This window comes from Schistocerca piceifrons, chromosome 8, assembly GCF_021461385.2.
Source record: "Schistocerca piceifrons isolate TAMUIC-IGC-003096 chromosome 8, iqSchPice1.1, whole genome shotgun sequence".
In the NCBI taxonomy this organism is placed as follows: Eukaryota; Metazoa; Arthropoda; class Insecta; order Orthoptera; family Acrididae; genus Schistocerca; species Schistocerca piceifrons.
Window position 1 is genome coordinate 203,293,558 of NC_060145.1, and position 144,179 is coordinate 203,437,736.

At 41.3% G+C, this 144,179-nt stretch overlaps 1 protein-coding gene across 1 annotated transcript; it reads right to left on the minus strand.

Annotated features, from left to right (window-relative positions):
• Positions 1 to 40,249: 40,249 nt before the first annotated feature.
• On the minus strand, positions 40,250 to 84,018 carry LOC124712191 (odorant receptor 46a-like). Its single transcript, XM_047242488.1, has 5 exons — positions 83,234 to 84,018; positions 69,639 to 69,738; positions 51,218 to 51,319; positions 42,188 to 42,388; positions 40,250 to 40,306 (listed from the first exon to the last, which is right to left on the minus strand). The coding sequence occupies exons 1-5, from the start codon at positions 84,016 to 84,018 to the stop codon at positions 40,250 to 40,252; spliced, it is 1,245 nt and encodes a 414-aa protein (XP_047098444.1).
• Between the last annotated feature and the right edge of the window lie 60,161 nt (positions 84,019 to 144,179).

Here is a 144,179-nt window from a genome sequence, read left to right on the forward strand (position 1 = left end):
GTCAGAGTCCACATCTGCCCCTGGAAATGTCTTACAATTTAAAACCTGGTTCCTAAATCTCTGTCTTACCATTATATAATCTATCTGATACCTTTTAGTATCGCCAGGGTTCTTCCATGTATACAACCTTCTTTCATGATTCTTAAACCAAGTGTTAGATATGATTATGTTGTGCTCTGTGCAAAATTCTACCAGGCGGCTTCCTCTTTCATTTGTGTCCCCCAATCCATATTGACCTACTATGTTTCCTTCTCTCCCTTTTCCTACACTCGAATTCCAGTCACCCATGACTATTATATTTTCGTCTCCCTTCACAATCTGAATAATTTCTTTTATTTCATCATACATTTCTTCAATTTCTTCGTCATCTGCAGAGCTAGTTGGCATATAAACTTGTACTACTGTAGTAGGCGTGGGCTTCGTATCTATCTTGGCCACAATAATGCGTTCACTATGCTGTTTGTAGTAGCTTACCCGTATTCCTATTTTCCTATACATTATTAAACCTACTCCTGCATTACCCCTATTTGATTTTGTGTTTATAACCCTGTAGTCACCTGACCAGAAGTCTTGTTCCTCCTGCCACCGAACTTCACTAATTCCCACTATGTCTAACTTCAACCTATCCATTTCCCTTTTTAAATTTTCTAACCTACCTGCCCGATTAAGGGATCTGACATTCCACGCTCCGATCCGTAGAACGCCAGTTTTCTTTCTCCTGATAACGACATCCTCTTGAGTAGTCCCCGCCCGGAGATCCGAATGGGGGACTATTTTACCTCCGGAATATTTTACCCAAGAGGACGCCATCATCATGTAATCATACAGTAAAGCTGCATGCCCTCGGGAAAAATTACGGCTGTAGTTTCCCCTTGCTTTCAGCCGTTCGCAGTACCAGCACAGCAAGGCCGTTTTGGTTATTGTTACAAGGCCAGATCAGTCAATCATCCAGACTGTTGCCCTTGCAACTACTGAAAAGGCTGCTGCCCCTCTTCAGGAACCACACGTTTGTCTGGCCTCTCAACAGATACCCCTCCGTTGTGGTTGCACCTACGGTACGGCTATCTGTATCGCTGAGGCACGCAAGCCTCCCCACCAACGGCAAGGTCCATGGTTCATTGGGGGGGATTCGATTCATACTGCGCATAATAAAAGCTCATGGCCAGAGGTGTAATGTGACAAAGCACCAAGATGCACTTCTCAGCCGTTGTCGAGAAAATTAACAGTTAAAAGAAACCGTTGCGGTGAAATACTCTCTACGGTTAATGATTTTTCACAGCGTCGTGGCGCAGCGGTAAGCGCTCGGGTTTGTAATCCGAAGGTCGCTGGATCGAATCTCGCACCATGCAACGTTTTTTTTTTTTTTAGTATTTGTTTTTTGTAATTCAAATTTATATATATATATATATACCCACACACACACACACACACACACACACATATATATATATATATATATATATATATATATATAATTCCCAGCAATCAGTTGCAACAATTATGCATATAATAAGTTGTTGAAAGTCGTTTGTCGTGGAAAAACTGGCGACTTCGAACATCATTATGTTTTCCGCAAACAAAGTTGTATTTCACAAATGTTATTAGTTGTCTTCATAATGTTAACCACGTACAGTTAACGGAAGACGTAGAAACGTTATTACGAAACGAATACGTATAGCGTAAGTCAAACGTTCTAATTAGAATAGAGACCCCACGAACCACAAATTCGCTGTGGCAGGTATGAAATATAAACTCCGTTACTCGCTCGTTACACTTGAAGGACAGACGTTGAATGGGCCGAAACGAGCCGCCACATAACACCGTGGTTGCGTGCTAACTTCGAAAGAAGGTAGATGCGGTCCCTAGCGCAACTTATAACATCGTCGAAAATCAGTGCGGACGGGAGAGAGCTTTGGTACACCCTATTAAAAAAACGGAAAAATGGAGGCGGTACAATTGCAGAGCGATCCGCCTTCACCAACATGCATAAGCAATTCATTAATATATATATATATATATATATATATATATATATATATATATATATATATATATTTGAATTACAAAAAACTAATAATAAAAAAAATTGCATGGCGTGAGATGCGATCCGGTGACCTGCGGATTACGAACCCGTGCGCTTACCGCTGCGCCACGGCGCTGTAGATAGTTGTTAGTCGTAGAGAGTATTTCACCAGAACGGTTTATTTTAACTGTCGATTTTCTCGACAACGGCTGAGAAGAGCATCTTGGTGCTTTACCACATTACACCTCTGGCCATGAGCTCTTATTATGCGCAATATGAATCTAATCTGAATTTCACAATTGGCGGCCTCCCCTTGTCAGCTGGAGGGGGCGGGCAGTATTTTAGAATGAGCACTCTTAGTGACTTACAATCAAGTTTACAAGTAATTTAAAATATTTACGAGACTTTTCTCGCTGATACGGCAGACAAAGATGAAAGTCATGAAGTTTATTGCTTACTGCATTCTCGCTATACTTGCAGTAAAACTGCCATATCAGGCATGACCTTTTAATTTATTACTTCTTTACTAACAACTGTATTAGCAACATATTCGGCATAGAACATCCACATAAGCCACCGAATGTCTATGTAAAATTTTATCTTTGTACGTTACATAGATTCATGAGACATGATGTATACACAATAAGCTGCGTTGAAACGAAGTTGCTAAGAGATTCGCAAGAGATAGAGGTGGAACGAGTTAAAATATTTGAGAAATATATCAAATGTATATGACGTGTGGGCACATGGGTAAATACAGTATGTGATCAAAAGTATCAGGACACTTGGCTGAAAATGACATACAAGTTCGTTGCGCCCTCCATCGTTAATGCTGAAATCCACCCATAGCCTTGATCACAGATTCCACCTCGCAGGCATACGTTTAGTCTGGTGCTGGAAGGTTTCTTGGGGAATGGCAGCCCATTCTTCACGGAGTGTTGCGCTGGGGAAAGATACGGATGTCGGTCGGTGAGGCCTGGCACGAAGTCGGGGTTCTAAAACATCCCAAAGACGTCCTGTAGAATTTAGGCGAGGACTCAGCGCAGGCAAGTCCATCACAGGGATGTTATTCTCCTGTAACAACTTTGCCACAGGCCGTGCATTATGAACAGGTGCTCGATCGTGTTGAAAGCTGCAATCACGATCCCCGAATTGTTCTTCAACAATGGGAAGCAAGAGGGTAATTAATACATCATTGTAGGCCTGTACCTTGATAGTACCACGCACAACAACAAGGGGCACAAGCCACTCTATGAAAGACACGACCATACCGTAACACCATCGACTCCGAATTTTACTGTTGGCATTACACACGTTGGCAGATGACGTTCACTGGGCATTCGCCATACCCACACCCTGCCATCAGACCGCCATATTCTCTACCGTGATTCGCCACTCCACACAATGTTTTTCCACTTTTCAATCGTCCAATCTTTATCCTCCTTACACCAAGCGAGGCATCGTTTGGCATTTACCGGCTTGATGAGTGACTTACGAGCACCCGCTCGACAATGAAATCCAAGTTTTCTCGCCTCCAGCCTGTCATAGTATTTTCAGTGGATCCTGATTCAGATTGTAATTCCTGTGTGATGGTGCGGATAGACGTCTGCCTATTACACTTCACGACCCTCTTTAACTGTCCGCGTCATTGTCAATCAACAGACAAGGTCCGCCTGTACGCTTTTGTGCTGTACCTGTCCCTTCACATTTCCACTTCACTATTTCATCGGAACCAGTGGGGCTAGGAATGTTTAGGAGTGTGGAAATCTCGCTTACAGATGTATGACACAAGTGAAACCCATCAACTGACCACGTTCGAAGTCCTTGAGTTCTGCGGAGCGCCCCATTCTGCTCTCTCACGATGTGTAATGACTACTGAGGTCGCTCATATGGAGTAGCTGGCAGTAAGTGGAAGCACAATGCACCTAATATGAAAAGCGTATGTCTTTGGGGGTGTCCGGATACTTCTGATCAAATTGTGTATGTGGATAAAAAGCTCCTCGTGTTCACCCAGATCATTTTCAGCCAAACTTTCTATCGAGATAAGAAACAGAAAACTCCTTTTGGAGTGGAGGAGACAGCATAGAGAGAGAAGAGGGAGGAGGAGGAGGAGGAGAAGTACGGACAGAGAGGGGGAACGAGGAGATGGACAGAGACTGGGGGATGCGGAGTTGGAGATTGAGTGGGGGAGGTAATAGATAGAGATGGGAGAGGATCAGATGGACTGAGAAAGGAAAGAGGAGGAAATGGACTGAGAAGTATTGGGATGTTTACATTGCTCTAGGCCTTCCGGATTCCTGACACTTTAAGTTAATGCAGAAGACTATAAACTGTAGTAGAAATGCAATGCAGCTCTAATCTTTAAATACGATCAGCTACTATTGTATTATGTAGAAAATGAGTATTTTGCTGACCGTAATTATGTGTTCAGAATTATGTTCGCTATAGAGAAAATAATATTCGCTATTAATTAATAAATGGTTAGAGTCTGCTGTTACTTGAGATAGTAGACATATATCTGTATCAACAGTAAATAAACTTAAAAAAACTGCTATTATTTAATAGCGGTACGTCCAGGAGTACAGTAACCTGAAGGGTACCATTATCTTTTTTTTATGTATTATGCTTTGTGTTACTTTGACATTAACCTTTGGGGAAAGTGTTGTCCAGGAGTACAGTAACCTGAAGGATGCCATTATCTTTTTTTTAAATGTATTATGCTTTGTGTTACTTTAACATTAACCTTTGGGGAAAGTGTTGTCCTTTAAGGTAGTTTGTGGGAATGGCGCACTAGCTACAGAGACGGGAGCATGTACAATTAAAGAAATATATGCAGTTATCACAAGTCTACGGTATTGATGTTTTGGTGGTCTTCACCATGAAGGGTGGTCTGGAGCAGTTCTCATCGGTACTATGTCCTTGGCCAGGTTATTCATCGCTGAATAACTACGACAAGCTACATACATATGAACAAGATTATAATAGCCAAGCCTTGTACTACGTCTACAATTTTTTCTCCCATAAAATTCATCCATTACAGCATTGCGTATTCCTTAATTCGTAAGTAAATGTCCTATCAACGGAATCCTCTTTTTTTGTCAAGCTGTGCCATAACTTTATTTTTCACACTGTTAGTACATCCTCGTTGGTTATTTGGTCTACCCATCAATTCATCAGCATTCTTTTTCTGAACCACATTTCAAAAGCTTTTATTGTCTTCTTGTCTCAATTGTTCGTCACTCGTGCTTCACTTTCGTTTAAAACTACATTCCAGGCAAACACCTTCAGAAGAGGTTTCTTGACATTTAAGTGTACTTTCGATGTTTTCCAGAAATACTTTCCTTGGTATTGCCTTTGGTCATTTCATACCCTCCACTCCGACGAACATCATTTAGTTTGTTGCCCAAATTGCTAAACTCATCTATATTTCGTTTCCTAATGTAACTGGCTCAGGGGTGCACTTCAAAAAATAGTTCAAATGGCTCTGAGCACTATGGGACTCAACTGCTGAGGTCATTAGCCCCTAGAACTTAGAACTAGTTAAACCTAACTAACCTAAGGACATCACAAAGATCCATGCCCGAGGCAGGATTCAAAACTGCGACCGTAGCGGTCTTGCGGTTCCAGACTGCAGCGCCTTTAACCGCACTGCCACTTCGGCCGGCCGGCTGCACTTCATCACACTTATTTTACCTTTTTTGATGTTAACTTTACGAACTCTTTTCAAGTAGCAATCCATTCCGTTAAGTTGAGCTACAAAGTTTTCTGACAGTTGTGAAAGAACTGCAGTGTCCTTGGGAAACAATAATCCGGTTTGTTTGTTCTTACTGAACTTTCTCCAGGGAAAGTTGGAATAACAGATAAAATAGTTAAGAAGGGCGATACAGTTGCGAAACAAGTACACAAAATCGTGACCAGCATTTAGAAGTAACAAAGAATGCCATCTGTACTGAAAGAAGCGGTCATAGCACCAATCCACAAAAAGAGCGATAAAGAAGAATGCAGAAATTATAGAGGCATCTGATTAATTGTCACGGTCTATAAATTTTCCAAGGTTATCCATAGAAGAGCGGAATCATATTTAAAAAAGATAATAGGTGAGAATTAAACGGGATTTATAAAGAACCGAACCATCAGGGATCAGATGTTTGTAATAAAAGAAGCCATATCGAAATATTGGAAATACAACAACACAGTGGCAATAGTATTTGTTGATTTTAATACAGCCCACAACAGCATAGACAGTGAAATCTCTAGTAGTAAATATGGATGTTTGGAAAACCTAAAGAAGATTACAGAGCTGGTAGAATCTGCTCTTGATGGCCCAAAAAGGATGGACAAAATCAATAGTGATTATACCATGGCTTTTACCTAAAAACAAGAGTCAGACAAGGGGATGAAACATCACCACTCTTTTTCAGTGGAGCAATACAGGAAGCACTAGATGCAACAACTGAAGCGGAATAGGGAATTAGCACAGATATAAAAATGAATCTACTGGCCTCTGCAGATGATGAAGCATTATTCGCTGAACATCTAGATGTCCTAAATCTAATGGCAAGAGAGTTATTTCAGAAAGAGGAGAAGCAGGATTTAGGTAAGTGACGAGAAAACGTAATTCATGGAGGTGGAAAGACGTTACAAGACAGAAAGGCGCGAAGCCATACAGTTCGATAACCCTGTGTTGGAAGAAGCAGAAGCGCTTAAACATCTGGGTGTTGGAGTAAATAACAGAAATGATGAGTCGGCCGGTGTGACCGTGCGGTTCTAAGCGCGTCAGTCTGGAACCGCGTGACCGCTACGGTCGCAGGTTCAAATCCTGCCTCGGGCATGGATGTGTGTGATGTCCTTAGGTTGGTTAGGTTTAAGTAGTTCTAAGTTCTAGAGGACTGATGACCTCAGAAGTTAAGTCCCATAGTACTCAGAGCCATTTGAACCATTTTTAGAAATGATGAGGAACAACAAATGCCGGCCGCGGTGGTCTAGCGGTTCTAGGCGCTCAGTCCGGAGCCGCGCGACTGCTACGGTTGCAGGTTCGAATCCTGCCTCGGGCATGGATGTGTGTGATGTCGTTAGGTTAGTTAGGTTTAGGTAGTTCTAAGTTCTAGGGGACTGATGACCATAGATGTTAAGTCCCATAGTGCTCAGAGCCATTTTTGAACAACAAATATATCGTGAGAGAAAGCGACATCCAGGACATTATATTCAACCAACATATTTCTTTCATCCGAAAGTTTATCAAGGGAATCCAAAGTAAGCATGAATAAAACTATAATCAGACCAGTATTACTACGAGGGCAGCAACGTGGAGAATGGAGAAGTATTCAGGGAGGAAGATGAAGGTTTCCGACAATAAAATCCTGTGCAAGATATTTGGACCAATTTTTGAGGAAGGAGAATGGAGAGGAAGAAAAGACAGCGAGCTCAGAGAGATGCGAAATGAACTAGATGACGTTGAGGAAGGCAAGTCAAGGAGGCTGAAATTTGCCGGGCCCGTCTATAGAAGTGGGGAGGGGTTAAGATTGAGAGGAGTGTTGTGAAGAAACCCGAAGGGTGAAGGCAAATTTAGGCAGACTGTAAACAAGATGGAAAGACAAGGTGGACGAACTTCCTCAGATACCTGGGGCAAGGGAAGAAGATGCCAAGGACAGCACCTGTGGAGGAGGCTACATGGCGAGGCCACAAACCGACTGCTGTTTCCTGGGCCAGAAGACTAAGGAAAAGTTCGTTACAGAACTTTAATTAGTTTTCCAAATTTTTCTTTGCTTTCCTCTATTGCTTGCCCATTGCACAGACACAGGACTCCTTTCTCAGCTGCCAGCTCCTTCTCATGTTCTACTCAATATTAATTACGCTTTTGAATAGAATTTATTTACTATTTGAGGCGTGCCGCATTACTTGGACGAAAACCCATAAAGGTAAACCACGTAAACGATAACTGTTTATGCCAAAGAAAACTGGTCATGCGCTTAAGGATTTGGCTCTGCATTTCAAAATTGTGGATAATTATTCACAGTAAAAATAAACACTATTTGTGTAAATGACTAGTAGCTGCACATATATCAGACACACTGTGGGCTCGATAAGGCCAAAAATGGTTCAAATGGCTCTGAGCACTATGTGACTTAACATCTGAGGTCATCAGTCCCCTAGAACTTAGAACTACTTAAACCTAACTAACCTAAGGACATCACACACATCCATGCCCGAGGCAGGATTCGAACCTGCGACCGTAGCAGTCGCGCGGTTCCAGACTGAAGCGCCTAGAACTACTCGGCCACAGCGGTCGGTAAGGCCAAAATTCCTGTGTGATAATTCTACATACTGCAGCGGAAACGGTATACTTCAGTTTATTCTCTAGGACTGTTTAGTATGAGTATCTTGTTGACAATAGACATCAGTAATTTCTAGAAGACCGAGTTATCATTTATGGCGTCCATAATCCTCTGTGAAAACTGCACAAAGAGTGTTGAGGCTTAGGTAACAGACGTATTTTAAATAGAATACATGTTAAGCTTTAATAGAGATAAAAAGAGACCAGAGAAAGTAGAGAATGTGTAGAATCTCGGGACCTATTGAAAGCGATCATCACGATTACAACACAATATGCTGAACGTGAAATAAATCAGAAAATGTGTAAGTATACTTACTTGTAAACCGTTATTTTATGTGTCATTGTCTCAAATTTCTCTCTTTTTACAGGATGTGAAATAATTTTACACATACAATGCACTGTTGTGTCAAATGAACAACGCTCAACACTACGACCACTCTGAACCTCCCCCTTTCACCCCCAGACAAGATGCTTCCTTAAGACGAACATCTAACGAAGGTTTACTGATGATTTCAATTAGTACTAACAGTCTTTACGTTTCTGTGCTGCGAGTAATAATAAAGGTATCACGCAGTAATGCATTAACACAGGTATGAAGTTACAGAAAAATGCAGGCTCTAAACAATAAAGGGCTTTCAGTTATACCACACGCTGTACATAATAAGTGGGAAGTTGATTTAAAAGAGATGTTTAAATGTGTGTCCATGTTAAAAAATGGCTCTGGGAACTATGTGACTTAACATCTGAGGTCATCAGTCCCCTTCAACTTAGAACTACTTAAACCTAACTAACCTAAGGACATCACACACATCCATTCCCGAGGCAGGATTCGAACCTGCGACCGTAGCGGTTCCGTGGTTCCAGACTGAAGCGCCTAGAACTGCTCAGCCACAGCTGCCGGCTGTGTCCATGTTCCTGAATGCACAATACAATGCGCCTTCTAAAGGATCTGCGGACGAGATGTTACATAGCCGGTGTCACGGAGTAACATGCGTCTTCGATGCGCCGTTTTAGATCATCTGAGGATGTGGGACCAGTGACATAAACACGATCCTTTAAATATCCCCACAAAAAGATATCTAATGGTGTTAAATCGGGCTACCTTGCGGGACATAATGAGGACCATGGCGTCCCAACCACCATCGTTGTTTAGTTCTTCGACAGCAGTATGCAAAGAATGGGTTGGGTGATCATTGTGCTGCATACATATATGGACCCTCGTGTGTAGACACGCGTAGTCACAAATGTTCAAGGAGACCACCCAAACTGTCGACAATAAACGCGCGATATAACTCACCTGTCAGTGTACCTGGGAAGTAGTGTGGACCGATGATTTCATCCCCAAGGGTTCTACACCATACGTTAATAGACCAACTACGTTGACGGTCGACAGATCGTACCCACCGAGGATTGTCTGCGGCCCGTTAGTGCACGTTATGTCGATTCACTGCACCATAATTTGTGAACGTGGACTCATCAGAGAACATTACACCTTGTAAAGAGTCCAGGGCGAAATTACGCATGGGCCATTCACAGAATGTAACTCTCGCACGGAAATCTTTCCCATGCAGCTCCTGGGTCAGTGACAGGTGGTACGGGTGAAACCCGTGACCGTGTACTATACGCCACACGAATGTGAGACTGACACCAGCGAATGCAGCAACGTCTCCTAAGCTGACGTGAGGATCGTGGTGTTCTGCAGCTAAAACAAACACCTTCGTCTCCTCACTTCTTGCAGTTCTTAGTCTTCACTGCGGTGCATTACCAAGCTGGCTCTTCGCCTAGGATATCTCACCACGTACCCCATGGCTGCTTCAGTGGCATCGTGTCGGCACTCGCCGACCATCAGCAACATGTCAACGTACTCGTTGTTCGTGTATTCCATCTTCATCCGATATCAGTAACTGTGGTATATTGAGCCCCGTTTGTTTGTGTGGCTGGAACTGTCGGGTATACGGCCGTGTGCAGCGACAGTCGGCAGTCTAACAGCGTATCGAGGAAGCTTCTCGCTCCGTGAAACCGGCGACGTTACAACTCAGCCGCAACACATTTAGAAGGCGCATTGCGTTACGCGCAACGTGTGTGGTATCTGCCCCAGAAACTTTGAAGGGTTGTAGCTCCCAAACTAAAAGTGACAGGAATGTAATTTAAATTGATGTATACACCGCTGGTGTTACTGATTCCAGTGCATGATCGAAACAACCATTGTTCCATTAAAAAATTGTATCTTTTTGCTGTACCTCGTTGGATAATAAAAAACACAATAAACTATGTTCATAGCTCCGCAGACAGTGTAACGTTTCTTATGGTGACCTACCGCAATAAATATTTCCGTCGCCTATTACTTCGTAACTTACAGAGGCAAACACATTTAGTGAAACACCCTGTGTACATACATACTCCGCAAGCCACTGTACGGTGCGCGGCCTTACTAGCCATTTCCTATCCTGTTCCACTCGCAAATATGTTGTTGTTGTTGTGGTCTTCAGTCCTGAGACTGGTTTGATGCAGCTCTCCATGCTAATCTATCCTGTGCAAGCTTCTTCATCTCCCATTACCTACTGCAACCTACATCCTTCTGAATATGCTTTGTGTATGCATCTCTTGGTCTCCTACGATTTTTACCCTCCACACTGCCCTCCTATACTAAATTGGTGATCCCTTCATGCCTCGAAACATGTCCTACCAACCGATCCCTTCTTCTAGGTCTACCCATCTAATATTCAGCATTCTTCTGTAGCACCACATTTCAAAAGCTTCTATTCTCTTCTTGTCCAAACTATTTATCGTCCATGTTTCACTTTCATACATGGCTACACTCCATACAAATACATTCAGAAATGACTTCCTGACACTTAAATCTATACTCGATGTTAACAAATTTCTCTTCTTCAGAAAAGCTTTCCTTTCCATTGCCAGTCTACATTTTATATCCTCTGTACTTTGACCATCGTCAGTTATTTTGCTCCCCAAATAACAAAATTCCTTTACTACTTGAAGTGTCTCATTTCCCGATCTAATTCCCTCAGCATCACCCGACTTAATTCGACTACATTCCATTATCTTCGTTTTGCTTTTGTTGATGTTCATCTTATACCCTCCTTTCAAGACACTATCCATTCCATTCAACTGCTCTCCCAAGACCTTTGCTGTCTCTGACAGAATTACAATGTCATCGGCGAACCTCAAAGTTTTTATTTCTTCTCCATGGATTTTAATAGCTACTCCGAACTTTCCTCTTGTTTCCTTCACTGCTTGCTCAATATACAGATTGAATAACATCGGGGAGAGACTACAACACTGTCTCACTCCCTTCCCAACCACTGCTTCCCTTTCATGTCCCTCGACTCTTGTAACTGCCATCTGGTTTCTGTACATATTGTAAATAGCCTTTCGCTCCCTGTATTTTACCCCTGCCACCTTCAGAATCTGAAAGAGCGTATTTCAGTCAACAATGTCAAAAGATTTCTCTAAATCTACGAATGCTAGAAACGTAGGTTTGTCTTTCCTTAATCTATTTTCTAAGATAAGTCGTAGGGTCAGTACTGCCTCACGGGTCCCAACATTTCTAGGGAATCCAAACTGATCTTCCCCGATGTCGGCTTCTACTAGTTTTTCCATTCGTCTGTAATGAATCTGCGTTAGTATTTTGCAGCCATGACTCATTAAACTGATAATTCGGTAATTTTCACATTTGTCAAACCTGCTTTCTTTGGGATTGGAATTATTATATTCTTCTTGAAGTCTGAGGGTATTTCGCCGCCGACTGGGGTGGCCGAGCGGTTCTAGGCGCTACAGTCTGGAACCGCGCTACCGCTACGGTCGCAGGTTCGAATCCTGCCTGGGGCATGGGTGTGTGTGATGTCCTTAGGTTAGTTAGGTTTAAATAGTTCTAAGTTCTAGGGGATGATGACCTCAGAAGTTAAGTCCTATAGTGCTCTGAGCCATTTGAACCATTTTTGGTATTTCACCTGTTTCATACATCTTGCTCACCAGATGGTAGAGTCTCGTCAGGACTGGCTCTCCTAAGGCTGTCAGTAGTTCTAATGGAATGTTGTCTACTCCTGATACCCTGTTTCGACTCACGTCTTTCAGTGCTCTGTCAAACTCTTCACGCAGTATTATATCTCCCATTTCATCTTCATCTACATCCTCTTCCATTTGCATAATATTGTCCTCAAGTACATCACCCTTGTATAGACCCTCTGTATGCTCCTTCCACATTTCTGCTTTCCCTTCTTTGCCTAGAACTGGGTTTCCATCCGAGCTTTTGATATTCATACAAGTGGTTCTCTTTTCTCCAAAGGTCTCTTTAATTTTCCTGTAGGCTGTATCTATCTGACCCCTAATGAGATATTCCTCTACATCCTTACATTTGTCCTCTAGCCATGCCTGCTTAGCCATTTTGCACTTCCTGTCGATCTCATTTCTGAGACGTTTGTATTCCTTTTTGCCTGCTTCATTTACTGCATTTTTGTATTTTCTCCTTTCATCAATTACATTCGGTATTTCTTCTTTCACCCGAGGATTTCTACTAGCCCTCGTCTTTTATCTATTTGATCTTCTGCTGCCTTCGCTACTTCATCCCTCAAAGCTACCCATTCTTCTTCTACTGTATTTCTTTCCCCCATTCCCGTCAATTGTTCCCTTATGCTCTCCCTGAAACTCTGTACAACTTCTGGTTTAGTCAGTTTATCCAGGTCCCATCTCCTTAAATTCTCACCTTTCAGTTTTTATCTACAGGTCATAACCAACAAATTGTGGTCAGAATCCACATCTGCCTCTGAAAATGTCTTACAATTTAAAACCTGGTTCCTAAATATCTGTCTTCCCATTATATAATCTATCTGAAACATGTCAGTATCTCCAGGCTTCTTCTATGTATACAACCTTATTTTATGATTCTTGAACCAAGTGTTAGCTATGATTAAGTTGTGCTCTGTGCAAAATTCTACCAGGCGGCTTTTTTTTTCATTTCTTACCCCCAATCCATATTCACCTACTATGTTTCCTTCTCTCTCTTTCCCTACTGCCGAACTCCAGTCACCCATGACTATTAGTCTTGTTCCTCCTTCCACCGAACTTCACTAATTACCACTATATCTAACTTCAACCTATCTATTTCCCTTTTTAAATTTTCTAACCTACCTGCCCGATTAAGGGATCTGACATTCCACGCTCCGATCCGTAGAACGCCAGTTTTCTTTCTCCTGATAACGACATCCTCTTGAGAAGTCCCTGCCCGGATATCCGAGATCCGAATGGGGGACTATTTTACCTCCGGAATATTTTACCCAAGAGGACGCCATCATCATTTAACCATACAGTAAAGCTGCATGCCCCCGGGAAAATTACGGCCATAGTTTCCCCTTGCTTTCAGCCGTTCGTAGTACCAGCACAGCAAGCCGTTTTGGTTAGTGTTACAAGGCTAGATCAGTCAATCATCCAGACTATTGCCCTTCCAACTACTGAAAAGGCTGCTGCCCCTCTTCAGGAACCACACGTTTGTCTGGCCTCTCAACAGATACCCCTCCGTTGTGGTTGCACCTACGGCACGGCTATCTGTATCGCTGAGCCACGCAAGTCTGGACACCAACGTCAAGGTCCATGGTTCATGGGGGGGGGGGGGGGGGATCGCAAATATAGCGAGGGAAAATCCAGTCTGTATATGCCTCCGGATGAGCTCTAATTTCTCGTATATTATCTTTGTGACCCTTTCGTGCAATGTACGCTGGCGACAGTAGAATCGTTCGGGATTCAGCTTCAAATGCAGGTTCTCTAAATTTTCTCAATAGAATTTCTCGAATGTTACTTTAAATCCGTCTTGATTGCAATTTTTTTTTTTTTTTATTATTCATATGACCGGTTTCGGTTCATTCAGAACCATCTTCAGATCTGTAAAAATAATTATACTAATTTACTATTTCACGAAAGCAAATCTTTTTCATCCTATCTAATCAACATCAAATGTACCAGAACGTACCTGATATTTAAGTTACAGGCGTAACCCGTCCAATTCAGCAACTTTCACATGCTACGTCACATAAAATTGGTTGGCAGAGTGCACGTCATTTATATTAATTATAACACAATTACCGACAGGTGGCGTCTGGTACATATGTTACATTCCATTTGCACATACTGTATTCAGTAGATCTTTTTTATATCAAAAATTTTTAATTAAAATATGTAGATGTCAAAGCTAAAATCTGTACTTGTCAGGATTAAAAAACAGTAAAATTATCATTTTTATACGATCTAAAAGGCATAGGGCGATTTTTATATCAATGGTGCTGGTGTGAACTTGTTTCCTTCTACGGTCTGCTTCCGTGGTTCCCGCCACTTTGGTGTTGTGCCGCGGTCCGCTCAGTCGTCTGCTGTCCATCGCCGCGGGCAAGAGGGCCGCACAGGAGGGCCCCGTCAACGACGCCAGGCGTTGCACGCGTCTTCCGGCTTCTCCACCGCGCACCATCTCTCATCCCTCGGCCTGGATCTCCATACGCAACAGTTGTCATCTTAGTAGGTCGTCATAAATGCTAAAATAGGCGTTATGATTGAATTCGCTTTGTTCGTTGAGGATTAAATCCGGATCTTTATTTTTGTGGGTGTATATTTCGATCTCTTCTAAAATGTTAAGAAACCGTCCCTTGTGAGCTCTATGCAGGATGTCTAAGTTGTTTTCAATATTCGTGACTGAGTGCTTTGTCGCAGCCATATGCGCCCCAAAAGCTGTTTTGTTTTGAGAGTAGGTGTGCTCCCTGAATCTGGTTTCAAAGTTCCTACCAGTCTGCCCTATATATTGTTTACAGCAGTCATTACATTTGATTTTATATACACCTGAATCCTGAAATTTATTCCTACTATTACATATTCTATGCCGGAGCTTCAATTTTAACGTGTTATTTGTTCGGAACCCTATTTTAACGTAAGTAATCTATACGGTTGTTTAATATAAAAAAGATCTACTGAATACAGTATGTGCAAATGGAATGTAACAAATGTACCAGACGCCACCTGTCGGTAATAGTGTTATTATTAATATAAATGACGTGCACTCTGCCAACCAATTTTATGTGACGTAGCATGTGAAAGTTGCTGAATTGGACGGGTTACGCCTGTATCTTAAATACCAGGTACGTTCTGGTACATTTGATGTTGATTAGATAGGATGAAAAAAATTTGCTTTCGTGAAATAGTAAATTAGTATAATTATTTTTACAGATCTGAAGATGGTTCTGAATGAACCGAAACCGGTCATATGAATAATTAAAAAAAATTGCAATCAAAACGGATTTAAAGTAACAATATAAAAATCACTGATTGCTGTTATCCCATAAGACATTATGTCTGTTTTTGCAAAGTTTGTGCCACGTCAGGCTTCGGGATACATTACGAAGTTCTTACGTATTAGGACAAAGATAATGAAAGAAAACTTGAAAATAAAATTTAACAAAACATGCTTAGACGCAGGGATTACTCCTAACTACGCAAAAGTAAATATCAGGAATATGTCAAACATAGCACAAATAGTAAAACGTAAAAGTGAAGTATTATGGATTAAAACTCAAATTCGAGAAGCATATAAAATGAAAGACAAGTTAAATAGAGAAGCTTTTAATCTTCACTTGATTTTAGGTGACATTTTATCTCCATTGCAGTTCACATACGTAAGCAGAGAGATTGAAAATAGCATTGGCAGGGAGCGAGAATTAACTCTAAACAGACATCAGAAGAAGCTTTTTAACCTAGGTGTAGATTTTAATATTGATAACGAAACGGCATATAATAAGTTGCATACTTTTTGTGAGAGGGTCGTGAACTTAACTGAGATAGAATTAACAAAAGATGAGCAGATTCTTTTAAATAAAGGCCTGCAATATAACCTAAATCCCGCAATTAACTCAAATACAATAAAAAAGACTGTCGCAGAAGTGAAAATTGCATGTGATATCGCAAATATGAATAGATACGAACAGACAAACACGGCAATTAAAGTAAAGAAGTCGATTATAGATGAAATGCACTCTACTCTCAAGAACAGAAACGAACTACTAACTCTTAAGGGCTTGAATAAGAAGTTAGAATCACGTAAGGCTATCGTCACAAAGGCAAATAAGGGCGGCACTATGGTTTTAATACACGATACAGACTATATAGAGAAAACTGAAAAGTTCTTTATGGAAAACGGAATAGTAGAAGTCAAGAAAGATCCAACCAAGAAATTTCAAACAGAAATAAGGAAACAAATAGATAACAGTGTGTTTCTATTCACAGAGGAGGAAAAGTTCAAACTGAAAGCAATGAATCCGCGAATCTCCGAATTACGATCACAAATAAAGCTCCATAAAGTTGAAAAATCGATTCGCCCAATTGTTAATAACACCAGCAGCCCAAGTTATAAATTAAATAAAGAGCTAAATAACAGATTGAAGGCGGCATATACATATCGTCGGACTTTCAACATTAGCAACAGCTACGAATTTGCCGAGCAAATTAAAGACGTACTTATACCTCAGAATGCGTCACTAGCTTCATTGGATGTCACCAATCTGTACACAAACATTCCCGTAAAAGAAACGATTGAGATCATTAAGAACAATCTCCTCACTCATGGTAAACTGGCACTGGGGGAAGTGATTGAACTAGTGGAAATGTTGGAACAAGTCTTGTCGTTCAATTACTTTACTTTCAATGGTAAAATTTATCAACAGAAAGACGGGCTGGCAATGGGGAACAGTTTAGCTGGGACGCTGGCTGACATTTTTGTAAATCACTTAGAAAACAAATTCATTGATGAAAATCCTGATATCGCTGGGAAAATTGTATATTACCGGAGATATGTGGACGACTCCATTTTATTATACAAAGGAGATAAAAATGATATCGAAAACTTAGCACAAAAAATGAGTTCTCAACACCCGAAAATTAGATTCACCATGGAATTTGAAGAAAACAACAGTATAGATTACTTAGATTTAACACTAATAAAGAAAAATGGAAAGCATGAATTTAGCATATTCAGAAAACCTACGTGTACAGATCTAGTTATCAACGAGCGCTCTCTTCACCCACCGCGATACAAATGGGCATATTTTACTTCGATGGTATACAGGCTACTCAGATTGCCACTATACCAACACGAAGTAGAAAAGGAGTTAAGTATTATAAAACAAGTAGCCGTAGCGAACGGATATACGTCTTGTGACAGCCAGAGCGAGAGCACCAGCAGCAGCGAGTACTGTTTGTATAAAGCGTTTATTTTGCATTTTGTTTACGACCTTCCACTAAGGAAGGGATTCTATTTGTGTTTATCTGCTCTGCATAGTAACTAACAGTTCTTGATAAAACTTTACGTAGTTTTCGTGTTAGATTTCTTAGTGTTTTCTTGATCGTTTAGAACAGAAAGCGCCCTAAAACCGTCTTTTGTTTGTTTCGCGGCCGTTAGCCACTAGTCACTTGAATCAGCAGTTGTCTTGTGACAGCCAGAGCGAGAGCACCAGCAGCAGCGAGTACTGTTTGTATAAAGCGTTTTTGTACTTATTTGCTGCGCTTAGCTTTTAAATAGCTTTTCTGGGAAAACCTAGCGTAGTTTTCGCGTCTCGTATTTCAGTGAGTGTTTCTTGATTATCAGAGTAGCTCATCAGAAGATTATCTTGGGAATTTGTCACCGTATAGAGTAGGGTAAACATAGTCATGTGTAGGGACTGTGGTTGTTGTGAGCGGACGCAAGGAGAATTGGCCACTCTTCGGGGGCAGGTGGAGGCTTTGTCTGTTAGGCTCAACGAGCTCGAGGCGCAGGCGTCGGCTCGTAGTGGCGTTGGGGCAACTGTGGTGAGACCTATGCCTACTTCGGTGGCCTTGGAATCACATGGAACCCCTGATGTCGCTGCGTCTTCCGGCAGTGAGCATCTTACCGGTCAGCCATCACTCCAGGGTGAATGGCGGACAGTGGTGGGCTCGCGCGTGCCTGGCCGAAGGGCGAAGGTGGGATCTCGCCGCGTGGCAGCTGCCTTACCCCTTTCCAACAGGTACGGGGTGCTTCCTAGTGGTGATGACATCGTTTCCGAGCCACCACAGGATGCCTCGCCTGTTGGGCCAGTGGCCGATTCTCCGGCAAGGTCCCGACAGTCACAGAGGGCGGGCCTATTAGATATAGGGAGCTCCAACGTTAGGCGGGTTATGGAGCCCCTCAGGAAAATAGCGGGTAGGTCGGGGAAGAATGCCAGTGTGCACTCGGTGTGCTTGCCGGGGGGTCTCGTCCGTAATGTGGAGGAGGCCCTTCCGGCAGCTATTGAACGCACTGGGTGTGACCGGCTGCAGATAGTAGCACATGTCGGAACGAATGACGCCTGCCGCTTGGGTTCTGAGGCCATCCTTGGTTCCTTCCGGCGGCTGGCTGATTTGGTGAAGACAACCAGCATCGCACGCGGAGTGCAAGCTGAGCTTAATATCTGCAGCATAGTGCCCAGAGTCGATCGCGGTCCTCTGGTTTGGAGCCGTGTGGAGGGTCTAAACCAGAGGCTCAGACGACTCTGCGACTATAATGGTTGCAAATTCATCGACCTCCGTTATTGGGTGGAGAACTGTAGGGCCCCCCTAGACAGGTCAGGCGTGCACTACACACCGGAAGCAGCTACTAGGGTAGCAGAGTACGTGTGGCGTGCACACGGGGGTTTTTTAGGTTAGAGGGACCCCCCCTTGGGCGAAACGATAAAATACCTGACGGCTTACCAGAGAGGACATTATCATCGTTGATAAAGAACGTCCCTCCTCAGAGACCAAAAACAGGAAAAGTTAACGTAACATTGGTAAACTGCAGGAGTATCCAGGGCAAGGTTCCTGAATTAGTATCTCTTATTGAAGGAAATAGTGCGCATATAGTATTAGGAACGGAAAGTTGGTTAAAACCGGAAGTGAACAGTAACGAAATCCTAGACACAGAATGGAATATATACCGCAAGGATTGGATAAACGCCAATGGTGGAGGAGTATTTATAGCAGTAAAGAATTCAATAATATCCAGTGAAGTTATTAGCGAATGCGAATGTGAAATAATCTGGGTTAAGTTAAGTATCAAAGGTGGGTCAGATATGATAGTCGGATGCTTCTATAGACCACCTGCATCAGCAACCGTAGTAGTTGAGCGCCTCAGAGAGAACCTGCAGAACGTCGTGAAGAAGTTTCGTGATCATACTATTGTAATAGGGGGAGACTTCAATCTACCAGGTATAGAATGGGATAGTCACACAATCAGAACTGGAGCCAGGGACAGAGACTCTTGTGACATTATCCTGACTGCCTTGTCCAAGAATTACTTCGAGCAGATAGTTAGAGAACCAACTCGTGAAGCTAACGTTTTAGACCTCATAGCAACAAATAGACCGGAACTTTTCGACTCCGTGAATGTAGAAGAGGGTATCAGTGATCATAAGTCAGTGGTTGCATCAATGACTACAAGTGTAATAAGAAATGCCAAGAAAGGAAGGAAAATATATTTGCTTAACAAGAGTGATAGGGCACAAATCGCAGAATATCTGAGTGACCACCATCAAACGTTCATTTCTGAGGAAGAGGATGTGGAACAAAACTGGAAAAAATTCAGAAACATCGTCCAGTACGCCTTAGATAAGTTCGTACCGACTAAGGTCCAAAGCGAGGGGAAAGATCCACCGTGGCATAACAATCATGTACGAAAGGTACTACGGAAACAAAGAAAGCTTCATCATAGGTTTAAGAGTAGTCGAATCATAGCTGATAAGGAAAAGCTGAACGAAGCGAAAAAGAGCGTAAAGAGAGCAATGAGAGAAGCATTCAACGAATTCGAACATAAAACATTGGCAAACAATCTAAACAAGAACCCTAAAAAGTTTTGGTCATATGTAAAATCGGTAAGCGGATCTAAATCCCCTATTCAGTCACTCGTTGACCACGATGGCACCGAAACAGAGGACGACCGAAGAAAGGCAGAAATACTGAATTCAGTGTTCCGAAACTGTTTCACTGCGGAAAATCGTAACACGGTCCCTGACTTCAGCCGTCGCACGGACGCCAAAACGGAAAATATTGAAATAAACGATATCGGAATTGAAAAACAACTGCTATCACTTAGTAGCGGAAAAGCATCCGGACCAGACGAGATACCCTTAAGATTCTACAGTGATTATGCTAAAGAACTTGCCCCCTTTCTATCAGCAATTTATCGTAGATCGCTGGAAGAACGTAAAGTACCTAGCGACTGGAAGAAAGCGCAGGTCGTTCCCATTTTCAAGAAGGGTCATAAATCAGATGCGAATAATTATAGGCCTATTTCGCTTACGTCAATCTGTTGTAGAATAATGGAACATGTTTTGTGTTCTCGTATTATGACGTTCTTAGATAATACAAATCTCCTTCATCATAACCAACATGGATTCCGCAAACAGAGATCATGTGAAACTCAGCTCGCCCTATTTGCCCAAGAAATTCACAGTGCCGTAGACACTGGCGAGCAGATTGATGCCGTATTCCCGGACTTCAGGAAGGCATCTGATACGGTTCCGCACTTACGTTTAGTGAAAAAAATACGAGCTTACGGAATATCGGACCAGGTTTGTGATTGGATTCAGGATTTCCTAGAAGAAAGAACACAACATGTCATTCTTAACGGTTCAAAATCTGCAGATGTAGAGGTAATTTCGGGAGTACCGCAGGGAAGCATGATAGGACCTTTATTGTTTACAATATACATAAATGACTTAGTTGACAACATCGGTAGCTCCGTGAGGCTATTTGAAGATGACACGGTTGTCTACAAGAAAGTAGCAACATCAGAAGACTCGTACGTACTCCAGGAGGACCTGCAGAGGATTAATGCATGGTGCGACAGCTGGCAGCTTTCCCTAAACGTAGATAAATGTAATATAATGCGCATACATAGGGGCAGAAATCCATTCCAGTACGACTATGCCATAGGTGGTAAATCATTGGAAGCGGTAACGACCGTAAAATACTTAGGAGTTACTATCCGGAGCGATCTGAAGTGGAATGATCACATAAAACAAATAGTGGGAAAAGCAGGCGCCAGGTTGAGATTCATAGGAAGAATTCTAAGAAAATGTGACTCATCGACGAAAGAAGTAGCTTACAAAACGCTTGTTCGTCCGATTCTTGAGTATTGCTCATCAGTATGGGACCCTTACCAGGTTGGATTAATAGAAGAGATAGACATGATCCAGCGAAAAGCAGCGCGATTCGTCATGGGGACATTTAGTCAGCGCGAGAGCGTTACGGAGATGCTGAACAAGCTCCAGTGGCAGACACTTCAAGAAAGGCGTTACGCAATACGGAGAGGTTTATTATCGAAATTACGAGAGAGCACATTCCGGGAAGAGATGGGCAACATATTACTACCGCCCACATATATCTCGCGTAATGATCACAACGAAAAGATCCGAGAAATTAGAGCAAATACGGAGACTTACAAGCAGTCGTTCTTCCCACGCACAATTCGTGAATGGAACAGGGAAGGGGGGATCAGATAGTGGTACAATAAGTACCCTCCGCCACACACCGTAAGGTGGCTCGCGGAGTATAGATGTAGATGTAGATGTACGTGTAAGCAGGTGATGAATATTTATAGGAAGATAAGGAAGAGGCGAATGGAACAAACAGAAGGAAGGCAAGTAGCAGTTAAGAGGAACAACAAGAAAAAATATGTAGCTCTCACTTACAATGGAAGAATTGCAGACAAAATTGAAAGATGCTTTCGTAAATCCGACGTTAAAATAGGGTTCCGAACAAATAACACGTTAAAATTGAAGCTCCGGCATAGAATATGTAATAGTAGGAATAAATTTCAGGATTCAGGTGTATATAAAATCAAATGTAATGACTGCTGTAAACAATATATAGGGCAGACTGGCAGGAACTTTGAAACCAGATTCAGGGAGCACACCTACTCTCAAAACAAAACAGCTTTTGGGGCGCATATGGCTGCGACAAAGCACTCAGTCACGAATATTGAAAACAACTTAGACATCCTGCATAGAGCTCACAAGGGACGGTTTCTTAACATTTTAGAAGAGATCGAAATATACACCCACAAAAATAAAGATCCGGATTTAATCCTCAACGAACAAAGCGAATTCAATCATAACGCCTATTTTAGCATTTATGACGACCTACTAAGATGACAACTGTTGCGTATGGAGATCCAGGCCGAGGGATGAGAGATGGTGCGCGGTGGAGAAGCCGGAAGACGCGTGCAACGCCTGGCGTCGTTGACGGGGCCCTCCTGTGCGGCCCTCTTGCCCGCGGCGATGGACAGCAGACGACTGAGCGGACCGCGGCACAACACCAAAGTGGCGGGAACCACGGAAGCAGACCATAGAAGAAAACAAGTTCACACCAGCACCATTGATATAAAAATCACCCTATGCCTTTTAGATCGCATAAAAATGATAATTTTACTGTTTTTTAATCCTGACAAGTACAGATTTTAGCTTTGACATCTACATATTTTAATTAAAAATTTTTAATATAAAAAAGATCTACTGAATACAGTATGTGCAAATGGAATGTAACATATGTACCAGACGCCACCTGTCGGTAATAGTGTTATAATTAATATAAATGACGTGCACTCTGCCAACCAATTTTATGTGACGTAGCATGTGAAAGTTGCTGAATTGGACGGGTTACGCCTGTAACTTAAATATCAGGTACGTTCAGGTACATTTGATGTTGATTAGATAGGATGAAAAAAATTTGCTTTCGTAAAATAGTAAATTAGTATAATTATTTTTACAGATCTGAAGATGGTTCTGAATGAACCGAAACCGGTCATATGAATAATAAAAAAAAAATTGCAATCAAGACGGATTTAAAGTAACATTATAAAATCACTGTTTGCTGTTATCCCATAAGACATTATGTCTGTTTTTGCAGAATTTCTCGAACATAACGTCCCCTTGCCGCCAGGGATACCCATTCGAGTTCCCGACGTATCTCCGTAACGCTTACATGTTATACGAATGTTCCCATATCAACTCTAGCAGCCCGCCTCTGAATTGTTTCAGTGTCTTCCTTTAATCCTACCTGGTACGGATCCCGAACATTCGAGCAGTATTCAAGTATAAGTCACACCAGCATCCTATATGCGGTCTTTTCTTAAAACTTTCTTAAAACTCACCCAGTAAACCGAATACGACCATTCTCACTCCCTACAACAGTCCTCATGTTCTCGTTCCATTTTATATTGCTTTGCAATGCTACCTCCCAATATTTAAAAGACGCTAATGTGTCGAGCAATACACTACTAATGCTGCATCCGAACATACCAGTCTGTTTTTCCTAGTCATCCACATTGACGTACTTTTTTTTCACATCGAGAGGTAGCTCCCATTCATCACACCAACTATAAATTCTGCCTAAGTCATCTTGTATCTTCAGTCACTCAACTTCGACACCTTGCCGTTCACCACAGCATCAGCAGCAAACAGCGGCAGACTGCTCCTCATCCTGTTCAGGAGACCGTCAATGTGTACAGAGAGAAACAGCGGTCGTATAACACTTACCTGTGTCAACTCCTGTCGATAACCCTCGCCTCTGCTGAATACTAGACGTCAAGAACAACACAGTGGGATATATTACTTAAAGAAGTATTCGAGCCACTCACATATATGTGAAATTATCCCATATGCTCGTACGTTCGTCAACAGCCAGCAATGCAATCTACAAATATGTAGTCTGCGTGTTGCCTTTCTTCCGTAGTTCACAGTTTATAACGTGAGAAAAGGTCAATCTGGGTTTCGCATTAGCGATGCTGTCGAAAACCATGCTGATTCATGGACATCAGCTTCTCAGTGTCAAGAAAACTTATTACATTCAAAATGAGAATAGGTTCAGTGGTTCTGTAGCAAAGCCATGTTAGGTGTTATTCTGCAATTTTGCGCGGCCGTTCTTATAATACGTATGACTCCTTATGTAAAGGAGTCATCTGCGCTTTTTTCCAATCGCTTGGGACTTTGTGCTGGGTAAGAGTCTCGCGATAATTGCAAGCTACGTAAGGGGCTAATGCCTTAGAGTACGCTTTGTAAACCCGAATTGGGATTCCATCCGAACTTTGTGACTTATTTGCTTTCAAATCTTTCAGTCGTTTCTCTGCGGCAGGGATGCTTATTATTATGTCGTCCATACGGGAGTCAGTCTGATGGTCAAATGGTGGTATGTTCTTGCGGTGAACGATTTCTTTAAAGTGAAATTTAAAACTTCGACCGAGCGAATTGAGATAGGACCAGAATTTTCTCGAGTTCTCTGCTAGATATTTTGCTAAAGTATGATGGTGGTAGTTGTTGTATGCTTCGCTCATAGATCTCCTCGGAATTGCACGAATCTCTACTAAACGTTGCTTGTGGTCATTTGTGTATTGTCTTGTGAACCGAGAGTGCAGAGCCTCTGCTTCTTCAGCAACTTACCAATTTCGTTATTAAACCGCAGTGGGACTTTTCTATCGTTACTCCACTTACAGCGCACATAAATCTCCGGACCACGATTTACAGTCTGCTTGGATTTTGCCCACATTCAATTTACTGGAACCACGTGACGACATTTCACTCTAAGAGAGATGCTACCAACCGCTAAGCTGCTCTGTCTAGCAGAAAAACTCTCCTAGTCTTCTTAAGTGATTTATTACCGTTCGCAACAATAGCTGCTATAATGACATCATGGTCACTAATTCCCGTTTCTATACTGGCCTATTTGTAGCTACGAGGTCTAACATATTTCCATTGTGTGTCGGCTGCCAAGCTAGCTGCTCAAGACAGTTTTCAGAAAACTTATTCAAAAGTATTTCGCACGACTGTCTGTCTGTACCTATTGCATTGAATCAATAGACATCCCAGTCTGCACTCGGTAGGTTAGTGTCGCCTCCAATGTCATTGAAAGAAATGGGTATTTTCGTCCTAATGACCGTAGACTTCCTTTGAATGACTCTATAACTGTTACAGCAGAATCGGGTGGCCGGTAAAGTATCCAACAATTATTTTGGTTACACCTACAGAGAAGCGAACAGATAACTTCACTGTCACACACCACTTCGACCTCAATAGAGAAAATATTTTTGCCAACTGCAATGAACATTCCCCCTCCTGTGTCCTTTGACCAGTCTTACCGGCATATGTTCCACGACTCTCTAAATATCTCAGAGGTTTAGACTTTGGGTTTCAGCCAGCTCTAGGTCCCAAGAATAAATTGAGCATCAGAGCTTTCCTGCAGGGCAGTAACTTCGGGAACTTTGTAAAGAATACATCGACAGTTTACTGATAACATGTTGACAGTCGAAGCGTCTGCACTATCAATACGGTCAGACTTCCCTTGCTGCCTACCGACTGATGAATGTTCATCAGAGTACTTCAAACTACCGTCTAGCCGAAAAAACCCTCACATCCACTCCACAAGTACTCTGCTACACGAGCAGCTGCTTCCTTTTGGCAGTGCACCTCTGACCTATCAAGGGGAGTCCTACAAATCCCCACCCGATAATTTGCTGTCTTTCTTGTTACTTCTGGTACTTTAACAGTATATTTTTCGGGGGAAGGGTCTTAAGTCTTCTACAACCATACCCTGAAAGCTACTGGGAAGTGGATGCCAGACGATACGTGCCACTGTAACAGTTATTTGGGCCTACTCCTGTTCCATTCACGTGTAGAGCGTGGGAAGAATGACTGTTTAAACGGCTCTGTGAACGCTGTAAATAGCATGATTTCGTACACCCGAAGGGTAGGAGGTTGTAATATATTCCTGGATTATCTTAGCCTCCTGCTTCGCTCGCACAAACTGTATGGTCTGCATAGATTATTTGCTTTTTCTATCGAACTTTTACGCTGTTCACAAATATCTTATAAATTTCACACCCTAATTAAGACCATAGGAGCATGTCCTTTCCTAATGTACTTCTGACCACAATGCGATTCTAGTATCTAGAGTCGGCGGTCTTTGTTAATCCTGCCCTTTGACTTCTTGGGGTGGTATTTCCATAGATACTTTCATCCCCTAACTTAGAAGTCAAATACCACTTTCCTTAGATATAGTTTTAAAAGTGCTTTATTAGTATTTTAATAACCATTTATGTTCAAAAGAAACGTCACACAGCGTTTTAAGCCCTTATTGGTTGAATTTCCCAACACGCTGAGACAAGTTTTTTTTTACTCCCAACCAAGAAACCAAACACAGATTTTCGTAGTTATAGCTCCAAATTACCTTAATAACAACATATTTAAAAAAAAATCTTTCACCCCCTACTCACCCGCTTGAGAGTGGAACTTCGAACCATCCCTTACTAAACAAAACTTACAGTATAAGATTAATTCTCGTTACAAATTTCAGGTTTTATTCCCAGCGGCTTAGGCCGGGTCAAAAATGCTTTCATAATGAAATATTTCCATAAACACTTTAATCTTCTATTTTACTTCCTTAGATCTGATTTTTCCAAAAACTGTGAAACACGTATTCTTTTATTTCTAACCGAGAAGACCAATACAATTTTTCATCGATGTCGCTTGGAATGATTTAGCTGTTCTTTAACAATGATTCGTTTAAAAACAGAATAACTTAAAAACTGTCACCTACTATATCACCCCCACACACGTTAAATTTCCAAACATGCTGTAAGGTGTATACCTTTATTTCCGCAGTTCTAGTTTTAAAATTGCATAAATTGTGAGCTATTTTTAAAAATATTTCTTCCCTTATTTCATACCATCAGGGGTAGAATTTCGGACAAATGCCAATTTTTGTAGTTTTAGCTTCGAAATTGGGTAAATGGCGACCTATTTTCAAAAACCTTTCATCCCTTATTTCACACCCTTAGGGGTGTGGAGTTGGAATTTAGGAAAATCAATGGAAAAAAGACGCCTATAGCATAAGGTCAACACCTTCGTCAATCTCAAGTTTCTATCCCTCAAGTTTCTATCCATAGGGGTTTGGTCTGGGCAATGATGAGTCAGTTATGCATTCAGGTCATTGCCTTTTATATACAAAGATTCATTATTTGAAGCTTTTTCTCGAAAGTTTGTACGTAGGCTTTCTCGTGGTAGTTTGCATCTGCCAGTTCAATATCATAAGCATTTTAGTTAACTCTCCCATGGTCAAACAACCCTGTTGCCATTCGTGCAGTGTTTCCCCGTACCCGTTCAATATCCCCAATTATTCCTCTTTGGTATGGGTCACACGCGCTTGAACAGTATTCTAAAAAGAGTAGCACCAGTGTTTTGCAACCAGTCTTCTTTGTAGACGGATCGCATTTTCTTAGTATTCTCCTACTTTACCTACAACTAAGCCTATATGATCGTCACATTTCATATCACTGAGAAACTGTTGCACCCAGGGACGTGTGTCTTCTGACCGATTCTATTTGTGAATGGCTAACAAGTCATTCATAGGATACAAAGTGTTTTCGCTTTTGTGAGAGGCACACTTTAGCATTTTTGAACATTTAAAAGATGTTTCCAGTGTCTGCAGCACTTTGAAGTATTATCAACATGAGATGAATATTTGTGCAGTTTTTTCCGAACAGTACATCAATACACGAGTAGATAAATGCAGCATAGGCGAAAAGTTTGAGATTATTATTTTCGCCAATGTCATTAATGTACAACATGAACAGGAAGTGTGTAAACACACTTCGTTGGAGCACACCTGACGTTACTTCCATATCTGTTGATATGATAACACGCTGGAAATACATCTACCTAATTGCCCTGAGCCACAGTTTTCAAGATGTCACGCGACAAAAGTACGACTTAGTTTTACATGATGTTTCCCGAAACCATGCTTGTTGGTATGGAGATGGCTATTCTGTCCGAAGTGTCTCACTACGTTTGAGCTCAGAATACGTTTTTAGATCTGCAGCAAATGGGTGTTAAGGATGTGTGATGGTGTTTTTGTCGGTCACTTCACCAACGGACGTCAAGGACATGTGTCGTTGGTTTTGTAGATCACTTCTGATACCATTCTTGTAGATGGGTGTTATCTGTTTTTCCCTCCAACTACTGGGCACTGTTTTTTTCGAGGGATCTGCGTCAGTGTACCTTAAAATGAGGGGCTAACTGAGCCGAAAAATCGGTATAGAACCCGATAGGGATTCCTCTGCGCCCTAGGGGTTTGTTCAGTTATAGCTGTTTCCCAACACTTTTCTTTTTTTGAGTAATCCCATGGGTGCTTTTGATGCGGCCAGCCACGAATGCCTCTCCTGTGTCGACCTTTACATCTTAGAGAAGCAACTGACATCTCCGTCCTCAATTATTTGCTCAGTATACTACAGTTTCTGTCTTCCTCTACAGTTTTACACTCTACACCTACCTCTAGCACCGAGGAAGTTATTCTCTGATCTCTTGTCCTGTCACCCTGTCCCTTCGTCTTGTCTGTGTTTTCAATAAATTCCTTTCCTCGCCGATTCCGCGAAGAGTTTCCTTATTTCTTACCTTCATCAGTCCATCGAATTTTCAACTTTCATTTATAGCACCACATCTCAAACGCTTCGATTCTCTTCTGCTCCGTTTTTCCCATATTTCCATGTTTCACTAGCATACAATGCTGTACTCGAAACGTACATTCTAAGACATTTCTTCCTCATGTTAAAGGAATGCATCTGTACGTAACAAACGCAGATCATATACGTCTTAAATCATGTTCCCTCAATACACAAGACAAAGGCATTAAACTTTACCCAAAAACTTTGTTAGTTATAAACTAAAAGTAAACTAAACGCCATCCGAACAGATTGCGTAACGCCTAGCGTACCAACCGACCGCCGTGCCATCCCAAAAAGGTATTCGTCGTAGGTTGCGGTTATGGAGGGACACGTGGTCAGCGCACTGCTCTCCCGTCAGTTGTTTGATTTCGTTAACGGAGCTGCTACTTCTCAGTCAAGTAGCTGCTCAAATGGCCTCACACGGGCTGAGTGCACCCCACTTACCAGCAGTGGTTGGGATACTCGGACGCTTACCCATCCAAGTGCTAGCCAAGCGCGACAGTAGTTAGCTTAGATGAGCTGATGGAAATCAATGTTACCACTGAGGCAAGGCCATTGGCCGTTAGATGTAAGAAAGTTCATACTAATCGACTCACTAAGATAGTCAAGAACAATTGACGTGTTCTCAGAAGCCCGTGAGACAGATATTAAACTAAAGCCAGCGTAGCAACCTGAAACGTCTGCTGCTGGAGCCGCCAGCACATTCGCAGCTGCCATTACATGATGAACTATCCTTCTAAAACTGAACCATTGTTCGGCCGGTGAGGCCGAGCGGTTCTAGGCGCTTCAGTTTGGAACCGCGTGACAGCTACGGTCGCAGGTTCGAATCCTGCCTCGGGCATGGATGTATGTGATGTCCTTAGGTTAGTTAGGCTTCAGTAGTTCTAAGTTCTAGGGGACTGATGACCTCAGATGTTAGGTCCCATAGAACTCAGAGCCATTGGAACCATTTGAACCATTGTTCTTTTGTGAGCTCTTGTCCATAACTAAATACTGGTGTTCCTTATTGGGAACTGCATCTTTACACAGTTTGCTGAACAAGTAAATCCCTCTACGTCTTTTAATTGCGTTTTGTATTTTCGTAGTCATTCTTGGAGCAGCTGCCTCATGGTTGCGGACACTGCTTTCAATGTGGTCAGGCGTCTTCGTTGCTATTAGATCCTACACATTGCCATCACGACTAGGCTTCCGAACAATCTACTCTTTGAAACTTCCTGGCAGATTAAAACTGTGAGTCGAACTGGGACGTGACACTGGGACCGTTTGCCATACGCTGGCATGTGCTCTACCAACTAAGCTACCCAAGCACAACTGAGGATCCTACATGTCAAGTCCTCCTACGGAACTTGCAAGACTAGCATTTCTGGAAGACATGTCTTCGTCACGGCCTAGAGGATGTTATCAGAACGAATTTTGCACTCTGCGTAGTAGAGTGCACTGATATGATACTTCTTGGCAGACTGAAACACGTGAATCGGGTGTATGTAGTTCAGTGAAAGGACAGAGGAAAAAGTCCTGGGACCGAGTCCTAGTCTGGCATACTGTTTAAATCTGCCAGAAAGTTTCATATTAGTGTACACTCCAGTGAAGACTGAGAACACCATTGTGGTATGTGTTCCAGGTAGTTGTCAGAGAAGTAATGCGGTAATGTTTCACAGGATGTCTTGACACGCACAAATTTTGCAAAAGTTTAGTTTTTCCAATCAGTGTTGGAAGATAAAAGCCTCCTCTGATGACTGCAGTATGACTGAAGAATTTAAGCCGGTGTGTATTTGGGATTTCTGTACAGTTTCAGGTAACATCTGGTGGTCAGTAGAAGGAACTAATATAAGTTTATGCCCATTCTTGACACTGGATCTTGTCCAGACAATCTTGCATACCGTTTCTGTTTCTATCGTCTTCGATTTGAGTTTCCTTTCTACTGCGACAAAAACAGCACCTCCATTTACTATTAGTCTATCCTTTTGATAGATTTTAGGCAAAATATCTCGCAGAACCTTAGAAGACGCAGTTTCAATCCTTCCACTCAGAGGAGAACCAGTGGTGCCACATTCAGTTCTCGGCACAGTGCTGCAAATCGAGAACTTTGCTTTAACTCCGTGAGCACTCCGTGAGACTGGCATTCTCAAACTTCTCCGCCAGTCACTGGAATTATCCTATTATTACTTCGGGAGCCAGATGATATCATCGCTTGCTTCAGTGTCCTGCAAAGTCTCCACTTGGTTTCACCCTATTCCCTCAATGGCTGATCAAATGTATCTTCAACAAGCTGAATGAGGAGCCTGGCTTACACATTGAGTGTACCTCTTGACATAGGACACTGTCCGTCTCACGACAGGAGAAGTGAGAGTCACTGATGGCATTTCGCTTTCAGTGGTAGCTGCACCTCGAACTTGTTGGTTAGATGGATCGGTAAAACACAATGAGTTTTCATAGGTCGCTGAATCTTCTATACAGGACGTCTAATTAAATCCAACATCTTCATAAAATCCTTAAAATAATTATAAAATCAAGTGTTAAAATAGTGAACTGAGCATTAGCAGTGAAGTGCTCCAGTAGTCACTGAACTCACTCTTACTCTAGAAGATACAGAACCCACAGGACTGGAAAGTAATTGAAGTAGATTTGATATCTTTGGTACATGACTCTCGAAGCCCTCTCAACACAATGACAGCAGGTTCCGAATGCTTCACAGTAGCCGTGGTGAATTCAGGCTGCTTATGGACGTCAACTAACTCATACCGTATATGAGGACAGAATTCACAGTAGATTTGCATTATAGCTGGTGGAATGTTCTACAGAACTGTACACAAATAAATTTAAATAAGCTCCGTCAAATGAAAACTCTTACTAATTTGTTTAAGAACACAAGAATGTAATATTCAAAACGAGATTTCTATTAAGACCACAATAAATCTGGGATAAAAGTTAATGATATTCGGCAAGTTGACGTTACAGCCGCTAAAAAACAAGAAAATGGTGTTAATTTACGATTAATACTGGTAATATGCACACCTGCTGAAAGAAAAAACTGAATGTACCACGATATATTAATTATAGTTAATCTAAACCACAGAGGCCAAGTTACTATACAATTGTTATACACACCAGTCTTCCTTCAAAAAAGCTTGCAAAATGTACGTTTATTTGCGATTATGTACACTGAAATCCACAATGAACACTACTGCTGAAATTGTATAAAACACGAATGTTGATGACAGTTGATTCTCTAGTAGAAATTAGTTTTTACTGCCCTTTAAGCACTGTTTATATGACGACACATGTGAGACCTTTCATACAATCAATACGGAAAGCGCGTTTAAATCCTTTATTTTATGTTGTAGGACCTAGGTTTTCGGGACGAATTTACCTGACACACTTTATTTTAAAAAATGGTTCAAATGGCTCTGACCACTATGAGACTTATCATTTGAGGCCAACAGTCTCCTAGAACTTAGAACTACTTAAACGTAACTAACCTAAGGGCGTCACACACATCCATGTCCGAGGCAGAATTCGAACCTGCGATAGTAGCAGTCGCGCGGTTCCTGGCTGAAGTGCCTAGAACCGCTCGTCCACAGCTGCAGCCCACTATATTATACTCGGACACAAATGGAATACCTGAAGTCACATTTTTTAAGTAAATACAAGTAAATCAACTAGCTAATTCCATGGGTTGTGCACTTAACTTGTTTCTTGGGACCTTTCACACTGGAATGACAAAGATGAACGCTGCTGCTTCCGGAAACTTCACAAAAACGAGGTACGATCTGGAGAAAGTATGTCTTCCGCTGTGGGCGGCTATCAACGGCCAGTAGATGCTCCTGCGATAACCTCTGTCTTTCAGAACAGCACTGAACACATGACGCCCTCAGTTCTCGATTCGATACACTTCCGTCTCCGTTCTCCCCTTAATTTTTGCTTTGCATGACTCCCACATTACCAGTGAACCCATTCCCTGATATATTGAAACATGCGTTATCTTTTCCCTTTTTCTACTTGGACTTGTTGATATATTCCTTTCATCATTGACTTTGATAAGGAGCACCCAATTTCACACCAAATCGGTCCAACTGATTTGCAGCTTTGTTTCGTTGCAGATGTCAAATACTTCGCTCATTCGTTTTTTTTTCAGTGTATATAATGCACCATATATCTATTACCTGAGTGCTTTTGTCATGATTTTTTCAAGACTAATAGGGTTGCCAACGTTCCCTGTGCCAAAATATATGCCATTCAGGTACTGTTTGTTCTATGGGTGTATAAGTAAGTGTGTAGACAAGAGATGTCGATATAAGAGCGTCAAAGGAGCAGATTAGGATGCTACTAGTTTCATCTTAATTCCGTTGTGCTTTGTGTATATCGTAGCATGTCAAGGGATCACGACTAATTACGACGTGTGAAAGAATGTGCGCGCCATCTATGGCCGGAAAAATGTAGGCAGATCTTCAGGTATGTGTGAGAGCGAGTGACAGACACACTAATAACAGAATGGAAACTATACAATTGAGAATTTGTATTTTGTTAAGTTAACTTGGTGTTCTGTAAACCCGTATTTGGGAAAATCATACTATTTATTATCCAAGTATTGGTATAATCTATTAGTAGTACGAAGGAGAGCTTTCGTTAAGAGATTAATTTACATAAACTTTTTAGTGGTTCAGACATACACAGCTGGCAAGAAAGCGGAGTGTAACTGGGCAAATTAACGAAGAACTCACAAGGACAATGTGGAGCGGTGCAATACAGCACTCTCTCTGAAGAAAATGTATCTAGAAGATGAGACTGATATTCTTGTTGTAAAGAACTCTGTTTTGTTTTGTCTGGGAAGACGATGTGATGCAAACAGAAAGTGCATTGTGTTTTATTTGTTGTATAATACTGTTGTTGGAGACTATTCAGCGTGAATTAAAACTGAAAAGCACACTATGTTACGACGCGTGGTCAAATTGAAGCAAGCCAGATGATATTCTTGAAGTAGCATTAAGCCACACATCAAGCTATTGGCCATAAAAAGCCTTGGGAATGGAGTATTTTGCCACCTGAGGAAAGATACATGTATCTGGTACGCAAATCTCTACTGTAAGTGAAATAGGTCTCAGTTATTCACGAGTTATTCACGAGTGGAACATTGTTAGCTGGTTGTACAGGAATTTATATAGTTCTACTTTCTCAGTACTCAAATGCAAAACTGTGTAATAAATGGAATTCGTGAAAAAATTGATATCAGTCATTGTAGTGAAAATCTGTTTGTAGCACTGGAAAGAACTTTTGTGAAGAGATTAATTTATGTAAATTTTTTAGCGGTTCATACGTATACAGTTGGCCAAGTAGCTGAGTGTAACTGGATAAATTAAGACTTCCAAGTTGGGTTTTCTGCAATATAACATAGAACTCACGATGACAACGTTGTGCGATATACCATAGCACACACTGAGAGGAAAATACATCGCGAAGGCGAGACTGAAATTTTTTTTGTAATAAGTACTGTTTTGTTTTGTCTGTGGAGATGATGTGATGTAAATTTAAAGTGCAATGTGTCTTTTGTTCTGGGGTACTGCTGTGTGGAGACTATGCATTGTGAATTAAAACTGAAAAGCACACTTTGCTACGACGTGCGGCAAATTGAAGCAAGCTGGATGATATTCCTGAAGTAGCGTTATGCCAAACATCAAGGTATTAGCCTTAAAAAGCTTTGTGAATGGAGTATTTGGCCACTTGAGGAAAGATACATATATGTGTTGCGCAAATCTGTACTATAAGTGAAATATTTCTCACTTATTCACGATTCGATAAACGTTAGCTGGTTGTATAACAGTTTATGTACTTCTACTCTCTCAAGACTCAACTGCAAAACTGTGTCATAAGTGGAGTTCATAAAAAAGTGGATATAGGTCATTGTAGTGGAAATGCAGTAATACAAACCTTTTTTAGCTTTCCTGTGTAATAAAAAGAGAGCAAATCACAATGTTCACAGAAAGGCAAGATATTCGGAACACTCGATGTAAAGTTTCTGGTTATTTAATGAGTTTAGGCCAGAGACGATGTTCAGAAAGCATAGTTATTATTACTGTAAATCGAAGCAACCACAAAACATTAGGTTATAAGGGGTTTAATGTCTCTGTACTGGTTTCAGGAATCAAATACTGGGTAAAGTGAATGTAATGGTGAAACTCAAGCACCTGTACCAAAATTTCTGATATTAATGCTGCTTGTTACATTCACACAGTTAACACTTGTATTCCATTTGAATTGAACTGCATTCCTATGATGTGTTGATAGCGATAGGTGGAACTTTTCTGTTTTTAATTTTGTCAACTGTGACTGGACTGGAGAGGATTGCTATTATTTATACTTATGTACGTCTGTGATGTAATCCCAAACACTAAAAGTGGTGTAATTATAGAAACACTATTTGATAAAACGAGCTGACACAACAGATACTGTTTAACTGTGTTTCAATTCACCTCAACAAATTAATTAAAAAGTACCCCTGTAAACTAAAGCTATCGTGTGGAATTTTACGTTGTGTAATGCAGTGTCACAATATGTGGCATCACAATATGTGCCTTTCAGTTCCACTAGAACAGAATAAAAATGCTACATAAAATTAATAATCAAATTTGAAAGTATAAATCATCATAATGTTTTTATAAAAATGTTCTGTATACTTATGTATCCATTCTGTCTAAACAAACTTCCAAACGCTGAATAATGTACACGCAATTGTAATACTGCACTGTGAAAGTAAAGCTGTCTGCATAAGATTTTAAATCTGACCTGAACTTTGCTTAGACTGACCTGATAATGAATTTTGAATAACAACACATTATTAAGAATGTTAATGTTATAGTCTGACTGTACTCTAACTGGCCCTAACGAATTCGGGTGGCTTGCCTGTGGCAACAAGCATCTCATACTGGTCAAAGTGACGAACATTAAATATGAAACGTACCAGCAAGCGAGCTAAATAAAAGTCTTCTGCAAGTGAAACGCAAGGACATGCTTGTTATAAGGAAATCATGTCTCCGCTATAGTCACTTTGTTCTGCAGGGTGCAATCCAGCGACACATATAATCTGATTCGAATTTGTGAAATGAATGTAGGAAAAATTGCTCCTAAAAACCGTATTGCAAAAACTAATACTCACTCTCTGATTGTTGCTATCATCTTTAAAAATTTGTGTTTTGTAACTAATTTTACTGTGTCAAGGGATTAATTACTGAAACACATTGCTAATACTATAGCCTCTGATTGTAAGCCATGTGAACAGGAAACATCAGTTATTCTCGTCTGAACAATGAAGTCAACTAACCCAAGCCAATAAAGAAAAAAAAATATTGTACAAATTATAAAGAGCCTATCATTTTGTCGAAAATGGAAGGTTTATTTAAAACCCTTAACATGGTTTCAACGTTTACGAAAACTTGTTCAAAAGATAACAGTGACAACTGAATTACATGCTGTGACATAGTGACATTAAAATATAGCAGGTGCATCAGCTGTAAATTGATGATGTATTATCTACTGACAACAACCATGCCTTGCATGTTTTAATTATTATGGAGGTGAAATTTTATGTGTGACTGATGCTTTTCGGTTGTATGTTAACATACCTCTGCACAACATGTAACCCAGTTGTCCTTGTTATCCTTCGATGAAAACTTTCTTATAAATGTTGAATCCATGGTAAGAAGCTTTAAATAAACCTTCCAACATGTATCTGACTGGATGTTTCTAACTTCCACAAAAAGATTTCATCGTACATTTTCTGCTTCCACCATACACACAATTCTAAAATAGAAAAAATCCACTAAAAGTTCGCATTTTTTTAACTTATCACAATTACACGCCAGCAATCAATGCAGCAACACTTTACCTCAAGAAAATATTGACTTGTCCAATTAATATTTACAAAATAAGAATTCACTATTCATTATCTTCTGCAATTTCCTCTCTCTGCCTTCAAAACAATTTCCATCTGTTGATAACATAGCCAACAAGCAACTCTCTCACTAACTTCTTTTAGAATGCCCACTACAATGACAGTACTCTTGACAACCTTAGATGACACTGCTTGTATTTAGTACCTCTGTGGCACAACGTATCAACTACAGAAAACATCTGGCTGTTAAATATTCAACATAAACATGTGAAATATGATGCATAAAATGAAAAAATAGGTTGCATCACTTTCCCTGAATATCGAAAACAAACTGGAAACCTACTATGGGATATGTGTAAAATGCTAGAATTAAACCAACACTGTTATCTGTTGTTTATGATCAGCCATTCTAATTGATAATGTATTTTTTTCCTGTCTTGTTACATCACTCACTGTGGGTTACTGTGGAAGGCTATTGGATTTTTATGGTTATTTGAGTGTGATTATGATGGTGATTAGAATATAACTTACTTTGCTTAGTCATGTATTGCTTTTCTTTTAGATCCATGGGCTCTTTCGATGAAGTAGTTCTGTCATAACGGCATGAACATTCTCATGTCCTTCTTGATCCTCATGATCTTCATATCTTCTTTAGATTTAGCTGAATCAAATGTTATTTTTTGGAATTCCTTACAAAGGTTGAATTAAGGAACTTCCTATGGATTCATTGTATTCTATTTCCAAGTGCCTTGCAGTCTTCATTAGAGGCAGTGTTATCAGTCTACATGATGTATGATTGCTCCTTCAGTCCTCTGAGTTTTATGTTTATTTGTGAATGCATGTTATGATTTGTGTATGCTATGTGTATATATTGTTCCTCAGTACATTTGTCATCTGCTCGTTCCTGTCGCTGTTAGTGTTGCTTTTGCTTCTTTTGTTTAGAGTTTATCTTATCTGCATAAGCTTTTATGTTGGTTTTCGTAGTGGAGATTTATTTCCACTGCTCTGTAGTGATGTCTTGGTGCTAATACGATATCTCTGCAAAACCTGCAGTGTCCTTCAATGATCGTTAGAAATATTATTTTCTCTCATTTTATAGATAACCTTAATATATAAATATGTAAATAAATTTATCATATCAGTCTCGAGATCTGGAAGACAAGAATCACCGAAGAAAGTCGTTTATTTTAGCAGCCAATCGAAATGAATCTAAAAGTGTCTCTATATAATAATGTTGAATGTATTTGGAAGAGGTTAATAAATAATACAGTTACTTTAGTTGGAGTTTATAAGGAGCTGGTTTGGTAACATGCACTCTTATGTGTTCTAAATACAAGTGATGTCAGTGTGGATATGAGAAAGTCTATATTTGTAATTATATTACTGGTTTCTGAAGAATTAGGAGATCACATATTTAGGAATCAATAGCAGCAAATGAAATCAAGATCAGAAATGAAACAACCGAATTTTGTACCTCTTAGGAAATAATAAACTGTTTGAAAACTGTCAGGCACATTGCAGTGGGTAATAAACTTGAACATGGTCTGTAGTAGGTTGTTATGTGATTTTTATTTAATCGTGTGATTAACTAACGTTGATTACTTGTCATTTTCAAGCACATGCAGAAACCAACATGGAAAAGCACTACATTATCTACATACATCGTTATGTATAACGAACATTTTACACAGCTCACATTATGATAAAACATTACTGGACAGATTCCTTACAACCGCATTAAGAGGGACCACAACCATGGATGGCAGTAATGATCATTAGGAAGTACGTCACTATGGCAGCAGGTTTGTCAATGCTTGGAAACTGAACAGCTAAAATACATCAAAATAAGGATGTATAAGTGTACTGAAGTCAATTATGATATGGTGAAGCAGCAAATTATAATACTTCGAGTATTTCAGTTTACTCTCACTACATAGAAATAAAAGTATCAGTCTACCTCCTCATATATGGTGATTATATTTGAAAGTGTAACACGTTTCAGTAATTTTATATTGCCTAATAAAAGAAGTATAGTAAACTTGAGTCACATAGCATCAAAAAAGCTCTGGCTCTGTTGAAATAACAAAAATTTAGCCAGTGTGTCTGTATCTTTCCATCGTAAAAGAAATTTTAAAAAAGTTTGAAATTAGGGCATTTCTTTGTAAACATGCCTCATTAAGCATTACTTTAGGGATGAATAAGTGAAGCATTTCCATAAATTTAAGAAGTACTGCACCTTGAAAATGAAAGTAAGTTTTGTAACAACTTTATGTTTCCTGACACTGTTATAGAGGATTGCTAAGGATGTTGAAATAGAAGATGATACAAATACAAAGAAACATTTTTTGAGCAGTATTTTGATATTTAGAAATTTATTTTGGATGTGCTAGAAGGAATATATTAGCAGAATTACACAAGATTTTTACGAAATGTTACTATATTTATTTTAACAGTCCACACATTTTACTGATGGTACCTGGTACTGTGTGTTTTGTAACAACAGAATAAGCATTAACTGTCTCTCACCCAAAAATTCACATGTTATGCTATTGTGTATGATACTTTTCTTGGAATAATGTTTTATGCAAAAGCCAAAAATAAATACTGGGTATTATTTTGATATAATATAAACAGCAGCACCCTTATTTCTTTCAGATGATATTTGTATTGTGGTCTTGTTCCTCTCTCCAAACTACAAAACAATTTTTATATGCTTCCAGAATGAGATTTTCATTCTGCAGCGGAGTGTGCGCTGATATGAAACTTCCTGGCAGATTAAAACTGTGTGCCCGACCGAGACTCGAACTCGGGACCTCTGCCTTTCGCGGGCAAGTGCTCTACCAACTGAGCTTATGGTTTTAGATTTTTATTGCACCAATTTCATATTGTACTCTAGTCTCATGCTATCTTTAGCGAATGGTTCAAAAGTGAACTTATCTTTGTACAATATAGATTGTATGACAGTAACTAATATATCATTGCTGCAAATGGCAATATAATTTGCATTTTACATTTTAACATTAAATTCTGAGGAAACTTTTTAGTCACTTAAACTTTAAAATGAAGAACATTACTCATGCACATTTTTATCTCAGTAGGTTAAAACTCTCTACAGAAATTATAACTTAACTAATGCTGTAGACGGCAACAACTTATAATAAGAAACAGAAAGGAAAATCTGACTAACTGTATCTCTAGCCCTTGACTGTCTGTATTTCAACATTTCATTGCGTATTGGCAAGATAAAATTAATTAACATGAGTGATAAAAGATGACACATAACTTCTTTGCTAAGGATCCTGAAAGTCGACCTTATTCTGTTTTAAGTACTTCTACTTTTTAAACGCAGTTGTAGTACCTGTTGAAAAAAAAGTCCTTTACCAGAAGAAACATTATACGCACTGGAACACAATGCAGTTGTAAAATTATAGTGAAAAGGCAGATGTAAAATAGTTGTAGGAGTTCCCTGCAGATTGTAGACAGTGAAGAGTTCAGGCACTAGCGGCCATTCTTTTGGCCCAGGAGAGCATAGTAGGAGTATGATGCATTAACTAACTGAAATCAAATGGAACAATGTCAATATAAAAGGAATGTTCTATATGAAGAGCAAATTCTGTTTGTATTTCACTTTCCAACTTGACTCGTTATTAGTTGAAACTAATCACCACTATGGATTGTATTTCTATATGGAATAACGATATTTTTGGAAATCCATATTCCTGTTCAAGTTTCTAAACTCACCTAGTTTCTTGCTGTTTTGAAGCACAACAAAACTCATACGAAAAGGCTATCAGGTCCTGAATGTTACCTCATATCCTAATTATAACTATCTTGGAACTTTGTAAGAAAGCTTAACAATATATCTAGAAACAATAATATAATGGTGAAGAAGGTATATTACCACAGAGAAAAAGCATGTCAGATATAGTACTGGTTCTTACACTGTGTGGTGGATGTCAAACAAATACTCTTTACAAGGGTATTTACTATAAAACTGCATTACATAGTGTAAGTTTATGGGCCAGAAATATTCTGAGTATGATACCAACCTGGTAGTGACAGACTTTGCTATTTATAAATGCGGCAGAAGTACTACACAACAAAGAATAACCTCAGATGTAACAAGAAGTTAATGACATTTTTCTAATCAGCCTATCACTCCTGTGTTTAATAACTTCCAAACTTCATCCACTTTGCACTGAACCATAAATTGATTACTGAGAAGCATTGTTCTAGATTTGGTTGTGTGGAAGTGGATAATATTATGTATTAGTTTTCCCAATATATCTGTCTTTCTCCATGATTTTTTAGACTGTCATTGTCTTTACAAATATCAATACCATATCTAATAGCAGTTTGTGAGTAGTACAGACAGTACCTGTCGAGATTTTATATGCAAGTTGAGACGGGACGTGAGTCACGTGCTTTGAGTGGTTATAGTAATGCTGGACAAGAAAACTTCAAATGAATACATGCCCTTTTCGTAACTGTATCCGACTTACAACTGCTTCAAAATCATGGGCGTTAGTCACATGTCCTCCTTCACCAGCACTCACATGCAAATACAACCAATGTGACCTTAAGCAACCCAGTGCTCTCTTTACTGACCATTTAAATGTTCATTTAATTTGTGATCTGGTATTATTGATGACGAACTCATTGGTCTAGTTTGTTTTGGATAACCGTCTTAATGGAGCAGGTTATCGTGATTTCCTTCAGAATGTGTTACCAGATTACTTGGGAGATATTCCTTTGCCGAAACGGTGCTTTGTGTACTTTCAGTACAGCGGTACTCCTGCACTTCCCATATGGCAGCTGACACAGTACCCAACTGGAATATATCTTGGGCGTTGGATCAAGTGCCTTGAGTCGTTTCTTGGCCATCGAGATCACCCAATCATACTCCATTACATTGCTGTTTGTGGGGTTGGTTTAAGAGCAAAGTCTATTTGAACAGAATGGATACAAAGGAAGAATTTTTAACACGTATTTGACATGTGAAACCTGAAGGACAGTTGGAAATAGTTCAGATCAGCAACACAGCAGCTGTCTACGAGAGCTGCCAAATGCATTGAAGTTGAAGGTGGACTTTTTGAACATTTTTTGTGAAGAAATATACGAGGTTAAACAAAACGTTTATCCTGGTCTCCCTTTTTTGAAATGATACAGGTGAACTATTTTGGATTTTTTCACTAGTTTTGAAATAGCTCATTTGTTCTTCCTGCAAATGCGGTAAATACAGTCTAGCGCACTCACATAGTCGGAGCAACAGAGGGGATTCTCCTTTGTATTGCAGTCACTCTTTGTGGCAGTCATACTGCAGCTAGGCAATAAATGTGCTATGGATATCCTTTGCTGGTACGCACAGATCCCAGCAGTTCGACATTGCATATAGGTAGGGATCACTGGTTACACAGTAGCTGAGCTGATACTGACCAAGAGGAACGCGGCTCTGTCGATGGGGTAGCAGTAGCCGGCAGTGAAGACGAGGCGCTTCTGGGCGCGGCACAGCAGCAGTCGGAGGACGCGCTTGAAGGCCGCGCTCGACCCCACCCAGGAGCAGCTGTACCCTGCCGTCGATACCGCTTCTGCCCGTTGACATCCATACGTGACGTCCCACTCCTTCTGTGGATCGTGCTGCGTTGATTAACTTAGAAAGAGCTATAGATTAGTTGTTAGATTCATACTGAACTGAAAACCATGGAAAAGCTTGTAAACCCCATTACAAAGGAGCTGTAGGAGAGTGCATATTGTACCTGTATTAAGTGATCTTCGTAATCGTCATATTGGGATTACATTAAGACTCAGAAGTTAGCCATTGTTCATCTTGGGACTTGGAGATGAAATGTAACCTCGTGGAGGCCACAGGCTATTTGTGGATGATATGGTTGTGTCACGTAACATTGGAGGCATGTAGGCTAGCGAATTAAACCATGATGAGACAATGAACTTCTGTGGAATTAAGAAGATAACAGCCGGCCACGTGGCCGAGCAGTTCTGGGCCCTTCCGTCCAGAAACACGCGACTGCTACAGTCGCAGGTTCGAATCCGGCCTCGGGTAGGATTCTAATGTGTAATGTCCTTAGGTTTAATAAGTTCGAGTTCTAGGGGGACTGATGACCTCAGATGTTAAGTCCCACAGTGCTCAGAGCCATTTGATCCATTCTTGAACATAACAGAAGGGAACGACCTCTTGTATCGGGCGTGGAATCGCTACCGGACCATCTGAGACAGATGCTCGCACACGGATGGTCAGCATAATGGCAGGGGGAAGGACTCACACACGGCCAGCCCATTCCGCTTGTATTTGGCGGGTCGCTTGTGCACAACCTAATGTGAGAGACTATGAGATAATTTGGTTCAACAACCCACCGTCTGTGCACAACCTAATGTGAAAGACTCTGAGATAATTTGACTCAACAACCCAACGTTTTGCGAAAACTGCCCTAAAGTTAATGACGTGCAGTCGACTGAGAATTGATAAGCTCGATAAATAAATGAAAACTGAGGATTTAGCACCAACATATGCAGTTCACAAATTTTCTTAGAAATTGATGAATGAAACTTTCAGTTATGTGCCCATAAGTTAAGGGCTGGTCATCAAAATCACCGATGGCGTAGCTATCAAGCTACCTGTCTGCGCACTGAAGAAACTGTCTCTGATTCCCAGTTGAATTCTGCAGGGTGTTCAAACTATTTTCCGTTTTGATACTAGTGAGTATGGGAGAAGTCATAAGATAAGTAAATCAATAAGGAAAATAAGAAGTTGAAAATTTGTTTTTTCAAATGTGTGTGATCAACACTGTTGGAAATAAAGTAGTACACCCTTTCAGAGATTTCCTATTCACTCAAGATTTACTATTTCAACAGTGCATTTGGAGTACATAAAATGTTCACAGATCAATAGCACAAGAGGTTCTAAAGTTCTAAAGATGGAAATTATTCGGAAATGTATCATGTGTAATTTGTGATAAATAAAGTCCTTCTTCACCTGCTGTATGACTTTCTATGTTACCTAGCCATGTTAACTACAAATACCCCATTTACTAAAATGGTCGCTATTCTCCTGCATGACGTAATGTCACACCTTTATTATCTTAATATGGGTTTTGTGTGATTAACACGTCACTGCAGCTTAGTTCCGCTACGTCCTGTATTTCTATGTTCCCAAACTCGCTTTGAGTCGAGCTCAAGCTCACTGTCCATTAAGTGTGATAAGCTGATCTTCCACAAGCTCGTGCCTCTAAAATTCCTTTGCCTTGGGATGTTAATAACAGCAACAGTGGCCAAATGGTCGGAAACACTGATTGGACATGTTTCAGCACCGAGTAATGCTTTGGTCGCAGGGCCAGCGGCAATTTCCTTGAGCAGCTTTTACCTTACGGGTACATAAGCGACAGTCGAAATGTTTGTGGCCTCGATCTCTAGGAAAATATGCATTTGCGGACGCCACATAATTCGATGAAAACTCCTCATTGTCTATCGATCCTGTCAAACATGAGACGATTACGCGTGATGAACTTCAGGGGCAGTTTTCTCTAAAACGGGGTAAGGGAGACGCGGTGGAATGACAAAATATCTTATAGCCATTCATTTTAGTTTATACATTAGTGACTTGTTAAATATGAACCAAATCGATTGGCTGTATTTGAGACCTACCCCTGTGAGGAAGTTGTTGGTCTTCTCAGGGTTTGTTCAACAGCACCTAACGTAGCCTCTGTTTTTGATTAACACTCGTCATCCAATATCACCTTCGCAATAATTTTTTAAGTGGCTAATTTTCTGATGGATGATATTATCACAATGTTGTTGCCAGAGAAGTATTATTAGTACATGAGTTGGGGTAGTTGCAGAAAGAGACGATATGGGGGGAACGATATAGGATGAAGTCTAATGCAGAAAGGGCTTTTAGCCAAGGGACCAATGGGCTACGAACAAATGTAGGTACAATTTATTCGTATATCGTACCACAGCCATGAACTCTTCAAAAAACGGTGTCATGAGTCCACCCTGCTGCTGCGTAATTAACACGCGTTTACGTCATCACGTTTCGCATGCTTGACCAGTTTTGGTCTTTCAGGCCATTCTCATGTTGTCAGTACCTACAGCATTCGACAATGGCCGGCAAGGCTGAAATTTTCCAATTATGCCAAAAGCAAAAAGTTAACACTTGTTAGGTAAACAACACCCTAGGAGCAATCAGGACATTGTCCTTTAAAATATCTAACTATTTTAATACGAAAAAATAAATACATAAGTAATGTTATTTAGAGAAATAAGATGAAGGAAACGAAGAGAAGGAAATAGATTTACACATAAAGTACATATCAGTGAGGTATTCGAGAGATACAGTAAAAGAGCGGAACGGTAGAAGTGGATAACTGAATGAGGAGTAGGAGAGAAAAATTGGACGGATATGCGGTTTTCGGTCAGAAATGAGTTATTTGAAATACTCGCGACGTCCTAGAAATATGAAGAGAAAAGGAGAAAAATTATGAAACGAATTGGAAGCATAGGAAGGCACTTGAAACATCGCGCCACTATTAGCCACAGATTTACAGAACACCTTTGTATTATAAGATAATTTAACTGAAGCTTAAAGATGATAATGAATAACATTAAGCTGAAAAACAATTTAGGTTAAATGAGAAAAGTAATAGTTAAGGAATTGGCAAAATAACGCTACCTGACAATATAAAATTGAACAACTACGACACATGGCTGGATGTCGATGTACCTAAGTACATGTACACTGCGCCAAACATCATTAGGTGGCTTCCGCGTAATGACCATGAGATAATTCGAGAAATTAGATGCAATAAAGAGGCTTACTGACAATCATTCTTCACAAGTTAGAGGGCTCAGTTAGTGGTACAAAATGTGCACTCCGCCAAACACCATTAGGTGGCTTGTGGAGTATGATGCGGACGTAGATAGCACTGATGCTCAAATCATTATAGGCATTGAAAGCTGGGTGATGCCGGATATAAGCTCAGCCGAAATTTCTGCGAAGAACCTAACGCTGCTCCGAAAAGATAGGCTAAACACGGTTGGCGGTGACGTGCTTGTTGCTGTCTGAAGGTGTTCATTCTTTCCGCACGCTATACGAGATTGGAATAATAGAGAATTGTGAAAGTGGTTCGATGAACCCTCTGCGAGGCACATAAATGTGATTTGCAGAGTATCCATGTAGAGGTAGACATTTAGGACATCTAGGGCTTCCTACGTACCTCTCATGCGACAGTACTGGGGTGTAACATTCAGTAGGATAATCCTCGTTCACACATGGCAGTTGTCTCTGTGGTCTGTGTGATGTTAAGGTACTCCCATCGCCAAGAAGATCACCAGAGTTTCCGTAGGCAGAACACGTATGAGACCAGCTCGTAGGTCAACTGTATCCCAATGTCAGCATCCAGAAAATCAAGGAGCAGTTGCAACAGTTATTCTCCAGGAGAGGACACAACGACTTTATGACTTCCGTCCCAATTCAGTCAGTGCATGAATCCAGGCTAGAGAAAGTGCAATGTCATACTGATAAACAGGCCTATATTGCCTAGTTCTTTGTAAATTTGACTCGAATTCACATCAGTTACCCTCTGAAACGTGGAAGTATCATTTCGTTTCCTCTTCCCCACTTAGGTCCCTCAGCCGGCCGGGGTGGCCGAGCGGTTCTAGGCGCTACAGTCTGGAACTGCGCGACCACTACGGTCGCAGGGTCGAATCTTGCGTCGGGCATGGATGTGTGTGATGTCCTTACGTTAGTTAGGTTTAAGAAGTTCTAAGTTCTAGGGGACTGATGACCTCAGAAGTTAAGTCCCATAGTGCTCAGAGCCATTTGAACCAATTTTAGGTCCCTCACTATGAGGATGCATATCATGAGTACTTTAAATACACTCTGTAATGGCCCTGAGCGTAACTTATCTTTGGCACTGGACGAGGTGAGTTTGCGTTAGCCAAAAATGCCTTTGAAGTGACAGAGGCAGCATTACCAACACCTAACTGACCCTGAACAACGTCGGGTAATAGGATTACGAAAATCTGGATGATCATTCTGGCATACTGCAGGAAGATTTGGGAGGTATGTAGCTAGTGTACGTGATTGCTGACAGCGGTAGTTATGAGAATATACAGTCGCAACAGGACTGGGCTGTGGGCGGCCGCGTGGCGCTGCCGAGAGGGACGACCTTCGTGATGGCAGGGATCTTTCGCATCTGCAGCAGCAGTTTAATCAGCAGTTGGCATCACAGTGACACAACTAACAGTTACAAATTGGTTACTTCAAGAACAGCTCCGAGATCTACGCCCTGTAGTGTGCATTCCACTGAGCCCAAAAACCACTACTATTCACGACTTCAGTGGTGTCAAACGAGACCTTATTGGGGGCGCGGTGGAGGTTTGTTTTGTTGTCTGATGAACGGTGGTTCTGCTTCAGCGCCAGTGATGGCTGTGTGTTGGTTACAAGGACGCCAGCTGAGGGCCTACGTTTCTTAAAACTCTACCTTTGGATTTAATAAAGAATATCCACTCTGCAATCTTAAAACAGCATCTTTGGATTTAATGAAGTTTCTCAGCTTTATCTAAAATTGCTTTTTTGGATCTACGTTTTTAAAATAAATTTAAGACCCTCTCAATGATCCGCCACTTGAGCTAACCGCACACCCAGACGTACGAGGAATGGCCGGATTAGTGACAACCTAGTGTGCTGAATTCCAAAAGCGAATAGAGAGAGAGAGAGAGAGAGAGAGAGAGAGAGAGAGAGAGAGAGAGAGAGATTGAGAGAGAGAGAGAGAGGGAGGGAGGGAGAGTGAGAGAAATATATATACTGAGAAACAGAAACAGATATTAAGACAGAGAAATACAGAAACAGAAGGAAGTTCATTCTTTCATCCTAAAAATTGTGACTTAATTAAATCTTTATTTATTTTATATTAAAAGAAAGAATAGGCCAGAAAACCAAATACAAGGTTAAGAAAACATGATACAAGATTAAATTGAAATTAGGTCATGTGCAGGATACCAACATGCTAAATTTCTCTGAATTGTTATCGTAATACTGTGGCATTCCCAGTAAAGCGAACCCATAACTTACTCAAGTTAAAGAAAAAAAGTTAATAAGTAACAAATAAAATTCATTAAGTACGTAAAGAGCTTCATTGGTAAAAGAAATTGGAACCAATCAGATTGAGAGGTCATCAACATTTTGAGTTCTCCGTGTAGTGAACTGACTGCACCGCCTTCGCTTTGATTGGAAGTACGGCCCTGATCACTAGGCTCACGCACACTGTGGAAGAAATTAGTCACCCAGAGATGAGGTCACACTAACACCACGTAACGCCACCTGTAGCCCTCATAGTGGCCTATTTTCGGCGAATGAGAGAGCCCACAAGATTTGCAGACATGTTTTATCCACCTGAAGTCATTCATTGCTGCTTAGACCCCGTAGAGATACCAAAATTGCGATAAATGTGACTGCTACGTTTCGTCCACTGTTCCACATTTCCTATGAAGTTATGCGAGGGGCGTTCATTCAGAAACACAACACCTTTTTTTCTCAACCAGTTGGTTTAAAAGTTCGAGATTTGTTGTGGGACAACGTGGAATATTCCTGCTCAAGACGCCATAGTTTCATGAAATTCCGATATGTGGGGGCGCCTTCAAAATGGTGCCTGTAACGGAGGTGCATTCCAAGCAGAGATCTATCATTTAGTTCCTTTGACGAAAAACCAGAGCATGGAAGATACTCACAATCGCTTACACAATATCTACGAAGGCCTGACAGTGAACAAAAGCACGGCGAGCCGTTGTGACAGGCGTCTGTCATCATCGCAAAAGAGATGGCGCAAATCTGTCCCATCTCCCGCGTGCCGACCGGCAGCACGCAGCTGTGACTCCTACAGTGTTGGAACGTGCGGACACTCTCATTTCATGTGATCAACTGATCACAATCAAACACTTCGCTACTTAGGTGGACGTCTCCGTTAGTAGTACTAACACACTCGTCCTCCAGTTGGCTTACTCTATGCCTAACAGATCATAAAGATCAACGAAGGGGCTTCCGTGTGGAACTGATTGCGCATCGCGAGGCTGATCGCGACAATTTTTTGTCGAACAGAGTCACAGGCGATGAAATGGGGCTTTGTCACTTCAAACCAGAAGAAATGCGGTAATCCAAGGACTGGAACCACACCACCTGTCCTTCGAAGGAAATATTCAAAGCCGTACCCTCGGCTGATAAAGTCATGGTGACGGTCTTCTGAAGTGGTCGCTCTCTTTGATGTCCTCCCCCATGGTGCAACGATCAACTCTGAAGTGAAACTTCCTGGCAGATTAAAACTGTGTGCCGGACCGAGACTAAAACTTGGGACCTTTGCCTTTCGCGGGCAAGTGCTCTACCATCTGAGCCACCCAAGCACGATTCACGCCCCGTCCTCACAGCTCCATTCCGCCAGTACCTCGTCTCCTACCTTCCAGACTTCACAGAAGCTCTCCTGCGAACCTTGCAAAACTAGCACTCCTGGAAGAAAGGATGTTGTGGAGACATGGATTAGCCACAGCCTGGGGGGATGTTTCCAGAATGAGATTTTCATTCTGCAGCGGAGTTCTGGAAACATCCCTCAGGCTGTGGCTAAGCCATGTCTCCGCAATATCCTTTCTTCCCGGAGTGCTAGATCTGCAAGGTTTCAGAACAGCTTCTGTGAAGTTTGGGAACTGGGAGACGAGGTACTGGCGGAATTGGAGCTGTAAGGACAGGTCGGTAGTCGTGCTAGTGTTGCTCAGTTGGCAGAGCCCTTGACCGTGAAAGGCAAATGTCCTGCGTTCGAGTCTCAGTCGGCCATACAGTTTAAATCTGCCAGGAAGTTTCATATTAGCGCACACTCCACTGCAGAGTGTAAATCTCATTCTGGGAACTCCGAAGTGTATTGTGCTACCCTCGGAAACTAAAGACACCAGAGTACTCGTCGCCAGAAAAATTCAAACGAATTTCTTCTTCTCCATGCCAGCGGGAGGCCTCACTCAAGTGTACGCAAGTAAGATAAGCTCACAGGATTCCATTGGACTGTTCTTCCTCAACCACCTCACAGCCCGAGTCTTGCACCTTCTGACTATCATCTGTCTGGCCCAGTGAATGATGCACTCCGCGGGAAGCAGAACGTGGATGATGGGGGACTGTTTGGTGCAGCAAGACGCTGGTTCCTTTATCGACAAGTGAAATGGTACTCTCCTGGCATTAGGGTCTCCCCGTAAGGTGGCTGAAGGCCGTCGTGTTGAACGGAGATCATGTTGACAAATTGGGTTTGGTAGCCGAAAGAATGGGGAGTAATAATATGTTGCATCGGAATCCTGAATAAAATCAACCTGATTTCAGAAAAAAATGCATTGTGTTACTTATTGAACCTCCCTCGAAGAAATATAACGGATCAGTCCAGATGCAACGGGGCGTCTGACTGTTCGTGAAAGCTATAACTAACGCTTTCAGCCGTATGAACACAGTGGCCCTCATGGAAGGCGTGAGTGTCCACAGATATCATGAGGAGTATAAGAAAAGACAATAACTGTCACCAAGAATGTCGAAACAAACATCCTGGTTCACGTTCCTAGTATCCTGAAAAAGAGTTCCCACGTCATGGTTCGAAAAACATCCCAAAAACATCGCAGAACCACTTCCTATATGAACTACAAATTACACACTCTACAGGTAAACATCTTATTGGACTGTTCCTGCACTCGAACCTTGCAACATTTAAAAGAGGCCTAAACGCGATTTGTCGGACCACAATGAATGCCACGAATCAGCTAAAGAAAACTCGTAGCTTTACGTGCTGCTGTGATCAATCTCCTTGTGCAAGGTACCCGACTGTACGTGTCCAATGCACTCAGATCCCTTATGAACAGACCTGAAGTCGCTCACGACAGCAGTTTCTCTCATTGACCAGGCATGAAACTCGTATACGGTTCCAACCCGTTAGGGATTTCCACGACCAGTGTGCTCACTCCATGTTACATGACTGTGGGTTTAAAATTCCTCGTAGAGTTCGTGTTTATTTACCAATAAATCGGGAAACCTCGTTCACGTTGTGGTCTTTGCCATGTTCCGGCACGATAGCTCTTTACTGGCATTGTGTCTTGTCTCTATGTCGACCTCGTCTGTTTCCATACAATGAACTGACGCCATTTCAAAGCCACGATCTACGACAGGGGTAGAGAGTCACTTGAACGCCTGGCACTACAGTACTATATCCCCTATAGAGCTCAAGAGCAACTAGTGTGCTCATTTCAGGGTTGCCATATTTCGTTCAGTCAGCTTGTGAGCTCCACCGCTTCACACTACAGTGTTCAATGTGAGTTAAATCATAGTTGCCATCCCACATTATTCCAGCTAATACATGTTACGTGGAATTCACAAGCACACGTCTGAATCCACACGAAACTCATCATCACACAGCTATCTACTTGGAGTGAACTCACCTCTTCCGTCACGCTGTGAGCTGCCCAGCAGTAAAGGAAGACTTGGCCTCCAGGCACCGGAAGGAAGGCCACGCACTGGAACACTGCGGCGAGCTCTGTACTCTGAGGGGCAGAAAACGATGAGAATGGGTGTGGACTGTACGCAGGAGCGGCGAGGCACGGAACAGATGTATATTACAGATATATTTGTATGTGTGTGTGATGGTGTGTGTGTGTGTGTGTGTGTGTGTGTGTGTGTGTGTGTCCAACGTCTGCTCCTGAACCACGTGAGTCATTTAAACCAAACTTGAAACACATATCCTTTACTATCAGGCAACAATCGCTGTGGGAATAAGAAACGTCTATCTAATGTAGTTCATGAGATATGTTGTCATAAACAGGGAGATTATTGAAAAAAATGTCGAATCTTTTCTGACGGCGAAATGTCTTACGCGTACTTCTGTGCTACTAACTGTATTCGCAATCATTTTCGCGGACCGTATCCAGATATGCCGCTAAATGCATCTGCTAAGTATATCATGGTATCACATCTAGTTTTAGCAGACGACGTCATAAACACATAAATGCGTGACGAGCTGTCACATTGTGTACGACATTTTAACTTATTACGTCTGTTCTGTTAACTCTCTCTCAACAGATTTTGCAAAACAAAAAAATGGCTCTGAGCACTATGGGACTCAACTGCTGAGGTCATTAGTCCCCTAGAACTTAGAACTAGTTAAACCTAACTAACCTAAGGACATCACAAACATCCATGCCAGAGGCAGGATTCGAACCTGCGACCATAGCGGTCTTGCGGTTCCAGACTGCAGCGCCTTTAACCACACGGCCACTTCGGCCGGCTCAGATTTTGCAGACAGTATCCACGTATGGCGCTGAACGCGCCTACAAAATTGTGTTGTGTATATATAGATCAGGAGGTATGACGTCATAAGCACTTAGATGCGTGTAGAATTTATGTATGATGCATGAATTTTCAATACATTTACCCTTTACTAATGAGACTCTCATACAGCCGAGTCAGTTTTTAGGTAATTCCTAACGCGTGGTAGAGCTTTTGACAGAATTCAACTCCGAAGTGCTAACAGCTGTAGGACAAAATATTAGCCATCTATATAGCTATGAAGAGGTGTTGAAATAGAGACGTTTACAAAACCGCGTTGTGGACACGTGAAGCAGCTGCTCCTGGCGTTCAGAAATTGTCGCGATCATGCTTTTTATTTAGGTTACTGCACTTATACATTGGTACATTACGCATATTTCTTTATACGACTATTTCATAATTTCAAAGGTGCTTTCATGAATATGTGGAAGTGAATTTCTTTCGGAATTTCATTACAAACAGAGCTCATATTTGTTTCCGTTTCTTATAGAAAATTGGCAGAATGAATACTTAGACAATGTCGGCAATCAGACAGTATAAAAGTAAAAGAAAATGAAGAACCACGACTTTAACAAATAACTTAATTTGTCCGTAACGGGGCAACGTGTCGACAGGTGAATATTTTTTCCATTTCATTTGGTACGGAATACTGCAAACAAATTACAGTTACACAAACTGTGATACTACAAATACGTAGTGGCAGCTACCACATAAACTGGTTAAAATAAGTTTTGTGACCTCTATATATCTGTGAAAGTGCAAGGACGTTGACTGAGGGTTGGTTGATTGCTTGAATTGGGGGAGGAGACAAAACAGCGAGGTCATCTGTCCCATCACATAAGGTAAGTATGGGGTAGGAAATCGGCAGTGCCCTTTCAAAGGAACCGTCCCGGCAATTGCCTGGAGCAAATTAGGGAGATCATGACAAACGTAACTCTGGATGGCGGGACGGGGGTATGAACTGTCGTCCTCTCGAACAGGACTCCAGTGTGCTAACTGTTGCGCCACATTGCTTGGTGTCGATTGAAGGAAGGTGAGGATGCTAAAGAAGAAGCCTAAAGGAAAAACAGATAACTTTACTGCTTTATAAACATAAAATAAAACCCAAACTAGTGGCCGTCTGACCGAAAGGCTTCATCTCAGCACATCTATGAATTAAATATCTTCTTCTGGGGAGAATTCAATATCATGTTGCTCCACCTCTTGGTTTGTAGCAAGCAGATGCCCTCCTTGGCCTTGTACCCACAAGGTGATAGAGAAATTGGTGTTCGAGCTTGTCACATCATATGGTCATCGATCACCTGAGGTACGTTCCTGCCACGATACAAAAGTCTCTAATGGTCCCAGGCTTTCTCATCTTGTTCGATATAAGCAGTTAAAGCAGACCATTCTAGTCGGTTTACTTGAGTAAGCTCTTCATAGGGATGTGGGCCATTCCTTCATAGAGATGTGGACCAGCAGTTGTAGGAAGTGTTGGGGAGTGAATACCTGGTCATCAGCACTGTGAAGCCTAGTGCAGGGTTGGCTCAGGTGACTGTCAGCGTAGGGAAGTTATGTAGAAATTTTACGAACGAGGATAGTGGGTGGAGCAGGAAACATTCTTTATAGGGACGGGGAATATGATGTAGGTGGTGACCTGGTAAAAGCAGCCACTCAAACTGGTAGCTCTAATGTACATTTCGCGCAACTGTTTCAGCGTCATGATCGGCCTAAATCCACATCTACATACATACTCCGCAATCCACCATACGGTGCGTGGCGGAGGGTACCTCATATCACAACTAGCATCTTCTCTCCCTGTTCCACTCCCAAACAGAACGAGGGGAAAATGATTGGCTATATGCCTCTGTACGAGCCCTAATCTCTCTTATCTTATCTTTGTGGTCTTTCCGCAAAATATAAGTCGGCGGCAGTAAAATTGTACTACAGTCAGCCTCAAATGCTGGTTCTCTACATTTCCTCAATAGCGATTCACGAAAAGAATGCCTCCTTTCCTCCAGAGACTCCCACCCGAGTTCCTGAAGCCTTTCCGTAACACTCGCGTGATGATGAAACCTACCAGTAACAAATCTAGCAGCCCGCCTCTGAATTGCTTCTATGTCCTGCCTCAATTAGACCTGATAGGGGTCCCAAACGCTCGAGCAGTACTCAAGAATAGGTCGTATTAGTGTTTTATAAGCGGTCGAGGGTTCCTTTACCAGGATACATATTAATTGTTTCTTAAGGAGTTTCTTGTGAGGGGAGGTGGAGGGGGGAAGTGGCTATGGGCGTAAAAACACTACTTCATTTGAGTCCATAGAAGTATCATGCCACTGCACCGAACAGATATTTGAATGTTGTGCAGGGTCAGTTGAATTTTCTGAAACTAAACTTTTAATTGTTGTTGTTTATAGAACTCTGACTTTAGAGCATTTTTGTTCAAGCTAGAGAGGGTTCTTAATTCACTTTGTAGGAAGTACCAAAAATTAGTTATATGTGGTGACTTCAGTATAAATTTTGTATATGGTTGTGCAAGAAATAGGATGTTGTTAAGTTTCCTAAATTCATATGCTCTGATGCAGACAGTATTTTTTCCAGCTAGGGTTCAGGGGACAGTAGCGCAGCGATAGACAATATTTTTATTCATTCTTCATTACTAGTTGGTATTCAGTTAGTAAAAGGGTGAATGGCCTTTCAGACCATAATGCACAAATTTTAACAGTAAAAGGCTATTGTAGTCAAACGAATGTCACATATAATTACAAACTATAAAGAAAAGTTAATCCAACAGCGATTGAGAGTTTTTTAAACCTTGTCAAGGAACAAGAGTGGCAGGATGTTTATAGTGCCAATAACATAGATGACAAATATATTGCTTTCCTCAAAACATTTCTTATGCTCTTTGAGAGTTGATTCCCATTAGAACGTTGTAAACGGGTTATTAGCAGTAATAGGCATGCTGGGTGGCTGACTGGTGGGATAAGGATATCATGTAGAACAAAGCGGGAATTACATAAAAATGTTAGAAGCAGTCAGAATCAAGCTGCTGTAGCCCATGACAAACCGTATTGTAAGGTGCTTAAAAATGTTATTAGGAGGGCAAAGTGTTTGTGGTATGCAAATAGAATAGCTAATTCACACGATAAAATTAAAAACATGTGGCCAGTTGTGAGGGAAGTGTCTGGCCAGCAGCACAAGATCGATGACATAAAGTCAGTGGGTAGTAAAAATATTTCTGTTACTGATAAATCAGATATAAGTACAGTAATTGATAATCACTTTCTGAGCATTTGCTGGCGAATTAAATAAAAATTCAGTTTCTACAGGGTATTATATAACTTCCTTGGCAAATGCCTTTCCGAGATTGAAGTCTGAAATACTCCCCTGTGATACTGACAAGGGGGAGATTGAGTCTATAACCAAATCACTGAAGACGAAGGACTCTCATGGATATGATGGAATGCCTAGCAGAAAATTAAAGTACTATGTTGCATATGTTAGCCTGGTATTTAGCCATATTTGTAATGTTTCCTTTAGGTGTAGTCAATTTACTGAACGATTGAAGTACTCAGTAGTAAAGCCGCTTTATAGAAAAGGAGAAAGGGATAATGTAGACAATTTTAGACCTATTTCTATGCCCTCAGTGTTTCCTAAAGTTATTGAAAAGGCTGTGAATGTAAGGATATTTTATCATTTTATATCGCACGATTTGCTATCAAATGTACTGTTTGGCTTCAAAAGTGGTTTATATAACTGTAAATGCTACATTCTCTTTTCTCTGTGAGGTACTGGATAGATTGAACAAAAAGTTTCGAGCACTAGGCGTATTTTTTTATTTAAGTTAAGTGTTCGATAATGTTGATCACAAAATAATGCTCCAGAAGTTGGACCATTACAGAATACAGGGATTAGCTCACAATTGGTTCACCTCCTACTTTAGCAACAGACAGCAAATGATAATTATTCACAATGTTGAGAAAGGCTGTGATGTGGGGTCTGAGTAGGATTTGGTCAAGTGGGGGATGCTCCAGGGATCAGTGTTGGTGCCACTCTTGTTCCTTATTTATATAAATGATATACCCTCTGGTACTGTTGGTAAGTCTAAAATATATCTGTTTGCTGATGACACTTGCTTGATAGTAAAGGCTATTGTGTACAACAATGGCTCGGTTTCATGACCTAAGATCACGGCTTGTAGAAAATAAAGTAACATTAAATCACAGTAAGACTCAATTTTTAGAGTTTCTAACACACAGTTCTACAAAACCTGACGTTTTAATTCCATAGACTGGGCAAATGATTAGTGAAACTGAACAGTTCTAATTTCTATGTGTTCAGATAGTAAACTGCCGTGGAAACCCTACATTCATGGTCTTGTTCAAAAACTTAATGCTGCCATTTTTACTATTCGAAAGGTATCTGGGACATGAGTGGTCATTCGACACGAAAATTAATCTACTTTGGTTTTTCATTCACTTATGTCGTATGGTATTATAGTTTAGGGTAACTTCTCCCATTCTAAAAGGATATTTTTGGCTCAGAAACGGGTGGTTCAGGCAATAAATGGTGTAACTTCACGAACTTCTTTTCGACACCTGTTCACGAATCTGGGTATTTTGACATTGGCCTGTCAACATAAATAAATTCCTTACTGTCATTTCTTGTTAACAGTATTAGCTTATTCCCAAGAATAAGCAACTTTCACTCAGTTAATACCCGCCAGAAATAAAACCCGCATTTAAATCTGACTTCCTTAAATCTTGTGCAGAAAGGTGTGCAGTATACTGCTGCATCCATTTTCAGTAAGCTACGACTAGAATTCAGAAGTCTTAGTAGCAATTCACACGCTTTCAAATCGAAACTGAAGAGTTTCCTTAAGGGTAACTCCTTCTTTTCTGTCGAATAGTTCCTTGAAAATATAAGCTGATTCTTGTTGTATAACTGATTGCATTTACTTAAAGTTATGGACTGACATTTTTCGCATCAGAAATATATTATTTTTATCTGTTATTACTTTTATGTTGTAATTTAATGTACTGACACGTTCCATGACCTTAGAGATTTGCTTCTCAATTTTGTCCTACGGAACTTGACGTGTAAATAATTCAAATAAATAAAATACACGTTATGTAAACGTTTATAATATATTTTCACGTTTCTACACACGATTAACTCGAGACGCACACATTTGGGGCAGACAGATTTTGTACAGATAGGTGAATACGACAGTGATGAGCTTAGACGTCTAGTCCGTTCAAATCCTTTATCAGCAGCAGCATTACTTGTACTCTGTGATTTCCTATTAGATCAACAAACTGCTTATATTACTGCATTTATCTCACCGAGATCTGTTTTTGTGACGTCAAAAGTGGCCAAGCTCCATTACGAAACAAATTTGATACCTATATCTCGATTATTGATGAATGTGCAAGAAAGTTTTGCTGTTTATTTTATGAGCCCGTGATCACCTTTCCGTCTATGTGGAGACATATTACAAATATCTGAATGTCCATCCTAGTAATATATCCTTACAAGGACTTCGCCTGTTCAGTAGACAGGAAAGTTAAGGCACCTGCAGCTGTATCTTTCCATTTACTGTATTTACTCAACCAGTTTCGGTGTCCCATTACACCATCTTCAGAGGTCTGTGTAAAAAACAACAACGATAACATATTCAGGTTAACAAAAATACTATTAAAGGGTTGGTGTAAACATTCAGAGGTCAACAATATATCCAAGGGAATATATTAAATACAGTTTTGACCTCATATATATATATATATTAGTTCAAATCTGAATTGAAATGAAAAAAATGAAAATGTTAGGAGCCTGAGATTGCCTATTTAGCTTGTAACAATGTCCTGGGGAAACTAAGTTCGATTCGTGGGACATACTGTCATTACGATAACGATACTGATGTACCACATTGCATCATTCATTATGAATGCCATCACATGTTAATGATACTCGGTTGATTAAATTTCATTACTTGAAGATAACTTCCAAACTCTAATTTGACCATAGAGCTAATTCGCTGGTTACATGTAACCCTAATCTTCATTCTTCGCTTTGTGGTGGGCACTGAGCTTAGCCTCAGTCACGACAAGTTGCGGACGCCTGTTGGTACTTATGTTGTTAGGTCAGGACCTTACGCTGTGTCTGGAATCTATTTTCATAGGTAGTGGGATCTTTAATTAGGGGTAGCATAGGCATTTGAAAGAAAAGTCACAAGTCACCACGGTGGATATGAACTGGAAGGCGGGTAGGTATGGGCCTTTACCATGCCACCAACTCATATGCGACCGTTTCATGGATGTACTGTGAGTTACGTAAACTGTAGAAAATTGCCGCTGAAAGTATTTGTATAGTTGGTAGAGTTCGTAAAAGGACGTTATTTTGTTTCTTCCATCTGTGAGAACGACATATGAGCTTTGTGCATCACAGACGAAAGACCTGACAATAAAATCGCTAATCATAGACTTCCGAACATGCAGCTGTCGGGAAAGCTCTGACAGTATTCCTCCATTTTTGAGTTTCTAAAGTCATAAACCACTGGAATAAACTCAGTTCTTCTCTCTGAGGCTGTTAGCTGATGATGCTATGGTGAGCGGGAAGGTATCGTCGTTGAGGGACTGTAGGAGGATACAAGATGACTCAGATAAAATTTCTAGTTAATATGATGAGTGGCAGCTTGCTCTAAATGTAGAAAATATACGTTGATGCAGATGAGTAAGAAAAACACAACCGTAATATTCGAATGTAACATTGGTAGTGTGCTGTTTCTCACTGTAGCGTGGATTAAATATCTAGGCGTAATGTTACAGATGATATGAAATGGAACGAGCACTTACGGACGATGGTAGGAATGGGGAATGGTGGACTTCGGTTTATTGGGAGAATTTTAGGAAAGTGTGGTTTATTTGCATGAGAGACCTCTTATAAAAGACTACTTGATGACCTGCTCTTGAGTATGGCTCAAGTGTGTGGGATCCCTACCAGATCGGATTAAAGGAAGATATCGAATCAATTCAAAGGTGTGCTGCTAGATTTGTTACTAAGAGCTTCTATCAGTACGGAAAATATTGCGGCGACGCTTCCCTGAACTCAAATTATATTCTTTCGATAGTTTGAGAACCGATATTTGAGGCTGATTACAGATCAGTTGTACTGCTGCCAAAGTACACTCCGCATAAGGACCGCGAAGATAGAGTATGGGAAATTAGGGCTGGTACGGAGGCATATAGACTAACGTTTTTCCCTCGCAACATTTGCGAGTGGAATAGGAAATATGATGACTAATAGGACTATGGCTTGCATAGTATGTATGTAGACGTAGATGGATATATTTACATTCGTGTGTTGATGACAGCTAATGCTGTTCTTCACTTCTCAACCTTCATAGTTTACAGTCTTCCCTGTTCCCTCTATTCCCGATTCATAGGTCCTATAGGTCCTCAGTATCTGTCAACGATCTTCTGGGGCAAGCAGTACACTGAACTCGCATTCGGGAGGAAGGTTGTTCAAACCCGTACGGCTTTGCAGTTTTATGTTTGCCGTTATTGCCCTACTTCGTTTGAGGTAAATCCCGGAAGTGTTCCTTTGAAAGGGCACGGCTGACTTCCTTCCCCATTCTTCCTTAATCCGAGCTTTGGCTCCGATTCTAATTGTCTAATGGCCGATGGGATGCTGCTGAACGCTGATCTCCCTTCCTTTCTTTTCTAGGCTACCATATTCTAGCTCATGTGCCAGTCGGCAATGAGCACCACGGGCAGAGGCAGTAAGCACGCGTACCCAAACAGCCATTCGTTCTACGGGGTGTCTCAAACCATTTGGGTCAAATTGAAACAAATGTAGTGGATTAAAATTGAGATAGGGAGCCAGTGGTTGGAAATGACTATTTTTTGTGCTACGGACATACACAGCGTACACTGCTCAAAGTGACGACCGTCAATCTAAATGCATGTTTGCAAAGGCTCATGCAGTTCTGTCCCAGTCTGTCAAGGATCCCGAATGTCTGTTGTACACTGGAACAGACAATAGATGATAAACAGCGTATACCCCTGATCAAACAGCCCCTGTTTGCTGTCTCCCCGTTTCACTAGTCCACGTTACAAGATGGGCTACCATAGTTATTGGTGACTGTACCCCTCGTTGTTCATGAAAGGAAGTTATTTCAACACGATGGTGCAGCATCCCATATCGATATTAATGTCAGCAAGCACCTGAACAGCATGTACCCTCATTGTTGGATTGGAAGGGGAGATCCTGTCTCATGGCCAGTGCGATCACCGTTTCCCACATCTCTGTATTTGTTCTTCTGGGTTTAAGTCAAGACGTTGGTCTATGAAACGAATAAAGGCCTGCTTGCTAGGGTCGGAGTTGCCTGTCTGCTGGTACAACAGACACCAGAGATATTGCGGAGAGTGTGGGAAAACTGCATGCGCCGTTGTCTTGCGTGCACCGAGGCTGGCGTTCGCCACTTTAAAAATTACAGTGAGCTACGCTGTTGTTACGTGGTGTACGATGTGTATGTCAACAAAATAAATATTCGTTTCCGAATTTGGCTGCCTATCTGAATATAATCGGTTGCAGACCCCTATGATATGTTTCAATTTGCCCCAAAAGATTTGAGATACCTCGTATACGGAAATACCATAGCAGTTTGTTCCTTCTAATACCTTCTTGGTACTCCATTCGATATCCATAACTTTTCTGTTTTCTTCGTTAATGAATTGTTCCAATCTTGGTGACCTAATCTTGGTGACTCCAGCATTTCGTTCCAGTAATCAATTTTACATGGATAATAAGTGTATTATTTATCCTCTTATTTATCAGATTTCTTGCCCACGTGGCTTCCATCATTGTTTATTATATAATCTTATTAATTTTGTCGGTACTCTTGTATCTCCAAATGATGCGGGTTACACTGTCCAGTAATGCATCCCTTGTCCAATCTTATTTTTAATATCTCATACACCGTTTCCATTGTCAGGTGTAATCATAAATAGACAAAACAATAATATTTACGATAGCGTTTATTTTTAAACACGTCATGTTCTAGGAACTGGTTTCATAGCACATAGACCGCGTCGTCACATGCCTTTCGTGCCAAATTTCTTTCCTACGTCTGTTGCTTTGACAGCATATCACAATGAAGTGAAGTAATGAAATTTGCATTTCTTTTAACTGAGGAGGTAAAGAACGTGGGGCAGCTAAATACGAAACATAAGATTTGTTACGACTGATACAGCCTTATGATGGATGTCTTTTCGGACGAAGTTGAATTCGATATGAGCATGTATTTCGTCACTATTTTATTCACGGGTTAAACATAAAAACCGTGCATGACACATATATATTACTTATTTAGCTTTTTACTGAAGCTCCAGTGTTTGGTACCACTTTCTGAGACCATACGCTTTTTAATCTAAAGTCTTTCAGTGAGCTTCTGTGCATGGATTTTGTTCTCCTCATCGGGGACAATCGTTGCTCACACAAATATGTAGGTCCAGACATCGTCATAATCGAATCTGCAAACTTCTGACGTTGTGAAAATTCATGTTGAATAACATTTTTATACGAGCCTACAAGAATTATTTTATTATGAATCTTATCACACAACTGCCTGTCATATTGAATATCTATACGTTCTACACGTAGTTAGTCAACCTGCACTGACGTGTTGTAAATTGATAATGGTGTGTTTGACCTTCTCTTTGAAGTCCCTAACCCAACAATCAGCCTGTTTCTAATCAACTTTGAACGAGCTACTCCTCACTTCAGGTACTGTGATATTAAGTAGACATTCTCGCGATCGAAACTACCCCATACCTAACATATTGTCATTCCTCTGAAGACAGTGCACAGTCCGCAGCTCCCCTGCGGTAAATGACGACGTCTGACAGCCACATTTTACCGTGAGCGCTCTTTGCTCAGGCTGCGAGTGGGAGTAAAAACTGCCACTGTCATTCCAATGGGGCAACATTTACTTCTTTAACACTTTTCATATAAATTTTAAACATCAGTGAAGCCAGTGAACAGCCTTGTCAAAGCCCTTTCCTAATCTGTAATTTTTCTAATAACAAATTCCGCACTTTCACTTACCTGGTGCATCCACTGTGACTGTAGGGCACTGAGATACCAACGCTTCTCGTCATCAGCCACAATTTATTTACCGCCGCTGTGTTACAGGCCTTCTCTAGGTCATCGAATGTTAAATGCGCTGTTCGACCTCTTAAACACACCTTTTTGTTACTCGTTAAAGTATACACATAATGTCAAGAAAATACCGACCGACTTTGAACCCATTTTGCTATGACTTTCTGAATGTTCTTCAATTCTGTTTATTAACATTAGTGCGTAGAACCCTGCCACAGAATTAATTACACTTGTATGTTCATAACTCTACAATCCTTACTGAATTCTTTCTTAAACACTTGTATAGCTACCGTCTCCTATTTAAGACGCGGATTTTAACCATTTAAGAATTTTGTATATATAATTGCAAGGACTTCCCCTAAAATATTCGTTGGTACCTTTAGCAGTTCATTGTTCCCATTTCTAGCCGAGAAGATTTTTTCATCTCTCAGTCCGTTAACACTTCTCGTTACCTACTCTGGTGTTATCATTTCTTCTTTGTCTTGTTAGGTTTCAACTTGTGTGTTCTTCTTGGATGTCAGCAGCATTCTGAGAGAAAAGATTCTGGTAATAATTTCTTTATCCTGGAACCTAATTAGACCTGCTCTAACGGTCTCCTTATTGTGAGCCATAAGATTTTTAATGCATTTCCAAACTTTATTCGCTCATAAATTCCCTATACAATTATCTACCTCTACAAAAATACCTTCCCAGTGTTTATTATTGCTGTATTCGACTCGCTGTTGACCTATCTTTCTCTTGCTACATACACTTCTTTGTCGGTTTCTTGAGCATTGCACATATCGTGGGTGTTCTCGTTCTGTAATCAGATTTGATATAGAAAAACATATTTTCAAATCACGAAAGCACACAATGAAGAAAATAGGACTCAAAAGCAGCGAAAATAATTGAACAAGTTCTATTTCAACACCTAATGAACTGAAAGTAGAAGCAGTTGTGGTGCGAATATGAAATAAGGAAGTACTGACAGTAATGCGTCGAATATGTCATTCTAAAATAAAACTGTCACTCATTCTATAAAAATCAAACGAACCAAAAATATTACCCACTAAAATTAGCACCCAGATTCATAATCTGAAAACATCTTCGGTCCTGGGTTCGAATCCCGCCACTGCTTAAATTTTGATTAATAATCAACATTGCCGGCCGAAGACTTCTGGCATAAGAAGTCACCCCTAATTCTGTCAAAGAGGGTGGAGGAGCGGACAGAGGTTCAGTGCCCTCACTTGTACTATGGGTGGGAAACTGACCCTAAAGGCGAAAGAGTCAGCAATGATCAACGACATGACGATGCAGAGGGCAATGGAAACCTCTGCATTAAAGACACGTAACGTGTATCCACAGGACAAGTGACCTGTAATTGAAGCAGTATCATGATGATCTCTCCATTGACAAAAGATTCCGGAATAGTCCCCCATTCGGATGTCCAGGAGGGGACTGCCAAGGGGGAGGTTACAGGTTACCACGAGAAAAAGATTCAATAATCAACGAAAGGATAACGTTCTACGAGTCGGGGCGTGGAATGTCAGAAACTTGGACGTAATGGGAAACTAGAAAATCTGAAAAGGAAAATGCAAAGGCTCAGTCTAGATATAACAGGGGTCAGTGAAGTAAAGGTGAAAGAAGACAAGGATTTGTGGTCAAATGAGTGTAGGGTTATATAAACAGCAGCAGAAAATGGTACAACGGGAGTAGCATTCGTTATGAATAGGAAGGTAGGGCACGGAGAGTGTTACTGTCAACAAGTAAATAATAGGCTTGTTCTCATCAGAATCGGCAGCAAAACCGAAACCGAAAACGATAGTTCAAGTATACATGCCGACGTCGCAAGCTGAAGATGAAGAGATAGAGAAAGTGTATGACGATATTGAAAGGTTAATACTGTATGTAAAGGCTTATAAAAATCTAATAGTCATGGGAGACTGGAATGGAGTTGTAGTGGAAAGAGTAGAAGGAAAGGTTACAGGAGAATATGTCCTTGGGACAAGGAATGAGAGAGGAGAAAGATCAATTGAGTTCTGTAACAAGTTTCAGCTAGTAATGGCGAATACTGTGTTCAACAGAAGGAGGTATACTTGGAAAAGGCCGAGTGATACGGAAAGATTTCTATTAGATTACATCTTGATCGGACAGAGATTCCGAAATCAGAATCTGGATTCTAAGGCGTCCCAGGGGCAGATATAGACTCAGATCACAGTATAGTAGTGATGAAGAGTAGGATGATGTTTAAGAGTCAGGAAGAGTCAATACGCAAACAAGTGGGATACGGAAGTACTAAGGAATGACGAGATACGCTTGAAGTTGTCTAAAGTTATAGATACAGCAATAAGAAATAGCGCAGTAGGCGCTACTGTTGAAGAGGAATTAACATCTCTGAAAAGGGCCACTACAAAAGTTTGGAAAGGAAACATAGGTACAAAGAAGGTAACTGCGAAGAAACCATGGGTAACAGAAGAAATACTTCAATTAATCGATGAAAGGAGGAAGCACAAAAATGTTCCGGAAAACTCATGAATACAGAAATACAAGTCGCCGAGAAATGAAATAAATAGGACGTGCAGGGAAGCTAAGATGAAATGGCTGCAGGAAAAATGTGAAGACATCGAAAAAGAAATGATTGCCGAAATGGCAGACTCAGCATACAGGGAAGTCAAAACAGCTTTCGGTGACATTAAATGCAAGGATGATAACATTAAGAGTGGAACGAGAATTCCACTGTTAAATGCAAAGGAGAGAGCTGACAGATGGAGAGAATAAACTGAAATCCTCTATGAGGGAGAATGTTTGCCTGATCTGATAGAAGAAGAAACAGGAGTCGCTTCAGAAGAGATAGGGGATCCTGAGCTAGAAACAGAATTTAAAAGAGCTTTGGAGGACTTGATAAAATAAGGCAGAAGGGATAGATAACATTCCATCAGAATTTCTGAAATCATTGGGGGAAGTGGCAACAAAACGACTATTCACGTTGGTGTGTAGAATGTATGAGTCTGACGACATACCATCTGACTATCGGAAAAGCGTCATCCACATAACTCCGAAGACGGGAAGAGCCGACAAGTGCGAGAATTATCGCACAGTCAGCTTCACCGCTCATGCATCCAAGTTCGTTACAAGAATAATATACAGGAGAATGGAAAGGAAAATTAAGGATGCGCTCGATGACGATCAGTTTGGCTTCAGGAAAGGTAAAGGCACGAGAGAGGCTATTCTGACGTTTCGGTTAATAATGGAAGAAAGACTAAAGAAAAGACACGCTCATACGATTTGTTGACCTGGAAAAAGCGTTCGACACTGTAAAATGGTGCAACATGTTCGAAATTCTGAAGAAAGTTGGCGTAAACTATAGGGAGAGACGGGTCATATGCAATATGAACAACAGCCAAGAGGGAATAATATGACTAGATGACAATGAACGAAGTGCTCATATTAAAAAGGGTGTTGGGCGTAGACTTTCGCCCCTACTGTACATCAAGGAAGCAATGATGAAAATAAAAGAAAGGTTCAGAAGTGGAATTAAAAGTAAGGTGAGATTATATCATTGATACGACTTGCTGATGACAATGCTATCCTGAGTGAAAGTGTAGAACATTTTCTCGATGTGCTGAACGGAATGGACAGTATAATGAGTATAGAGTACGGACTGAGAGTAAATCAAAGAAAGACCAAGATAATGAGAAGTAGTAAAAGTTAGAACAGCGAGATACATAACATCAGTATTGCTGGTCACGAAGCAGATGAAGTTAAGGAATTCTGCTACCTAGGCAGTAAAATAATCAGTGACCGACGGAGCAAGGAGGACATCGGAAGCAGACTACCAATGGCAAAAAGGGCATTCCTGCCGAAGAGAAGTCTACTAATATCAAATATCGGCCTTAACGTGAGGAAGAAATTTCTGAGAATGTACATCTGGAGTACAGCAATGTATGGTAGTGAAACATGGACTGTGGGAAAACCGGAACAGAAGAGAATCGAAGAATTTGAGATGTGGTGCTACAGATGAATGTCAAAAATTAGGTGGACTGATAAAGTAAGGAATGAGGAGGATCTGATCAGAATCGGAGAGGAAAGGAATATATGGAAAAGACTTATAAGGAGAAGGGACAAGTTGATAGGACATCTGTTAAGACATCAGGGAATGACTTCCATGGTACTAGAGGAAGCTGTAGGGGGCAAAAGCTGTAGAGGAGGTCAGAGATTGGAGTACATCCAGCAAATAATTGAGGACGTTAGTTGCAAGTGCTACTCTGTGATGAAGATGTTAGCACAGGAGAGGAATTCGTGGCGGGCCGCTTCAAACCAGTCAAAAGACTGATGATTTAAAAAAAAAAAAAGAAAAAAAAGGTTTTCATTATAACTACTTTGTCAAAAGAGAGGCTACTTTGCCCAAAGAGAGACAAGTGTCTGAAGACTGTGAGCTTCTCAATTTGAGCTAAGACAGAGAGGAACCAAAGTAACAAGGATAGTTTACCCTAGGTGAGCGTGGGCCCGAATTTCTATGCAGTATCTCGCAACTGGGGCGTTTTCCTAATAATTTTATTCCTCATTGTTTCGCATCAACGACACTCTAAGATATCACTGCGTCGCTGTGAATATAATCGATGTGTAATTACGAAAAGAGACTGCTATTTTAATTCTTGTGAACAGATCTGACTTAATGGGCAACACTAACTGCATTTTCGTGTCACCCTGGAGACTACTGAAACGGGTTAGAACGCTTTAAAGACAGATGCTGCACTCATCAACTGGTCTCCTGAAACAACTGCTCATCTTCTCTTGCTTACCCAAAAAAGATAAGGGTCGCACGAAGGGGATAAATTCAGAAGGACGAAAAGGCAAGGAAAGTAGGCGCCCCGCTCTTTGTATAGCAGTGAAATGACTCAGAAAGTTCAACATTTGGTAATACAACGATTGTAGATGAAAAAATGTAGACGAATTAAACTAAATATTTCAGGTTGAAACGTAGTGCATTTCTTCCGTAAGTATTTCCGTCTAGCAATGGAACAGTTTCAAAAAGACCGTACAAAGGAGAGAATGGAAAAAGTCCATAAATTGCAGGAAATTAAACATTTCGGATCACACGGAATACATGTGATTTAATCATAGTAGTCCCAAAATGGGCAGCACGTGAAGATTTATTTCGCTAGTGTACTCCACTGTCCTGACTAACTACCTTTTGCAGCTAGAACTGCGGCTAGATGTGCCGGAAGAGAGAGAGTGCGGTTCTGGAACGTACCGACAGGGATCTGGAGTCATGCTACCTCCAGTGCGATGGTCGGCTGCTCCAGGTTTCTTGTTTGTAGGTCCTTGGCGTGAGTAGGCAGATCGAGTTCCACCCACGAATTCTTGATTGGGCTTAAATCCGGAGAGTTTGGTGGTCATGGTAGTACAGTAAACTCATCGTGCTGCTCTTCCGATCAGGCATGTACACTATGGGCTGTGTGACACATTGCATTGTCCTGCTGTGTCAACTAGAAACGAATTGTGTGTAGGGTGAACATCGTTCCCGAGAAAGGATACGTGAGTTTATTGATCCCTGACTGACGATATCACACAGCGAATGCTACGACAACGTTCCCCAAACTACAACCCTCCGACGTGGACACTTTACTTTCAGACGTTTCATGCAGTACGAGGCAGCAGCCATCTGTCCGATGGAGCATAAAACGTGGTTCATCTTTAAAGGCCACCTGTCGCCAATCCGAGGACGTACAGTTGTAATACTGGCTGGCAAATTCCAGCCTATGTCACCGATGAATAGCAGTCGGCATGGAGGCTTGAACAGGAGCCTGCTGCAGACCCCATACCCGGCAACGTTTGCTGAACAGTAATTGAGGCGACAGTGTCTGTAGTCCCTTGTTTCATCTGGGTGGTCACTTGCTCAACAGTTGCAAGTCTGTTCGCACGTACGGATCTCTGCTGCCGTCGTTCACCGCTGTCATCTATAGCCCATTATCATTCACAGTGGCAACGGCGCCAGTTTTGGATAGCGCCATTTCACCACCCACAGCATACTTTAACCACGGTGGCATGCGACCAGTTTACAAACTTCACCGTTTTCGAAATGCTTTCACTCTTATCCCAAAAGCCAGTGCTCATGTCATTTTGAAGTCAGATAAATTTCGTAATGCAAGCTCTTTCCGAATAGATGATAACAAAAGATTTTTATCTACCCATAAATATTAATAATGTCTTACGGCGCTAAATCAGCAAATCACTCCCGGTGAAAGAGTGCAGTTCGCTAAAAGCAGAAAAACGAAAATACCGACGACAGCCACTGAGGTGGAGAACCACTACAGTAATTTCCCCTGCACTTTATTATGATGTTCGAGTCGCTGTCGGTGCAGCTGGATATTATTCGTAACTACGTTTTACACTCAAATCATAGTTATAGAAATGCGAATAAAAATCGACACCCGGTCTGGTACAAATTTTCAGTTTTCGCCATCCTATTATTTCGAGGTGCGATTGCAGCTGGAGTGAATCTCTCCTCTGCAGTTTGATATTTACGATAGCTGTATGGAAGCAACAGTGTGGTGTCTGTTTGTGGGACATTTTCGACAGAACAGACTATACACATCAGTGTGGTACGAATGTATTCTGCGTATCTAATCGAGAATTTGCGGTATTGTAGAGTACATTTACCTACTATGTGATAGTCGATTTGCTTCCTGGACTGGTACAGATTCTCCTGGTAAGTTTACTCGATATTTTCTTGTCATTTAAATCAAATATTATAATTTACTCGCCCTTAAGGGTTGACACTGAGGTAGAAATTAGTGTTTTGAATCCTGGAAGGTCGTTCCAACGGACACTGGAGTTTACTTCGCCGTTTACGTTGCCAATTCTGTATTGACAGTTGTATGCTAGTTTAGTGGTAAAGTTTTCGCCATTCAAGCGGAAAACTACTTTAGTTTTCGGTTCTAATCTCGATGAAGACAAGATTTTTAAACACGTTACCTTCCATTAGGAAAGTGGGTGCACCCAGCGACTGTGATGTGATTTATAAATTATAGAGCCCAGCAATCAGTCGTCATTTCTTTGTAGATTTTATTTGGCAAGTCCAGATTTTGGCTAGTGCCTAGCTATTATCAATGCACCAGTTTCGATGCATCGAGACTAGAAAATAGTGGAACAATAGTGCAATAGTGCCCTCCAAAATCATGGAAACAGTGTCCTACTGAGCACACCTATCTGGACGAGTCTTTGTCGTTATTGACCTAAATGCAAAAAAAATTGAGATATTAGAGACCATGTGCTTCTTAAAAAATTCGTCTTCAGCTTTCCTGTAACGTGTTCTATTACGAAACTGTGTATCACTGTATCTGCTACCCAAATGATAATGTGTACAGAAACACGTACCTGATAAAGTTGTTAATACACGAACATAATAAATTAGCTTACGTATGTTGCCTGAAAGAGCGCCATGCACGCAGCGAGGACACTGAAGACGAACTGAGTCATTGCAATGGGATCCATTAGTCGTTGCAGATCTTTGACGAACCTAGAACAGAAAGAAAATCTTGTTTAATAAAAGCATGCGAATTTCAACGAATAAATTACTCTAAGGGAATGGGTCCTAGCAGCAAGGAATAAAGACTTCTGGGAAAGATCGTCTGAATTTCAGAACGAGTCTTTGAATGTTTTAGTTGCTGATTTTATAGTTCACCATGTGAAGCAGCAGTCATACGACAGTAGACACGAATAGAAGAATCGTCTACTCATCCTCAAGTAAGAAATACATTGTTTGTCTGTATAGTTTAATGTTAATTTCAGAACTGTTCAATTGAAAGTATGAGGCCGATTTTAGTTTGATTTAGATTGGATCGTAGCCAGAAGAATTTTCTCAGTTGTAATCTGCCAGCAACTGTGCGCTACTCGATGGACAGTGCTTCTTAGCCACTTCCTATCCTGATCTCATTCTAATATTGGGGAGAGGAAAATGATTGTATGTCTCTGCAGATTGAACAATAATCTGCCTTACGTCTATCGCAGGATCACCCTCTTCGAAAATTGTTTCTCAGTGATTTTTCTCAGGTTATCAGTAGAACATGATGATCACATCGTCTGCAGACCGTTTCACATGGCATGTTTGCTATGAAAATCATGTCGAATGAATGTCTACATGATATGTAAGTAGCATAACTTTTAATGATCCAAAATGCTTAAAATGTTTTTATTTTTTAGATTTTTGACATGAAATGACAGTGTCATTACCCTACCATGATGCACAAACAGCGCTTCCTTTAACTGTGACACCATTCTCAACCCAAGAATCCATATCTTATATCTTGGAACTTTTGATGGTCAGTGAAAGGAAACAGCCACCACTATGACACGTCCAGTCACAATGTAGCCCCGAAGCTACCTTCTGTGCCACACATCGTCAGTACAGTATCTGAACGATCAGAATTTTCTGCCCCATGTTCAAGAGTATTTATCAAAAGTGTTGCATAAAAGGGTGTCACTGGAATTATTTTCACGTCTAAAATAAGTAAGCTTCGTCAGCAAAACACACACACACACACACACACACACACACTCAAGGAGCGCGGGAGAGAGAGCCAGAGAGAGAGAGAGAAACATTTTCATCAAATTTGGTGCCTCTGACATGACTGTCAACTGACAAGTAAAGTATTCCAGTGCTCTTTCCATGTCTATTATACCGGTCAAGGAAACAAAACAACTCATAATGGTACAGTATTTTAACAGCCACTTAAGTAAATGCCACCGTGATGGCACAGAGTCTGCTCTAATGGAGTGTGACGTGGTGTGGACATGACGAGTAACCTGTATGTGATTTCATGATGATGTCATTGTAAAGGTGGGGTGGCTAGTGACTTCGTGAATATGGTGCTGACTACACAGGTTACAGAAGGAATTTAAGCATTTTGCATGTTGCGAAAAGTCATAACTTGCTTGAAGAACTCTCAGTTTGCATTGAGACATGTGGGATAGTTTGTTACATGTCTAACAGTGGTGTTGTATGCGGCAGTTTGCCTGTAACAGAACTAGGTATAATGTAAATTGTTACAATTTTAGCTATAATGTGGGATATTTGTTGCAGTTTTGTGTGACAACATGACAACATGCTGCTCATATACTTCGTATTCCCCCGCCCCTTCCGCGAACCATGGACCTAGCCATTCGTGGGGAGGCTTGTGGGCCTCAGCGATACAGTTAGCCGTACTGTAGGTGCAACCACAACGGAGGGGTATGTCTTGAGAAGCCTGACAAACGTGTGGTAACTGATGAGAGACAGCAGCCTTTTCAGTAGTTGCAGGGACCACAGTCTGGATGATTGGCTGATTGGGCGTTGTAACATCAACCAAAAGGGCATTTCTGTGCTGGTACTGCGAATGGCTGAAAGCAAGAGGAAACTACAGCTGTAACTTTTCCCGAGAGCATGCAGCTTTACTGTATGGTTCAATTATGTTGGTGTCCTCTTGGGTAAAATATTATGGAGCTAAAATGGTCCCTCATCTGGAATGGGACTACTCAGGAGGACATCATTATCAAGGGAAACAGAACTGGCATTCTACGGATCAGAGAGTGGAATGTCAGATCACATAACCAGGCAAGTAGGTTATAAATCTTAAAAAGGGAAATGGATAGGTTAAAGTTAGATATGGTGGTAATTAGTGAAGTTCGGTGGCAGGAGGAACAAGACTACTGGTCAAGTGACTACAGGGCTATATATAAAAAATCAAATATGTATAATGCAGGAGTAGGTTTAATACTGAATAAAGAAATAAGAGCATGGATATGCTACTATGAACAGCTTAGTGAACGCATACTTGTAGCCAAGATATTCACGAAGCCCATGTCTACCACAGTAGGACAAGTTTATATGCCAACTAGCTTCGCAGACGATGATGTATGATGCGATAAAAGAAATTATTCAGATAGTTAAGGGAAACGAAAATTTAATAGTCATTGGGGACTGGAATTCGATAGTAGGAAAAGGAAGTTAAGAAAAAGGCGTAGGTGATATGGACAGGGGGTTAGGAATGAAAGAGGGCGCCGCCTATGAGAATTAGGCACAGAGAATAAACTTTATCACAGATAACATTTGGTTTAAGAATCATGAAAGAAGGTTGTATACGTGGAAGACGACTGGAGACACCGGAAGATTTCAGACTGATTATATAAGGGTAAGACAGAGATTTAGGAACAAGATTCTAAATTGTAAGAAATTTCCAGTGACTGATGTGGACTCTGACCACAATATATTGGTTATGAACTCTAATTAAAACTGAAGAAACTGCTAAAAGGTAGGAATTTAAGGAGATGGGACCTGGATAAACTGAAAAAAAAAACAGACGTTGCAGAGAGTTTCAGAGAGAGCATTATGGAACGGTTTAAAAGAACAGGGGAAAGAAATACAATAAAAGAAGAATGGGTAGCTTTGAGAGATGAAATAAAGAATGCAGCAGAGGATGAAGTAGGTAAAGGGGCGAGGGCTGGTAGAAATCCTTCGATAACACAGGAGATATTGAATTTAATTTATGTAAGGAGGAAATATAAAAAATACAGCAAATAAGGGTGGCGAAAATGAATACAAATGTCCCAAAAATGAGGAAGCGAAAATGGCTAACCAGCGATGGCTAGAAGACAAAGGTAAGGATGTAGAAGCATATATCACTACAGGTAAGCTAGATACTGACAACAGAAAAATGAAAGAGACCTTTGGACCAAAGAGAACCCCTATATGAACACCAAGAGCTCAGATGGAAAACCAGTCCTAAGCAAAGAAGGGAAAGTAGGAAGGTGGAAGGAATATATAGAGGGTGTATACATGGCCGATGTACTAGAGGGCAACGTTATGGAATTGGAAGAGGACGTAGATAAAAATGGAATGGGAAATACAATACTGCATGATGAATTTGACGGAACACTGAAAGACTTAAGTCGAAACAAGGCCCCTGGAGTAGACAACATCCCTTAGAACTAGTAACAGTCTTGGAACAGCCACGACAAAACTCTCTCATCTGATCGGTAGGATGTATGAGACAGGCGAAATAATTTCTCACTTCGAGAAGAATATAAAAGAACAATCTCAAACAAAGCACGTGTTGACAGGTATGAAAATTACCGAACTATCAGTTTAATAAATCACGGCTGTAAAATATTAACACGAATTCTTTACAGACGAATGGGAAAGCTGATAGAAGCTGGTCTCGCGGAAGATCAGTATGGATTATGTAGAAATGTCGGAACACACGAGACAATGCTCAGTCTACGACTTCTCATAGAAGATAGGTTAAGGAAAGATTATCGTAAGTTTATAGCATTTGTAGAAGTAGAGAAAGCTTTTGACAATGTTGAAAGAAATACTTTGTTTCAAATTCTGAAGGTGGCAAGCGTAAAATACACGGAGCGAAAGGCTATTTACAATTTGTACAGAACCAGATGGCAGTTTTAAGAGTCTAGGGGCACGGAAGGCAGGCAGTGACTGAGAGGGGAATGAGACAGCAAAGAACCTACAAGAGCCATTGAACTGAATTGACAGTGTCTTGAAAGAGGATGTAAGATGAACATCAACAAAAGCAAAACGAGGATAATGGAATGTAGTCGAATGAAATCAAGTGATCCTGATGGAATTGGGTTAGGAAATAAGACATTTAAAGTATCAGAAAAGTTTTGCTATTTAACTAAACTCCTCCCGAACAGTCCATGAAGACCCAACGGTACTGACGGGTCGCCTTCTCATCCTCAGCCCATAGGTGTTACTGGATGCGGATATGGAGGGGCATGTGGTCAGCACACCGCTCTCCCGACCGTAAGTTAGTGTCCTAGACCGGAGCCGCTACTTCTCAATCAAATATCTCCTCAGTTTGACTCACAAGGGCTATTTGGGAAGCACAATAATTGATGATGGTCGAAGTAGAGATAATATAAAATGTGGACTGGCTATGGCAAGGAAAACCTATCTGAAGAAAAATTCGTTAACATAGCGTACAGATCTAATTGACAGGAAGTCATTTCTGAAAGTATTTGTATGGAGTGTAGCCATGTATGGAAATGAAACATGGACGACAAATAATTCAGAGAAGACGAGAATAGAAGCTTTCGAAATGTGGTGCAACAGAATAATGTTGAAGGTTAGATGGGTAGATGAAGTAACTATTGTAGAGGTACTGAACAGAATTGGGGAGATGGGGAATTTGTGCCACAACTTGACTAAAAAAACAGTCAACTTGTAGGACACGTTCTGAGGTGTCAAGGGATCACCAATTTAGTATTGGTGGGAAGCATTGAGGGTTAAAATCAGAGAGCGATTGCAAGATGAATACACTAAACACAATCAGAAGGATGCAGGTTGCAGTAGTTACTCGGAGATGAAGAGGCTTGCAAAGAGCCATCAGTCCTACAAGAAAGGATTTGCGGAGACATGGCTTTGCCACAGCCTAGAGCGTTGTTATCAGAATGAGATTTTCACTCTGCAGCGGAGTGTGAGCTGATATGAAACTTACTGGCAGATTAAAACTGTGTGCCGGACCGAGACTCGAACTCGGGACCTTTGCCTTTCACGGGCAAGCGCTCAATCATCTGAGCTAACCAAGCACGACTGCAGGTTCGCAGCAGAGCATCTATGAAGTTTGGAAGGTAGGAGGCGAGCTAGTGGCGGACTTGAAGTTGCGAGGACGGGTCGTAAGTCGTGCTTGAGTAGCTCAGATGGTAAAGCACTTGTTCGCGAAATGTAAAGGTCCCGAGTTCGAGTCTCGGTCCGGCACACAGTTTTAATCTGTCAGGCATTTCGTATCAGCACATACTCCGCTGCAGAGTGAAAATCTCGTTCTGGATATATGATAATATGCTGCAATTTTTGTGCTATGGTGCAGTAAGTTATTACAGTTCCTTCTGTAACATAATGGTGTGGGGGGGAATTTGTTACAATTTTGTTTGAAACTTACCTGAAACTCAATGTAAGATGAGGGAGATCCAGGAGCTGACACCCACTGCAGAGTTATGCCACGAACACTAGCAGCCACTGGCGGTGCAATACTGTTTGAAAACTAGTAAGCTGCCACCTGCTGACACATAATAGCTTGCACCCCTGTTACTTTACATTATTATTTCAATTGTGCATGCGTATGTTTGTATCGACTATCACTGCATTGTCAGCTTTTGGTGTTATAGTTCAGTGTTACGATCCAGTAGCTGATACCTGCTATCATGTTATGGTACATATACTTTGATTACGTATTCAGAGTAGTGATAGTCTCCCTGTAACCTGATTATCATTGCCCCACCCAATAGTACGTGGGGTAATGGCAGTCATCATCTGTCAACTAATCATCATAGCCCATAATAACAATTACTGCAGATGCACACAGTCAGCTTCTGACATTGCAACAACCTTTCAAGATCCAATAGCTGACACAGCACACACAATGTCAGGGAGTGATGTTAGAATACAGTTTTGAGATTCAGTAGCTGACATCACAGTACGTGACACTCACTGCATTTATAAAATCCGGTTTCTGGTGCTATAATATTATTTAAGATCTGTTAGCTTGCACCCCTTTTACTTTACATTATTATTTCAATTGTGCATGCGTATGTTTGTATCGACTATCACTGCATTGTCTGCTTAGCACAGTATTTTTTGTAGTTGAGCTGGGAAACAAAAGAAAGGGAATATTCCGAAGTCTGAAGAACATCAGATGCATGGAACTTTGGAAGCTGAAAAAAATGGGATACCCATGGCATGTTCAAAGTTACCAAAGCAACTCTGACGTACAGACATTCTCGAAAACGTCCATTTCTAAGACAGATGGGCTCATTTTTTACTAGGTGCAAAATACGAAGCTGGATAAGTAAGGCATAATGTCGACAGTCAACAAAATGGATTCCTTATTAGTGGGTGTCCACAACCAAGTTGTAGAGTTGAGGCTCGACACTCCACTCACAAATGGAATACGTGTCAAGAAGTGAATACATAGACATTACGCAAAGAATTCTCGAGACAATAACGGCATCAAGGTACAGTGTTACCGACAAGAACCAGAAATGGAGGTCTTTACCGTATATTGTGACACCAAGAGCTTACAAAGGGTGTCATGACAGAGAGATATACTATTGGTAGCATGTCTACTAAAATGTAGACTGTACTAAAATAAATTAAAAAATAACGTTATTTTTCATTTGTGCACATGTGCATGCATATATCAAAAAGGCGCACGGGGTAGCCGCGCCATTTGAGGTGTCTTGCCACGGTTCGCGAGAATTCCCCTGTCGGAGGTTCGAGTCCTCCCTCGGCCAATGGTGTTTGCGTTGTCCTTAGCGTAAGTTAGTTTAAGTTAGAGTAGGTATTGTGGAAGTCTAGGACAGTTTGGTCCCACAGAAACTTATCACAAAAATATCAATAGGCCGATAATATTTTTTCAATGAAATGTTTGCTTTTTACTTGCTCCCTTCTTCCCCAATGGAAAGGAAGTACAAGCCAGTCGTACACACTATATTAAATGCAGTATATTGCACCAACTTTTGTTTTGCAATCATACCACTGTATGCAGTATTTTGTAAAAAAAAAAAAAAATGAAATGTTCGTATGGCATTGTTGGCCGGGAGGATGTCATCGATCATGTCCATTTTTTTTGTTACAATTTCGCTGTAACACAATGATATACAGAGAAGCTAAGTGTCATGGACCCTCCACCAAATAACAATGACGTAGTTGGTAACCTCAGCAGAAGATGACAAGTGTTTTGACTGCAAGAGAAAGTTGAAACTCTATCACAAGGCGACTATAATCTAATCGAAACTTTGAAAATCAGTTGTAGTCATAGTAACACTTGTATCTTGCTGATAAGAATGTGTATTAACACTGTTCAGTATGCTATTTCATCAAATATCATGTAGCTTACACTGTGTGCCAGCATGATTTAATGTTATCAGCAAATGACAACATGTGTTTTGTAGTTTAAGATAAATACCCTAGCTTGGCGGTCACTATAATGTTTGGCTGACCCTGAAATCGGTTTCAGTTGAGCTCAGACCAGTTTTTAACAAAATTATATTTGGGAATAATTTATTTTTACTTTCGTATAAAAGTAAACTATCGATAAGTACACTTTAAGAGGTAAGCTAGATCTGCAGTAGTATCCCAGTGTACTCTGTAGTTTTATAGAACAAATTTTTATGAATTTTGGTTTTTAATGTGTTGTAAAAAGATGTAATTAAGTTCGATGAGTAATCTGTCAGTTATATTGTTATTGCTGATAACCAAGTTACATGTATTTTTATAAGTAATACAAGGAACGTAGATGTGGAAATATTTAATTTCAAGGTCAATTATGCCTTGAATAGCGGAATACCGATATCGAACGTCAGTCATCGACAAGTGTGGCTTATGCTGTAAGTGTTATCAGTAGTGCTATTATACAAGCCATGTGTATTTCTCTAATCTCATAGACTAATTAGGGAGCAACAGTAGAGAAACACGTTTCTGTAGTTGAAATCATTACGTATTTTGATACATAATTTTGTTTTAGTGCAAAACCACATCTTCACGGTGTTGAAGTTTCCTCTCTTTATGATAAATATTGTCCGTTGTTGTCTTTGGTCTTGCTTACATCTAGTATTTGGAGCATTATGCTGTTATATATGCATAATATGAAAATATTCAGTTTCAGTGATACAATGCAATAGTAAAAACGCCTTCTTCCCCCTAAAGTGGTGCTTCGTTACTTCATCCTTCTTTGGGTAAGCTGTGTCTTTACATCTCTAACTTTTTCACTTCTGCTTATTGGAAAATCCTGTCATACACATGTTGTGTTAATGCGTGTGTGTGTGTGTGTGTGTGTGTGTGTGTGTGTGTGTGAGTGTGTGTGGGAAGGGGCGCGGGTGGGTACCTCTTTTTCGTTTTAATGGTCGCCAGGAGTGCAAAAAATGAGATGTAGCTTCTTGGAGTGTGAATGATGTCATAGAAAAGAGGGGAAAATCTAGACAGGTGACGACGATTATTTCATAGGTAACTAGGTGTAGTCTGTGATATCATGGGTAAAGTAATGATACGATCATCTGATATAATAAATGTAAACTAAGTGTGATGCATACACTACTTAATGATAAATGGTTTATATCTTCGAATGTCTGTATATTGGTCATTTAATGATCAGTAAATAGTAAACTAGTGTGTGTGTAGTCTGCGTCCTAAAAATGAAAACGTACACAGCCTACAATATTATGAAATCGATTTGTTTGAGGTTGACATTTGGGAAATTGCCAGAACCTTGAACGATAGTTATGCAAGTAGGGTGTCAATGTATATTTATTTATGTTAAGAGCTCACCTTCCTTGTGTTAACCATACTGACATACACCGAACCACACATCCACCTGTCTAACAGGGTGTTGGTCCACCTTTTGATTGCAATGCAGCAGAGATTCTCAGTGGCATTGTTTCGGTAAGTCCTTGGTTTTTGAAGACATCTGCCTACCCACAGGTGATGAAATTCCCATAAATTGTTGGCTGGTGGGTTATGGGTTTGGAGCTGCACCTGTTACAGCACCAGATGTATTTCTTCAGGCTCATATTCAGTGTTTGTTAATGCCAGTAGCCACAGCCTGGATAGTCGTCAAACTTAAACGTTTTGTCGGGTGAACATCGTATAAGACGCGAGTTTCTTAGGGTCAGCAATATTAGATACTGGAAAGTAACTGTCTGCGAGTCAGCGACAAACCAAACCCCAAGAAATGGTATGTGGTTAACATATTAAGTCACAGGATAAGTGTAGCATTTAATCATAAATTGTACTTACGGTATATACAAGGATCATGCTTCGCTGATTTGGAGTTCCATATCTGAATTCTATTAAAATAACCAATAAACTTTCTTCAGACCAGAAGCACTTGCAGTTTACACGTGAAAAATCCGTCGAGCACACTAACGTCACCCAGTGACACCTTCGAATAACACAACACACATCTGCCTGATAAGACCGTTACAGTAGGAAAGGCTAGGAATTAGGTAATACATATTACACAAAGCCAGCGGCCTTGCCACAGTGGTAACACAGGTTGTCGTCAGACCAGCGAAGTTAAACGCTGTCGGCTTCCTTACCACTTTGATGGGTGACTGAATGGGTGTGCCGAATGCTGCTGGCTAGTGAGGTAGACTGAGTCCTTGTGAGGCCAGTTCAGGAGCTACTTGACTGAGAAGTAGCGGCTCTGTTCTCGTAACTTTGCAGCGGCCGAGAGTGCGGTGTGCTGACCACGTGACTCTCCACATCCGTATCTGATGATACCTAGGGGCTGAGGATGACACGCCGGTCGGTCGCAACCGTTAGGCACTGAAGACCTGTCCGTCCGAAGCTTTTGTGTTGTATACAACAAGAAATGAAGAACAGAAGTGCTGGGATTACCAAGAGCGATGATGCAGCCTGTCTCCCCCACTGCTGAACCTGTACATCGGAGCAGCAAAGGCGGAAACAATGGAAAAATTCTTAAGAAGGATTAAAATTCAATATGGAAAGGTGTAAATTATAAGATTCATTCAATATATTGCTATCCTCAGTAAAAGTGAAGAAAGTGCACTACAGTCTTAATGGAAGCAACAGACTGATGAATGAAGAATATGGTTCAAGAGTCATATGGAAAATCGCCAAGTGGGTCTAAGGCTTCCCTTCAGTACTTTGTTGACCAGCCTGATATGGCAGTTGAAGACAGCAAAAGGAAAGACGACGTTTCAGATTTCACATTCGAGAAAAGCGCAGGTGTCTCTAGTGTATAGGAAGGTTAAAGGACGGACCAGAAAAATTACAGACCAAAATCCCTAAACATATATATCCCTTGAACATATTACAAGTTCGAAAGTAACGAACGTACTTGAGACTGAGATGCTTATGCCCACCAATCAGCAAGGTTTTAGGAAGTATCGCTCAATCGAAACTCTTCTTACTCTTTTCACACATGATATACTGCAAACTATGGGTGAATGGGAAGAAGCAGATTTCTTTTTTCTGCTACACACCTGTGCCCAATCGCCGCAGATTAAAATAAAGCGGTAGTAAGGTTACAATAGGTCGCCCGACTAGCCGTGCGGTCTAAGACGCTGTTTCCCAATCGGGAAGGTGTGACCGTCCCCGGCACGAATCCGCCAGACGGATTAGTGTCGAGGTCCGGTGTGCCGGCCAGCCTGTAGATGGTTTTAAGGCGGTTTTCCATCTGCCTTGGCAAATGCGGGCTGGTTCCCCTTATTCCGCCACATTTACACTATGTCGGCGATTTTTGCGCAAACACTCTCTCCACTTACACGTACACCATAATTACTCTACCATGCAAACATTTGGGGCTACACTCGTCTGGCGTGAGCCGTTCGCGTGAGAGAGAGAGAGAGTGAGAGAGAGAGAGAGAGGGGGGGGGGGGGGGGGCTCCACTGGAGGCCGAACTGCTCAATAGCTCTGGGTTCGTTGTGGGGCGGCGGTGGGGTGGGTGAACAACTGTGGTCTGCTGTGGGGTTGAGAACCACTGAAGGCTATGATGGCGGGACGAAGCCTCTCGATCGTTCCTAGGTCCTCGGTTCAATACACAATACACGAGGTTACTATCGTCTGGAAGAGAAGCATGGATTGTGCGAAAACGGCAAAAGAAGAGGAGCGAAGTATGCGTGAAGTGGTGTTAGTAGCAGGTGGACCGGTAAGATAAGACGTGACGGTGAGGAAAGAGATACGTGGAAAATACTATAAAAGGAACAAATAAGATGTGCTAGGCCAGCAGGTAAACGTAAAGATTGAAAACTGGCGTTGAGGACTAAGTTTGGAATATACACAACTAATAATTAAGAGAACTGCGTGCAATTGCTGCTCTGAGATGAAGTAATTCCCACAAGAGAAGCACTCGTGGCGGACTCCTACAAACCATTCATAGGAATAGTATCACAAAAAATTTTACAGTGTCCGTGTCTGATTCTGAATTTGTAATACAGTAAATACAGCGAGGATTCTTTAGTTTGTCATTATTTCACTTTGTCAAACTGACTTCGATCGGGAAATCCATCCTCAGTGCTTAACAGAGTTTATAGCAGACATAAATAGTGCTGCAACGTTTTTGAGTGCCCTGTTCGCGTGTTGCTACGATAAACCACAAAACAAAATCACGACATCAAGAAGTATTATGTTGCATCTGCGTAAAAATATACTGCTTTGAGGTAAATGTTGAGTATTCTTGCTTCCATTGCATACTTCACATTTCAAATTCACTGGAAACAACGGTTTGACAAGTAAAATCAGCTTTAATAAGGAAGTCGATACTATCTTTACTGTGTTACAATGTCAGATCTAATTATTTTGAAGGAGGTATCTTGGCGTTCACCAATAGTGCTTCAGACAAACCACGGAAAAACTACGACTGGATGGACAGAATGATTTTGAACTCCTTGTGAATACGAGTTCTTGGTGTACATTTTGTTCCTAGTGCCCTAGATATATTCAGTACGCGAATTTCTTACGGTGTACTGCGCTAGTTCTCTCGTGAGCGTATCTAGAAACGCTGATTTTAGAGGTACCTCCAGTTATAAGAACTAAAGTATACCGTGCGTATGGAATGAAGGTCGCCCTCACTACAATGTTTTTCCGACATGGGGATCGAGATCGAGGTACATCCTCCGTGGACTGCAACGTAGACAACGGTTCGCTGGTAAATCCACAAATCTTACAGTACCTATGTTCCCAGAGCAAGAAAGCAATTTGGATGAACAGACGTACGGTTACGTACATAAATAGCAATCAACTACCTCTTTCAGAAAAGTGTAGAAATTTCATTCACGTGATGGAAGAAATCCCAGACACAGGGCAAAGAAACATTTATGTGTTACAGTTCTAAGTAATAAAATTTTCATAGTAATTTTAATAAACAGTCATTATTATATTTAGAAGCAATATCACATTTGATTTGTGATTTAGACTTCGCGATTTACTGACAACAGTGTTCGTATGAATAAGCGGCAGTGATAGTGATGGTTGCCTAAGGTAGGACACGGTCAACTATGTCCCGTATGAGTTCAATCATGATGCAAAACTGAGTGTAAGTGCACAAAAGAGTGCAAAATATTACAAAATAAGCCGGCCAGAGTGGCCAAGCGGTTCTAGGCGCTACAGTCCGGAACCGCGCGACCGCTACGGTCGCAGGTTCGAATCCTGCCTCGGGCATGGATGTGTGTGATGTCCTTAGGTCAGTTAGGTTTAAGTAGTTCTAAGTTCTAGGGGACTGATGACCTCAGAAGTTAAGTCTCATAGTGCTCAGAGCCATTTGAACCATTAAAAAATAAACACTGGTGTACAATCTATGACAGAAGATGACTGACCGAACGAGAAATGACGGTAGTCATGGCAATACGCTAGTTTTTAGGAAGGGCTGAAATTTCGTCCCACCCTGATATGATTACTTAACATTCCTTACCAACAAATTCGCCTATGAAAACTTTAAGTACATATTCAATTATTTTCTAGTTGAGTATCCAAGCCACAGAACAAAAGAATTACGGGCTGCAATTATGTAGGAACCCTTTAAGGTTGCGACTTGTAGTAAGTTTTATAGCAATATCGATAGCAATATTGAAAAATATATGAATTTCACTTTTCAGGTCTCACGTCTCGCAAGGTTTGTCTACTTTATGGGACACAGTAAGAACATTAGGAACACAATTCACTCATAACCATTATGAAAACTGTTCACCATGTTCAGTGCATAGCCTGCAACAAATCATAAAAAATTTTAGCTCCATACTAGAAAAACCAATCGGGGCTGTGAGGAAGCTAGCGAGGCACAAATACGATTATTGGGGATGTTGGGGAAAAGTAGATAAGCAGAAATGGAAAAATTAGGACAATATAGGAATAGTTGGAGGAGGACAGTAGAATGAAAGACGATAAAAAATGATCTAGTAGAGCATTAGCGAGACTTTGAAAAGTCTGTACTCGCTCCGCGTCACTTCTCAGTGTTAATTGTCCTAATTTTGTCTGTTAAATGTCAATACAATGATCTGTTACGTACCGTAGAATTTGTTGATGGCTTTCAATGCAAAGGCACAAATCTCTGTACAGCGTGTTCTGAGACGAAGCGTGTGAACCCTCGAAACGGTATTTGACTCCCAGTTCCGTGTCAGCCTGCTCTGAGCTCAGGGCGGCTATACCAATTGTGACGACCTTCAACTGCGCGGCCACCAAAATCATTACTGTTGCTAGAAGACAGTCCATGCCGACGCTAATGTGGCACACATGGTTGGCTGCGCGACACTGCACGACGTACGACAGTGCGTAGTAGGTATTGTTTCCGGCCCGGTAGTGCTGGACGAGCGGAAGGCGACGTTCGCCCGGATGCAGGATCAACGGCATTGGGAACCACACGATCGACTGCACGACCAAGGACAGGAAAATGGCCAGTGAAACGCGGCTCGCACGTTTGCGCGGGTTCTGGAGGATGTCGGCCATGGTGGTGTCCTTGGAGCAGGCCTCACTTTGTTTCGACACCAGCGCGTTGAGACGATGCGCCATGGCGTAATACTGCTGCCTGTCCCACACGAACGGTATGCCCTTGGCGAGTCCACTGCAGGTCGTGAAAGAGTTAATCAGGACCAGATTCGTTTCTTCAAGATCAGCTCCGCTGTATCCGACGGTCAGAGCGCCTTCCATGCAGTTCCAAACGCCCAGCGTCAAGACGAGGGCGCTGTAGAAGTTGTACAGCGGCGAATCGCACAGTGGCCACATCCCGAACAGACACAGTAGACGGATGTTCAGCTTGAGAACGGAGTGGCCACTGGTTGACCAGGAGAATGCCATCTCTGGGTGAACCTGCTCTTTACTGTGCATTCAACCACTCGCAGTGAGGCACTATAGCAGTACTCTCTCTGCAATCTAGCCAATTCCTCCGATGTGCGTTAGCAATAGGCAACGAATGAGGTTGCACAAGCGATAGCTCCTGCTACAGCCATGAGCCAATCTGTTATTGTGTGACCTATATATATGTATACAGGATTATTACAAATGATTGAAGCGATTTCACAGCTCTACAATAACTTTATTATTTGAGATATTTTCACAATGCTTTGTACACACATACAAAAACTCAAAAAGTTTTTTTAGGCATTCACAAATGTTCGATATGTGCCCCTTTAGTGATTCGGCAGACATCAAGCCGATAATCAAGTTCCTCCCACACTCGGCGCAGCATGTCCCCATCAATGAGTTCGAAAGCATGCGAGCTCGCAGTTCTGGCCCGTTTCTTGGTAGAGGAGGTTTAAACACTGAATCTTTCACATAACCCCACAGAAAGAAATCGCATGGGGTTAAGTCGGGAGAGCGTGGAGGGCATGACATGAATTGCTAGTCATGATCTCCACCACGACCGATCCATCGGTTTTCCAATCTCCTGTTTAAGAAATGCCGAACATCATGATGGAAGTGCGGTGGAGCACCATCCTGTTGAAAGATGAAGTCGGCGCTGTCGGTCTCCAGTTGTGGCATGAGCCAATTTTCCAGCATGTCCAGATACACGTGTCTTGTAACGTTTTTTTCGCAAAAGAAAAAGGGGACGTAAACTTTAAACAGTGAAATTGCACAAAACACGTTAACTTTTGGTGAATTGCGAATTTTCTGCACGAATGCATGAGGATTCTCTACCGCCCAGATTCGCACATTGTGTCTGTTCACTTCACCATTAAGAAAAAATGTTGCTTCATCACTGAAAACAAGTTTCGCACTGAACGCATCCTCTTCCATGAGGTGTTGCAACCGCGCCGAAAATTCAAAGCGTTTGACTTTGTCATCGGGTGTCAGGGTTTGTAGCAATTGTAAACGGTAAGGCTTCTGCTTTAGCCTTGTCCGTAAGATTTTCCAAACCGCCAGCTGTGGTACGTTTAGCTCCCTGCTTGCTTTATTCGTCGACTTCCGCGGGCTACGCGTGAAACTTGCCCGCACGCGTTCAACCGTTTCTTCGCTCACTGCAGGCCGATCCGTTGATTTCCCCTAACAGAGGCATCCAGAAGCTTTAAACTGCGCATACCATCGCCGAATGGAGTTAGCAGTTGGTGGATCTTTGTTGAACTTCGTTCTGAAGTGTCGTTGCACTGTTATGACTGACTGATGTGAGTGCATTTCAAGCACGACATACGCTTTCTCGGCTCCTGTCGCCATTTTGTCTCACTGCGCTCTCGAGCGATCTGGCGGCAGAAACCTGAAGCGCGGCTTCAGCCGAACTTTATGAGTTTTTCTACGTATCTGTAGTGTGTCGTGACCATATGTCAATGAATTGAGCTACAGTGAATTTATGAAATCGCTTCAATCATTTGTAATAGCCCTGTATATAAAACGGCAAGTATTACAAAATCAATACGAAATTATAGAGGTCGAGATGCGTTCTCAATTATCAATCAAGTGCTATTGCGTATTTTATTAGACTTTCTTAATAGGTTCTCATATATTCATTCACCTCCAAGGCAGCAATACAATATAGATTAGAGTAAAACGTCAATCGAAATTAATAATCAAATCCCCGTACTTCAAGCTGCTACGCTGAACACGCTAACCGACGATGTAATTGGATAATATTTTAAAATATAGTCTTCTGCATACTTGCATTTTACTATACAATTTGCAAAAGATGTCTGGAACTCATTTGTAAGTCAGTTTCCTCGGTTTGTGGGCTAATTTTCAGATGAAAAGTATTTCAAGAGCGCATCTGATATAACATACGAACAAAGCCTGTTCCTCATTTGCATGTTGTCTTAGGGTGATAATAATTCTTCTCACCAAAAATTTTAGCTAACATATTGAAAGAGACCGTCTGTTATACCAAAGTTCCTGCAGTTATTGGAAAAGCCTTATGTATTGTTTGTACTTTGGTTTACTGTTTAGGAAATTTTGCTATTTTCCCTGAGCTTCTCCTTCTGTAGAATTCGAAGCACTCCTGGGTGAATTTTGTATAGAGCCCTATAGAAGTAAGCGTTATAAACATCTGAAGTCGATATACGATAAAACCGTTCAAATAAACCTCCCATTGTTGTCCAAGAAAGGAGTGGAACCAGCGATCCTTAACATTCTACTGAGTAGCTGAAAAAGCCTCAATTAATGGAAGGGAGAGTTAAAACTGTGTTGCGGTTGTGCAACCGAAGGCGCTCTCACACTCTGGTAGCATTCTCGAGGTCACACAAAGTTCCATCTCCAGAATATGGCAAAAGAATACCAGTGGATAGTGAGAACTTCAAGGTCATCAGATTAACAGCCAATATACTGGGATAAATCCGGTATCTCACGCATCTCATCATTTGAAATGTACTACAGCTTTCATGACGATCGGTTCGTAGGAAGAGGAACATTAATTAGTGAGACATCACTAATTCTATTGAAAAATAGTAATATTTCCGTTAGCGTCGTATATCACTCTATTCCGCAATTTTATTTCCTGCCATTCCAAAAAATATCAACCCTACTCAAGCACTTGCGATAGTCCTCCAAACAACAAATGGGACACATTTGAATTACTATGTCTAGCTATGAAAAGAGATCGTATCACAGTATTTTAGCATTTCTCTTGAAAACCATGACAATTCGTCATAATGGTCGAGGTGGAAATACTGATTGGGCCCGAGAATAAGAGTAGTAATGGTGTAGACATACGTTTATCTCGCTTCACGTATTCATTAGTAATATCTGCTGATACCACTTTAATTTCCTTTCACAATCTCCTGCGGGCCCTCTGGATATTTTTTCCACTGTCAAATTTCAGATTATGACCAATTCAGTCAATTTTTTGGGGTATGTTATCTGCTTGTAATAGGGGAGGCAACTAGTGTACGTTAAAAAAAGAAAAAGAGAAAAAGAAACACTCGGATGAATATTCTTAAGCTGGATCGGAGTATACACTACTTTGACATTCCTGAAAAAGTAATTTCGTTTGTTGCATCTTCTTGTTAACACGAGGCCCTGCCGTTCACAGGCCACGCTGTCACTGACTTAGTTATTGATGCGTGACTCCCGAACGCATGCAACGTTTCAGGATGCTACAGTTTCTCCCGCATAACTAGCTGTCCATATTTGACCAAAAAGGCAAGTCTCTGCGTTTTTTTATGTTCACATGATTCACCTGTGAGGAAGTAAGAACTTGCCAAAAGAATCACCAGAGATTTCAATTATGTTTAATATTTACCATTAACATTTACAATTATCTGTAGTCTATGACTTGCGTCATGGAGGCTCCTGAAAACGTAATAAATATGTGTATAATTAATAGAAACTTTTTAATTAACATGGTTTCTTCAGTTAACAAATGTGTTTCTCTAGACATAATCTGCGAAATACCGGTAGCATTTGTTAAAGCCGTGGACTCGCTGTCTAGAGAAATAATGTTGATGTATCTGTCCAGCCGTTAAAAATAGGATATAATAAAGACACAACGGATTTCCTTCTCTGCCATTTGTGGCCACGTCGTCGACATGAAGTTAAATCTTGCTTCCTCTCTTTGTACCGTGAAATTAACTCAGATTGAGCATGCAAAGAAAAACAGGAATTTGTAAGAATCAAAATATAACACAATATTCAGAGATGCAGGCGAGGTGGAATTTTGTAATATTTTTTATCGTTCCATATTAAATTCTGACGTCTACCAGAACTTATATCCACGTATATGTCTAATAACTCAAGTCAACTAACTATGTTCCTCGTCTCTAGAGACTGGTATTTGCATAAAAACTAATTAAAGTGAGACGATGTAGCATTTAATCATCAGTCATGTCACGAATTCTACTTCATAAAGGCCTCCTCTAGACTTAAGTTCGTTTTACAATCTTCACAACACTGCTTATCTCACTAACAGCTTAAGGTGCACTTGTCGATAAGAATTACGAAAATAAACATCGTTACTCATAAGTCTAAATTTGCCAATAACTGACCTCTGAAACTGATATCAAAGTAAGCCAAACATTCTAGTGACCCATGGTGTAACAAAGCAGATGAATCTCATAGGCAGATTAAAACTGTGAGTCGCAACGGGACTCGAAACTGGGACCTTTCCATTTAGAATACAGTAGATATTAGCGTCAAGTGGGCAACGATTTGCGATCCATTTTCGCAACACAATTAGGTTAAACTATGAATCCGGAATACCTCCATAATGACTTGTGACTGGTATAGGTACGGCAATTTATAACGTATTCTCGTAATTTGTGAGATTAGGGATGCTATGCGACCTTTGATACACTTGGACTTTCGCGCAATGGGTTGCTTACACGCAGGGCAGGTGCGAGCCTACATGAAACAGGCAATGATGACATCAGTGACCTTAAATGGAACATCATCAAGACGGAGGATGGCACTAAATTTAAAAATGCAACATGACACTATCAGCCAATCATATTCCACTACTTTCCAGACCGTAAAGATGACACAGGCAATCTCAGATTATAGTCATAGCTGCTACCTTGACTGTGCTAAAAACTATCACAAGATTTGAATTTATTTTTAAGCCATGTTCGAAAGTATTTATTCTAATATTTATGTAAATGGCATACCTTCTAGTATTCCAACATCTAGAAGTACTTTACAGTCGGTTAAAACCAATAGCCAACCGCAATATAGGCATATTGACCACGCTCTAAAGTATGCGAATGTTTTGACTTTTTTGTATCACATTAAAATTATTTATCAAAAAATTACGTAAAGGGTAGAACTTACAGGATATCCATATCTAAAACTTTTTGTGTACCATTGAAATTAAACAACGAGTCACAATATGGCCACCTTGACTGTGATGAGAAGTATTCAAATGATCAGAATTTTATGTTGTATATTCGGAAGTATTTACAAAAGACAACGAAAGGTAGCACTTGTATACATGGAAGGTTCCTTTTCTAGACCATACAATGTGTAAGGCAAAACGGATTCTCAAATTAATTATTTGCCACATCTGGATTATTGAATGATGCTTGTGCTTTGTCACAGGGCAGGCTTTAGGGAAACTGAACTTGCTGACTGAGTAATTTGTTTGTTCAGAAAGGGCTTGTGTCACTGATGATCAATATATTTGACTCTCAACCAACGTAATATGATACGCATGCTGCATTGTAAAACACACATGGACCCTACTGCTGATCTAGCTTACACCTTAAGATGCACTATCGACAAGAATTACAAAAATAAACAATGTTATTCCTAATTCTAAATCTGCCATTAACTGATCTATGAAACTGATATCAAAGTAAGCCAAACAGTGTAGTGACCCATGGTAGTATATTAGGTCCATTCTGCAGTTCAAAACTTTTGTCAGCTGCTACTGACAATGCTAAATTTAGCTATCACATAGACAAAGCTGCTGTCTTTGAACTGGATATTCTCCATGACTTTTACACATAAAAGTAGGCCTAAGAACTTTCTTCAGTTTACTAGAACTTGCTATGGAGTGTCAACTACTTTTTGGGGTGCGGTGGTTCAAGCTTATGGGGGGAGGGGGAAGGGATTTCAGCTGCTGGGATGTCAGCTATTGGGTGAGAAAACTACTGAGGGTGTCAGCTACTGGATGCCTCTTTCCAAGGTTACCAGCAAATTACCAGCAAACAGGAAATGGCAAACAGTAAACAATAAGTGCGTAACAAGTAACAGTAAATGGTAAATGTGCAATGGGTAATTGGTAGTTGGTATTGGGTAACTGCTGATGGTTCATGGTAAATGAGTAAGAGTAAACGGTTTAACTGTTAAAGAGTAAGTGGTAAACAGTTAGTTGGGTAAAAGGTAACTGTAGTAGACCATAAAATGTTAACATTAATGAGTATTGGTAAATGGTGGAAGGATAACAGGTAAGGGTAAATAGTAAACAGGTAACAGCTAATGGGTAATGGGTAATGAGTAGGGAATGGTAGTGGTGTGAATAGCTGCAGGTTAGAGGTTCCCAGCAAGAAGTGAGATAGCCAGCCATAGTGGCCGAGCGGTTCTAGGTGCTTTAGTCCAGAACCACGCTGCTGCTATAGTCGCACATTCGAATCCTGCCTCGAGCATGGATACACGTCCATGGTGTCCTTAGGTTAGTTAGGTTTAAGCAGTTCTGAGTCCAGGGGAGTGATGACCTCAGATGTTAAGTCCCATAGTGCTCAGAGCCATTCGAACCATTTGAATGTTTTTAAGAAATGAGATATCTACAGAATCAGTAAGCTCATGATTTACCGTTTACTGTTTACCATTATCTGTTACCCACTTGCCGGCCGCGGTGGTCTCGCGGTTCTAGGCGCGCAGTCCGGAACCGTGCGACTGCTACGGTCGCAGGTTCGAATCCTGCCTCGGGCATGGATGTGTGTGATGTCCTTAGGTTAGTTAGGTTTAAGTAGTTCTTAGTTCTAGGGGACTGATAACCACAACAGTTGAGTCCCATAGTGCTCAGAGCCATTTGAACCATTTGATTTTGTTACCCACTTACCATTTACTGCTTACAATTAAACAATTAAATTTTTACCATTATCTGTTACCAATATCACATCAACATTATCAGTGCACTGTTTGCAACTATCCATATAATGTATACCATCTAGCATTCACCATTACCCATTACCTGTTACCGATTTCCCATTACCCATTTACCTTTCGTCATCTGCCATTACGTATTTACCATTACCTGTTATATATTACTCATTACCTGTATAGTGTTAACTGTTAGCCACTCCCATAACCCATTACCTGTTTGCTTTTATTGCTTACTGTTTCCAATTACAAATTTATTATATACTGTTTTACTATTATCTTTAACTTTTTAATCATTGTCCATTACGTGTTTACCTTTTACGATTACTAATTTCGTGTTGCCCTTTACCTATTAATTACTTACCATCTACCATTAGCCACTTACCATTTATGATTCCCTGTTGCTTATTACCCTTCATTCGTTTACCATTACCCATTACCTGTTTACAATTTACCATTACCCATTTGTCATTTACTATGACCATATGCTGTTACCCACTACCCTTACATCAGTTACTGCTTACCTGATGACCATTTGACCATTTACTGTTAACTGTTTATCACTGATCATTTCCCTCATAATCATTTATCCAGTTATAATTTACTGTTACCTATTTACCATATAAGAATCGGACATGTCGAACCTGCCCCAGACTTTGTTATACAGGAAGAATACACCGAAAGAAATACAGTTCCAGAAATTTGGCTGCTAAGACAACCAGCAAGTATTATCTAAAAAATGTGGAATTTTGCCAACTTCATACCTCGCCATGTGGCTGGAGGATTTTACACCTTTGTTATACCTGTAGCAAACAGCCCATGCACAACATGGCAGGCACGTATCCCTGATGGTGGCACATTGGTAAACAGATAATGCGGCACAAAGCGATCGTAATTTGTAAAACGAATTTCAGTGACATAATAGTTCACAGCTGCTATTTGCTCGAATTTTCCGCTCATTTAATGTCTGTAATAATTAGTTGGTCCGCTTGTAGTATCGCTAAGTGTTACGAATGGAGGTACTCTAAAAGCACCTGTCTTTGTTCAGGTTCGAGAGTTTCAGAATGATGTTGAATTCGTTTTATGTGTCAACCATCCAAGGAAAATATGGAGAACGTGGTATGCAATCGAAATCTCCTATTTCTCCAGAAGATCTACATTTGTGTTATTTAGCAGTTAATTTCTTGGACTTTCCTCCCAATGATGTCGACATTCTGTTAGAAATTTTGGAAACATTAGGAGGGTTAGGAAATTACTCGGTAATCTGCGTGAATTGTAGTTCGAATGATGAATGTTGAGCTACTTATGGTTCAGAACAAAAATTGATACTTTCCAAGCCCAATGTAAACAGGTACAGTAACAGATTTCAACAAAAAAGAAAGGGCTGTAAATTTTTTGGGTCAACGAAGCAGGGAGAAAACGCTTAAACTTGAGCACTGTGAAAAACCGGTTTTGTTTCATATAATATCAACATGGTCTGTACAAATGAAGGAAAGATTTACACAAAGTACTAAATATGCACCAAAATGAAACTAAACATGAAACCCAAAAATGAAACTCGCAAAAGTCTGTTCGTAAGATGCAGAACTCCTCGTGAGAGTCGGTGCACCATTTCCAAGGGAGACCTACAAGACTGGGCGCTCTGAATTGCAGGTGAGATGAACGTTACTGATATCCAGGTTTCTTGGAACTGGCTAAATGCATTCAGGAAGTATTATGGAAAAGGAAGATTACTGGGTAGACCCAGAAGAAGGCTGCGTATGACCCAGTACGATACTCAAAAACTTTTATGTCAATATTGTTAAATACCTGTCATTTCTGCATTGTCAGTTTGCTTAATCATTTCTTTACGAATCTGATGTAATATGCCAAGTTTGAAGCACAATACACAGAACCACGGCCACGACAGTTTCTTAGTCCAGACGAATTCTATCTAAAGATAACTAGTACTTACTGTAAACTGCACGAACGAATTAATTTTTCTTTTCTTAGGTGTGCCTGCTGTAAGGAAAATTTTTGCATAACTGCTTAGTCGGCGTGGCCATTGATAGTCGACATTAATGTTTTCTGGGTACTGTACTGCGTTATATTGTATAAAACTACTGCTGGAGACAACCAACGTTTCAGCCAAGGTTGCAGCGGCCAGCAGTAGTTTTATACAATATGACACAGAACCGTACCCAGAAAACTTTAATGTCGACTGACTCTTGCCGCGGTGACTAAGCAATTATATAGATATTTTCCTTACACCAGACACACCTCAAAAAAGAAGAAATACGTAATTCGTTCGTGCAGTTCACAGTAAGTACTAGTTTTCTTCAAAAAACAGTAGTTTTATACAATATGACGCGGTATCATACCCAGAAAACGTTTATGTCGTAAAAGTTTGTGTTGTCATCCGATAGACATTTCGCATTTTTATGACGACTATGAGGAATGAACAATGAAATGTTTCATTGAAGGCAAAATATATATTATTCAAAAACTGTGATAGGAACTGTGCTACAGGAATAGTTGCGAATTATTTAAGGTGAAGAAATTTAAATCTCAACTGCTGGAGGTCGTCTGTGAGGTACCATAGTACTCGCCCTCGCTTTTCTTTGCTCTGCTGTTGAATTGTGTAACTATTGCATCTCAACAGTTTATCTGCCCTTATGGGCAGTACGTTCTTCAAAAAACAAACGATGTGAGGCATTTTTGGAAAGGTTTAAGCGCTTCAAATTCACGTCTGCACTCCATGCAACGTGGCGCTGTTTCCTCTTGTTACGGGTACGTGTCTTATTCGCCGATTCGAAGCTATGGAGGAACTACTGTACAAAACACTGTTATTATCGGTTCTTCGTGGAGCAAAAATAAGTAACTTTAACATATTTTTGAGAATTCTTGGACTCTCCCTTAGCCGTTAAAATTTTCACAGTACTTTCTTTCGGCGTCCTCTAACAACGTGGAAAATTTCAGTGTTTATTTTGAAATTTAGGGCTGGACCATTCCAATGTTAGATTTGGAACTGAATTAATTTGAGCCTCTTTTCGGGCTTACATAATTTACAGTAAAGAAATTGAACTTTTCACATCTGTAACTGTAGTTTCACATAACTTTTTTTTGTTAATTGTTTTTGAATGTACTGCTGGAAAGTAAGCTCCTTAGGATACTTTCGAGCACAAAACAGTGAAGATGGCTGCATTACTATTTGTTGTTTCATTTTCCTAACCTGAAAAGCAGTTTTAGTTCTGGAACTAATGTAAGCTACACCCTGTTGCTGCAGGTCCAGTCACCTGTCCACTGCTGCCGCCAGCACATACACCCGTCGTCGGCGGATTGCCACACTCCTGGCGCTGTCTGCTGAATCCACCAACGCACGGCCGAACACACCGCGTGGATTCTAACATTGATGGACCTGTCAACCTCTGTACACATGGTCATGTCACTCTGTGTACTCGCCTCATTCCGGGGCTCTACACTAGAGGCATCAGCATAGCCCACATGCAATGCCAACATCCAACCACAATGTTGCACGTATGATACTACTTTCCTGCTGCGGATGCTGGTTCGTTTTTGCACGATATTTTGTCTGCAAAAATAAACTGAGCCACTATGTTATCATACAGGGTTTGACGATTGCTTAATGGAATGCCGAAACCGGTTACCTCTGGAATAAAACATATATGAAACTGCAGCTACTGGTTTATTTAGCGCTGGTTGTATACACTGAAGAGCCAAAGAAACTGTTACAGGCATACGTGTTCAAACACAGAGATATGTGAACAGGGTGAATACGGCGCTGCGGTCGGCGACGCCTATATAAGACAAAAATTGTCTGCTATAATGGCAAGTTATCAAGATTAAAGTGAGTTTGAACGCGGTGATATAGTCGGCGCACGAGGGATGGCACGCAGTATCTCCGAGGTAAAGATGAAGTGGGGATTTTTCCGTACAACCATTTCACGAGAGCACCGTGAATATCAGGAATCCGGTAAAACATCAAACCCCGACATCCCTGCTGCCGGAAGAAGATCCTGCAAGAACTGCACCAACGACGATTGAAGAGACTCATTCAACGTGACAAGTGCAAGCCTTCCGCAAATCGCAGCAAATTTTAATACTTGGCATTCAACCAATGTCAGCCCGCGAACCATTCTAGAAACATCATCGATATGGGTTTTCGGAGCCGAAGGCCCACTCTTGTACCCTTGATGACTAGACATTACAAAGCTTTACGCCTCGCCTGGGCCCGTAAACACCGGCATTGGACAGTTATGACTGTAAACATATTGCCTGATCGAATGAGTCTTGTTTGAAATTCTGTCGAGCGCATGGACATCTATGGGAATGGAGACAATCTCATGAATCCATGGAACTTGCATGTCAGCAGGAGCTGCTCAAGCTGGTGGAGCCTCTACAATCGTATGGGGGTGTGCAGTTGTAGTGATATGGGCCCCCTGATGTATCGAGATACGACTCTGATAGGTAACACGTACGTAAGCATCCTGTTTGATCACCTCCATCCACTCATGTCCGTTGTGCATTCCGACGGCCTTGGGCAATTCCAGCAGGACAATGCGACAACCAACACGTTCATAATTGCTACAGAGTGGCTCCAGGAACATTGTTCTGAGTTTAAACACTTCCGCCGGCCACCAAACTCCCAGACATGAACATTATTGATCATATCTGGGATGCTTAGCAACGTGATGTTTAGAAGAGGTCTCCACCCCATCATACTCATACGGATTTATTGATGCCATGTAGTGTTGTGGCACTTCTGTGTGCTCGCGTGGGCCCTACACGATAATAGGCAGATGTACCAGTTTCTCTGGCTCTTCAGCGTATATACAGATGCTGTCGTCCTATCGTCCCTCTTAGCAATGATGGATGAAGTGAATTACATATTCTTCAGTCTTGCATTTTTTATGAGTATTTCATCAGACTGTGGAGAAATTGGAACAGAAGAGAATCGAAGCGTTTGAGATGTGATGCTACAGACGAGTGTTGAAAATTAGGTGGTCTTATAATGTAAGGAATAAGGAGGTTCTGCACAGAATCGGAGAGGAAAGGTTATGTGGAAAATACTAACTACAAGACGGGACTGGTTGATACGACACCTGTTAAAACAACAGGGAATGACCTCCATGGTACTAGAGGGATGTGTAGAAGGCAAAATCTTCATAGAAAGACAGAGATTGGTATACACCCAGCATATAATTGAGGAAGTAGGTTGCAAGAGCAACCCGAAGAGGTTGGCACAGGAGAGAAATTCGTGGCGGGCCGCATCAAACCAGTTAGACGACTGATGACTGAAAAAAAAAAAAAAAAAATATCGACCACAGTGTGTTTTTTATCGTGACTCTGGGAACACTATAAATACAGCTTGCAGTTCAGCCCCGCTGTTGGGCTGGTCTCTTCATCATAGGGCTGGTCCCATCGCCTGGTGTAAACGTCATTGCGGTGTCACAGTTGCACGTGTACATGGCGGTACATGTCTACAAGAATTCTTCGTAAATTTCAGAAATACTACGCATCGTAAAATCGTTTTGTTCTGTCAGCAATATTTCTGGCTCAATAATAATCGAAAATTCCAAATTCTTCCAATACAATAAGGATACGTCTCTCTGTGTTTTTCTTGTGGCACTTTTTATTTGTGTGTCAATAGCAGTTAAATAGTCTTCTAATCGAGACTGCATCACGTCTCTGCTACGTAAAACGTAAAAAATCAGCACACTTCATTTTATATGCTCCTCATATGCTGAATTTTATTGGTTTTTTTTTTTCTTTATTGAGTTTCGATTCCACCCGAAGTGGGCAGGCTGGTGCAGCTTAGTACGCCGCTCTTCAGCCTACAGAATTTGTTTTTAAAAAATGAGGTAAATAAATAATGAAAGTAGGCGATAAAACCGGTGACTTAAATGGTAAAGTGGTGGAAAATTGTGGAACTTAAAACATAAAACAAAGGGTTGGTGATGCTAGTAAAATACACAGGATGCAGACAGTTAAAATAATAGACACACAGTTAAAAAACACAGCGATGGTTTTCTTTCGTGAGAGATATAAAAATCACACCCAGCGACAGCATGATTTCTGTTTGCAACACTTTGGAAAGACGCACAATACTGAACACTCACTTGAATACTGCACTAAGAAGTTAGCACAAATATGATACACCACAGCCAAGGGTAGACGGGGAGGAACCTGGACAGATAATGACAAAGAAAAAGGAGGAAGGAGAGGAAAAACGAAGTAGGGGGGAAAGGAGCCAACAGAGGACGAGGACTTATAAGAAGGGGGGGGGGGTATGATGCGAGAGGGAGTGGTGAAAGGCAGAGGAGGGGAATGCAAAAGGACTCGAGGGTGGGGGGGAGAAGGGAGACAGAAGGAAGGTAGGGGGGGTGGGGAAACCTGATGGAAGGGGAGAAGAGGCAGCTGGTGGAAAGGACACAGGAAAGGAGGGGGAAATGAGGATCAGAGTCGATAGGAGGGATAAATGGATGGAGAGAGGGCATCATCCAAGAGGGGGAGTTAATGGAAGCCACCTTGGGAAAGGAGATGAAGGGTATAGAGATTTAGGGTAGGGGGGACACAACAGTGAAAGTGCGGCAGGCGGCAGAGGTTGGAGAGGAGAGGAGCAACCAGGGGATGAGGGGGATCTAGGCAGTGGGAGGTGTAGGGTATGCAAATATTTTCCAGGAATAGGAGCAGATGGGGGAAAGGAATCAGGTCAAAGAGGATCCACATGGGGGACAGGAGGTATATACAGAAGGCGAGGTGGAGTGCATGGCGCTCGAGGATCTGGGTGACTTCCAGAATTTGGGGGGAGGGCAGATATCAAGTTGGGACTTGCATAACAGAGGATGGGATGGATTAAGGATTTGTAGGTGTGGAGGATGGTAGGTGGCTTCAACACACATGTCCGGCCAGAGAGGAGTTTAGGAGTCAGAGGCAGTTGTGGGCTTTGAATTGGATGGAGCTGAGACGAGGGATCCAGCTGAGGTGACAGTCAATAGTGAGGCCAATGTAGGTGATGGTTTGGGAGAGGTAGACAGGACAGGCACAGATGGTAAGGGAGAAATCCAGGAGCCAGATGGAGCAAATGGTTCGACCTATGATGATTGCCTGGGTCTGGGAAAGATTGATTTTCAGGAGTCACTGGTTACACAGTGCCGCAGAAAGGTCAATGTGATTCTGGAGAAGGCATTGGGACCGTTGGAGGGCAGGAGCAAGGGCAGGGAATGTGGTGTCATCGGCATACCACAGGAGGTGTACTGGAGGTTTGGGGTTGTGTAGTATCTGCCGTGTACAGGATGTAGAGGAGAGGGGAGAAGACAGAGCCCTGGGGCACACCTGCAGAGGGGTAGGAGGTGCGGGAATCAGCATTATGGATGGTAGCATAGGAGGGGCGGCAGGAGAGGAAGGAGGCAATCAGACAGCCATAGTCAACAGGAAGGGCATTGGTCTGGAGGTTAAAGAGGAGACTGCGATGCCAGACACTGGTGTAGGCCTTTTGAGGTCAAGGGAGAGCAACGGGAGTTAAGCTGGGTGGAGAGGAGATGAGTGAGGTGGTCATCAGCAGAGAAGGAAGGTCGTAAGCCACGTTGGGTGTTGGGGAGGAGGTGGTTTCGGTGGAGATGGTGATGGATGCTCTGGGTAAGGATGGATTCCAAGAGATTGCTGAACACTGAGGTGAGACATATAGGGCGACAGGAAGAGCCATCAGATGGAGGCCTTTTGGGTTTGGAGAATATCAGGATATGGGAGGTTTTCCACAGGTTGGAGTAGAAGATGGTGGCAAGGATGATGTTGTAGAGGGTGGCAAGGATTGCAAGTAAGGAGGGAGGGTAGTGTTTGAGGTGGCAGTAGGTAACGCGGTCGTTCCGGGAGCAGTGTTGTGTTTAGTGCGGAGTGTGAGGCTGATGTCCTGTGTAGTGATGGGCGTGTCAAGTTCAGATGGTGGTGTGTGGCCCAAGTACTGGAAGCTAGGAGCAAGGGGAGGAACAGAGGTATTTTTGTGGTCGATGACGTCAGGTAAGAAGGAATAATGAAATTGGGGATCATCCGGGATGGAACAAACATTATAGAGGTGAGAGGTAAAGTGGTTGGCCTTACTGAGGTTGTCAGGAGAGGGACGGTCATCAAGGAGGAGAGGGCACTATGGGGGGGGGGGGGGGGGTGCAGTTCCCAGCAAGGCAGTGGAAATCAGACCAATACTTGGAATAGTTTATTGGCAGCGAGGTGTTGAGTTGTGTACAGGTCTGGCACCATGCGCGGCGTTTTTTCACACTAAGCAGGTTGTGGATGTGTTGTTGTAATTGCCAGTGGCGGGTGAGTGCGGAGAAAAGAGCGGTAGAGGCGGTGGGATTCACGAAGGGGGACGGCCTGTGGGGGCAGTACTGAGTGGTGAGGGTGGATGGCTTTGGTGGGGATATGGGTGGTGATGGCGTCAGACAATGTCTGGTGCATGAAGGCAGCAATACGGGAGATGTCATCAGGGGACTGGAGGGTGAGGTCGCAGCCTTCGACCTGGGTGTGAATGGAGTCCTGGTAGGCATACCAGTTGGCATGGGAGTAATCATGGAAAAGTTTAGGAGGGATGTCAGGGAAAGGAGAAGGGCAGTGATGGCGACCATTAGAGATAGTGAGGAGAGTAGGAGCATGGTCACTGCCAGTGAGGTCAAGGACATGTGCAGTGATGCGCCCAAGGAGGTTGGGAGATGCAAGGATCACATCGAGAGTGGTGTTGGATTTGGGATGGATGTGATGGGGAAGGGGAACCAGGTCTCCCTGGAGGGTACCAATAAACCGATGCCACCGTTGGAGGTCGACAGGAGCACAGCTTTGGATATTGAAGTCGGTGGCGATCATGTAGGTGGAGAAGGTGCAGTCAATGTGGGCCAGGAAATCGTATTGGATGGAGGTGGGAGGGCAAACATAAATGGTGGCAAAAGTGATGGTAATGGTGGGGAAGAGGAGGCTGAGGGTGAGATGCTTGGCAGGATTGTTAAGGATAGGTTGGCACTGAACAGGGAGGTGCTTGAGGTGGCCTATTGCAACCCCACCACACTGCAGAGGGTACAGGTTATCGGTGCTGTGAAGGGTGTAAGGAGCTGTGGAGATGGAGATACGGGGTTGAAGGAAGGTTTCATTTAGGATGAAGGCATCCATGCAGTGCTGATGGAGGGTGTGGAGGAAGAAGAGTTTGTGGGTGGGCAGGGAGCAGATATTTAGGTACAGGTTACTGTAGTGTTGTCACAGCATGGGAGAGTTAGATGAGGGTGGTGGGGGAGGGGGTCGAAGGTGAAGTGGGCCTGGTTATGGGAGTAGTTGGCATAGGTGGTAAGATGGAAGATAGAATGGGCAGCAAGGGTGATTTGGGAAAGTGTATGGGAGCGCTGGAAGGGGTGGATGTTTTGGAGCAGAATGGTGATGAAACGGATGATGTCCTCTGCAGTAGGGGGAGGGTGGAGCGAGTTGTTTGGGTGGATGAGGTCATCAATAGGACAGACAGTGGTGGTGAGCTCAGGGGTGACTGGAGGAGGTTTCGCTTTAAACTTCGAGGAGTAGGTAGGATGTGGTTGGTTACAGTTGTTGCAGGAGGGGGAAAGGTGAGGTTGGGGCAGTTCATTAAGAAGTGTGAAGCTTCACAGTGGGGACAGGTAGGAGGGTTCTTGCAGGCAGAGGTAACATGGTCATTGTACTTGAGGCAGCACTGGCAGTGGTAGGATTGGACTGTGGAACGAGAGGGGTCCACTTTGTAACATGAATTATACATGAGGGCTCCCTCAGTAAGGAATTGGTCAGTGGAGGAGGAGGATTCGGTGAAAATCCGCATTGGATAAGTCATCCCCACATCATTAAAGATGTGACAGGCCGAGCGGATTTCGATGTTGGGCTGGGAGTTGAGTTCCACTAACACCTCAGCCTCCGTGACCACGGGGCTGAGCTTCGTGATCAAGGCACTGAAGGTTGGGGGGTTGAGGCTGACGGGGAGATGATGGGGTGTGGTAGGGGGTGAGGGTGGCTTGTTGGCTAAACTGGATACATGAGATTCGGGAGAGGAGATTGGTGTGGAAGGAAGCATTGGGGGATTTAATTAGGACCGAGTCCTTCTGAGGAATAAGAAGGGAGATGGGGGCATTGGGGAAGTATTTATGGATGGCCAGGGTGAGGGTGCGGGCATCGAGCAATTGAGGGTCAGGACTGGAGAGGACAGATGTGTAGGTGGCAGGTGTGGCAGGGGAGGGAGTCGGGGTCGTGACCATGGGGGTGAATGGGTCACAGGGATCAGGGGTTTTCTTTTTGGAGATTGTGGGGTAAGGGTAAAAATTAGGGCATTTGGAAGGTTTCATGGACAGGACAGGGTGGAGAGGGGGTGTGGGGGATGGGTTGCAGGGTGAGATGGAGGGGCAGTTTCCCCCCTGAGGGGCGGGTGATGCAGAAGGAGGGGGCGTGAATGGCATAGAGACCGTGGAGCGGCGATCCGAAATCCCTGCGTCAGGAATCACCTGCAGGCTCTCTATGGCCAACAGTGCGTAGGATGGGACGATCAAGTTCCCTGGCCAACGTGTTCTCCCGATTTAACCTGCTTGGATTTTTTTCTTGTGGGTTCATATGAAAAGCGTGGTGTACGAGAGCTCCGTCACATCTGAATAAGATCTAGTGTCCTGCATGTCTGTTGCTGCTGGACATGTGATCGACATGCTTACTCGTACGTCTTTTCTAATGTACGCCAATCCATGCACCGTCGCACTGAATCGTGTATCGCTGTTTGTGGCCACTTTTTCGTGCACCTCTTGTAAACTATTAATAAAGTCATTTGCTTTCACACGCCTTTTCAGTTTCCTGTGATTCATACTGCTGTACAAGCCAGCGCTGAAATGTGTCATTACCGCACACAGATTCCCATGTGAAATCTGCTTATTTAGGTCCCCTCTACCTGCCTTCACATTTTTGACATACAGTGTAGGACAGTCTTGTACATAAGGTTGGTACATAACTTAGTCAAGATTTTCCGTGAGTCTGACACACGCAACACATAAACGCAACAGAGATTTTATTAATCTACGATACAGTTTTCTTCATTATTTACAACAGCCTGTCAAATCTGGGGTAATTTTTCGATTTCACGAATGTAGGAATCGCATAGTTTTCAGTCAGCGAACTCGTCGAGCCATGTTCAGATCGCATATTCATCCAGAAAGCAACTTCCTTGGAGGTTGTTCGATAGAGAGCAGAGAAGGTGAAAATCTGAGGGCGCAATGCCAGGTGAATAAGGTGGGTGCGGAAAGACTTCCCAACCGAACACCTATTTAGAGATTCTTATCGCTCTAACAGAATGCGGGCAGACGTTATCGTGCAGTATCATCATTTCACGCAGACTTGCTGGTCGATGTTCTTGTACTGCGTCTACAAGACGTCTTAGTTGTTGACATAAGTGTGACCAGCGATGTTTGTACCTGGGGGAAGCGATTCGTGATACGGTATACCACACCGTCGCTGTTCTACCAAATGCGTAACATTATCTTTTGTGGATACACGCGGGCCTTGTGCGGGAAGTTGCTGCTTTTTTTTAAACTGAACCATGCCGTTTTATTCCTTATGTTAGCATAAAGAAGCCATTTCTCATCACCAGTAACGATGCACGATAAGAATGGTCGGTGTTGTTCACAAGCCAATTGATGACGAGCAAGCAGAGAAGCACGGATGGCCACCTGCTGATGTACATAATTTTGGCTTTGACCATGTAGTACCCATATATAAGATTTTTGAACTCTTGCCGTTGCATGCAAATGTTCCACAGTAGTGGAATGATCACAGTTTATCACATTTGCCAGTTCTCGAGTACACTGACATGGATCATTGTATATTAATGCGTGTAAACGATCTTCATGAAACCCCTGAGGTCCTCCTGAACGTGGAGAGTCTTTAATATCAAAACGATGCCCCCTACACGAGAAAGCCATTTTTTTTGCCGAGCTCTGTCCAGTGGCATTATCGCCATACACGGCGCTATGTTTCTGACTGCATCCGCTGCTGTCACTTCTCTGCTTAACTCAAACAAATATGTCGGAAATAATCCGATTTCTCCACTTGATACTCCATTTTCTAGCGTCCACAGTTCCACTCGCAATCTCCATACCAGAAAGTGTAAACTCAAATAGCAAAAATTAGCTATGAATAAGAAATTATAATTGATAAATAATACCATAGCAACCAGAATAGATACATGCAAAAGAAAAGTGGTACGAGCTTATGCACCAACCTAATACTTGGTGTTCATGGTGGGTACGGTTTGTTTATCAGAAGGTGTCACATTTCATTTTCTTTATGCATTTTTGTTATGTCACTCGTTTTAAAGCCATTGGCCACTGAAATTTGGTTGCAGATGCCTTACTCACACTGCTGTTCTATTTCAGACAAAGGGCAGTTTTAAATTCTGTTAATCAAACTACTAAAGCAACCTCTTTTATGCTGTTTGATGCCGCAGGAATTCTCGCCTGTTATATCCGAACACATCAGTTTTGGGTCATTATCATCATCATCATTACTATTGTAATTAGAGGTGTTTAAGTCTAAAATGTTTATCGGTTCATTTTCTTGAGATTCAGTTTTGAATGCTGTTCATTAACTATTTTTTCCTGTCCTCCCAAGACCAAGCTTGTAATGCGTCACTAATGATCTTGACTTCGATGGGGTGTGGAAGCTTAATTTTCCTTCCTTCTCCATTGTACTTGTTATTTACTTTTGCCATGGGATCGTGGCCCTTAAATAGGTAGTACCTATTACAAAGATCCCATAGGAAAGTTGCCTTAACTTTTGCATGTGAATTTTGCTCACTTCGTAATGAACTAGTGAATCCGGCTATGCTGCGCAAGTACTAAATATGAGCGGTTACATGTTGCAAACAGACGGCAAGTGACGAGCAGCCCTTAGAGGCTCGCCATCGCAGGTTTTTTTATCCTAAATATCTTTGTGACTAATGCCGTTTTGGCGTATTTATTATTTTATAAATGACATATAAGTACTGCCAGTCTTTCACGATGATTCCGTACTTATACTCTGTATCATACGTTTTTAGTCATAATTCTGCGAACATGTTATACACCACTCTTTGATTTAAATTCTGAGGAAGACACTTCTAGCTGTGTTGAAACCCGGTTAATTCGTTAAAAAAAGTGACCTAGGGCTGTTTTCTTTCAATTTTGATCAGTAGAGTATTGAATAAAAATTTTAAAAAGATCGGTCCAGTACCTTTAGCGATTCTTGGTAACTAGAACATAGCCACCGTGTTTCTCTTATTAGTAACTGCTTAAATACCGAGTGGCAAGAAACAACTATTTGCCGTCGACAAATGGCGAGACCTACAATATCATGCAATGTTCATAACTTTAAGCCATAAGCACAGTACCATATCTTGAGTCCGAGTGGAAAAAGCAAATGCCCCTTTATTAAGAGACCCATAAAATCTTATAACGAAGAGCAGGATTTCTGTAGAGATTTCATGGTAAATGCAACATAAAATCGGCAAGTAAAATAGGTACGAAAATGAGACGCTATTCCTTTTCTCGTAGCGATACCTCTCGATTATTGTCTGTAATGAGCAGTGTAATCTGAATATTGAAACGGCTATGATGTGGCTTGAAATACTTACGTTAGTGGTGTGTGCAGTGTAGTACACCCCATGTAGTTTTTTTGTATATTTTCAATATTTTACCACTGAAGTCAGTGGTTTAATCTATCATAAATTATTACTAGCTACCAATGTTACGGTATATTGTTAATGTAGTTTCAACAATAAAATTAAATTTATTTATTAATTACCAGTAATATACAAGCTGTGAAATTTGAGTCAGAAAATACCGACAGTTTTTTATGTGAAGTAACTGAATACGTCATATTAACATAAAAGACCTATATAACGTAGAAAAACATAAAAGCTCTAAATTACCTGACACCTATTTACTTGTTTTACATTACATGGTTACAGTCAACAAAATATGTCTTAGGTGTAGACAGTACCATGACACTGTGCAAAAAATGTTTTCATCATCAAATTCCCCCTCACTGACACAGTCATTACACATTACTACCAAATGTTCCATTCAGAAATATCTGTCACGTCTCTAGCTAATATATTTTGTTTTGCGGTCTTTATTCTTGGACATTTGACACAACAATTCTGTTTTTCTTTCTGGACATTTTAGGAGGTCCTTGTGGTAAATATTCTGTTCAATGTCGTCGGTCACTTGCAGCGAATGATATTCACCTTTAGTCTCTGATTCACTTGGCTCCTAATAAGCTGAAGAAACAAATTCTTCAGGAACTTCCTAGATGCATTTCGTATTGGAATCATCACTTATCTGGGCATTAATACCTGCCACATTCATTAGAGCAAAGAACAAGGTCATTGGCCACCGTCTTTCATCAAGAGCAAACACATCATATTTTCTAACATTGTAAAAAGTATTGATCTCCGGTTTAGCTGTATCACCTGTGGAGTCATCAACGACAGCATCGTGGTTCATTGTTGACAACAGAAATACCAGTTTCTTCTGTTTGGGTAACCAAAATTTTGTCCTCATGAAAACAGAAAATGCTGGAATGAGCTCTTCGACCTTGTGCATTTACAAATGTTGGTGGAATTACTCTGTTGTTTTCTCTCATAGTACCAACCATTGTAAGTGTTTGTTCCTTTAGAAGTTCGGATGCAAGGCTATAAATTTTATACCAGTTTTCTGTGGTAACATTCCTAACAAAAACCAATATTTGTTGTGTAAGTCATTTCATTACGTCTTCTGTTTTATTGCTAACTCTGAAAGGCCCGTCTGATTGCCGACCATCACAGATTTCTAAATTCATGGTGTAATGTAACATGGCATCACCCTAGTCAAAGATTTTCAAACCACACTTATTTGGCCTTGTAATGGTGTACATTCTGAAGGAGCCGTTCTCACGAAACGCTTCTAAGTCTTCGTCTAATGTGACTTATTCACTGACAGGGAAACATTTCTTACATTTTATCACAACTGTGTAGGAACACCTCTAATTGGAGCCAGATTGTCTACTTCTTTTCTGGCTACTCGAATATCTTGGTTATCAAAACGAATACACCGAATGACGAATCTGAATCTTTGAAAGGACATAGACCAAAAATCCCTAACGCCGATCCAACAGATGCCCGAAGATCTTCCAATTTCTACTTACTGGCATTATGTGTCCCTGCTCAACACATGAGCATCATTTCGTGTTTCGTTAATTAGTTTTAGTTGGTATTCTAGTGAATACTTCCATCTCTGACTCTCTAAGCTCTTATCTGTTCACAAAACAAATTGTTCAATAATGGCAGGACACATTAAGTGACTGAAACATTCTAATGGTGAAGCACATTGTTTGGCATCACCAACTAGCCTAGAAAGTGATTAATAATATTGTGCGACCCTGTTCTAATATTAGGTCGTGGAAATTCTTTACGCCATTTAGTCGTGTCGTCTTTTCCAAGATAGAAACTATCACTGACCTCATCTTCATCTCCTTCCTGCTTTCATGATGTGTCGTGATCACTTACAATAACAGCACCTTCTTCACCTTCATCATCGGAATCGATGGGCTCCTCGTCAAGTACATCGTCAGTCAATACTTGTAGTTGGTTCGCTTCTGGCCGATAAGGGCCCAACTGTGACAATATTTGCTGTCACTTATACAATTAAATGTTCAGTCTTACTGAAAATACGTTCAAAAATGCAATGAAACTGTTACATTGACTTTCCTTTCTGCTGGACAAGGGTGGTGTGTTAGAGTTTCACGAATCCCAGCATGCTACTACTTGTTTCAACAGCACCTCACCTCTCACCGGGACCTGTTCACAACTAAAATTATGGAAACTCACTTGTACCACTCTACAAATATCTCGCGGCAGCTACCTGGAACTACGAAGCACTGCAGCGTGCCATCTAGCGATGAACAACAGAGATTCGTTCTATTTGGTGTACCACACGCCTACACACCACTGCCGGGTTAAGATGTATTGAAACAACTATTTCAAAGGAATATGCGATGATCAGCTTTGTATGTAATTTGTGCCAATAGGTGGCTCTGTAAGCTTCGAGCTGCATCTTACACCATCTGTACTATTCAATGTTCAAGACTGCACAAAATCAGCATCAACATTTCTGGCACTGGTAGTTAGGTAAGCCCATACACCACGGCAAGATCGAGCAACATCAGATTTTAAAAATAGATCCTTAACTATCCTGATGCCTCTTGGTTTAACCAATGACCCCTTAAGGTTAACCCCTCCAAAGCCAGGCAATAATTTAGAACGCACTACCTGCAGTTTCCGTCCCCATGACACTTGTACCTCACTCATTATGACGATGCCATACAGCTATTAACACATTAAAATCCCATAAACTAACCTTAGACTGGCAGCCAAAGTGGAAAGCCAACCTACTAACCATCCATCAGAAAGCCCACAATAGACTAAAACTACTACCTGGCCGAACATGGACACTACATACCTCTACTGACCGTCACAGAAACAAATCTCTAGTCTGCGTCATCCTATATTGTGGAAATGCTGCTGGGCTATCCCTCCAGACCCTTGAACACCATGTAATCCGCCTCGCTTTCCACATCCGTTTAACTTCCATCACCAACTCATCACATTCCCACCTCTCCTTGATCACACTGAACATCTGTGAAGAGTCTACACCATCCCCAATCTCGACTCTAATAATTCTATCTCTTCCCCTCTACTTTCCAATCCTCATACAGTGATGTGCCTCTACCAACACATTCCTCCAACCCTCAACTTACTCACCCTCCACAAGCTATCCGAAATAAACTTCACCCATCTCTCCATACCCGGTCATTAACTCTGCCCCAACATTTACCCATCTTACCAGCTATAGGTCTACCCCACCCAGTCCACCTCATCAGGGCTTCCTCTCCCTCCCTTCCCTGCATCTCCTAACACCTCTTTTTTCCCTTCTCCTCTTGTTACCCACCGCCTTTTCCAAACAACTGTTACCAATGCCCCTTATAACCCACCCCATCTTCCCTCCCAACAGATACTCCTATCCCATCGCTGCAGTGCACCAATCTTCCACTGTCATACCCCCATATTCCTACTCTCTTCATTGGTCAACCTTTCCCCTTTCATCAACTGACTGATTCCCTATCCTGTGCCAGTTCCTTCCACTTTCTAGTGATGAGAACGTGCTTCTTTTACATATTACTGTTTCAGCAACATGTGCCCTTATTGTTTTCATTCTTTCTTTCTGTATCGACTTGAGCCTCTATGGACAGCATCGTAACAACCAATTTCATTATGGTGTCTTGTTCTTGTTGCAGCTTTGACTTCCTGCCAGTATCTCATGAGCCCATCAAGAAGTACCAGTTTACGCTCTTTGGACAAAAGTCCTCTCCGTCTTTTGGTAGTTGTTCACCAATCTTCTAAATTTGTTCCTGTCAGAAATATCTCTCTCTGAGATACCTATCTGTCTAAGATCTTTTTCACATTCTTTGAGCCGTCTCGACCTTGTTTTCTTAGATAGGATGAAACTGCATATTATTTTTGTTAGTCGATCACTGTCTATCCTCATGAGGTGACAGTAAAATAACAATCGTCTCTTCTTAATGGATTCTGTGATAGGTTCTGTATCGGTGTACATGTCCTGATTTGCTCTCATTCACCACTGTCCACCAACCCATTTACTACCTTTGATTTTCCTTAATATCCTTTGCTCTCGCTTTTCCAGCCTTCTCTATTCATGGTCAAAGTTTCAGACGCATATAAGCCCTAAGGTTTTACAACTGTATTATAAGGTCGGAACTTGGCCCCTATACTCATAGACTTCTTGTTAGAGGTATTATTTGTCAGTTGGTATGCCTGGTTCAACTTTCTTATCCTGATATTAACTGCTTCTTCCTCTAATCCATTCTCCTGGATGAACTTACCAAGATACCTGAAATTCTTAACTCGTCCGATTTTTCCGAGATTGGTGATAATCCATTCAGGTCCATCACAGATATTCGTCATACATTTTGTCTTTTAAATAGAGATCTGGAGTCCGACGTTTTCAGAAATCTCTGACAGCGTTGTTAGCAAAAATTGCCTGATTACCCACAAAGGCCAAGCAGTCAATGTACATCCCATTGTTCTTAAGACCAACTGTGAGCCGCACTTCATTTTTTTCTTCTTGGGCTAACAACATTCGCCTCTCTCGAATGATCTTTTCTAAGACGCAGTTGTAAATGAGTGGGGATGGTCCATCTCCCTGTCTTATGCCCGTTTTGACTGTACAGGGTTCTGAAATCTCACCCATAAATTTAATTTTTGACACTGTGGTAGTGTGAGTTAGTTTGATCAGCTTTCTTGATTATCATCCACCCCAAAGTCTTCCAAAATATTCATTAATGCCCCTCGGTCGATGGAGTCGTATGCCTTCTGAAAATCAACGAACACGACCACGTAGTTATTTCATTCTATTCTTCACCTTTAAAAGTTTCATATTCGGTGCACATATCCCCGCTACCTGTTTTCTTGTTTTTCATACACTTCACTGTTTTATTGCCCGTTGGCTGAAGAGCAGGTCGGCTGTAGTGCTGGCAGCCCACCACTCACCCATATCTGGCGCGAAGGGAATGAAATAACAATAAAGAAAGAAAAAAAGGTACTGAGGTCAGAAACCACATGAATAGCAAAATGACGTTAGTTTTTAATTTCTCAGGTCCAAAAACCGAATATAAACGTAATGACATCCGTTTTTAAATGTCAAGGGGCCAAAAACGGCATAAAAATCAAAACGATACTGGATCGTAACTATTGTGAGTGTAGCACAAGACATGTTCAAGAAACTGTTTACCATTTTCTGCCACAAGTTAAAATCGAGAAGCAACATATCGGAGCCTCTAGAGGGTCACTTTCAGAATGCGATGCACAATTTGTGCCTCCAATTCAACTACTTTCATAGCACACTGGGCCATTTTCAGATTACTCCACAACCAGAAGTTACAGGGATTAACATGAGGTGACGTGGACGGACGGGCTGTATGGACATGATGACTGATAAATTTAGCGTTTCCGAAATGCCTACGTAGCAGCCACTTCACTGCAATGTGGAGAAGAGCGCCATCTTGCATAAAAACCGTCATTCCCGCACATCTACGTCGTTGAAAGGTTCGAATGATGCTGGTGCGCAGAAGTCACTCTCACACGTTTGCAAATGGTGCTCGAGCGAAGAGGACCCATGGGATACATCTCCTTGAAATAATACGGCCGTGCGATAAACGATGTCACCAAAGCGCAGCGCACAGTCACCTTTGCAGAACGAAGGAGTGCAGGTTGATATGTGTCCGTATTCACATATCCTTGGAGTTGAAAATACCTTCATCTGTCCACAGTATGTTGCATGACTGTTCACTGTTCGTTTTCGTGCAAACAAGAATTGCCAGAGCGTATTTTTGTCTTTCATGTTACTGAGCAAAAAGCAGATCCTGAACATGGGTTATCTTGAATGAATAGCAACGCAGGATGATTTGTATGATTTTATGCACCATACTAGGAGGCATGTCTAACGTTCGGGTAATTATCTGTGCACAGCATGTTAACACGCTACCGCGCGATCCTACGTCGTCCCAGAGTGTTGTCATCAAATTCAATTCGATGAAAGTATGTGAGACTGTATGACATTAACAGAAGACGTCACGTGGAGGTATGGACAAACATCTTATCAAAATTAATTAAATTTTCTAAGACTTACGAAATCTGGTTTTGCAGGACAGAGCGGATCAGGTTGTGAAAAGGGCCCAACGTCAATTACTTTTAGTTATTCAAGAACACAGACAACTTTATTCCTCAAATCAGTGCGCAGTTTTCTATTTAAAGCAACAAAGATCAGTTCAGGGTTGAGGGCCCAAGTAACTTCTCCAGAATAAGTTTAAATGGGTGCTTTTAAAACACTAGGAATTAGAGTAACAACTGAAGGCCTTACTGAAGTAAAATTACAATATCTTCTCGGCTAAAGGCCGAAATAATATTTCAGATCAGCAAAGGAAATTCTTTAAAAGCCAAGCATCTACAAATTCCGGGTCAAGGCCATATTAAGGAAAATTCAAGTTAATTCTTCGGCTGAAAGACCAATTAAAATATTTTCTTTACATAATAAGAAAGAGACTTTAAAAATAAGCCTCTACACAGTACAACATATAAACATCTTAAGAAAACTTGAAGTATCTTGTCGGCTGAAGGCCCAAGCAGTTACTCCAGAATAATTAAAGACAACATTTACAGAACACGGCTGAAGGACATTTCAAGAATTCAAAATGATTAAAAAGAAACCTTACAGACAAGGATTGACATATTAAAAATACACATTCTGAAACAAACACGGCTAAAGGCTTAATCTTAAAGTTGTTATGAAGACCAGCTGAAGGCCATATACTAAACATAAAACAGACAATATTACTAGACGGCTGAAGGCCTGGCACAGTACCTGCGACCAAATAAAATGACAATCACAAACCACAAACAGTGGTGCTCAGAAGTGTTCCAAGGGTCGGCGTGGGGAGGAATCTCTAACCACAGCCGACCACGGCTCAACTTGCTAATACACAGAAACACAGACGATATGTGTCATACAAACACAAACAGTGGTGCTCAGAAGTGTTCCAAGGGTCGGCCTGGGGAGGAATCTCTAACCACAGTTTAGGTGAGACAGGCAGCCAAGCATAACAGTAAACAATCGGGTTGCAGCACGACCTACAGATGGCTGACGAACCAACCAACTATAAAGGCACATTTGCATGCCGTGCGTGAGTTTCCTCGGAAACGCGAAATCTTAATTAAATAATTAATCTGTAAGAAATAAATAAAGCCTATGGCACAGAACTGCAGCGCTGTGTCGCTGATAAAACAAAAGCACAATTACGTTACTCGTATGTTTGATTAAGAAAAGAGAGCTCTGGTTGAAGTGGTGCGAGAAGCACGTATTTTTAGTTTTATTGACTGGCACACCGCCATATTTAATGTTATATAAGATCACTGCGAGTTGCAATCTTACTAGGCACTCGAATCTGTAAAGAATTTATATTTATGAAAGTAAGTAGAATTATTTAACTGTAGGCTTATTCGTTGAATATATCTGATTTAACTAACTGTGTAAACTTTTTATGTTTAGTAGACAGTCACCTCTGTACGACGTATTGACATGGCTGGCAAATTATTCTAATATTGAGATTTAGATTTGAGTCCGCACCTACCGCAGCAGTCTTTGGAAACGATGTAAATACGAAGTCCGATTATTTGAGTCTTATTTCACGGTCAACTACGAATAACATTACATTTACGAAAAAGCCATTGTCAAGCGTCTGATACCGAATAATTAAACGTCACGCAAATATTAAGTACAACCAATCACTATCATACAATAATACATAATTAATATTTTATTTTATTTTATTTATTTTATATTGGCGACTGCGTGTCGGACTTGTTATTTTGTCATTTGTTACATTGTTCTCTTTGTTTCATGTGAAAAATCAACTTTCTGGACCTGGACGTGAATGTATGAGAAATAACAAAGATCTGAAGATATTTTCCAATTCTAAAATTTTGCGGGAAGACGCAATGAAGCTTCCAGCAAAATAAGGTAAGACGCAGCATCTTTGCATTGGCAGGCTTGACCAGACGCATAATTCAGTGTATTAGCTCTTCAGTAGATTCTGTAGTATTTCTTTCGCGCGTAGCAGTTTTCAGTGATAAATTTCATTCTCAGTACTTTTCCTTAAACAATAACTTCTGCAACAATACCAATACACGAGTGTACAATATGGCCGACTTCTGTACGATACGTTGTAACATGGACAGCAGCCATTAACAATAATCCCATATTCAGTTTACATTTTTAAATTAACAAACAGCCATTGTTGCTACGAGCGATTCATGCTCAACTGCATTTTATTTTAAAACCAGTGTCAAACATTAATTTCTTGAAATATACATCACGTGTGGCATGGTCATAACTAGAAAACAATACGCAAAGATGGAACAGCAAAGACATACTATTCAGACGCAATCCGACTCGGACGAGAGACAAGTGTTAGAAAATGACTTTACGACAGCAACCGGTAGTGACGATTCATCAAATATTGACGCAAGTGTTAACGGAAGTTTTGACAATAGGCCGTCCACCACAAAAATTTCAAAGTCTCAGTCAGAGCCCATGTTAATACATGACGTCACGTCTAATGACGCGGCGGGGGCAGAGACCTTGCAAACAGTAAACATTGCCAACATGTTACAAGTGCTAATGAAACAGAACGCGGAAAACATGGCAACCTTAAAGACACAAAATGACGAAATTAAATCTGCCCTCATAGCAATCAAGGCATGTAATGACACTTTGTGTAAACGTGTGGAACTTATAGACGCCACACTGACCAAACAGATGACTGAACTCAGTACGAAATTTTCCAAGCTTAATACGAGACAAGAAAAGACTACAAATGACGTAGCACTTTTACAGACACAATTAAAAAACCTTAATGTCACGTGTGAAGCTCTTACTGAACAAATTCAAACATATCCTTCAGTACACGACAACCTTGAAAAACGAATTACTGACGTGCAGAATAAATTTGACGATGTTGAACAACACCTGACTGACATCTTACAATCTGATGCCACAGCTCATTTTCAAAATATTAATAAAGAATTTCATGATTGGGTAGAGAACAAAGACAAACATTTTGATAGATGCATACGTGAAAATTTACCAACAATTGTGCACGACTCCGTAGCGGAATACATCACTAATAACAAACAGCTGATTAGTGATGCAGTACAATCCGTCACTGCACCCATGAGACAATTCACCGATCAACCACAGTCTGAATGTAACGAAAATATCAGTCAAAATGTACAGTTCAGAAACCAATATACATACGAGTGTGACGCACACATACCGCACACAACATACACACAAGAACAAAACACACCACGACAACAACACATACCACAACGTGCAAACACAAACACAAGCTATTATCATGGTAAACTACAGCAACATTATCGTAATTACTCGCCAGCTGAGCATTGCAGTAATTACAGTGGAACAAATCCATATCATAATGCAAAGGAAGAAGAAAGCTTAATAAAACACAGGCAATTTCAGGCTTTTATCCCAGAAAAACGAACCATTCATCCGGTGATTTTTCTTAAATCTTTTAGTAACGCATTTCCACGCACTTGGAGTGACCGGAAAAAGATTTCATATATTGTCGGTTACATCCAAGGCGATGCAGCTGTCTGGGCATACAGTCAAGCTGACGTATGTACCACGTACAGTGAGTTTGAGCGTGCTTTTCTGAACAAATTCTGGTCGCAATCCGTCCAGGAGCGACTCAGAAGACAAATTTTAGAACCTGAAACTTTTAACAGTAAAAATGGTAACTTACGCAGATATTTTGAAAAATACTTGAACATGGGACATTTTTTAGACGAACCAGTCGCAACGCGTGATATACTCCGAGCGTTGAAGGCCAAATTGCCTTTCAACATTAAGGAAAAACTTCTACATGTCCCGGATGACGATTCAGATTATTTTTTAACAGCTTTAGATTCGGTTGACATGTTACTTGAAGATCAGCGCTTCGCGCGGCAAAACAGCAGCCACAATGTTTACACTAGTGGTATGCAAAACATGCAGGCTTGCCAACACAATTCTGGCGCGCCCACAGTTGGATACGCGGTACAGCAAAAACAGCAAACTCACATGCCGTCTCAATACGGAAATCAAAATCAACACGCGTATTCCAATACAAACAACAATTACAACAGTAATAACACTTCATGCGGCAATCCATACAAAAGGCACCGCGGTAATAACAACAACGGTAACAACGGATACAAATGTAACAACAAAAACACAAACAGAAATAGAAATAATAATAACTACGAGCCAAGACAGCATCAAGGCTGGACTCGTAGCGATCAATACTATCATTCAAATACTGCTTTACCACAGCAGCCACCAGGACAAAATTGGAGCATACCTTACGACCGACAGGTAAGTTATAATGCGCAACAGCAACAACAACCGCAAAAGTTTGGAGATCATAATAGGCAATATCCGAATGTGAATATAATAGAAATGACACCTGATGCACAACCCCAATCTGTGTCAGTACCTAGTACAAATGATAATCCAACAAACTAGAAACAGTCACTACTTTGCCCCAGGTCGTGGCTGAAGAATTCTTGGGGGGCGACTTCAATGTTAATCAGTTATTTGACACCACAATTGAACAACAAAATATTGATGTGCCTAATAATTCTAAACAAAAGCTACCTGTTTTATTTATAAGATACAACCACAATGACAATATATCAGATGAACTTTTACAAGACAGTACACAATGTCGTTTAAACACAAATGAAATTGTTTTTGCATCTACTACTGGTGTAGTAGGTGGGATTCCAACTACTATTATCTTAGATACAGGTGCAGCTGTGAGCGTTTTGTCTTTTAATTTCTATAAAAAGATGTGTGAATTGGAGCCTGTGCCTGAGTTTCCTGCCCAAAACTGTAAAATAACTACCGCTCTAGGTAATAAGTCATGTAGGGTTACAAAGCAAGTTTTTGTAAACGTTAAAATAGGTAATGGAACCGTACAATGGCCATTCCTGGTTGTACAAAACCTTGTGACAAATTGCATATAAGGAATAGATATTATGAGCGAGAAGGACTGCATTATAGACTTCTCCAAAGGTAAATGTATTTTAAATGATAAAGGCAGTGTAATTATTATTGATTTGGACAGGAGAACTCTAAAGCATGACAAACACTGTACAGGGTACAAGGTTCAGTTAGTACTTGACAAAGACATTCAAGACATGCAAACACACTCATCTGACACAGAGCTAATGGACTTGAAAACATTGCTTGATCATAAGATAAGTGAAGCTACAGCTCTCAGTGTACATGAACGTATAAAACTACAGGAAGTGTTATCCAAATATTTACAAGTTTTTACCAAACGATTAGGTGTTATCAACACGTATGTGTACAAGATTGAAGTTAAGCCTCACAAGATCTTCTACCATAAGACATATAACGTACCGTTATCTCAACGACCTGCTGTGTGGCAAGAATTAAAACAAATGTTAGACTGGAAGGTCATTGAACCATCCACCTCACCTTATTGTAGTCCTCTACTTGTTGTCAAAAAATCAAATGGAAGCATTAGGTTAGTGTTAGACGCACGAGCTATTAATGAAATAATTTTACCGGTTCACACAAAACCTGAAAATTTAGAAGAGCAATTACAGAAATTTCTAGATGCAAAATATTTTTCCACAATAGATCTCGCTAATTCGTTTTGGCAGGTGGGTATCACTCCTGATTCTCGGAAATATACTGCATTTATGTTCGGGGGGCGAACCTATCAGTTTTGTGTTCTACCCTTCGGACTGAATGTCAGCTCTGGGGTATTCATTACAGCCCTGGATACCGTGCTTGGCGACGATTTAGTTGAGACAGTCACACACTATGTAGATGATATACTGATAGCTACACAATCTTGGAATGAACACGTTGACACTCTTCAAAGAATTTTAAAAAAATTTGCACAAGCTGGAGTCACAGCCAACCTAAGAAAATCAAAATTTGGTTGCAGTGAGATAAAGTATTTAGGACATATCATTAATTCACAGGGCATACGTCCGGATCCCAGTAAATTAGATGCTATCAGAAACTTTCCTAGCCCTCGAACTAAAAAGCAGTTAAAATCATTCCTTGGGCTATGTTCATTTTTCAGACGTTTTTTGCCACAACCACTTTTGAACAGTAAACATCTGCTAAATCTACTCAGAAAGAATCAGGTTTGGATCTGGTTGGAACAGTGCCAGAATGACTTTAATACAATTAAACATGCTTTAGTGAATGCTAACATATTGAGCCATCCAGATTTCAATTTAGATTTTTGTATGACTTGTGACGCTTCACGTACTGGCTTGGGCTGTTGCTTATTTCAAGTTGTAAAGAATAAAGAGGAGGAACAGATAAGAATTATTGGGTTTGCGAGTCGCACTCTAACTGAATGTGAGCGTACATACTCCACTACTGAGTTAGAAACACTTTCCATAGTATGGGCATTCAAGAAATTCAATTATTATTTATTTGGAAAACATACGGTAATTTACACCGATCACCAGGCCCTGACATTTTTGTTAACTTGTAAACTTGTACATCCTAGACTATCACGATGGGCAGTTACACTTCAGAACTACTGTTTTGAAATTAAGTACATAAGAGGTAAGGACAACACCATTGCAGACACTTTGTGTAGACTTCCACAAGGTATGAATGATACCAACAGTGACTTAGAAAATATAAATGACTACAGGATTCTCTTAATGCAAGACAAGCAGTATCACCAATATTATATTGATATGTGCAGAAACATGGCTGAATTACAAAAATCTGATCCTCACTGGTATAAGATAATAACATTACTGGTAGAAAAACACAACCATCCTTTGACTAAGTATTACAAGTTACACAATGATGTGTTATTTTACCGCCGACATCCAAATGCTACTAACTGGTGTGTATGCATTCCCAAAGAGTCTGAACGTAATCTAATTTGGCACACACACTTAGTTTGGGGTCATTATGGGACGAAAAAGTGTTTGGCAAAGCTCAGTACATACTGTTATTTTAGCAATATGAGAAGAAAAATTTATAGGGAACTAAAAACATGTGTCATATGTCAAAAATCAAAAACTCAGAATTTATCCACAAAAACAGATTTACATTCTATTTTACCTAGTAAACCCCTGGAAATTCTGTGTACTGACATCAGTGGACCGCATCCAGCAAGCTCTGGAGGCGTCAAATATATCTTAGCTTTTTACGATATATTTTCTAAACATGTAAAACTTTATGCTTTAAAATCCGCCTCTGCAAATGCTATAATACGAAGATTCTCAAGTGATTACCTGACGCACGTGGGAAAACCTAAAGCAATTCTGTCAGATAATGCAGCATACTACTCTGGGTACAAATGGAGAAATTTCTTGAAGGACAATAACATTAAAAGTATATTTATTTCAAAGTTTAGTCCACAATGTAACGCGACTGAGAGACTTTTCCGAGAACTAAATCGATTCATGAGGACCTATATATCATCAAAACATACTAATTGGGTGTCCTACCTAAGTCTTTTCGAAGACGTACACAATAACTTAAATATTTACGATACGAATTACACACCTAACGAGATCATGTTCAATTGCAAACAGAACGATCAGTGGATAGAACCATTACCTAAGTTGTCAGACAAGGAAATCACACCTGAACAGAAAATAAGAGAAGTATTGACTACATTGACACATCACGCACAGATACGAAACAAACATCACACAAACATAATAAAAAGAAAACAAAAATTCAAGGTAGGAATGCTTGTACTACTTCGTACTCATCATAAATCTGTAGCACTCAAACGACGCAACGCTAAGTGGCGTCTGCTATATGAAGGACCTTATATAATTGTTAACATACCGCATCCTGGTGCGTATCTGTTACAACATCCTAGAACTAACAAAATTATTGGGCTATACGCACATCGAGATCTTAGAGCATTTCATGCCAAATAATGTCAAAGTCATACCCATGAAAACATTGCTAAGCAACTCGCAAAACTCTGTTTGCTACAACACAGATAATAAGCAGTATAGAAATTTTCATTTCAGCGGTTCCAGTGACGCAGTTGAAGACAGAAGAACTTTTCTTTCAACGCCGCGGCACCACCGAGAAGACTGAATATTAAAGTAAAATTTATGATTACGTAGCAGTGAATGATATATAAATTTTTCACGGAACATTTGTGACTGTAAGTACCACTGACTTGGTATGACACCTGACGAACCGACAGACGTCATCTGTGAAGCGATCTTTTACTTCGAGAAATAGATTAGACGCACATCTCTCAGCAAGAAAAGCATCTACCAGTAGCCAAGGCCACACAGACACTATACACACACGCACAAAACGCGAGGAATCTAACAGCTTTCCGTCTCTTATTATTTTGAATATTTATTGAGTAGTGAAAACGCCTGGTCTTGCCTACTGATGTAATGAATGTTGTGTCTAACCTATCTTAATTTCAGATGACATCACAAAAAACATCGATAAAATCCCAGCAAAACCGTTAAAGAGGACGTAAATATCTGCAATCCATGTAATCAAATGTGACACAATGTAATAATTTATAGCTATGTAATAATGATGAAAACATGTTTATGTGTAACTGTATTATGTTTATGCTAAGAAAATATGTGACGTGTATATGTATGATTACTTATGGTTTTTTTTTAACTGATGTATAATGTAACTGTTACTGTGTGAAAATTTGAACGATAACGAGTGCCAAAATGTGAAAAACTTTAAAAAAAAAAAAATGCGTAGTGAACCACTGTTCACGGACATTAACGTACATTACTAAGTCTGCAACTACGCAGAAACCTATGTGAAAGAAACTGTTAATGACATTCATGATGCATCGTACCTTTGTAAACGCGATGAGTAACTACGAACATTTGGGTGAGCTATATTAAAAAAAAAAAAAAAAAAAAAAAAAAAACTGAATATGTGAAGTGCATAATTCGTGTATCGTCTAGTGACATTACTACAGTACCCAACTTCAAGATGTTAACTGGATTAAATGGACACAAAGTGCCTGTCCAGAAAACAACACGACGGGTGGAAGAATTCTGGTTGGAACTTCAGGGAATGAAATGTTCTCGAAATGTGACGGACACTCTTACCTGGACTGTCCAAGGATCGACGCCAGCTATGTGCCGTCCGAGGTTCTGCAACCAAGCTTCCACGGAATATCGAAAACGAACTGCATATGGACTAATTACTCGACGGGTCACGTCTGATCTGTAATAAACAATGCTTTTTGTCACAACGAACTGCATCACAACGACTATAATGGAAATAGGAAATGGACATGCTTATGTATCAATCACGTTGTTATACAGCGATGTTACTGTGATCAAAAAACTTTACCACGACGACACTAACCTGTGAAACAGTACTGTGCAGTAGATGAATATAAACTGTAATAACGACACGATGTGTATAGGTCAACGCACCTGAAACAACAGAACATTTTTCGTTGAAGCATTTCATTACAATGCTATGTAACTAAGAACATTCAACAATCTAAAGTTGTATTGTATTATAACAAATATTGTAATTTTAAAACTAAGTTACCTGTCATAGGATGTAGTCTTCATATGTAATCTTGGTGGAATATTTTCTTTGTGCAACGACTAAGAAATGCGCGCGCACACGAACAATATGAACTGCAATACTGTGCCGCGTGATCTAAATTTACGAAATAACGGCAGTGCCGTAGTTACACAGACGCTTCTGCGCATGCGCGCACTCTGTTTTGCCAACATAAGAACTTTTTCGGCGCACGCGCGTCATTCAAATTTTGTATATAATATACAGTATAATGTAAGTCATGTAAATAGTTGTAGATAACTTAGATTTTCTTGTGCCTTTAGGTGAATTGCTCGCCTGCAGGTGTGTCCTTTCGCCTCGCAATTCAGGGGGCAATATAAAGGCACATTTGCATGCCGTGCGTGAGTTTCCTCGGAAACGCGAAATCTTAATTAAATAATTAATCTGTAAGAAATAAATAAAGCCTATGGCACAGAACTGCAGCGCTGTGTCGCTGATAAAACAAAAGCACAATTACGTTACTCGTATGTTTGATTAAGAAAAGAGAGCTCTGGTTGAAGTGGTGCGAGAAGCACGTATTTTTAGTTTTATTGACTGGCACACCGCCATATTTAATGTTATATAAGATCACTGCGAGTTGCAATCTTACTAGGCACTCGAATCTGTAAAGAATTTATATTTATGAAAGTAAGTAGAATTATTTAACTGTAGGCTTATTCGTTGAATATATCTGATTTAACTAACTGTGTAAACTTTTTATGTTTAGTAGACAGTCACCTCTGTACGACGTATTGACATGGCTGGCAAATTATTCTAATATTGAGATTTAGATTTGAGTCCGCACCTACCGCAGCAGTCTTTGGAAACGATGTAAATACGAAGTCCGATTATTTGAGTCTTATTTCACGGTCAACTACGAATAACATTACATTTACGAAAAAGCCATTGTCAAGCGTCTGATACCGAATAATTAAACGTCACGCAAATATTAAGTACAACCAATCACTATCATACAATAATACATAATTAATATTTTATTTTATTTTATTTTATTTATTTTATAACACTAGGAATTAGAGTAACAACTGAAGGCCTTACTGAAGTAAAATTACAATATCTTCTCGGCTAAAGGCCGAAATAATATTTCAGATCAGCAAAGGAAATTCTTTAAAAGCCAAGCATCTACAAATTCCGGGTCAAGGCCATATTAAGGAAAATTCAAGTTAATTCTTCGGCTGAAAGACCTATTAAAATATTTTCTTTACATAATAAGAAAGAGACTTTAAAAATAAGCCTCTACACGGTACAACATATAAACATCTTAAGAAAACTTGAAGTATCTTGTCGGCTGAAGGCCCAAGCAGTTACTCCAGAATAATTAAAGACAACATTTACAGAACACGGCTGAAGGACATTTCAAGAATTCAAAATGATTGAAAAGAAACCTTACAGACAAGGATTGACATATTAAAAATACACATTCTGAAACAAACACGGCTAAAGGCTTAATCTTAAAGTTGTTAAGAAGACCAGCTGAAGGCCATATACTAAACATAAAACAGACAATATTACTAGACGGCTGAAGGCCTGGCACAGTACCTGCGACCAAATAAAATGACAATCACAAACCACAAACAGTGGTGCTCAGAAGTGTTCCAAGGGTCGGCGTGGGGAGGAATCTCTAACCACAGCCGACCACGGCTCAACTTGCTAATATACTGAAACACAGACGATATGTGTCATACAAACACAAACAGTGGTGCTCAGAAGTGTTCCAAGGGTCGGCCTGGGGAGGAATCTCTAACCACAGTTTAGGTGAGACAGGCAGCCAAGCATAACAGTAAACAATCGGGTAGCAGCACGACCTACAGATGGCTGACGAACCAACCAACCACCTAATCAATTCCTTTCCACCCGACCAACCGCACGGCAACCAAAAGTACCAGGGAAGACGAGGATCGCAGCAGGATTATGTCTTAATAATTGGCATAAAAACACAGTCAAGGCAAAATAAACACTCAAAGAGGAAAGGAGAACAACACCAAGCTGTCAAACTACACGCTGTGCCGGACAGCATCAACATGGCGAGGAAAACACACTGCCACAAAACCACGCAAACAACTAGGGCAGGTACCTGGAATGCTAACGGCCATAAGGCAGAAGATACCGTTGGTGCACTTCACAAATAAATCATAATCATTTCAAACGTTAAACACCATACAGGGAGACGGCTGCAAAATTTTGCTGACCCCAACACACCATCATGTTGCTGCTTGTGGGAACAGGTCAGAATGCAACCCAGCAATCAACGAAGAGATGTCACAACGAGCTTTCATGACACGTACACTGATTACTGAGCTCCAGTATGCAGGTGCGGCGGGCGACGAACTTAGCAGTTCTCACACCTGGTGCCACACAACTTCAAACGCGCGTGCACGCCGCCAGCGGCCCCAGCCTGATCACGCGCCGCAGAGACTTCCTCGAAGCTCCGCCACAACTGGCCTTTGCGACACACACCATGACACGGAAATATAACTGCCACACCAAAGAAGTTACAGCTGTACCAGTAACAATAAACGCTGCTGCTGCCACTGATGGTGGAGGTAAGTGAGCAACTCGTTCAGATAGTAAGTGAGGGAGGAATAAGACGCCACTCGATGGCGACAAAATGCCCAACAGGGAAAATGGCATTATTGCGAGCCGACCATGGCTCAACTTACTAATATACTGAAACACAGACGATATGCGCCATACAGCCATATTGTGGTAGTTGTATTAATGAGAATGGTTATCTATGATTTTTTATATACTTTCTCCTCTTGTTCATCGTCTGTTTGTTGTCTGGTTCTCTGCTTCTCATAGATGTGATAACACCTAATGTAGCCATATCACATCTGGCATTGTATATTTAATGAATTAATTACTAAAGTAGATAATTCGTCGAAACTGATTATTTCATGGCTTCATTCCATACTTTTGTTTGCTCCACATCAAATATTTGCATTATTTCAGCGCTCATAGCAAGCCGAAGACAAAACAATCTACCAGCGCCTCATCGACCAGATCACCGCCATTGAGCGGAAAAATTGGATTTAACGTTTTCCATTCCAGCAGTGCTCATTCTAGCGCAACCAATACCAATATTCTCTTTCACAGAACTAGGCAGGCCGGGCGCAGTAGGTGAAGTTTAAACAATTTCTTGTGTCGTGACCTGGCCACGTGTTTTCTTAGCTAAATAGTAAGAGAGCAACTAAACTGAAGTTAATCCAAACATTTTGCTATTTAATTTCAGAGAGAGATTTCACAAATAATTTTGTGTTGTAATGCCTGTCTACGACATAGTGTGTTAGGACTACGGGCAGATGTTATCCTCTGATTTTAAAATCATGCTCTTTTGCTAACTAAGGTAGATGGTATTACTAAGTGCAATAATTCATTACAATATCCTTTGAAATAATCCTGTGGCAAGTTATTAAACAGCGCGTTACGTTTATAGGCTGAACCGAACATAAATACATCAGCCCTAATTTCTATTAACGAACTTTAACTACGGAAAACCCAAAAAGGCAAATAATAATCAAAACTAGAAATGAATAAACATTAAAACATTTTCTCATCACCAATAACATTTATTAGACATATTATAGGAAAGGAAAGAGGAGGATATGGGCTGAGAAAGGAAAGAGAGAGGAAGAAGGAGGATGAAGAGATTAAAAGAAAGAGGGGAGGGAGAAATGGACCAAGAGAGACTCAGGGAAGAGACTGATACAGAGGAGGGGTAGGAGATGGATAGGGAGTGGTGGGATGGAGTTGGTCTGAAGAAGACTGGAATAAATACATATCTGGTCAGCGGCTGGTATTCATCTACTAAAATGCCAGTAAGTGAATGATACATGCGAGCGCACTCATGTATGAGTGTAAACTATACACTTATCATCCTTTGCAAATGCAGAAAAACTTGTACTCATTTCATCACAAACCCATCTGCTGTACGTCAGCGCCATCTGACAATGCTATTTTCTTTATCCTTCTGTGGTCGCATATCAGCCAGTTTGCAATTACTCTCAAAAAGAGTAAGTAGGAAGAGGTACTTCGTATCAGCAGTGTTCTGGTAGGGGCTGATTCTGCTGTATGTAGCACTGTATTCCTTTTCGTGTTACAGGTACTTTTCTTCTCCTTTTACATTTAGTTCCCTCGACAATGGTGAAAGCTGAAATGCGTAAGGAAGAAATAAAAAGAAGTATTAATTGGTCAAGTCGAGAGTTTCGTTCGATCAACGAATCTAAGAAGTTTTAATCTGGATGAAACCAAAATGATTCTTTTTAGTTGCAATTAGCGTATGAGCCTGATGGAGGTCGTGTTAAGCTATCAGCGTGAGAGCGTTTGTTATCCCGTTCGATGATAATGAATAGAACATTGGAAACTGCTTAGACACTCCACCAACCATTTAATTGTTACCCTTTTTGTGTGAATTTTGGGCCTCTGGCTCGTAAGATAAGAACCTTTACCAATCGCTACCAGATGAAATGTAGTGCCATAAAAGGAAACTTTGAATTTCAAAACGGTGCAACTGATGGCTACAGCATCTTTCTTGGTTTAAGCTTAACTACTATGGCTTTCCGCCAAAGTTTTTGATGGATATACTATCGGGTGTTCTGACCAAGCCTGTTTTTCGAGTGAATAAACTGCTCCTATACCCTGCTAAGATGTATGTACTGCAGAAACCAGACGTTTCCTTGCGTTATATGTGACTAGACCGTGGGCAGCTTTTAAACGTTTAAATACTGTTACACGGCTTTTGTATGGTTTCTGAAACCTATGAATTTGTAGCTTCTCTTTCTTGATTTTAAGTATAGCTAATCTCCACGAATTTGGCAGTGGTCTGTAATAATCAATCTTGCCTAAAACGTTTTTAACTCTTTGGCATACACAGAGCATGTAGTTTGTCGAAGGCCTCAATATATTTTGTTGTGTTGGTCGGAAACTCGTTCTTATTAACATGTAAAGTAAATACTCCACAGTGGGGTTAGAAAGAGAACAGTTATTCTAATTACACAGAAGATCACTGTTTTTAGTGGCAAAATATAGTATTCTATATGTTTTAGACGACTTTCTCGGAACTATTAAGTCACAGTGCTATCAAAGAAGTAATTAATCATATGACATAGACTCGGAATTAATTTCCACATCCACGTCTTCATCCATACAAAGCAAACTACTGTGAAGTGCATGACAGATGGTACTTTCCACTGTGCTACGTATAGGGTTTCGTCTGTTCCATTCACGACCAATGCGCGAAAAGACTGCTACTTAGGCGACTCTGTGAGTCTTCGCCGTCCCTACTCGGTCGCTACGGCGAAAACTGTTCACCGCGTAACATTGTTGCTTGAGATTATGTAAACAAACATCCGTAGATTATTTGAGATCTGTCTCAAGTGCCTGCCAGTAAGGTTTTTCAGCGTTGCCATGACGTCCCCTCGTGAGCCAAACCAGCCTGTGTCTGTCTTTCTTTACAAACGTTCAATGTCTTTTACATCCATCTGGTACCGGTCCCATATAATTAAGCATCGTTCTAGGATGAGGCGCACCTTCGTTTCGTAAGCAATCTCCTTTCCAGGCATTTTCCCAGACTCTGACAACCGCCTGGTTTACATACAACTGAGTCAGTGCTATGATATTCCTACAATTTGTTACGCTCAGTTGGTTGTATGAGTTTATTAATTACAATTGAGGATCGTTTATATTGTGAACAAACGACACTACATTTTTTTCTGTTTGTGAAGTCTACAGTTTTGCACTTTTGAACATTTGAAGCAAGTTGCACCACTTTGATGTCTTGTCATCTAACTAAATAATTGTGCAAGTCGTTTTCACGTAATGAAGAAGTACTGAATACGAGTGAGCCGTGTTGCGGCTCACGTTGGTGCCGTTGGTAGGTTGGCATTGTGTAATAGGGGTAGTGGCCTCTTGTGTTTACTGACGCCACTATGTTTGCTAGCCATGTCTGTCCATGAGTGGCAGCAGCAGCGGTTATCGATATCTAGTACGGTGGTACTATCTTTGGAGGGACGTCAAGTTTTTGGCAGGTCAGAATGTGTCAGGGAGTTCGGTTGGGATGGAGCAGCAGCGAGGTTCGGCAGCATGACGACATGCTAGGACCGCTGGCGGCACACACACTGCCGGATCGAGGGGCTGTAGATGCAAGGGCCACAACCTCATGGTCCACCGGACCCAGGACGTTTGAGTTGAGTAAACATTAACCCAGTAGTGAAACATCCACTATTTTGAGATCACGCCATTTGTTCATGCATTGCTGCTCGCAGGATCATTGAGATGAAGAATGAGTGGAGTGTTTGGAGTTGGCGAAATTAATTAGCAATCCTCCACTTCTTACTATTAATCATTGAATTCCTCATGTTATTATTGGTGAAGTTCAACCAGCGGTATTTTTCTTCCTAGTGGCTGCTAACACCCCATTTACCTGCCCTGGAGGTTAGCGTATTTTAGCGGCAGTGTACCAATCCACGCCTTGCCGCTGCTGTCCGGTACGGCGTGTAGTTCGATATTTCGACAGCCTCCTTGATTGAAGTTCGGATATTTTGTTCCTTTTGGACTACTTTGTTCGTAGTGGTGGTTCCTTCTGCTTCTGGATGTTCTAAATACTGGATTCTGAAAACGCAGTGCTTTCCACTGGTTCCACCTTTCCTGGGTTATTCCATCGTTGTACTGGTTATCAGACGCTAAATAGATTTTGCAAGAGTGTTGGTCTGCGTTTAAACTGTCACTAGTTTGAATTGCCACCCAGCTAACTGAATACAACTCTTGGCTGCCTGTCTCATCGTTTACGAAGTTGAGCGGCTTTCCCAGGTCGATCCTTGGAGCACTGTCTGAGGTCCACTTCTTTCTTGATTTGGTCAGATTTTGATGATTTTTTTAAAGAAAATATATTTAAATTTGTAATTATTGGTGTTTGGGCCTTCATCCGATGAAGAGTTTGAATTTATTGTTAATAAGGCCTTCAGCTGTGAGTGTAACTTGTCTTAAGAAATTTAAATTAGAAAAAAAAACTAAACACTGAAATGTTGATGATTGTTCTTTAAATATCTCCCAAAGAAGTTTAACTGCTTCCCAAAAATTTGCTATCCAGACCTTCAGCCGTCCTACTGTTTTTTGAGTTATTACTGTTGGGGCCTTCAACCGACAAATAATTTGAATTTCTTCTCAATAAGGACTTCAGCTGTGAACGCAATTGGTCTTAAGAATTTTTAATTAGATATTGTCTTTTAATAGTGAAATTCTGATAATGGTTTTTGAATATCTTAGTATCTCTTGGAGAAGTTTAACTGGTCCTTAAGAATTTGTTATCCAGGCCTTCAGCCAACAAATAATTAGAATTTCAGGTCAATAAGGCCTTCAGCCGTGAGTGCAACTGACTTAAGAATTTTCTTAATTAGACATTGTGTCTTAACAGTCAAATTTGATAATTGCTCCTTATTGTAATTTTTATTTACAATTGTTTCCAAATAAAGATGCGTGATTTTTAAAAAAACTGAGCAACCAACGGTAACTGATTACGGCCCCGTCCATACCGAATCCTGCCTTTCCCAAAGTCCCAGATCTCAACGGGTATACCCGACATCTGTGGGGAAAAAAATGTTTTTAGAATATATGCTGATTAGTGTGGATGAGGTCATTCTGTTTTAGATACGCCATTATGGTTGAGCTGAGAATATGTTTTATGTTTTTATGACAGACAGATGTCAATGATATTGGACTGTAATTTTTGTGTATCATTTCTGGTACCTGTCTTGCTGACCAGTATGGCCTGCTCTTTCTTCCCGCCATTGAGCACAGTTCCTAGTTCGAGGGATCTGCGGTATTTTTTTTTTTTTTTTACTAAGGAGATTATGTCACACGCAGATAGTGTAGAGGAAGTGATAGGCATTCTTTCACGTAGTGGAGCCTTGTTTAGTTTTATCGACTGTAATTATTTATCAGTCATTTGCATGCAACATCTTCACTGACAAGCCAAAACGTGATAGCCCATACCCATCACAAGAATGGATCTTTCCTTTTTCACGTGATGGAAAGAGGAAAGGTTACAAGATGAGCAGACACGCATACCGAATAGTTTCACCAAAAATACAGGCCGAAAATGGGAAATTCACTGTCTTAAGCGACTGTGACATAATGGTTCAAATGGCTCTGAGCACTATGGGACTCAACTGCTTAGGTCATTAGTCCCCTAGAACTTAGAACTAGTTAAACCTAACTAACCTAAGGACGTCACAAACATCCATGCCCGAGGCAGGATTCGACCCTGCGACCGTAGCGGTCTTGCGGTTCCAGACTGCAGCGCCTTTAACCGCACGGCCACTTCGGCCGGCCGACTGTGACAAAGGGTAGGTGTATGGTCAGGTTCTTGGAAAGGAGCAACTTGTAAATGTATGAGCTGGTTGGCTGTTCACATGCGACTGTCGTGAGCTTCTATGGAAAGAGGTTGAACGACGGTCAACAAGGCACTGGATTTCTGCCGCTTCTCACCAGTGAAGAAGGAGGTTGCAGTCTTGTGATACTTCCCATATCTGACAAAAGGGTAAAATTCTGGTTCAGGCACAAGTGTTTCATAACACACTGTTCAGCGCAAGTTTTGGAACATGGGGCTCCGCAGCAGACGTGCTCCATGTTGACCAAAGGATACCGACTGTTACGACTGCAGTTAACGTTGGATACTCGAGACTGGACTGTGGATAAGTGGAACCGTGGTCGGTAGTATTACGCTATAAGGGACTTTCTGTAGTATCTGCGGGAGCAGAGACAAAACGCTAAGGATGTTCCTCGATCTGTTTTTATTGGGAAAAATCAATAGAGAAGAGACATAGCTGATGTCGACAAAGTAGTCGTAACAAATCAAAATTTAAGCAAGAAACAAAGTATGGATCCCACTTCGAATCTTATAACAGAAGAATAACAAAATAAAATGTTTTCATCTACATCATAATCCACAAGCCACCTAATGGTGTGTGGTGGAGGGTACTTTCGGTACCACTACCTGACCATTAGAGCGTGTGAAGAAACATCGTCGTTAAGCCTCTGTATTGCCTCTAATGTCTCGAATGTTTTCCTCGTGGCCATTAAGCGTGATGTATGTGAGGGGAGGGGGGGGGGGGAGGGGACAGTAAAATGTTGCCGACTCCTTCTGAAAAGTGCTGTCCTGAAATTTCAATAACAAATCCCTCCGTGATGCACAACGCCTCTCTTGTAACGTCTGCGAGTGGAGTTTGTTTAGCATCTCCGTAACGCCCTCTCGCCAGATAAACGACCCCGTGGCAAAACGCGCCGCTCTTCGTTGGATCTTCTCTATCACTTCTATCAGTCCTACCTGACAGGGTCCCCAGATAGACGAACAATACTTAAGAAACCGGCGAATAAACGCTTTATAAGCAACTTTTTTCGTCGATGAGTTACATTTCCTTAAGATTCTTCCGATGAATCTGAGTCTTCTGCCTGCTTTCCCACTATCTCTTTTATGTAGTCATTCCACTTAAAGTCGCTCTGGATAGTTACGCCTACCTATTTTACGGCAGACGCTGCCTCCAGTCGTTTGTCATCAGTAGTGTAGCTGTACAGAGATGGATTTATTTTGCTATGTATGTGCAGTATGTTACATTTATTTACGTTCAGGGTCAACTGCCAGAGTCTGCTCCATTCATCAATTGTATGCAGGTCCTTCTGCAATTTCTTACTATCTTCTGGCGTTGCTACTTTGGTATAGACAACTGCTTCATCTGCGAATAGCCTTAAAGAGCATCCGACGCTTTCTACTACATCATTTGTATATATTGTTAACAGCATCAGTCCTATCACACTTCCCTGAGGTATTCCGGATATTACCTTTACATCTGACGATTTAATTCTGTTAAGAGCGACGTGTTGAGTTCTATCTGCAAGAAAGTTTTGAACCAAGTCGTAAGTCTTCTCCGACGCTCCGAAAGCTGACATTTGTTTTCATTAAACGCAATGCGAGACGGTGTCAGATGCCTTACTGAAATAAATGAACACTGCATCAGCCCGAGTGCCGTTGTCTACTGCGCTGTGGATTAGAGTGCTGCAACGCTCAATGTTTGACCGGTCACTGCTCGCCTGTTGACAGGGGGACCGAGCCGCTCGTGTCCGGCCCCACACGACTCGACTCGGTCACGTACTCGCCCCATGTCTGTTGTCCGGATTCCGGACACGCGGATAACCGAGCATGACCGGTCACCGCTGACGTCTCACCTCGCCTCGCCCCGGCTCGCTGCACCGTACTGTGCAAATCCAACGTCTCTCCCCCCCTCCCCTCTCTCTCTCTCTCTCTCTCTCTCTCTCTCTCTCTCTCACACACACACACACACACACACACACACACAGACACAATGTATTTATCTCTGTCTCTCTCTCTCTTTTAATACAAAAGTAACGTTTCCAAGAACTGGTACGAGACACAGCTAAATTCATAAAGCAATTGGGAAGTAAAATGATATTTCAATAAAATCGTGGATAGAAGACGAGTCTCATTTCCAAACAGAAGATATATTTCTCCTTTCATTAATAGGAAACATTAAATAAGTGTTGTCCCTGTAATCTAGAAGACAAGCATCTTCATAAAGAAAGCATACAAAGAACATTAAACATTTACAGACGTGACTTGTCGTACTTTTCACATGTTTGCAACATAAACAAAATTATAGTTATTGTTTATCAGCAGTAAATCACTTACGCGTTCCGCATTTAATTGGCTGCGGCGATTTGTTAGTAACATGCTGGCCTTACTAAAGCATCTTTCACTAGGTGCGCTTGTTGCTGGGATACATAAAATACGTCGTGCAACTGCAGCCAGGCCTGGTAGATCGGTTTCATGTCTGCTCCCCCACTTTAAGATGTCATCATCACCTCCGGGGTACATTAAAATGTAGAGATCTACTTCATCTGCTGCGGATGATCTGTTGTTCCTCCATTCCTTGAAACGAACTCTCTTTCTGGGTGGTGATGACACAGTACTTGAAGGATCTATGATAATAGAGTGTGTAAGGATTCCAGCATAGTGTACAAGCTGTTCCAGCGTGTGTAGACCTCTAGTTTCAACGATGATTTCAAAGACGTGCAGAGGCTACTTCTCTTAATGTACCTTATAATGCATTTTGCAGTATTTATTGTTGATGCGATGTTCGGGGCATGATTTAGCAAGAAGTTATCTTCATCGAAACTATGGCTAAGTGTGTGTTTATACAATGAGGAGCATAAGGAATCCTTTCGTGATTTTCCAAAGCCTTTATTACATTGGCACCCTGGTCGGAGACAAAAACAAAACTGTGCAACATGTCCGGCGAAATGTCCCAATCACCCATCCTCTCTTCAATTTCTATCATAACATTTACTCTCGTCTTCTTAACCCCCGGCAATTTTGTTGTAAATAAAACATTGTTCACAACAGACCAATCTGTGTTAATGTAATGTGTTGTAAGCGTTAAATAGTGCACCAGATTTTGCGAACCAGTCCACATATCATCTGTCGCAGCACATATTTTATTAATAACTTTTGCAATAACAGAAGGCATTATGCTGTTTCGTACTGCATCTACTGTGGATCTCATGGAGCAACCGAGCCAGGTGAGTTTTGGAGGATCTCTGTTTGAGGAATCCATGTTGATTTTTGTAGAGGAGACGCTCATTTCCCAAAAATTCTTGAGCACAAAACATGTTCCCTAATTCTGCAACAAATTGAAGTCAACGATATAGGTCTATAATTGTGTGGATCAGTTTTACGGCCTTTCTTTAAAACGGGAAAGACCTGCGCTTTTTTCCGGTTCTTTGGTATGTTTCGTTGCTCAGGCGATCTACGATAAATTACTGCTAGAAGGGGAGCAAGTGTTTTCGCATAATCGTATTGGTATCTTATCTGGTCCTGAAGTCTTTCCGCTACTAAGCATTGTAGCTGATTTTCCACTTCACGATCGGCTATTCTCTAATTCGTAAACGATCCTACGATTCCATTCAACATTATTTTCTGTCTTCTGGACGTACCTATTTACGTAGTGATCGAGATTTTGGCACAACAGAAAAAAACTCCGAAAGACAGATCGTAGTTACACACCTGACCAATGACATTATGGAAAATGCCAGAGTCAAAGATGCGTTTAAGGTCATTCGAATGAAAACAGAAGATTTCAGGAATTTTAAACAGTTCAATTTTTGGAGAGTAAAGAGTGAAATTTCAGTAACTGATGCTAGCTCTAATAGCAGGAAAATAACCACTGTGATATTTGATAGACAACAAGGCATACTATTTTCAAATACAGCTATTCTGAACTAGAACAGTGGTATGGAGTGCGATTCTTCGAGAACATACAAGTTCTTCGTTCAAAAACCAGAATAGGACCCAAGCTTGACCATCCCTAGAAGACTGGACTTCTGGAAGAAATAAAATTACTCTTTCTACTCACACAGCCGATATCATCTATGAAGTTAAAAGACCTCATGGCATTAATTCTGTTATTCCCCCAGTTATCATGTGTCCACCAAAAATTGAAATTCACATACACCTTGGACAGTGATGATACCAGATGAGGTATAGCTTTATTTTAGGTACTTCATATGTAAACTTCCTAACATGTTGAACATTGAGAAAACGGTATGTAAGCCAGGAGAAAACTCTTTGACAAACCAGTATAAAATCTTTAATTTTCAGTAAAAATAACTATAACATAATTAAGGATGCGCAATAAACGTTTTTTAACATTGACACTCATATTTTTTTGTTCTGCGTAAACAAAGAACAATCACAAGCCTTTTTATAGTATTCTTAAGGAAACCACAGCGTGGCGCATTCTTTTCATTTGATCTGAAGCAATGAAAATGCTTCCAATATATTTAATGAAAAGCAATCTGGAATCTTTCCGGTACTGATGGTTTCTAAAGGACGTTGTGTTCAAAGTAAATGCATGAATACCTGAATGGGCAGACTTTGATGACGATAGACAGTCTCCGAGATTATTTCGAAATAAATCGCTGAATGCGAATATCATGGCCACAGCACTGTTAGGTGTAAATTTTATTCCGAGGACATAGGGATGTGGTACAGTGTGACATGTGGAAGTTTGGGTCTGTCCGGGAGACGTGTCTTAGCGTGTCTTAGTTCCACCTCTGTACCGAATGGAAAGGTTGCATGTTTTCTTCCTCACCGCAGCGTCGCAAAGGCCTGCACAGCTCTTTCTCAGTCTTCTTTGTGTCTTCGTGAGTTTCACGTCTTGGTCCAGACCGAATGTTGTTGTATGTGTCTGTTGGTAGAGGTGTAGTCCACTCAACAATGACAACCAAAGTTTCCAACTGTGTTCCGAGTACAGGTTCAGTAAGCTTCGGTTTTGACAAATCCATGTGTTCTGTGCAGCCCAGATCTTTAGAAGTTCAAACCTGCCTTATCGATACCATTCATGTAGTCTGTGATAAGGTCCATATTTTCTCATTTTACTCTGGTAACTAAGTATTTTTCGTTAAGGTGTTGGGATCACTTGCAGGTTGATGGACTGGTTTAGTGTCATGGTTCTCAAGTTCCCTTTGAACATCGTGATGGTTCCGCAAGTATGATATTTCTTGCGAATAATTAAATTAATTGCATAAATGTATGAGTCTTAAATCTCCCACAGGAGTCGACGTCAATTTAGCTCAGTTACAGTGATGTGCAGGGTATATGAGGCGAATTCTGGTAAACACTGCACTGGTTGCAGTGTTTTGACCATATCCGTTCAGCCGAGATAGTAGTCAAACGTTAACATTCCTTTACATCTACAGGTCATGTAATGTATAGTGGGCAAGTGGGGACGTGCTTTCTCTGTAATGAAGGTTACGTTCTTAGGTCTAAATGCCCACAGCGGGCAATTATATCGAAGACGCTAGCTGATCTCGTTTCTACTGCTCAGAAAATTCGAGACACGTCTTCCCCGGGTGAAACAGAACAAAGAAAGGACGCACAGCTTACTGCTCCTGAGTTTCCGCCATTACCCCCGCAACACGGTTCTGAATCTCTTGATGCCAACCCGGCAGTGTCAGTGTTTCAACGTAAAAGATATCATAAATAGTGTGTTGAGTCGGATGCGTCTTCTCCTCATCCACCTCTCAATGAGTTAAGTTTCTCATGTGATGCATCGTGTAGTGCTGTAACCTGCGCCTCTTTTAGGGTCGATGGTGCGAAAAGAGCTGCTGATGTCTTGAGTGTTTCTCCTCGTGTTCTTACTGCGTTTGAAATAACTCCTCCGGAACCACGCAGGGGTGGGAATGATGAGTGGCCTCCTTGTATATCAGTTATTCAACAGTGGTAATCCGAGGCGTCAGTAAACCCACCTGTTGCTATGACATGGCCATTTCAGCAGAGGTAAGAACGACCTGTTGTTTCTACTTCCGTGGTGCCAGATGTCCCAGATGTGTTGCTTGTTTGTGCGTCGATCTCAATTGCGAAGATCCCATTCTCCACTCTTCCTCGATTATCACCTACTTTGGATAATAACCGACGTCCTTGACTGCAGATGTTGATTAACTCGTAGTCGCTATGTAAAAAAAAAAAAAAAAAGGCAAGGGTTGTAAGCTGTATTTTCATTCCAGATATTCCAGACGACATATTTCATAAGTGTATAGTGTATATTTTTCAAACAGATGTTTTCGATAGCCGATACGTTAAGCCACAGAGGTTCTGGGTATAAACTCTGAAATCTGTCATTGTCAGTAGTATTGTTGTTGCGTCAGCATTCTAAGGAAAGCTAGTGAGTGGATATGCTACTGAGCGGAATGAAATAGCTACCAGAATACGGAGATAAAGACACAAAGATGAATTTTTAAATACGAATTGGTAAAGATTAATTTCAGAAGTGAAGCTTATCCGGTGTAGTCGTTGCCACATTGCTTGCTTGCACTTAACAATGAGAGTCTGAAGAACGGAAAGTTTTAGTAGAATTTTTCCTTAATGGTCAGGGTTAGTTAATACCGTTGTTTGGAAGTGATTAAGTAAAGGTATTTATTCACATGGCTTGCCCTCAGAGGCTATAGATTTTACTATTCCTTTACCATTTTCAGCAATTAACCTTTTTGCAGAGTATAGACCATAAATTTTGTAAAGATGATTCCAACAGTTACACAATGAGTTTCAGCATAAAAAAAGTTTTTTACAAGTTGGATTCTTTTCAGCCATTCAGCGAGTTCAAATTCTACCATTTTTCTGGTTGTGTGTGTTCCCGCACTGCACTGAATAGGACACAGTTGCTTAAAACATGAAGTATGATCTACTTAGAAAGGCTGCATGCCATTGCATTGCACTGTGCAAGGCGTCCTTTCCCTGTAGCTAGCTTTCTGCTGCTCTGTATTTCTTTTATGTTCGTCACTTCGAGCAGTATGTAGTTTCGGTGGCCACAGGTAAGCTATGAAAATTGGGGCCAGTTGCTTCACAGTTAGAACGTAGCAACTTCTTTTACAGGTAGCTCTGTATTTCAGAATTAATATCTGGTTCTAATTAATCTCGTTTCTAATGCGTATAGTTTTATTCTCACAACGGAGTGTTACATTTGCGTGAGTGGTGTTTCCTACTTTTTTTGGCCGTTATTAAGTTGATAATGATGGATTTGGAACACTTCTGGAGACAACCTTCTACAGTCCAGTCTACTAACAGCATCCTGTGTGAACAGGTGGCAGCACTGTAAAAGTTTAAAATACATAGATGTATGATTACAGTAGTGTTCTATGGTTTACTTTCTTAGCGCAGGACGTGAAACGGCAAAGGGCATTAATGAAAAGCTCAAGAAGCTGTATGGAGGTGCTGTGATGGCTGTCAAAATCGTCAGACGATGAACTCGTCGATGTGTATGTACAAGCTAAACGGCAAACACTACTGGGCTGATACAACGCGCAGCGGCCGGGAAACGGCTGCGGTGATTTCGAAGAGCATCCAGCGTATTGACCTAATCATCCGTGACGACTGCCATGTAACAACAGGCCAATTCGGTCTCCAGATAACAAAAGAAAAAGACAGTGTGATCAATGTTAATGAAAAACTGGGCTACTCATACATTTGTGCACGCTGTACATTGAGAATGTTGACCGATCGAAACGAAGAGGCAAGTAAAGCAATTGCATCCATTCTGTTGCAACGCTTCATCTCGTCCCATTCATAGAAGCTCATTGGAGACATTACTTTGAACGTATAGAGAATTTGAAAACTTCTGTGCCCCAGTGGTTGAGGAAGCAGGACCATGATTTTACCGTACAGGCATACACGTTGTTTCAAGACGGCAAAGAGGTGTGGATGAAGATTGCTATTTGTATCGAAAAGTGACAAGTCAGTTGTCATGTTGTAACTCTTATTCTATTACATTCACTTCTCTTGTGAAATAAAAATAAAAAAATTAAGAGGCAGTTAATTCTGGTTGACTCAGTGTGTGCTCAGAGGCCTCGAGCTGAGGCTTGACTTGTAATTTCCAAGTTTTGAATCGTTCTTGTGGCGACCTATGAGCCGCGTGTGTGTTAGTATCGGTACCTGCCACTCTTTAAACTTCCCTGTTCTTCGTATCATAGCGATGGTTTCCCTGGGAATCCCACTGGAGGCAGCATAGCCGCTCACCGAACAGATTCAACCGCGCGCACACTCTCTGCTACAGAGGTTTTTGCTTGTGGTTCCGCAAGGTAACTAGATATGTTGTTCGAGGAGGAGGTCAGATCCATCACGTTATGGATGGTAATTCGTAACGGTGAGAAGTGTGCCTATGACATTCGAAAAATTATCGTTTCCCACGGCCTTCACTGTCTCGACTTTCTTCAGAGTCAGCACGTTTATAATTTCTACTGCCTCAGTTTGTGGATTCTTCGCTGACATATATATTAACTACACAACCAAAGATCAACGTAAAAGGAAAGCAGTGAGCGTCTCTTGTTTGTGTGACTAAGTGACTGGTCGTGATTCACAAAAAGCCCTGTTGCCTGAGCGAAGCTTGCTTATAGAAATTTAATTTGGATTCATGCTTATAACTCTATCTAGATTTGATTAGTGACTACTATATTTGTGTTAGTCCTCCGTGTGGATCAGCATTCCGAGTTCCCAGAGCAAGTGCCAGCTATTCCTCAGCCCACTTGTAAAAAGCAATATATCCTCAAAACAGAATTATTTTATTATTCTGTGCAGTTGTGGCTATGTATAAAACGATTAATCATTTTAATTCGTATGTTCCTGTTTTAAAGGCCCCTTGTGTTGAAATTGTCATGAAAGATTAAGCATTTTGAATTGCTTGTGTGCTTTTAAAATCTCATAAGTTAAATCACCAACATTTTCTTCAATTCAAAATTACTGAACCGAAGTATAAAAACTTAAAATCTTCACAGATAAGGCCTGAAAAGATCCTATAACTGTGGCTATGTGGTTTTAACTTCCACTTTTTTAGAGTGCCAAATCAGAGTGATGTCTGGGATAAGCTAAAACTGATGAACTTATGTCAATGTATGGGTGTTTTCAGCTCTTTGAATCGAGAATTAATGCTGTTAATACATTCATTGCTTAAGTATGAGCTGGACATTTTATTAAAACGTTTTTTGAATAACGGAAAATTTTTGTGAAACTTAAAAATTCTGCTGATGCTGATTCTGCCGGCCAGAGTTGCCGAGAAGTTCTAGGCGCTACAGTCTGGAACCGCGTGACCGCTGCGGTCGCAGGTTCGAATCCTGCCTCGGGCATGGATGTGTGTGATGTCCTTAGGTTAGTTATGTTTAAGTAGTTCTAAGTTCTAGGGGACTGATGACCTCAGAAGTTAAGTCCCATAGTGCTCAGAACCATTTGAACCATTTTTTCTTATGCTGATTCTCTCTTTGTGTATAAGATTGAAACTCATATGTGAAAGTCTTTAAAATTTTCCTAAAATATTGGGTTGGCTCATCAGTTCGTAGCGTTTCTGCACAAGTTTAATAAACACAACAGATACCCAAAACAGTGACTTTAGCCATCAATAACATATTGTCCTTCACTACTTACAATAGTCTGCCAATGCTGGGGTAACTTTTCGATTCAGCGATTGTAGAAATCAGGTGGTTTTGAGGCAAACTTGTAGAACCATGTTCAGAGATCATTGTCATCCGGAAACGGTTCCTCGAAGACTGTTCGATAGAGAGCGAAAAAGGTAAAAAAATCTTGGGGTGCAAGATCAGGTGAATAAGGTGGCTGTGGTGTAGTTTCCCAACCCAACTCCTGTATAGCTTTTTTTGTTATAGTAGAATGTGGGCGGGCGGTGTCGAGGAGTACCATCACTTCACGCAGTTTTCCTGGTTGTTGTTGTTCTTGGACTGCGGATGCAAGACATCTTAGTTGTTGACAACAGACATCAGCAGTGATGGTCATACATCGGGGAAGCAATTCGCAGTACACCACATTGTTGCTGTTCCATTACATGCATAACATTATCTTTTGTGAATGCGAGCATGTCTTTGTATGGGGGGCTGCTGCTTTGTTCGGTCTTAGCTATTTCTTCCTTTTTCTTATGTTACCAAGAGACAGCGTTACTCGTCACCAGTAACGACACGGGATAAGAATGGTGGATGATGTTCACGAGCCAACAGATGACGACCAAGCAGAGATGCACTATGACCACCCGCTGGTTTTTGTGATTTTGGCGTAGAGCATGCGCAACAAATTCACCCGGTTTGTGAACTTTCACCATTGCAGGCAAATGTCGCATGATGGTGGAATGATCACAGTTCACGACGCTCACGTGGACCATTGTTGATTAATGCGTTCAAACGATCTTCATCAATCCCAAAGGTCTTCGCGAACGTAGGGAGTTACTAAAGCAAAAACGATCTCCCTTAAAACGAGAAAACAATGTTCTTACGGTGATCTTTCCAATGCCGTTATCTCCATATACGGCTCAAATGCTTCTGGCTGCCTCCGCTTCTGCCACACCTCTAACTCAAAGAGAATAATAGGTGCGAAATGTTTCGATTTCTCAACTTGGCAGTCAATTTTCTAGACTACAAAACTCAACTCACTATCTCCAAATGACAGAATGACAATGTGTAAATTCAAATAGACACAGAGAAGTGCAAATAAAAATTTTACCATCTATAAATAAACCGATGGAACAGGAATACCAACATGGAAAATGGGAACGCTACGAACATTTGCACCGACCTAATATTTAAAAGGATAACTTTAAGTGATATCATAATTAAATCAAGACCACAAGCTGTCGACAGGCGTTGATATCCATCCACGGGGACAGTTGAAAATGTGTGCCCCGACCGGGACTCTAACCCGAGAACTCTTCCTTACATGACAGATGGTATATACATCCTTTTTTCTTTTAATCTCATTTTGTTCGTTCTTGTTAGTTGCATTTGTTCGCTGCGGGCATCCCATGACACCCGCCCAAGTTCGTTGTTGATTCATACACTCAGTTTCTTGTTTTATTACAGAGGGCAACTAAGACTCGCGCGCGGGATTAGCCGAGCGGTCTGAGGCGCTGCAGTGATGGACTGTGCGGCTGATCGCGGAGGAGGTTCGAGTCCTCGCCGGCCGGAGTGGCCTAGCGGTTCTAGGCGCTACAGTCTGGAACCGCGCGACCGCTACGGCCGCAGGTTTGAATCCTGCCTCGGGCATGGATATGTGTGATGTCCTTAGGTTAGTTAGATTTAAGTAGTTCTAAGTTCTAGGGGCTGATGACCTCAGATGTTAAGTCCCATAGTGCTCAGAGCCATTTTTCGAGTCCTCCGTTGGGCATGAGTGTGTGTGTTTGTCCTTAGGATAATTTAGGTTAAGTAGTGTGTAGGCTTCGGGACTGATGACCTTAGCAGATAAGTCCCATAAGATTTCACACACATTTGAACATTTTTCGCTAACCCTCTGACCGAACACGCTGAATTACCGTGCCGGAAAATCTGAGTCACCGAGGACACAGAGGACAGTGCGACTGCAGGGAGTTGTCCCTTGCACGGTCCCCTTGAGACCCACATTCCCAACTTAATGTCCACGCACTACATTCGTAGTGCCCCTGCCAATTACTCACGGCAGACAATCTGACCGAGTCCCGTAAGAGTTCGGGCAATGCGTGTGCATCCGCGCAGAAGAAGAAGGTCAATGGCCGGTTAGACTTAACTACATATGAAGATGGTACCTGTTCTTTCTGACTTGTCCGAATACTATCATCATATATAGTTAAGGCTAACCGGAAATTGACCTTCTTCTCCTTTGCAGATGTACACGCATTGCCCGAACTCTTAGGGGACCCGCTCATATTGTCTGCCTTGAGTAATTAGTGGGCAGGTGCACTACGAATGTAGTGTGTGGACATTAAGTTGGGAATGTGGGCCTCACGGGGAGCTTGCAAGGGATAAATCCCTGCAGTTGCACTGTCCTCTGTGCCCTCGGTGGCTCAGATGGATTTTTTTCCCGTTATTTTGTTCGGTGTTGCTCGTTGCATTTGGTCTGGGTGGACGCCACATGACATCCATTCAAGCTGATCTTTGCTTTCTTTACTCAGTTTCTTCATTACAGTGGGCCATCGCCTCTCTGACCGAACACGCTGAGCTACCGTGCCGGCTAAAAAGAAAAAAAATGATGGATGGAGCGTCTCCCATGTAAGCAGGATATCGCGGGTTCGAGTCCCAGTCAGGGCACACATTTTCAACTGTGCCCGTTGATGATAACAACGCCAGTCGACAGCTTAGGGTCTTGATTTAATTATCATTTCATTCGAGAGAGCTGCATGGTCACCGATGGTATCTGTTCTTTCGGACATGTCCGAAAGAACAGATACCATCTCCATATGTAACTTTAAGTGTCATTCTACTTGAATGGTTCGTTAACACCTTTATAGCGGGCCTTATAATGTCTGGTTTGCAAGAGGGCACAATAATAGCGTACAAATTAAAACATTACGTTTGTCAAGAATCAGTTGTTTCATTGTTGTAAGTATCTTTTGACTGGCGCAAGGACGAATGAATGCTGTAAAAAATATTTCTTCTTTCTGGGTACGTTTAGTGCAGCACGTTATCACTTCCATCTCCATACTACCTGTCAGTTCAATTATATTTGCCGGCCAGTGTGGCCGAGCGGGTCTAGGCGCTACAGTTTAGAAACCGCGCGACCGCTATGGTCGAAGGTTCGAATCCTGCCTCGGGCATGGATGTGTGTGGTGTCCTTAGGTTAGTTAGGTTTAAATAGTTCTATATTCTATGGGACTGATGACCTCAGGTGTTAAGTCCCATAGTGCTCAGAGCCATTTGAACAATTTTTTTTTCAGTTATATTTATAAGAGTGTAACAACGCTGTGTTGTGTGTAAGTTGTGTTGGACGAAGGCTCATGTTACTAGAATCTGACAATCTTGTTTAGATTTATTGCGGTGGAAGTGTCTATGTTCATGTCTGCCAGTGCCACGACATCTTAGTATTGACCCTAAAGTGATTATAATTTCGACGGAAAGCAGTCACAGTGCTGCTTCTTGAAGGCTTATCGATAACACCCATTAAGGATTTCTGGCTCAGTAGTCTTATTTCGCTGAACGTACATTCCACCTTTCACTAAATTTGGGTTTCATTTACTCTAGCAATTGGATATGCTAAAGTGCTGGCATGCTCTTTCATATTTACACTCCTGATATTTGTTTCACTCTTTAGTAAATTTTCAAATTAACATTTGAAGGCGAAACATTAGGCAGAGAATAATGCCTTGGATCACAGTCTTGTGCCCATAAAACAAAAATCAGTGATAAGATAAGAGTTGGTGCCTGAAAGGCTGCATTGTGTGATCTGAAAATAATATTCAATTACTGCAAAATGCTGTCGTGGTGCAGTAGCCAGTACAGTACTAGACTCCGTGGTTTCAGTGAAGGATAGGGACGCGGAATTTTAGTCGTCGCAGACCCTCCAGGAAGGTGTCAGGTCGACTCAGCATACCATGTAATAAGTAATATGGATGTTTCCCGAGCGTATAATGTGGTCGGGGCGATGGGCCCGCCAACCTCCACCTGTTGGGGCAACACAGAAGAAAGGCTGTACTCTGCCTACATTGTGTCCAACAGACTTTTCAAGGGTTTGAACTGCACAGTAGCTTTACGGGGTGAGGGAGAAGTCCCTGTACCCCTGCATACTCGGTTTATTGTGAGATATTATTGTGCATGTTGGTTGCAACTTAATGTCTTATCAGTTGTTGGAATAAGTTATTGGAATTCATGTTTACATGTTTTTGCAGTCGAGTTGTAAATTGTAGCCATGCTGGATGTGAGATGTCGTAGTTGCACTATTGAGGAGAGCTTAGTGATAAGTGTGTGGGTGCACGAACAGCAACACATGGGGCAGATAACGAGAAAGCCCAAGGGAGCATTCTAGGAATGATGTAATAAGTGTCTACACTAATCAATCGGGAAAGACACACGACGGTCACTCCAAAAGAAATTCACACTATTTTTGTAAAAATACAGTTTTAATTCTGCACTTGTGAAAGTTTTACAGTGTATAGATACATCCTTCCCGCTTGTTTTCAAACTTAGTTCAACCTGTTCCCGTGAGTGGCGCCGTCACAACATGTCTTCAAGTTGGCTGCTACACTTGACGTTCGTCAGAAGCAACGTGCTGCCATTGAATTCCTGTGCTGTGAAAACGAGACAGTGGGAAACATCCACAAGAGGTTGAAAAAGGTGTATGGAAATGCTCATGTCGATCGCAGTACAGTTAGTCGGTGGGCAAGCAGGTTACGTGATGAAAGCGGGCACGGTAATATTGAGGATTGTCCTCGCAGCGGCGGGCCTTGTATTGCACACACTACAAACAATGTGCAGAGAGTTAACGAATTGGTGACTGCTGACAGACGCACCACAGTGAACGAATTGTCACGATACGTTGGGATAGGGGAAGGAAGTGTTTGAAGAATACTGAAAGCGTTAGCGTTAAGAAAGGTTTGTGCCAGGTGGGTTCCCAGGATGTCGACAGTGGCTCACAAAGAAACAAGGAAAACGGTATCCAGCGAACTTTTGGAACAGTACAAGAATGGTGGAGATGAATTTCTTGGAAGAATTGTGACAGGTGATGAAACATGGCTCCATCGTTTTTCACCAGAGACGAAGAGGCAATCAATGGAGTGGAATCACGCAAATTCACCCAAGACAAAAAAATCAATACCACACCTTATGGCTACGGTGTTTTTCGATTCCGAAGGACTCTTGCTTGTGGACATCATGCCATGTGGAAATTCTGATGCATATGTGACGGCACTGAAGAAACTTCAGCTCGACTGAGTCGTGTTCGATCACATCGGCAAAAGCAGGATATTTTGCTGTTGCACGACAATGCACGGCCACATGTCAGTCAAAAAAACCATGGAAGAGATCACAACATTCGGATGGACAACACTGACCTGGCTCCATGTGATTATCATCTCTTTGGGAAACTGAAAGACTCGCTTCGTGGAACAAGGTTTGAAAATGATGACTCCGTTGCGCACGTTGCCAATCAGTGGCTCCAACAGGTTGGTCCAGAAGTTTACCGTGCGGGTATACAGGCGCTGGTTCCAAGATGGCGTAAGGCTGTTAAGAGGGTTGAAGTTATGTGGGGAAATGAAAATATGGTTCCTAAAGGATGTATCTTCACACTGTAAAACTTTCAAACATGTAGAATAAAAGATGGATTTAAAAATAATTATGTGCATTTCTTTTGGAGTGACCCTTGTACACTTGCTTTTGCCACTGCTAAAGGCAGGTCAAGGAGTGGAAGGAAGAAAACCCAAGACGAAACCTGTGCCGGGATCTCTGCCTCGATTGAATTATCTCCATAGAAGTAGACATGTAAATGTGCATCGGACTCGGTATACGAAGGATAACAAAGCGGTACTACATGAAAAAAGAGTTTAAGGTCCGTAAAAGAGTTATACGATACAGCACGGAATGAGCGCGTTATAGCATGTTATCTCCATTTCCAAATGCAGTGAACCATACGATGGTTGTGTCATTTATCACAGCTCACGTGCTAGAAAATATATTGTCGTTTGGGTCAAAGAGAAACCTCATTACATAGTCGACCGATAACATCACAGCATCCGCTTGTACCACACTTTTTTGAAGGGACTGTGGATGGCGCAAATTAGTTGAGCATCTTACAAACATGGCTAGTACTTCAGTTAAAGGAAAATGGCCTCACACAACGCATTTGGTTGCTGCAAGACGTAGCGCCTGCTCACTATGCTCTTGAAGTGCACGAGTTCC

Coding starts and splice junctions, on each gene's coding strand:
- LOC124712191 (XM_047242488.1), bottom strand. CDS start 84,018: ATGGCATTCTCCTGGTCAACCAGTGGCCACTCCGTTCTCAAGCTGAAC. Junction 42,389..51,217: donor CTCACAGCGTGACGGAAGAG/GTGAGTTCACTC, acceptor TAATCAACGCAG/CACGATCCACAGAAGGAGTG. Junction 40,307..42,187: donor ACAGAGCCGCGTTCCTCTTG/GTCAGTATCAGC, acceptor ATTTGATTTCAG/TTAGTTAATGCATCATACTC.